This window comes from Drosophila elegans, unplaced genomic scaffold (assembly GCF_018152505.1).
Source record: "Drosophila elegans isolate 14027-0461.03 unplaced genomic scaffold, ASM1815250v1 contig_476, whole genome shotgun sequence".
NCBI lineage: Eukaryota > Metazoa > Arthropoda > Insecta > Diptera > Drosophilidae > Drosophila > Drosophila elegans.
In genome coordinates this window covers 15747146-15869041 of record NW_024545863.1, presented here as the reverse complement: position 1 = coordinate 15869041, position 121896 = coordinate 15747146, and the positions used below count along the sequence as shown (strand labels likewise).

The 121896-nt window shown below is 39.5% G+C and overlaps 7 protein-coding genes across 9 annotated transcripts; 6 read left to right on the top strand and 1 right to left on the bottom strand.

Annotated features, from left to right (window-relative positions):
* The first annotated feature begins 5595 nt into the window (after positions 1 to 5595).
* LOC108150217 lies at positions 5596 to 6254 on the top strand. The gene is made up of 2 exons (XM_017278253.1): positions 5596 to 5690; positions 5754 to 6254. Exons 1-2 carry the CDS (start codon positions 5666 to 5668, stop codon positions 6113 to 6115), a joined length of 387 nt encoding a protein of 128 aa, XP_017133742.1. The 5' UTR covers positions 5596 to 5665; the 3' UTR covers positions 6116 to 6254.
* A 2479-nt stretch (positions 6255 to 8733) lies between these two features.
* On the top strand, positions 8734 to 86876 carry LOC108134607 (protein timeless homolog). Its single transcript, XM_017254979.2, has 18 exons — positions 8734 to 8940; positions 8998 to 9321; positions 13399 to 13656; positions 14436 to 14755; positions 17374 to 17559; positions 21541 to 21664; positions 22395 to 22561; positions 30300 to 30471; positions 35140 to 35273; positions 35409 to 35489; positions 40830 to 40930; positions 79313 to 79396; positions 79508 to 79556; positions 80266 to 80407; positions 83072 to 83277; positions 83564 to 83652; positions 84405 to 84608; positions 85358 to 86876. Exons 1-18 carry the CDS (start codon positions 8839 to 8841, stop codon positions 86800 to 86802), a joined length of 4188 nt encoding a protein of 1395 aa, XP_017110468.1. The 5' UTR covers positions 8734 to 8838; the 3' UTR covers positions 86803 to 86876.
* LOC108134624 lies at positions 9329 to 10068 on the top strand. The gene has a single exon (XM_017255012.2). The coding sequence runs from the start codon at positions 9411 to 9413 to the stop codon at positions 9924 to 9926; it is 516 nt and encodes a 171-aa protein (XP_017110501.1). The 5' UTR covers positions 9329 to 9410; the 3' UTR covers positions 9927 to 10068.
* LOC108134613 lies at positions 49147 to 76642 on the bottom strand. Of its 2 annotated transcripts, XM_017255002.2 has the most exons (4): positions 76467 to 76642; positions 75120 to 75496; positions 59489 to 61126; positions 49147 to 55934 (listed from the first exon to the last, which is right to left on the bottom strand). In XM_017255002.2, the coding sequence occupies exons 3-4, from the start codon at positions 60464 to 60466 to the stop codon at positions 53448 to 53450; spliced, it is 3465 nt and encodes a 1154-aa protein (XP_017110491.1). In that variant the 5' UTR covers positions 60467 to 61126; positions 75120 to 75496; positions 76467 to 76642; the 3' UTR covers positions 49147 to 53447. The 2 variants fall into 2 exon arrangements, with proteins under 2 accessions (XP_017110491.1, XP_017110482.1); XM_017254993.2 differs by lacking the exon at positions 76467 to 76642 and having other exon boundaries at positions 75120 to 76458.
* A 19354-nt stretch (positions 86877 to 106230) lies between the features above and the next one.
* LOC108150167 (cilia- and flagella-associated protein 299) lies at positions 106231 to 107136 on the top strand. Its single transcript, XM_017278140.2, has 2 exons — positions 106231 to 106635; positions 106691 to 107136. Exons 1-2 carry the CDS (start codon positions 106330 to 106332, stop codon positions 107084 to 107086), a joined length of 702 nt encoding a protein of 233 aa, XP_017133629.1. The 5' UTR covers positions 106231 to 106329; the 3' UTR covers positions 107087 to 107136.
* A 6412-nt stretch (positions 107137 to 113548) lies between these two features.
* LOC108150230 lies at positions 113549 to 114591 on the top strand. Its single transcript, XM_017278280.2, has 3 exons — positions 113549 to 113705; positions 113763 to 113942; positions 114005 to 114591. The coding sequence occupies exons 1-3, from the start codon at positions 113655 to 113657 to the stop codon at positions 114281 to 114283; spliced, it is 510 nt and encodes a 169-aa protein (XP_017133769.1). The 5' UTR covers positions 113549 to 113654; the 3' UTR covers positions 114284 to 114591.
* Positions 114592 to 116831: 2240 nt separating this feature from the next.
* On the top strand, positions 116832 to 117704 carry LOC108150188. 2 transcript variants are annotated; one of them, XM_017278194.2, is made up of 2 exons: positions 116832 to 116954; positions 117022 to 117704. In XM_017278194.2, exon 2 carries the CDS (start codon positions 117068 to 117070, stop codon positions 117578 to 117580), a length of 513 nt encoding a protein of 170 aa, XP_017133683.1. In that variant the 5' UTR covers positions 116832 to 116954; positions 117022 to 117067; the 3' UTR covers positions 117581 to 117704. The 2 variants fall into 2 exon arrangements, with proteins under 2 accessions (XP_017133683.1, XP_017133692.1); XM_017278203.2 differs by having other exon boundaries at positions 117019 to 117704.
* The last annotated feature ends 4192 nt before the right edge of the window (positions 117705 to 121896 follow it).

The window sequence follows — 121896 nt, the reverse complement described above, 5'->3', positions numbered from 1 at the left end:
GAAGTCAATCTCCTTGCTGGCTGGCAAATCCTTTCGTGCAGACATAAACGTTTCGGGGGCGAAATTTATGTAAAAGACTTATGCATAAAATTGCGCATCATTGAAGTTGAAATGCTCGAGTTTTTGCGAGATTTGCGAGGCGGCAGCGACTTCATCAATACACTTCAGCGGCCATTAAGTGCGGCCAAATCTTCTTTTTTTTCCGGAGCTCCTGCCGCTAAACGTTGCGCATACGCCATGTGTGACGGCGGGTAAGCTAAGCGCGGCTATTAGAACAAATTGAATAATATCGAGCTGGTGGCGGAAACAGCCGCCATCCGATATTTTATGCATTTGTTTGTGACTTTGAAGTGCTCACCACGCGCACTCAACACTTTTCCCATTTCGTTATTTTATTTTTGCCATATCGCCTTATTTTTTTAAACACCCCCTCTTTGCAGAGCTCTGGCTTTTATCAGCACACGCACAGACCTTGCTTGACTCAAGTCGCCTAAATCTCGGCGATATATTTTACATCATTATAGCTGCTCCCTCTGCTTGTTTATGTTTTGTAGCTCCTCTCGCGATTTTATGACTTTGGCAGGCATCTCTACCCATTCCAGAGCCCCAAAACCCCCGACAAAAGCTATTGAAACAGATTTCGCTGACTCTCACTTTCCCCAGCCCTCAGCTTTTTCCATCATCCACCTTCCCACCCAATGAAATTCATTTTTCGATATGTTATTCCTGCCCGCTGCTTCACGTGTGAGGCATTGGTTTACCTGAATCGGAGATGGCCCCGCACCGCCTCTTTTCTCCCACCACCGTCGACTGCGACACTTTTAGCATCATTATCTGCACGGCATCGAGGGCTCAAGCCCAAGCACTTTGAGTTATGCGCCTGGCAGACGCTCAAAAAACATAAAAAACAAATAAATGGCAGGGAAAAACGAAATGTACACAAAGATACACAGGCGTGGGCCTCGAAGGGGGGAGAAAGTGGTGGGGGCAGGGACAGGATACGATTAAAATCCGCACATATACGAATACATTTCCACGCGAACACGGCCAAATAAGGTATTTTATTGCCCAAATTCGGAGTCGAAAGATTTAGAAACTTCCAGATCTAAGGAGATGACGCATTTTTTTTTTGCATTCAGACTGAACAACTTTAATATGATTCTTAACAAAATCTTCTGTAAAACTTAAAAGTTTTTAAAAGCTCCCAGCCTTTTAACTTAAATGTTAAGCACTAATACTTAAACTTTCCTCTTAAACATATTATATTGTTATTTATTGATATGTGGTTTTTAACTAATGATACAGTACTTTTTTTATTTTATAAAAAGAAAACACCTTTTGTCATAGTAACTGAGTTCTTGTTACATGAATTTTAAATTTGTTCATACTTCTTAACAATGTGTTTAATAAACATAATATTGTGTAATGTTTTCATACCCAATAGCTTAAAATTCATGTAATAATAGTTTATTTTCTATGACAATTTTATGTGACTAGAATAGAAATACAAAAAAAAACATATAAGGGTTATATTTTTTTAGTATTGAATTAATACTTATACCTTAATCATTTTTCCTTTATTTTGTGCAGCTATAAAAATATATTATTAAATTAAGGTATAAGCTATTGGCATATGCAACATTTTTTATAAAAGGAACAATCGTGTGTACTAGGAGTGTGTCTAACATATATAAGAAGGACTCGTGTTTTAAAACAAATTTTATTTCAAGGGAATATTTCAATTTTATATCTCCTTTTTCAAGTTTCTTGTTAGTGTAGTGGCGGATCTCGACCCAATTTATGACTGTTTACACCTGTGGGAGGTCTTCGGCATCGCATGTCATGTGAGTCGGGCTCAAAGGATTGTTTGTCGGGGACACAAGTCAAATGGCCGCCGTTTGAGTTGGGTTTACGGTTGCGGTTAACAATCATCTCGTTGATGGGATTAATTTGCCTAAGTGCAATCCAGAGTCCGCAAACTGCAGTGCCACATTTGCACCCCATGTCGTATCGATGTACAGTCGAAACCTTGGCCTTTTTTTATGGGCCATGTTAGGGAATGAGAACGACGATGCCTGTTGGCACATAAACAGCCATCTATCAATTGGGTTTCGTGGGTGTGCGCTTAACACACCATTGATTTGTTACGCAACAGGAAGCCGCACACAGATACAGACACAGACATAGATACAGATACAAATACATATGTCCGGCGGTTGGAGGCCAGCAGACAAATCCCATTTGATGTTCACTCAGCAGAAAGGCAACGCCAATGAAGCATGCAAAAGGTATTTCAGCTTTTTCGTTGCCAGCCCCAGATTGCTGAGATTTTGGCTTTGTAACTCAAAATCGGGCGGTACAAGGAGCGAATGTGCAAACATCATGAAAAACGCTGCCACAACAACGGGGGCACACAGAAGGGGAAAAAAAATGCCCAAGAAACAAAGGCCAAGCGAAGATAAAGACGCTTACAAGCCGCAGTCAAGGCAGAAGGAAAACTTTTCCTTTTGCTTTCCTTTCCTTTTTCCGCATTTTATTGAACTTTAATTCATTTTGCAGCAAATCCAGCAAAATGTGCAGAATAAATTGTTTTATTTAAGTGGGACTCGGTGCAAATGTGCTCAGGATGCAGCTACATATATTCCTGTTGTGCGAGAGGATCTCCATCCACATCTCCATCTCCCCTCATTGTCCATTGGGTCATAAAATGGCTTCCGGTTATACTTCAAGCAAGATTAACTTGTCGTTTACAATTTCCCTTTGATTTGTTTCCAGCGGTTATGGGGCGATAGCCAGCGCCAGACCAGGGGTGAAAAGTGAGGCTCTAACTGGTGTACTATATATATATAGACTAGGGTTGCCTTTGCAGCACTTTCGCTTTCATCTTGTGACACTTCTGTGGTGGATATGCACTACGTCTAAATACCCTGAAATTGTAAGGCATGGTATATGGGCTATAACATGTTTTGGACTAATATATTTTAAGACAAATCAATAGGTTTTTTTAGTATGGATGGTCATCAAGTTTAAAATTAGACAAATCGGTATAGGTAAATTATTTTCATTCCAAAAATTAAAAATTTAATAAAACAAAAAATAAAATTTTCTATTTAGTTAAAAATCTATATGTTTTTTTTTAATTAGGTATATTTACCCCTTTATTTAAAACCTTAATTCAAGATCTGTACTATTTTGCTTAATTTAAACAACTTTATATTGCACAACTTTTGTTCAAAGCAATAACAATCAACAAAAAAAGTTTCCCTTCTGACTTGATTTAAAATTAAAATGAACGATCTTCATGTGAAAATTTTCAAAACATAAACAAAAGCCATTATTGGCAATAGTTACATTTTTTTTCGACCGCCCCGAAAAGTATGCTTGTCAATTGTTACACAACTTTTTATTTTTGGGAAAATTACTTTAAAAACAAATCGTAGGCCATCAAGGCAAATGGTTAGGGAACTCTCATTTTTCCGTCATTCAGATTGAAAAATGCCCATGTAATTGCGCAATGTTGTTGCTGTCCTGGTCTGGTACAAATTGATTTACAACAATTCATTTTCGCCCGGGGCAACCGCTGTGAGACCGAAACCGTCTGACCAGAACACTTGTGGGGGCCAACCCGTAGTCTCAGGTGTGAGTTTTATTTGTTTGGAAATTGTTTTCTACGCTTTGTTCCGAGTCCTTTTTTTCTAGATGCCCCGTTTGCTTTGTTTCGAGAGGATGAAAAGGAAGCCAGCCACACGCAGCTCGGGTAGTCTGTTTTCCTTGTGGCCTGGCGGTAATTTCATTTCGTCCTGGCCGGGGTTCCATAGAAGTGCACTCAGCTTTCGCTTTCACCTTTCGGCCAAACACAAAACCAAAACCAAATCTGGCCCAGTTCGCGGCTGCTATGCAATTAAGCCACGCAATCAGAATGCAAGATGAAGGCTCTGCAAACAATTGAATTCGGCCAGCAAAAAGGGACAGTCAGTGATGGGAAAGATTCCTATAAGGGAGGTACTATATGTAATTTGAAAAATATATTACCATGCCTTACAAACCTCTCCAACCTTTGAGTTTAAAAAGAATAAACTTTTAAATTGTGGTGATAGATAATATTCCAAAAGATTTTCATAAAGGTTTAAAAAAAATCGTTTAATAATACTATATTTAAAGAAACATTGTTCTACTTTTAGTATTTAATATAAGATATAGACCCATTATATATAATGTATATATAACATTAAAATATTTGAAAGCAACATTATTTTTCAAAATATAAACTTACTTAAAATAAACTAAATACATGATAATGTATTTAACGTATTTAATTGGTTTCTCCAGTTGAAAAAATGTTGATTTCAATTTTATTTTATTTAAAACTTAATTTTTTAATGCTTAAAGAACATAAGGAAAGTGTATTACATTTTGATTTAAGCACAACGACTCTCGGGACCAATTCAGTACTGAAAATATTTAGTTCAAAGTGCATATATTTGAATTTACCATAATTTTTTTCTAGCATGTAGGCAGAAACATTATAATATAATAAATTATTTGTAGTTTATTTTAAAACATTGTTTAGAAGTAGTATTATTAACTTTTAACAAAGCTGTAATTCATAGAAAAACAATAAAGAATAGATGCAAATGTAGCGGATAAGCCGAATTGTATTTTTTTTAAATATTGTAATCCTCAAAAAACATTTTTTCTCAACGTTTAGTTTTTGTTGCTTGGTTGACTTTTTCGTGTAATTGTCCATATGTATTAAACAATCACAAATTTGTTATGAAATTTATTTAAAAATGAACCCATAACCAAACGCAGTAAAGGAAATTCTAAATGGGAATTTGTTGTACCTCGAAAAGGTGAAGAGTGGCAGGATGTACCAGGAAGCATCATCACTGGGCACAGGATGTGGGACCCAGCAGAAGCGTCGAGTTGCGAGGTGGCCCAAATGCTGGCAAAATGGCGGCCACAAGCTGCAAAGCCAACATGGCAGCTGACATCTGTCAGCTGCTATTATTCCGCTGCACTTTTAGTTGCCTTTGGGCTGCAGTCGGGCATCTGGGCCTTCCATTCCGGCCGGATTTTGTTTGCCGAGCCCGGCTGAGCACTCACAATGATTCACCCGGAGCAAACTGGGAGCCACTAACGAGCAGCTCCATGTGGCGACGTCGATCGCGGGAATTAAGGCTCGTAGTGGACCTTTTTTTTGGCGACAAATTGGGCCATGTGGTTTTTCTGCACTTTTACTTTTTCCCCGCTTCGTTAGCATTTTACCAATTCGCCAGGAGTAATCTACAAATAGTTTAAAACAAATTTGTTTATGAAAATTTAATTTTTTTCACTGGGTAATAAATAGATTGATTTTACAGATGGTATATGCAGCTTTTAAATTTTTATTTAGGTTTTCTTTTTTTTTAAAACTCCATATTTAATGCATAGAATTTTAAAAGCTTAAATAAATTAAAAAACAAACTAATTCTTAAAAGCTTTCAATATCTTAACTTTTAAATAAATACCGAACATTTTAGTTTAATCAGTTGCATTGTAACATTAAGTGTGTCAAATAATATAATTGTATTTTCACGCCAATATTATCATATTGTAAAAGCGTTTTCCCATTCACTGACTTATTTATTACCAGTAAACATTTCACAATAAAAATTCAGTCGATATGAAGAGATATATTTTGGTATTTAGTAAGCAGAAGGAATATACATATATCGCTTCTCTTAAGCACCAGTAAAAATATTTTAATTCAGTTTTAGTGGCATTTCTGATTCTGCCGGACATCACACATCCGTTGGAGGCTTTGGATGATTTTGAAGTTCCTGTGGAATTAACCACACTGCGTGAATACAAAGATGTTTTGGGTCCTGTTCAACTGAAGGGCATTGAAGGAAGGACTCGTCAAGTCCGAAAATTGGCTACCCACGAAAAAAACCTTACGGGAAAAATGATTGAAAACTATTGCTGTTTCTGGATATACCAAGCCCATCCACCTGTTCCCTACACCTGGAAACATATGGCCTATTATCCCTTTGATTTCCAATTTAATGGCGAGTTCATAAAGAATCAACGCAACAATGGGTCCGATGTATATTCACGATATAAGCAGTACTAACGTATAACAAAATCAAACAATTATACCGAAAAAATCTCTTTTAAGACAAATTAATCTAAAAAACCACTTAAATATAAGAAAACCTATGCATATTTACATAGGTATCACAGAAATAAATGAACTTTGTATTTGTCCCTAATTTTTGGTAATTTAAGAACTTCTTTAAGCTTTAAACGGCCTTGGCACAGTTTGTGAATCGTCATTAGGATTGTCAAAGTTATTTAAAACAGCTTAGAAAAACAAGAAATGGACAAGAATCCTAAAGTATTAAAGTATTAACAAAACAAATTTTTCTTCTGTCCAAAAAAATTTATTTAAGAAAAGAGTTTTGTATTTTTTATTCTACTTTGCAAATATCATTCTTAAAGAAATTATCAAACAATTGTATAAAAAACGCGACTAGTGTAATTCTTCGACAATTGATTTGAATTTTGTAACCATTCTTAAAAAAATAGTACAGTTTATTCGGTTTATAATTAAATCACTTAGTAAGTCTGACAGTGCCGACAGTCGATTGTGTGCACTGTGGCGATGCATTTAATTGGGCCTACGGCACTCGACAGCTTAGCTGAGGCCCAGAATTATAATTAACTTTGTCTGGCCAGCAAAACCTGACGGGGCCAAAGTTGCCTCAAAAGTTGAGACATTCGTTCGCAGACCCCAAAAATACATGGCAAGGGCAGCGCTTTTTGTGCCTAAAAGCCTGACAGCACATAATGGATTTGACACATTATAATCAGGTTTGCATAGTGTCCTTCGCCCAGTCTGTCACTCAGTCATTCAGTCATCCAGTCAGTGAGTCGAGCGATCCCTCGAGTACTCCTGGCAACTTGGGCGCTTTGACGTGTTCTGCTTATTTGGTCAGCAAGTTGTCGTACTTGGCTCAAGTCCTACACAGAGGAATATAATTACGAAAATTGGAAGGAAATATAAAAAAATGATATAGGAAAATATCTTATCAAATGTCTGTATTCAGCTAAATTTATTATATTAATAAAGAAAACATTTTTTTATAGAAAGTTTAATTATTCAAATCATATCATGTTTTCAAATTTTATTAATTTTAAAATAATTATAATAATATTAACTTGATTTTAGTTTAAAATTCCGAAATTGTTAGTCAACTTAAAAAACTCTTTAAACACAAATAAAATAAAAACAGTAAATTCGGAACATCGTTTTTAAAAATGCCAAAAGAAACCATACTGCTTTTTAAATTGAGCAGTATTGGAGCCTCAATTACTTGTGATAAAAATATATATATTTTTTAAAGAGCCCAACAAAATATAGTTTTTATAAACTTTTTTATTTATGGCTTTTATCCCGTTGTAGTGGAATTATAATCACAAAAATGCTTCGAAACTAATCAACATTTAATATGTAACTATTCTACCAAATAGTGCACTCCTTTCTCTCCGTGCAGTAGTTGCCCATCATCGTCGTCCGGAGAAGTTTGATAAATAAGCAAAGCGAGCCCATGTCTGGGCATTTACTTAGTTAATTAAATTCAACTTCTTCGGCCGAGGGAAATGACAGCGGAGGCAAGAGAGCAAGTGAAGCGCCGCAGGGCGAGCAGGTACTGCCCCCCCAAGTTTTCCATCCTTCCTGGGAAAAGTTTACCGGTCGTATTTGTTCATATCATAGGTAAATATATCCCGGACGGTAGCCTCGATGTTTGCTTTTAATTTCGTCTTTTCTTTTGCCTTTGGTTTTTAATGTGTCCGGGTGATTAGAGGCTGCTGCATCCCGACCAGTCTTGACCAAGGCTATTTGCCTGACTCACATGCTCTGGCCCGGCAATTTCCTGCTACAATGACTAATGAAAATGGTGAAAATATTTAAATTTACCGCACTGGGAGACAAGCACACACCAAAGGCGCTTTTCTCCTGCTTTCTTGAAGGATCTTATCACCCGCTCTCCAAATAAATTGCTCTGCATCTTATGCAAGCAAATAATTTCGATTTCAATCGATTTAAAATGGAAACGAATGAGTGTACGCATGGGGAAATGGTTTTATGCAAATGCACATGTGGATTATTTGCGCAAAAAAAAAAATACGTTTAAGACGAAATGCATGCATATACTTTGTGTTACTAAATTTTGCTGAAAATGTAACATAAATGTGGGATTCAATTAAAATTGATTTTCTTTTTTAATATTTGTGACAAAGTAACGGTTTGAAATGGCTGTAATTTGTTCAATCTTTTTATAATTCTACATTTAACAAAGTTGGAATAAAAGACTTTTGTTTTAATATCGTTTCTATTTCATTTTCTATTCATTTTCTATTGAATCATCTTTAAACCCTCATTATTACTTACACACTTACTTGTTATGCATACATTATTATTACTTAAATATTTTCTAATAAATGTATTTGCCAAAACGTTGTTCTTATTAATTCATAATTGATTTAGTTGTCTTCAAATGGTTTAAGAACGTTACCTTGTAAAATTTAAATTTGAATTTGAAAATGTACTATATTAAGCGATCTTATCGATAATTTCCAATAGGATAGGTGTTGATCTAAGTTATCGACCTGTATTTTTACTGAAAAGGTTTGAGTCAATGCTAAATTGTAGTGGGGTGCCAAACCAATAATCGATCAATGCAAACAGCTGATTTTATTTCGCGCGTATTTTCATGCAGAATCATTGTGAAATTTAGTTTTGTTTATTTCCGTAAATTAATTGTTTTTAAATAGTGATAAGTGCGTTTCGAGATGTCGGTTCTGCTGGCGGACTTAGATGCCACATGTGCGGCCCTGGGCTACAGTGATGGCCAGAAATATCAGGCCGAACCCGATGCCGCCGAAAGTCTCAAGGTATTTCGTATAATTATTCTTTGTATTCCTAAATACAACAATTTACTGGATTTTCAGCACTTGATTTGGATACTGCGTCGGGATCTGGACAACCACGAGTATCGCCGCCATTTGGGCCGGGCCAAGGTGCTGCAAACGGACTTGGTCTACATGCTGCCGGATTATGTGCACCACGAGGAGCTGTCCGACTTGCTCATCCGCCTGCTGGTCATCCTGACCAATCCCACCCTGCTGCTCTACAGGGATGGTGCGCCCAAGGACAACCACGGCCGCAAGGTGTTCATGGAACTCATCGACATCCTGCAGGGCTACAAGGCAGCATTTGCCCGGGACAAAATCTGGAGCTCCCTCTTCGAGAAGCTCAAGCAGGCTTTGGAAATAGTGAGTGCTAGCAAATAGAGTATATATTCCACTTCAATTTGTGACTAGAGACGTGCCCAGTCATCGCACAAGTTCGTCAAGTGGCAGACATGTTCAATCAAAAGGAGGAGTTCCCGGAGGATCAGCACAACTACTACTCGTGCCTGGTGTGCATGCGCACTGCCCGTTCGCCAAGAGTGGGCTTCTGTGGCCACCACTTCTGCGGCATGTGCATCCGCAATTGGATGCTCACCCAGGGGTCGCGGGCCAAGTGCCCGTACTGCCAGGCGAGGATCGGGGAGAACACGCTCATCACCATCCGCAGGTCGATCAGCCCGGGCGGCAAGACGTGCATGTCCATCGACGACCATCGCCGCCGGCAGCACACAAGCAAGGAGTATGTTCGGGAGCTGGCCATCCTGCCCGCGGCGGCCATGTTCCTGCGCGGCTACGTCGAGTATCCAACGGAGCAATTGCCGCGCGTCAAGCCGCTGCCACCGCAGATGCTCCGCCAGTTGTCCCGTCGCCCCTTCCGGCGCACCTTCATGGACCACATGCTCTACCAGCGCGCCATGACCTTGCTCATCATGTTCATCCTATTCACCATGTACAAAAATGTCGTTTAGCCGGCCGATGAGCTCATCGTATGTCTGTGTTTATTTCCCGCTGCGGCGGTCCTCCAAATTCCATGTTCGTTGATTCTGATTTCGTGTTTGCTGTTCCCTTAAATGTTTGTGAATAGAAACTTTTGAAATGCCGCCGTCTCGAGATTAGTGGTTAATTAGGTTTTACTAGGGTGGGTCAATGTGATATCAATGAAGATTTTAAGATGTGCTCTGCACTCTAAAAATTAGCCATGTGCGGAAAGTCGGTTTCAAGCCTAGTTCGCTTTTTAAAATTTATTTAGAATCAAATCAAACCAAATTGGCAAACCATCCTTCCTCGTACTGTTCTTTTTCCTTAATTTTTTAGTAACAGGATTAAATAATTTGAATTTCATCCCTAACCATTTATTGTTGAATTTAATCCGCATAAATTGACCAACCTAGTGGATTGGGTTCGTGCTCTAAAGCCCAGGCAATTATCGTTTGGGCATTTGCGCAACTATTCCTGTAATCGTATAATCTATGTATTAATGGGCAAGCGGGTACGTAAAAGTTTTAATGGCCCTTGCAGCTGCCAGAAGTCAAGTTTTTGTGGGGAGAGAAAATGCTTTTCACATTGCTCATCCCCGCTTCAAGTTTGTTTTGGCCAGTTCTGGCTTTATGACTGAGCTCGTCTCCTTTGTGGGTTCATAACTAATTTGAACTTCATATCTACTCGCTTTTATCTTCTTTATTTGTTCCCTGCACCCTTTTTCTTTTATTCACTCAAGCTGAGCTGCTAAAGGGTAGTTCCCTTTCTTTTTGTCCTCCAAAACCCGAGAATGAAATTAAATTTGAAATATCTCACAAAACGAAATCAAATCTCTCTCAACTTTCTCGACATTCAGCGCAAGAAAAGCCGCAACAAGTCGATTAAATAAACACCCACGAACCGTTGGAGGTTTCACTTTGGTGCCAATGACTACAAGGCACCTTTAAATCAAACGCGACACACTTGGACACAGGAATTTCATTGCGGCCTAGACGAATCCACAGAGCCGTGTCAGCACCATGTTTGCAAAACAACTATGAAGAAAAAAAGCGATCAGAATTGAACCAACATCGGTGGGTCGAGACATTGTCGAAACCACAAAGGCAAAAACTCAGTAACAATGATTGCCAATCCATGTGAGTGTGTGCAGGTTGGTTGGTGTAGGCGAAAGTCTGTCTATTTCAATTGGTTGCTGGAATAAAACAGAGTTCTGCTGACAAAACAGAGATGCAAAATTTGAATGCTCTTAAAAGAAATCTAACAATAGTTCCTTAGGCTTAAAAGCAACCATATAAGTCTACATTGATAAATTAGTTGTTTCTGAAATGATCAAACTTATTTATTAGGCGGTTTCCTTTTTTCATGTTAGAAACATTGTTAGAAACAAGTTATTTTATCATAATTATAATCACAATTAAACTATTGAATGTGTCAGTTAGAGTTTTGATTTTTTTAATTTACTATTTAATTAGGATTCAAAATTGAATCAAAAACAAAGATGTAGTTAGTTTCAGCCAAACTTAAATCTGTAATCATTGCTACTTAAGATTTATATATTTTCTTACTAAAATTGACTCACTTTTTTCCTACAAATATTTATTAACTTTTGCTAACTGAAAAATGTTTACCTAAATTGATGAAACCCTCTGAAAGAGTATGAAAGCACATATTTGTCCCAGAGGCATTGAATTTGAAACGGATGGTTAGAAAAGCTCAAAATAAGCTGCGGCTACCCAAATAATTCCAAATAAAAAAGAATCTCTGGATTTTGTGCTCAATTTATGGATGAGCTCTGTGTATATGGCCCTAAATTTATAATTGAAAATATGTAGGTCCAACTATTTTGGCTAGGACCAATTCAAAGCAAGCACAGGGTAGATGTTCCCAACAATTATCATAAGTTAAGTCCTAGTTACCGGAAAGTAAAAACGTAAATCTCAAAGATGAGAGAGCGAGCTCAGCCACCAAAGTTCCTAGTCCCCGCCACCCATCGCCTAACACAACGAAATAAATTCATTTAAAGCCGATTGAATCGACATTCATAACACTCCGGGGAGCAATTCCAAAGGATTTTCATGGCGCTGCGTTGCCAGCGTTGCCAAAGAGTCGCCCGAGGATTTCTTTACATTTCCATTTTTAGGGAGCGCTTTTCCTTCTATTTGTGCCGTTTTCCTCGGTTTACATTTTTTTGTTTTGTTAGGTTAAATGCACGCGAATTTCTATATGGTCGCTGTCTGTTTGTTCTTGTTGCTGTGTGGCTGTTGTCGTTGATAATGAATGTGTACGAGGATTTTTCCGCCTTTGCCTCTGGCGTAACCACACCTCCTCCTAGAAAGTGCACTGGAAAAATAACTGTTTGATTTGGTAATATTTAAAACAAAGCATAAGCATAAGATTACCCTTCTTTCAATACACAACATTTACTTTAAAACCTATTCAAATTTGTAGGTTTTCAAGGTTATAGATTTTTAAATTACTATACTTATTGTCAACGTGAATTTTCATATTTGCCCAATTCAGTATATTGTATTGAACTTTTTTTTTTTAATTCTTCAAGTTACTTAAAGACTATTTTTGGAAGCTATTTCCATAATCTGAAATCTACTTACTTTTAAAGTATACTTTATTTTTCTTTAACCACTTTGTAAGATAAATTGACAATTCGATTTTTTTGTATTATTTTTTATTTAAATTTCAATTACAAAAATTTGTAATCTAAATTTTCCCGAGTGTATTGTTGATGCTGACTTTTTATGCTTTACTTCTTTATTTGCGTCGCGCCGACTTACACGCTTTGATGTATGCGCGGCGAGCAGCCAAGTGGACAGGCTGGAGGAGGAGGAGAAGGAGTCCCTGCCCCTGTCCCTGTCCCTTTCTCTACTTTCTCGGATCCGAAGGAAAGCTTTCAGTTTTGAATGAGCCACCTCCCCGGTCTCTTGGTGTTGCTGTTGTTCTTCTTGTTGTTGTTGCGTAGGGAAACCAAAAACGGAAGTCATTATTAACTTTGCCTTTGAGAAGGGCCCTCGGAGTCCTGAGGTCTGGGGCCCCGTTTTCCCGGCACATGGTTCGGTGTCTATGTCCGGACGGAGGAGTCACAGCTGGCTTGTAGGCACAAAAGCCGCATTAGTTGTATTTATTTTTAAGCTCACAGCAGCAACTGTAATGTCCTGCTGCGCCCATGGAACCCCAACCGCCCACCCACTTTTTTTTGCCCCCCTCCCCCCAAAAGGCCACCCACACCCTGCTCGAAATTGATTTCAACTTGACTTTGTTGTGGTGCCTTGAGTCGGGGCTTCCGTTTTACAGTCGAGCTACATAAATTTGCAATTTAATTTAATTTAATTTCATTTGATTATTTTAACTTGACTCGCGGGATTTGGTGCTTAGATTTTTACTCAGGGATTTGCAGCAACATTTTATTACACTGACTCCTGATGGCATATTTGCCATTTCTGTTCTCAGGACTTTGCGATTCGCAGCGAGGAGCAGAATCTTCTGATTGAGCGCATCCTGGTCCTAGTGCGGAATGTCCTGCAGGTGCCAGCAAACCCCGAGGCTGAGTGCCGGGCGGACAACGATGCCAGTCTCCATGATCAGGTCATTTGGGCTCTACACCAAACTGGAATGCTGGACCTGGTGCTATTTGTGATCTCCTCGCCGGATGAGGAGCAGTTCCATCTGCACGGACTGGAGATCGTGTGCCTGCTGTACAGGGAACAGGTTGGTTATATACACTGGATATTTAATAATAATCTTGCCAAATCGGTTATTTAAAACTATCTTCTTGTTAATACATATGTTTCATAACACCAATATTCAATGGTAAAAATGAAAACTATTTGCTAGCATGTGAATATCAAATTAATACTGGCACTTTGTGTTGTGTAATTAAATTTAATTTCTTTCCGAAAGAGTAATATTATTACCTCAAATTGACAATGTTGTAAAAATTAAATGCAAATAATATATAGACATAGTTTATATACTTCTTAATAATCATCGTATTAAATCTCAAAACATCCGAAATATACAATAATTGACTTTTGTCAAAAGGCTTTAAAAGTTAATATTTTTACCCATAGAAATATAAATAGTAATGTTATAATTATTAATGTTCTTTCAATGCTAAACCATTCAACCATTCACCAAGCATAAGACAACTGTATAACTGCAGGGTGTTAACATCGGTGATCGCAAATATCCTATTAAAGCAATTTCAAGTATTTGTGATTTAATATTCAAATGTAAAATGCTTATTTAAAATATATATTCCAACAAATTAAAGTGATAAGCCAAGTTTGGAGTCACAGTTCCCTTTGTTTTCATGAGCCCTTCGATCTATCCAAGTTTTTCAAGTCATAGTTCATGGGGCTAATGATTCCTATGAATCATAGCTCATAACATGATCTATGATCTACTTTATTCATTATAAATCAGTACAGCTCATGATACGGAGCTTAATCATTTCATATTTATTTAATGTATTGTTGCAATTCCAGAGTGCCGAATCCCTGGCAGATGCCTCACTGCAGCGCAGTCTCAGCGAGAAGCAGCGGGATCAGCAGGAGCTCCTGGCCGCTCGTCGCCGGGAGCGAGCTCGCCGTCAGGCTCGGCCGCCGACCGGACGACATTCCCGGTTCGGCGGCACCTACGTCATCCGGAACATGAAATCCGTCTCCGATCGGGACGTGATCTGCCACCAGGCGCTGGAGCGGGTCTCCGCGATCGACTTCGACCGGGAGAAGGAGCAGCAGAAGCGCTCGCATCGTCACATCAAGGAGGAGGCGCAGGTGACCCGCCGCAGTGCGTTCACGGTGAGGTGAGTCACGGGGTCGTGGGTCGCATCCTCCAGTGCCACTGCCACTGCCATATCCATTTGTCTGTGGCCACTTCCTGCACTCTGTCTCCGGCCCGTGCCTATTGTGTGGCTGCTGGTGTGTGGCCATTAGCATCGGAATTGTTATGGCCACCAACCACCGACTGGGGGCCGCATTCCGGCCATTGATTTTCGATTTTACGCTGCCAGGATAGCCGTATCCGAGGGATTCCAGCGGAGCGAGTGAGCGTATAAAATAATATTCAATAATAAATGAAGCCATTTCCTTTTGGCCTTTCGGTTTCACCCTTTCCCCGTTTCCCCGTTTCTCCGTTCGCCCAGCCAACTGCCTGTAATTCCTGCTGTTTTATAGAATCGCACAAACGATATTGGCTGCTAGGGGGCGTCCGGGATGGGCTCTCAGGCTCTTAGGTTCTCAGGTTCTCAGGTTCCGCCTGACTTGGCCGGGCTAAACAATATCTTGGCGCCGAACGCCGAGCGCCTCTGTCGCCGCTCCCCCTAATGGCCACCAGGTGCAGCTATTTTATGCTGCTCTGCCAACCAACAAACTACTTAAAGGCTCTGCCTCCGCGCCCGCAGGCCGAGCTGCCCGGGATGCTGCTATCGGGGCCTTCTCGAGCAGTTACAGTAAATGCATTCGCCGCGGTCGCTGCTTTTTCCTTTTGGTAACACAAAAATATACCCTACTTGACAGAGAATGCCCACAAATAGTCCATAAATGTAAATTAAATCAATTTTTTTGGGAGCGCATAGAGTTATACCATTTTATTTGATTATGTAAACTATATTGAAATTATTTTTGAAAGTGCACCAAGCTCAATCTACTTAAAAGTTTAAATGTTTACAAAACAATACAATAGCCGCTTTTGTGGTAACTAATATATGAGAGCTGTAACTGAATACCATTTAATGTGATTATCTATGTAAATTATGTCAAAACTTATTTTAAAAGTATGACAAGCTCTAGTTATTACGGGAGAAATATGTTTATTCGGTTGTCCTTATAAAATTATAATAAATAAAAACTATTTAGTTAGATAATCGCTTTGCCTTAGGTTTATCGAACTATTTATTTTTAATTGTTTCCGATAAAAATCAGATAAGTTTGTTATCGTAAAGTCAAAAGTATAAGCAAATAAAAAAAAAAAACTAAGACAAAGCCAAAATCGTAGCTTATGTACAGAAATAGTAATGAAATTTCAAAGAATATGCAGTAGTTTTGAAGTTATGGGGGGCACCGACTCTGAAACGTTGATAGCGAGTATTTAAACAGGTTTAAATTAGGCAAAGATATTTTATAAATATTTATTCGGATGTTAATCAAATGTATTTTAAATTTTGCTCTTGTTTTGATAATTCTTATACGTTTTAAAATTTACTTGTTAGAATGTGTTTTGGTAATTATGTGTTTTTTTGAAAAATGTTGATCCCTATCAATAGTAGTTTATTGATTTCTAGAAAACTACACTTTGTTTTTGGGCCAACTATTAAAGTTTCATCTGAGTTATATATTAAAATACAGCTTTTCTTAATAATTAAGTAGCCAATGAACTAATTGAAGACTGTTAAATGTTTAATATATTTGCCAGCCCTCAGAGCATTTGCAGTTCGTCTGGGAAAAGCTGGAGTTTTTCTCAATTTGTGGCGGGGAGCATAAAAACCCGTGCAGAGATAAAACTGCAGAAGCAACTTGGCGGCGCCATCGGCATCGGCATTTGCAGCATTTCAGCATCGCCATTGCCATCGGCATCGGCATCGACTTTGGGATCTCTGGCCGGCGAGGCATGCAATTTTCAAGTAAAATCCTCAAAAGGTTTTTCCTTTTCCCATTTGGCCGCTGCGATTTCGCACAGGCTGGCAACATTTTTGCTTGTTAGTCGGCCAGTGTTTGGCCTGGTTTATGGGGCAAGATGCTTAGCCCCTGGCTCGGTTGGCCAAATCTTTGGGCGCCCATAAATTGATGCCGCAGAACAAATGTGACCGAAGCGACCCCGCTGGCTGTGATTAGACAACTCCAAGCTCCGAATGTCCCATCAGACCGCAAACGAATGGCCAAGTCAGAGGGCTCAAGCACGTAGGCGTACGAAAAGGCGAAAGTTCATCAATGTCACGTGTTGGAGCATGGAGCACCGTGCTCCCAACAATTTGTTGGCCAACCACAAGTGCATGTTGCAATAAGCCGACAAGGGGGATGGCAATTTTTTTCTGTTTCGCCGCCTCCTTTTTGGCATAAATTAATCCGCGTCGGCATCGATGCGTTGGATTTGTGTTTCGCCTGCTGGCAGAGATTGCTCTCCGCTCGAAAGGATTGCTGATGGGTGGCTGGTTGGTTGGTTGGTAGGGTGGATGCTTGGATGTTTGGATGGTTGGCTGCATCTTTTAGCCAGCTTTGCACAAATAAATTGGCCAGGCCAAAATTTATTGCATCAGCGCTGCCAAATGCCGTTGCAGCGTCCGCATTTGTTATATAAACTGATAGAGGGCGTTCGCTTTCAATCAATATTATTGTGGTATAACCATTTTTCATGTCTAACCCCCTCCCCTCCATTTGGCTTTTAGATTTCTCTCACACATCTCCCTGCTTTTGCTGGCTTTTTCAGATTGTGCCTGCGCGAGTACTGCATCGAGGTGCTGCGCTCCGCTTACAACACGCTGGTGCGGCAGGTGCGTCGCGTCCTGGAACGCAACGCCGGCTCGTCGAGTCACGATGACTCCTATCTATTGTGGGCCATACGATTTTTCATGGAGTTCAATCGTTTGAGTGGTCTACAATTGCAGCTAGTCAGGTGAGTGCCATTCAAGTGGGATTCCAACAGGGCTGATTATTTCTCCGGACGGATATAAAGCCGGAAAAAAAAATTTGTCTCCAAATAACCTCACAAACGGGTTTAGTTTTTAATTTATTAATAAGTACTTTATTAAAAATTTTAATATAAAATAAAAAAATACAAGTAACATTTAAACAGTTCCTGAAATAAATAGTGATAAAGAACTTGTATATATATAATATAGAATATATACTCAAAGTCCCACTATTAGTGGGTTAGTTTGCCATCACTGACGCATTTTGTTCATGTGGAAAAAATTTGCCCCAGATTTTGTATGCGATGCTTTTGCTTATAGTGTTCAGATGAATTTTCTATGAGTTTCAATGGAGATCAAGCCAAGTTTTCACAAGTGATATGATGATGCTGCTGATGAACGAGCACCACTTTTAGTGTCTAATGAAACGCCCGACCTCGTCCTCTGGCCAAGTCAGCAGATATGCAAATCCTCGGCACTCAAACCATTCTCCCGAAGCGACTCCATCAAGGCTTTTAATCAAATTACTTTGCAACACTCTTCAAATGAACAGAATTCAACCAAACTTTTATTTTGGTGGCCACTCTCGCTTTGAACATTTTGGCTTAAAGAAGCCAAATCATACTGATTTAAAAATGTGGAACACCTTAATACCTTAAACGTACCGAAAAAACAGCTTCAAAAATTGCATTGGTATAAGTTATATACATCTGTAAATTTGTATAAATTCCAAATTAAATATAAAAAAGATATATATTTAGAGTCTTTGAAAACTATTAATCTATATTATGCTAGTTTATAAATTTTAATTTAAGTGTTTGCTTCTTTTTGCAATCGCTTTTTGAAAATTGATTGACTTTAAATGCTTTGGCCACCAAATAAGCAACGAGTACTTATTTGAATCTTTCCAAAGGCAATGCATCATCTGAGTTGCTCAGGCTAAAATAGAGACATGACATATGAGGAGTTCCACTGGTTTCCATTTTCTGTCCCCTATTTTTTTTTTTTTAGCAGAGAGCAAAGTGCGAAGCAAATAAACTTTAGTATTATGACAATTTCCATTGACAGTCACTCTTGCCCCAAAAATGGTCGAGCAGAGTGTCAGTGCGAAATGTGAAGCGTTTTCAAAGCTCTTTGCCCTTAGAATTTCTCCAGGTCCTGCTTCAATGCGGTCACAACACAATTTGTATGTCATTGTTCGGTTGTTCGACATCAGCGCTTCGTCACTAGAGTTTTATTGCATTACTTTTTGGCAGGGCACAACGAACACATGCACAAATCAAAGTCATGACGCCAATTGTTGACCCATGACACTTGGCCACTTTACAGCCACTGCAAGTCTGCCCTGTGCCATTTTGGAGTGCAAAACATGACCCATAATATCTTGGCCAAGTTGTCAAAGAAACCGTACTGCAACCGTGATTTTGTGACACCGGAAAAAGTACCTACTCAATGTTAGAAATTTGTAGAGGATACAAAATTTATATATTTACTTTTAAAATTATTAAATATAAAATTAATTCAATGTCTCCAATACATAGTTTTTTGAACTATTTAAGATATTACAAAGATCAATAATTTAGGTAATTGCAAGCTAATGTTATTTATATAGAAAGAGCTTTTTAATCAGGCTTCCATTAAAATATATTTCGCTTTGATTTGCATCCGTCTCGGTTTTTACTTCCTTGAATGCAGAAATATTATATTTTTTTATTTAATTTCATTTGACTATTTTCGAATTTAGTTTTTTTTTTCTGAAAATGTAAATTGAATCATAACCATATTAAACCTGAATATAATGCATTTAATATGTAATAGAGCCATTTTATATCTAAAATGTTCCTCATTAATTTAAAAACTTTAATAATAAATCATATATAATATGCTAAAATATGTATTTAATATAAAATATTTTTAATATAAAATGAACCCCAAAATTTTAAGTTCAATTATTTTTTTTTTTACATTTGTTAAAGCTAATTGTAATATTTGGAAAATTATTTTGTCCAGTGTATATATGGTCCCTAGCTGTTCTGTTGTTGTTCTCATTCTTGTCCAGCATGCTGTTAATAAAATTTTGCGTTCTTTCTGCTGTCGTCCGGTTGACGTTGCTCCTCCTGCGAATCCGACTCCCTTTTGGTCTCTTTCGCTGGCTGTGTGGTGGGAAATTTCTTTAAAATTGTTTTGGTTACTTTCAAATTAGTTTCTGAATGACAACAATGAAGCTTTGCAAAAATGTTGTCATTCCGTTGGCGCAAAGTTATCCCAGACCCAGTTTTTCCCCCATTCCCGCTTGTTGGCCACGCCCTCGCACTATTCTAAGTTGGTTGCTTCTGCTGCTTGCTGCTTTAGCTTCTGCTGCTCCTGCTCCTGCTCCTGTTTTTCATTTTCAGCAATGTCCCTTTGCCTTTTATCAGACTTTTTAGTCTCATTTTCCACTTCGCATCTATGTATATATATATATATATATTGTACCCATCTATGTATATACTCGCCAACCATAAAACTTTCTGTTTATTTCCTCAAATGCAATTTGACGGTGGCCCCGCGCCGCCCTGAACTTTCTTTATCGTCTGCCATTTTCTACTGATTTTGCACTATATAAAGCATGGCATTGCTGTAATGTATGGGCTTTCGGATGGGCAAACTTTTCCAACCAGCAACCCGAAAAAAAAGTGAAATTGAGTTTGTCATTTTGTTTATGCGAGTACACGTTCATACTATTGATACAGAAATCAATTCCTAAAGTATGAGAATGATCAGATTTTTACAAAAAAGCGAGATTTATTTATCTGACATATACTCATTTGATAAAATCAAAACAAAATTAAAACAATCAGATTTTGTGGCTCTAAAAATACTTTTTAAACTTTGTCAAAAGATTTGAAAAAGGCTCTTATGACCGAAAATGAGAACAATAACGAAATAAATCAAAATGTTATTTTACCAACCATTAAGTTTGTTTTGAATTTTATTTGTTAAACCTTAGTTCATTGTAACATTCTTTTGTTTTGTAAAAATGCAAGTCTTTCGCCCACTTTATGTTTGTATATATGTACATTATATTTTTACCTTATTTCGCGTAAATGAACCCAGTTAAAATCTCAATTAGTTCTTTGCTTTTTACCATTTTCCAATAAAAGTTTCAACATCAATCAAAGCCATTTACGATAGTTTCCTTTCCCACATTATCGTGCTGGTGCTCATTGCTCGTTGCACTTTTATTGATTTTATAATTTATTTATTTAGGTTCTTATTGCTGCTACTGCTGCTGCCGCACATCTGTAATTAATTTGTTTTTAATGCCTCTTCAAATGCCCTCGACGTTGTCGCAAAACTTTAATGGTGGTCGTTGCAGACGCTGTGCTGCTAATTTAGCCAAGTTGCAGGCAAATGCTGCAGCCACCGGAAGTGGATGGGGCTGGAGGGGAAGTGGGTGGCCTTTTGGGTGGTTTGGTGGCAACCGGAAAACGTGCGGCATGTCAACGCCCACTGGGTTCCCGCGATCTTGAAGGCGAAGGGGATACTGAAACTTAGGCTGGCTGGCGCTCAATTCTACATTACTTAAAAATTAATTTTGTTAATGAGTTTTTCGCTGTGCGAGTTGCAAGTGGCAGGCGGCAAGCTGCTTACCTGTTTGCCTGCTCCTTGTTGCCAACTTTTGCCAACTTTAATGCAGAAATCTTCTACTTAAATATGCACTCAAACACATTCAGTCTCGCCATATATGAAGCTGCGTACACTCATAATAAAATATGTAATCTAATATATATATTTAATTAATAACTTAAAAAAAGGATGATTGTACATGATTTGAGTATTTAATAATACGCTATTTTTTTTATTGTTTCTATAATAGAATTTGTCTTAAATGTTTGTTATTTCTGTACCTTGGTATTTTTATTTTTCTTGCTGTGCTCCCGAATGTTACGTAACCCTGTTGACTTTTTCCATTTCATTCGCAGCGAATCGTTGAGCGTGCAATGCTTCCACTGGGTCCTGACGCGCATGCAACATGACATGGACATGATTGTGAGCGACAAGAAACAGGCGCGTCTCTGGGCCAAGCGACTGCATGTAGCTTTGTTGGTAAGTCACTCCAGTCCCAGATCCAGCTCTAGCTCCAGCTGCAGGCCCTTTCCCCCTCCCCGCTCCCCCCTCCCCCCATCCCGATCCTTGCTCCGCTGGCGGCCAGCTAAGCCGAGTGCAAAGCGTGTGTGCGGGTCTGTTGTTGTTTGCTCTGGCCCAGTAAGTGCACTTTTGGGGGCACTCTGCTGCCGCTCGACGTTTGCCTTGGATTAAGCTTGCCGCCTGCTACTCGGCACGGCACTCGGTGCTCGGCTCTCAGTACTCAGTACTCAAGCAAAGCTCCACGCAGCCTTTGAGCCCACTGGAATGATGGGGGAACCTTCAAATGAACAGCGGGCTTTGCCAAGGATTAGTTAAAAATGCCTGGCACCAAAAGGTTGCTTTGATCACCCAGCTTAAGATGTGAGATATGATATATGTATATGTCCCACACCAATTAAATGGATTACAATTGGCATATCAAATGACTAGAAATCAAGTAGTGTTGTACTAAAATTAAAATATTTATTAAATGTTACCCTGACCAACTTCATTAACATTTCCCAATCAATTCTGACCCAAAGGAAACGAGAACGTTTATAATTACTCACATGTGTGTAGTTCCCTTCCAATGGCCACATCCAAGACTCATTAGAATGCATCGCACATCATGCCCCATCCCACCTAACCGCGTTCCAATCAAATGCTCGGGCGTCTGCCAAGTTAATGCTTACCAATTTTTTAATTAAAGACATTCCGGGAATTGCTGCAAAGCCTGCTGGCACTGCAAAAGCTGAAGGATGACAACAACGCGCAGGCCCTTTTCGATATGTTATTGAACAACGTGTGCTACGTACTGGAGTATCGGGAGACAGTGCTGCATTTGTTAATGAACTACAATGAGGCGCACAGCACAAAGTGAGTACCCGAGCGTATAACCATTCCAACTATGCACATACATTCCGATTGGAAATAACTTGCCCTTCCGGCCATGCCAAAACCGAAACCCCCAGCCTAAAACTGAATTTAGGAAACCATCCCGGCCTGGCTGCATTTCTGATAGATAACGGCCACGACCCCGTGGCACCCGCAAATAAGCAAGCCAAACACACATCCTCTAATGGGATTACTACGAGCACTCCAACCGGTGTAGCTGTTGCTGTTGCTGTAGCGGTAGCTGCTCCCCACCGAAATATGCAGTGCAGCCTGTCAGGATATCGCCCTTTCTGCCAGGATCTCGCCCCGACAATCAGGCATTGTTTGTCTTGGCGGCATGCCTTTGTCTTGAGTCCTTCTCTGTTTGTTCGGCTATTTGCACAGATGTCTGCTGGGTCGCCAACACTTCCTGATAGTGCTGCCAAACTAGTGGTTTCTAAATTCCATTCCCGAAGAAGGACTTCATAACCAACAAACTAAACATGCTAATTAAATTGGTTAAAAGTAACTGCAGGTTTTTTTTACCAATGTTCCTGGGCTTAAAGTATACCATTTTATTTTTAACTAAAGATTTATATTTGGCGCTACTTTTATATATTTTTTTTTTTCAATGCCACACTTATTTTACCAACATTTTTTGATACATTTAATTTTATAATAAATTTCTGACGCTGGAAAAATGTACCGTTTGCACATTTTATATTTTGTTGCATAAAAAATTATTCAACTCAGTTCTCAGACTTTTTTGGCTAATATACAGTCGGCAACACTGTCCCTAAATAGAGTTAAGTGAATGTGGTATGGTTATATATGCGTGTGTTTCTCCAAAAGCAGGAGTAGCTAAATGAACTAGTTGCACATTCCTCGTGAGTCCAGGCCAAAAGTTTAATTGATTTTACAAGCATGTGCTGCATGCGTGTTCTAGCATAAAAATTATGCTATTTTCGAGAAGCCAACCCTTGTAGCTTAGTGTATTTTTTTTAGGGCAAATCGTGCACCTTGGCTGCATCCTAATTGGCGAGTTAACATCGCGTTCTCTGCACGATAGTTGAATCGAGATTATTTCAATCGAAGCGTGTGCCACACTGCGGGTACTTGATAAATTGCTGCAGAGCATTGAATATAGTGCCGCTTCAACAGATTTCGTTTTGATTTTCATGATTTACCCTCAGGTCTAGAGCATTTTTTGAAATCATTACCTACATCTAATCGAGTTCATCTGAAAGATTGGGTTCATTGACACAGCAATCACTTCATAAAAACCCACTTATTTCCAACGATTGGATCGACATCAAAGAATATTATCGTACTTTTCCATGCGTGCATGCTTTTTAAAAAGCTACTGAAGATACAACAAACATACATGAGTGAGGGCAAACCCTTTTTAGCTGCATTCCACTGCGCAATCCATTTAGATAATTGCAATTTTTTAGTGCCGAACATGAAGAGTTAGACTCACTCGAATATTTCTAAATGGCTGCACAAATTCGTCTGTCAAACAGCCTCAACTCCGAGTGCTGTGTGTAGAGTGATACCTGCAATAAATGTCTGAAAATTTATTTCTGTGTCACAGACTCGAATGACAGTGGCAAAGATAAGCCGTGGGTCGTCAAAGTTTTTAAGTTTGCCGCTCTTCGTTTAATTAAGTTCCTAGCTTGTGTACGCAAAAATCATCTATGAAAAATTTTTTACGCTGAAAAATAAAGGAAATCAAAAGCATTTTTAAAGCAAAATTGGATAGAGTATTATAAAACGTGTTGATAGCTAGGATTTGCTTATTTTATAGAATAATTGCCAAACAATATTGTATAAAACGAAAAGCTAGCCTGTTCGAGCGCCTTTTAAAAATTTTAATTAATTGTTTTTGTTTTTATTTATTTATGGTGTTTTTTCTTAGAAAAGTTATATTTATTGGTAATGTTTTTCCTGTGTAACCTATTAAAACACCATCGGTGACCGCAAACATAATCTTTTAAGCAGAACATCTGTTTTAAGAACTATTAAATTAAATGAAAAAAACTATTAATTGGATTCTGTCGTTTGAAATTACATATATTTATAAGTGTGTTCTATTCTTTTCTTTTTCGCCTGAATTTTTAAAATTTTGACAAAAGTGAAACACATAATTAGTTTTCTTTCGTTCTTTGCTGTCTTTAGCTTTTATAAATAATTCTGATGTAGATTCTGCATTGTTGATAAAATTTCTTGAACGTTCCACTGTATCCGACGACACATAAACAGCTAAACAAATTATTGTGTGCCTGCTGGGTTTTACTGTCGACTATCAACGCTTCACATCAGCCATTTGGACGGGCTCTAGTTAGTTGGTCTGAGGGTCTGTTAGTTGGGGCTCTGTCAATTTCAAAGCTTTGACTAAATTAATTTAGCGCGCAAACATGGAATTGACATAGGTTCGCAGGATGAGGATGGTTGGGTTCAGGAAACTAGTTGCGATGCCAGATACAAAACGCAGATACAAATACTCGCATGTAACTGCAGCTGTGGGCTGTCGCTGGGGCAGCAACTGTGGCTTAATTGGAGCATGATTAATGCGGTGCGAGCTGAAAATAGTTGGTTTATGGAATTAAATCGATTAAACTTTAAGTTGCGTCATCAGCGAGTTGAACAGCTTTTAATTAAGCAGGCCAATTGGCAATCATGTAAATGCTACTGCTTTTTGAACTGCAATCAGTGATTTGAGTATCTGACAGATTCAAGATTTTTCGGTGTCAAAATGAATAATTTATGACCTCGCCCTGCGGTCCGTGCCACCTATCTGCCCTCTCCCAGATTAATGCCACCCATTTGGTCGCCGTTTTGAATTTGAAGGCATCAGTGATGTCACAACTTAAGGGATAAAGGCCTAAATTCAGTACTGTTTTATGGAAGTTCATAAAAAGAAACTTTTGCCAAAAAATCAGAATTCTAGAATGTTGTTAAATAAATAAATGTAACTTCTTAATTTCGAAAACACTTTATTAGTTCATCAAAATATTTAATTGATTTTTGGTTAGGAAATCTAGTTGATTAAAATTTAAATATCGTCACAACGAGACTTAAAATTATTACAAATTAATCGAAAATACATTTTTTAAATAACTGGATGCATATAACTTGTCTGCTTTACGTAATTCATTTATTTAAAGAACTCATTTAATGGCTAGAGCGACAGCACTGACAATCGACGCCCATCAGTCATTGTTGTTGTGGCTGTCATAATTAATAATATTTTCATTATAAACGTCTTATGCCAGCAACAACCCAAGAAACTGCCCACAAACAGTCGTTCTGCCGGTCGGTGTCTGAGCGCAATTACATTTTATCATTTATTCAACATGCGGCGTTCGAGCCCGAAGCGAAGACAATCCCCAGCTCCGTATTCCATATTCCCGATTCCAGTTCCCCGACCCTTGGACTTTGCTGACCATCCCCAAAAACACCCAAGTGTTCTAATTAATTCTGTTTGCTCAACCTGCTGCTACTTGAACTGCTTCTTCTCATTTTCCCTGCCATTGTGGCTGTCGACGTCCATTTAATCAGCGTAAACGCGAATATCAAATCAGGCGCAGCAACAACAGCAAAGGCAGCCAGAAGTTACAAAACCGCGTGCATACAAATTAATTATAAATAATTTATTAACGATTTATCTTTGTCTTGCTGCCAGGCTTCGTTGGACACATGTGCTTGAGATTGAGTATGTGTGCATAGAGAAGAAAGAGGTCTTTAATCCAAGATATTGCAATTGTGTGTTTAACATTTATTAGAACAAAATTTATTAGCTTGAACATTTTCGAAAAACAATGAACAAACAGCAATTATTAAAAGTTTAAACTGTTTTGTTTTTCTTTAAAAAAAATTGATAAAGGTTTTTATAGTTGCAGCAGCAGTTTTTGTGAATCTGCAACTTATTTTCGCCATGTAATTGTTAAAGTAAACTAATGTTAGATTTTAGGCAAATTTTATTGCTGTGTAGAAGTGGAAGTGGGAGTTTGAGAAATGGTAGGGTGACTCGATTTGCACCTGCGCATCATTAGGGCGGTGAGGGTGTGCAATCGATTTGGATCCGCTTGTAAAATGGTTTGTGGCATGCAATATGTTGTGCAACTATCAAAACCGTCCACCCCCGTATCCGCTGCGGTTACTTGGCGTTGTGGTCAGGTGCCACCAGCATCCGTATCTGCAGTGCCACCTCCACCACCATCATCTACTAACAGCAGTGTTGGCTTTTACTCTGACTGAAGAGTAGGCAAAATATGAATTTTCAAATGCCATAAAATGGCTTTTAAATTTTGAATTTATAACAAATAATTTTAAAAATCCAATGTGACCTAAAGCGACTGAGACTAAAAATAAATGTCATTTTAAGTTGACAAAAAGATATATTTTCTATAGCTCGATAATAAATAGTTTTTGGTGACATGGCAAAAAGGAGTTGATATTGCAGAAAAAGTAATATTGTAAAAAGAAGGCCCTTACAATAGATACCCTTTTACCAGAGTAAATTAACCAATCTAAAAATAAATAAAACCGAAACCGACATCTGTTGTGAAAAACATTACCTGACGTCTTATAAATACATTTTTTTATATTTTAAGATATGTTATGTAAAAGTATGCTAACAATTATATAAAAATATTTTTGTTTCTTTATTTACCAATATTTGTGACTTTTAAACCATTAAAATGTGGCGAAATAGCTGGCCTTACAGCACTAGATGGTATAAGGTGCATCCAAAGTCCACAGCTACCAGCAGTTTTTGCACTAGGCCTGCTGGTAATGCTGCCACCACAGACATCTTTGCGGTGACATGGCCGCTGACGTGGCTGCGCTTGATTCATTTCACATTTCAGTTATCATCAAATGTGCACCACACAGCACCCGCAAGCAGGACAGCAACTGATATGGAAACGGAGACAGGGATGCCCACACATGGCACTACTCAAATTTCAAATCCACGTGCACCACAATCCATTCACCGCCTGTCGGTTGCGCCTTGCAGTCAACTGAGCCCTTTTATCATCAATTGCGACTCCGGCCACACCCGGACTCAAACTCACGTCAGTTGTGGTCATTGCTGACAGTGGTTGATCAATACAAATGGCCAAATATCTTGCAATTGGCTGGTAAATGCTAACTGGGTTCTATTCAACTACTGCTCTACTGCGGCTCTTTAACCTTCGGCTTGTTTAGCTCTATTATCGGCGTGTAATTTGTTGAAGTTTATAATTGCTCAAGATAATTCAGTTGGCTTAACTAGGTTAAACTTAACCACTGGGCAAGTTACATAGCCAAGTATTAAGGCTAGGCATTTTGAATATTGATAGTTCTGATATGCAATATATTTAATTTTAGTTACCTATTGAGCGCCTCAAGGTATTAATTCCTTTAAAGTTTCTTAAGGTATCTATTGGGAATTTTGTTTAAAAAGACTTTTAAGTCTTACTAAACTAAATATAAGAAACTCTTATCTAAGAATACAAAAATCGAACTGTCTGTTACTCAAAAAGTTGATGGCTTCATTTTAAGAACATAGTGTAGCTATTAAGGAAAATATTGTCTAGTTAAGTCCTCATATTGTTGGAAAAATTATGGATTTGAGAATATCAGATATCACCTAAATATTGATATGTTAAACACAGTTTTTTCAAAGACTTTTAAAGAAATATACAAATTGCAACCTCCTTAGGAACATAATCTATAACTTTGTACATCGACAAAACATCACAGCCTTAAATTTCATGTGCGTACTCTAAGAGCATGCGTTTGATTTTTATTTGATGTCGCAGTTCCCACGCTTTTGAATTATTTGAGTGTTTAATTTGGCTAAATGTCTATGCATCTATGCCATCGATTCCTGTTGGCCGGGGCACCGAATGTCGGATAACCACTTTCATTACAAATTCATTTCCCCGGTCGCCGGTTCCCTTGTTCACCTCGCCAGCTGCATTGTGGCCCATTGACCGCATTCAGAAATGCCAATGCTGAAAACTCCTACAGCGAAGCTCACGCGGGGCATTAAAATTCGAAATGAGTTTGCATAAATTTCAGTGGCATCGCCGAGTGACAGCGCGCCATGACCTTTTTTGGCCATTTCCCATTTTCACCGCCAACGCAATGTTGCCACTTTTATGGACCTGGGACACAGCAATTAGAGTGGTGAACGCTGAACGGCTTGAATATGGATTATTTCCGCGTATGCTGGTGAAAATATTGTCAAATCATGTTTAAATCGGAGCAGAGATTCGACAGCTTTAACAGTATAATTCCTGCAGTGGCAAATAAGTAACAAATCTTAATTTAATTTATGGAATATTTGCTACTCTCGAAAAAATAAACAATTTTTTAATCTATTTTAGATTTATATTAATTACTAATAAATACGTTTATTTAAGAGGCCATGCTCTGTTTTATAATGTCCGTAATATTTACGGACTCATTTAATCATTACCCAGCAATTTAAAAGAATTCTTAAAATATATATTAACCAATCTGAGCTTCCTATGTTTGACCGAAATGTTTTTTGCCAAAGCTTTTTATCGTCTCTATTTATTTGTTACTATTTTTGGGACCCATTAAGGGCCGTCTACTTTGCATACTCGGCCTTTTTGGAATTGTCCTCTTCGGTGACTCGCGCGATTTTCATTATTCAAACGACAATCAATCATTTTAACAAATTGACGTGCACAATGACGTTGGCTTTTGTGTTTCGGGTTCGGGCTGGCTAAAACAAAGCGGAAGTTAGGTCTGCATAGCGGCAGCTGATTTTGGCAGTTTGGCGGCTGTCTTCTGCCTCTTTTTTGTTTTTTTTTTTCTTTTTTGTCGGTTGCCTTTTCACATTTTGAGGGTAATTTGCTAATTGGAGGCGTCATCGGCTTCGACAGCAAAGGCAACGCCAAAATGAGAGGCCACATCATCACTCAGCCCGAATCGGGTTGGGTTGGTTAGTCCGTCATGGCGGGGAACTTTTTCTCGAGGCCAGTGAGTGGGCGGGAAGTCTGTGGGCGGGGCAGCTTTTTGCCATTTTAATGTACTCGATGATATTCAATAAATACCAAAAGGTTATTGATGGCCGACTTTGATTTATAAGTATCAAGTTCTTCATGAATTTAAAACATTTATTGAACTTTATTAAGAGAATTTATGTTATTTAAACACGTGTAGTAACAAACCAAATATACATGTTTCAGTAACTACCATACATAAAACTATTTCGACGAAAAAAGACTTTTATTTGAAAAGTTGTTTTCAGACAACAGAAACATTTTTTATTAAATCAATTCCAATAACCGATAGTGGCCCTGTTTAACTTTTCTGAAAGCTAAACGTTTATTTATGTTTTTCATTAAAAAAAATAATTCTTTTCTGAGCCTTTTAGAGGCAAAAAAACAATGGAACAAATTTCAATTAATTTATGTTTTTTGTTATCCGAACGAATTTTAAATATATATGTGTTAATCTATTAAAATTAAAAAGAATGTGTGCCAAACCATTTAAATGTTTAGTCGATCACGATATTGAAATTGAGTTGAAAAGAGTTAAGCATTTGCACAAATTTAATTGAATTTTGTGCAACGTGGCATGCATTTTTAATACAGATGCGGGACCAACATGCGACAAATTCAATTTTGATTCGTGTGCAGTGCACACATATGTATAATAAAGAATTTAATTACAATATATTTTCATTTTGTTAACTAACCTCTATACTCCATCTCCACAGGGTCTTCCTTCGTGATGTAGTGGAAACGGCCAACGTTTTCATTAAAATGATGGAGCGCTTCTGCCAGGACTCTGTGGTGGTGCAGGACAAGCGGCGCGGTGGTGGCGGTGGTCGGAAAAAGAAGCAGCCGGCGGCCAAGTCCAAACCGTCAACTGCACCACAACCCACCGAGGTAAGAGAAGACACATTCAAAATAAAAAAGTCAGTTTAAATCTGTTGATTATGAGTTTTGAAATTTATGCCAATAACAAAAATAAGATACATAACATATCAAAAATACTTGGATCAATTTAAAATAAAAACTGGATTGATATACTATACACTCTGTTAAATGTTTTCAGAATAAATGGCCGCATTAAATAACTTTATTTAAGCCTGCTGGTCAGCACCCGCTGTGCAAGTCATAAAATACGCCCTAAATTGCCAATAAAATTTAAAACGAATTGCAAGCAAAAGCAAATAAAAGCAATACAGAAAAAACAATTGTCGTCTATGCTATGACCGTTAAAGATTTATGTGTTTGATCGTGAAATTTAATTGACTGAAAATATGGAAGAAAAAAAAAAACAAAAAAAATGAGGCTACTACCCCAGCTACGTTTCTATATTATTCAATTTTAACGACTGGGGCTTTTGTGTACTTTCTTCTGCGTGTGCGTATTATTTTCATGGTGCACAATTGCAAGTGACCTTCGTTAACGCACCCGCGAACTAACACACTCTCACACACGCGGAAAATGTCAAAAACTTTCGGCAGTGGGTCTACCAGGCTTCCGTTGTTTTTCCGCCGCTTTGACCCTTTTCAAAAAGCTTGGTTTTGGGTTTTTTTTTTTTTTTTCCGTCAAACGCTCAGATGGTGATAGTATATGTATTACTTGATATTTTACAATATTACAACTAATATTTACATCTTAATTGCTTAAAAACTAATCTTGATTTATTTTAACCCTATTATAATGAGATTAATGCTTAAGTGTAAATAAAATAATAGTATTCCTAAATCAATAGTTTCGGTTTTTTTTTTTAAATTTCAAATCTATTTTTTTGTATCTAATTTATATTACATTAAGGAAAAACCTTCCTCTTATGAGACTTAAAAAATGATAAAACATCTCATTAGAGTATTTTGAGTTCGTGTTTTATCTGGCTGGCCAGATCATTTTGTATACCTAACCATCTTTTGTTTTCGCACACTTTGTCGCATTGGGACAGGACGCACCGCTGAGCGTGATTTCCGGGCAGTGCCCACTGGCCTTTCGAGTTTCCACAACTGTTGGCGACTGCAACCTGCAAAGGCTTGGCATTTTCTGCGCATTTTTGTGGCTCTCGATTTGGTCCTTTTTAGCCAGCGGGAGGTCGTCGGGATGCGGAAGCTGACGCGAACACGATTAATTTTATTTTTTTGCAACCTTCAACCTTCAATTGTGTTAATTTTTGACATATTTATTTGTATAGTTGCGGTCGTGGAGCCGTGCCATTGTTATTGGCACACGCACACGCGTTCAGCACATCAATTTTTCAACAATTAATTTATAAATATTTGTCCTTGCTGCCGAGCGAAAAACATGACAAACGCCCATACGACACAAACATTTGCATGTTCCTCCTCTTTTAACATGCCAAAAATTAAACGAGCGATAAACAAAAAGTGTGGAATTGTGTTACGTGTAAAATAAGCAAACATTAAGTAAAACAAATAAAAAACAAGAAAGAAAGCAAACTTCGGCAAGCTGAAGTTCATATACCCTTGCAGCTATTGCAAGAATTAAACATTTTTGAAAACATTAAAATTATAATTTACTTGCGTATAAGTTTAAAAACATTGAAGCTATGATGATTTGCAGCTCAATTATTTGATAGTAATTTCATATATTTTCATTGTTCCTATGGGAGCTATATGATATAGTCGTCCGACTTTGATGAAACTTAAACCGTAAATTGGAAATATTTAACCATTACTAAATGTCGAAGAACTAAACAAAAAATTAAAAAACAGAAAAGTTATAATTTTTTTTCATTTATTTCTCCGATTGTTCCTATGGGAGCTATATGATATAGTCGTCCGACTTTGATGAAATTTAAACCGTAAATCGAAAATATTTAACCATTACTAAATGTCGAAGAACTAAACAAAAAATTAAAAAACAGAAAAGTTATAATTTTTTTTCATTTATTTTTTCGATTGTTCCTATGGGAGCTATATGCTATAGTTGTCCGATTTTGATGAAATTTTTACCATAATTCTGAAATATTTAACCATTGCTTTATGTCGAAGAACAAAACAAAAAATTAAAAAACAGCAAAGTTATAATTTTTTTTCAATTATTTTTCCGATTGTTCCTATGGGAGCTATATGCTATAGTCGTCCGATTTTGATGAAATTTAAACCATAATTCTGAAATATTTAACCATTGCTATATGTCGAAGAACTAAACAAAAAATTAAAAAACAGCAAAGTTATAATTTTTTTCATTTATTTTTCCGATTGTTCCTATGGGAGCTATATGCTATAGTCGTCCGATCCGGCTCGTTCCGACTTATATACTACCTGCAATAGAAAGACAACTTTTGGGAAAGTTTCATGCAGATAGCTTTAAAACTGAGAGACTAGTTTGCATATAAACGGACGGACAGACGGACAGACGGACAGACGGACGGACAGACGGACAGACGGACGGACAGACGGACATGGCTAGATCGACTCGCCTAGTGATGCTGATCAAGAATATATATACTTTATAGGGTCGGAGATGTCTCCTTCACTGCGTTGCAAACTTCTGACTGAAATTATAATACCCTCTGCAAGGGTATAACAACAATAAAGAGAAGCGAATTTAAGATACTTTTCATTCAGATGGCTTTCATTAACAATTTAATTGTAGAAAACAACCTTTAATATTAAATTTATACAAAATTCGTTTTTTTTTTAGAAATTTTAGTTTTTTTTTACAGATTTCAATTTGCAATCAATACTAATTGATTTTTATACCCTTGCAGAGGGTATTATAATTTCAGTCAGAAGTTTGCAACGCAGTGAAGGAGACATCTCCGACCCTATAAAGTATATATATTCTTGATCAGCATCACTAGGCGAGTCGATCTAGCCATGTCCGTCTGTCCGTCCGTCTGTCCGTCTGTCCGTCTGTCCGTCTGTCCGTCTGTCCGTCTGTCCGTCCGTTTATATGCAAACTAGTCTCTCAGTTTTAAAGCTATCTGCATGAAACTTTCCCAAAAGTTGTCTTTCTGTTGCAGGTAGTATATAAGTCGGAACGAGCCGGATCGGACGACTAGAGCATATAGCTCCCATAGGAACAATCGGAAAAATAAATTAAAAAAAATTATAACTTTGCTGTTTTTTAATTTTTTGTTTAGTTCTTCGACATATAATAATGGTTAAATATTTCCGATTTACGGTTTAAATTTCATTAAAATAGGTCGACTATAGCATATAGCTCCCATAGGAACAATCGGAAAAATAATTGAAAAAAATTATAACTTTGCTGTTTTTTAATTTTTTGTTTTGTTCTTCGACATAAAGCAATGGTTAAATATTTCAGAGTTATGGTTAAAATTTCATCAAAATCGGACGACTATAGCATATAGCTCCCATAGGAACAATCGGAAAAATAATTGAAAAAAATTATAACTTTGCTGCTTTTTAATTTTTTGTTTAGTTCTTCGACATATAGCAATGGTTAAATATTTCAGAATTATGATTAAAATTTCATCAAAATCGGACGACTATAGCATATAGCTCCCATAGGAACAATCGGAAAAATAATTGAAAAAATTATAACTTTGCTGTTTTTTAATTTGTTTTTTAGTTCTTCGACATATAGCAATGGTTAAATATTTCAGAATTATGGTTTAAATTTCATCAAAATCGGACGACTATATCATATAGCTCCTATACAAATAATGAAAATATATAAAAGAACAATCAAATAATTAAGCTGCAAATCTTCATAGCTTCAATGTTTTTAAACATATACGCAAGTAAATCATAATTTTAATGTTTTCAAAAATATTTAATTCTTGCGATAGCTGCAAGGGTATATGAACTTCGGCTTGCCGAAGTTTGCTTTCTTTCTTGTTTTTTTTAATGTAGTTTGACATGCATCTCGTTTTCATACCGTGTACAAATAGTTATTTCCCCTTGCCATTGAATCGGAAATTAATGAAATAAAAATACTTTACTATTTGCCATGCCCTTGTATTTAGAAGGACGTCGGCCGTTGATGTTCAATTAATATGCATTGTTAACAGGTCAAATAAGGCAAAAAATGCGAAAACAATGGTTTAAATTTGTAGCACTTTTTTGAAATACCAGCATAATTAGTAAATTTAAAACATTGGTATAGGAATACCCTTTAGACAGATGAAATTTTAATATATATATACAATACAATACAGCTGTTGAACTTAAAAGACTTTAAAAACATAAATGAAAACTCATAGATTTTTGTCTACTAGCAATATACAGTAAGATATTATTTTTGATGTACAAAGGCACATGTTACCGCACAAAAGGTGTTCTTTATCTAAATGATAAAGTAATGATACAATTTTAGAGTGCCTCTAGGCTTGCAATTTAACATTTAATTAGTATTTTATATTAAACAGAATATTTTTATTTCATTTGGACGTTTAGTTTTTAATCGATTTTGCATTGTCACTTGCAAAGTGCTGGTATTATTAGATATTTGGTTATTATAATTGCATATATGTATGGTGTAATTAATTTACCGCTTTCATATTTATGTAAAGACTAATTTCCCTCTGTGATTATCTATTTGCAAACAATGGCGAATCGTAAATAACTTATTAATACATAATTGCAGGAAGAATTGTCGAGCAAATGGGCTGAATTGGCAACGGAAGTGTGCAGCCTACTGTCCGCAGAATTGGAAATACCGGAGGACGAGCAGCCGATGCCCTTCGATGCTGCATCCGAGAAATCCATCGATGATCAGCGGTGAGTCAGTTGCAACTATTCCTATTTATATCCATCCTTGCTGCCCTGAAGAACCCATTATTACGCGGCATCCAGTTCGATTTCCAATTGTACAACGTGTTCCTATTATGTTTCTTGGTCCTCTTCTACTTTCAGCGAGGATTGCATGATTCGCATAAACAAACTGCTGCGTTCCGAGAAACTGGACCAGGCCGTCGCCCTTCTGCGGGCTGCCAGGTGAGTCGGGATGGTGGACATTAAAAATGCCATTGGCTGGTCTCTGAACTCTGTTGTTGGGGTCCGGCTCCAGATGTAATCCCTTTGAAAATCTCCCTTTAATAACTTGACATTGACTGCGTCGCGGCAAAGGTACGAAAGCAATTCGCATAATAAATGAACTCTATTCAAAATGGGAAAAAAATCCGCTTGGCCCTGTGTGTCCTTTTCTGTGCGCGACTTCGCTGGCTTTTATCGAATTTTATTTTCTTCCTGTTTATTTTTCATATTTTTTGCTCCCAAGCACGAAGCACCTTTGCTGTTCTCTGCTGCCCTCAAATTAAATAGTTTTTATTTATTGTTAAGGCAGAGCACGCCGGCACCCCGGTAACTACAGATAATGGCTGCGCCCGGAATTCCCTGTCCTTGCTCTCCTTTTGGCCAGATAATAAGAGTCGAGTCGGTGGAGCCCTGCATTTCAGGCAATTTCTCGGTGCCCGGTTTTTGTCCCTGTCGCCTGCAATTTTTCAGTCAACAAACCGCAAGGAAGGTGAGGTGGGCTGTGGATGTGGATGGAACCAGGTCAGAGGAGCTCCTCCTCTCTGCTTGCCTTTCAATTTAATTGCCAGCTCAATTATGTAAAGCCCATTGAAGACGCGCTCAAGAAATGTTTATTGTTTGCTCGGGAAAATTGCGTGAAAATAATTTATCTTTTGCGCGTCAACATTTAAGTAAGACCAACACCACCCGCACAGAAGTATCGGCAGATGTCGCAGTGTCAAAGGCTGGTGCCGGAGCAATCGAAAACGTGGCTTAAATATTTCCAAGTCATTTAATTACAACCTCATTAAAATTTTCCACCTGCTGCCTGTTGGCTCTGGTCGGAAAGAGCTCTCTCAAAGGAATCCAATTGATGGCATCTGCAAATAGGAGTCTGCGATGCTGGAAGCACCAGCTCTGTGCAAATTGATGGATTTTATTCGAGGGAAGCGTTGCCAGTGAGTAAGAAGGCTTCATAACATGCTTCCTCGAAATTTATGTAGATTTTAATTGTTGCCAACGAAAATTGCTGCATTAAAATGAATACAATTTTTGCTTGCCAACTCGGCTGCTGCTGCTGCTGCTGCTGCTGCAGTGGCAGCTTAAAAAGGTCTAGACGCTTTTTGTGCTAATAAATTAAAATGCGATATGCATATAGAGCAGTCCCCAAGGTTGCACCCACTGCCCACGACCACGCCCCCGGCTCCCGCCCCTTTGTCTAGCTATTGTCTGGAACTTTTTTGTGCCCTGTTGCCTAGCAGTTTTTGTTTTCGGGGGTAACACTCACTTTATTTTGCATTCCCTAGAACAGAGTCGCCTTAATTGGCCTTTTGGTTCAATTTTATATTTAGCTCAGCGAGATAATAAAGACTAACTACTATTTAAAAAATGTCTCAGTGCTTTTAAAAACATCTTATGCCTAATACTAAATATTTTTCAAGATCTTGTACATGTTATATATTTTTTTCACGTTTAAACATTTTTTAATTGAGTTTATATTGAAATTGATTAAGTAAATCTGTTAAACCATTCTGTTTTTAAGAGTACGGTGAACTATTTTTGTTAAGAACAACAATTTTTATCTGTATATCATGGGTAAAATATATACGATATTAAAAACTGTTAAACCATATAGTATACTACAAGAATACTGTTTCCAATGAACAATTCAATTTATATTCATAAACATACATATAATATGTATAATATTGATGAAATTATTTTTTAACCACAATTGAAAGCAGGAATAAAAAATGTGCTTTTACCGAACATCTTTGAAACCTCTTTCAGATTTAATATATATTTTTTTAACAAGGTACTTGATTAAACTTAATTTTTCCATCTTGTAATGACTTTTAAAATTTAATTTCTTAAATGTTTGTAAGGTGTCAAAAAAAAACATGCTTTATTTTTGTAAAAATGACACATAAAACGCAATCCAAAGCTTCAGGGTATATTTTTCACTTTATATTGCTCTGCTTTATTTTCTCTCTAGCTGGCAATGAGAAATTTTTTGGGTAAGCAAAACATTGAAAATAAACTGGAGTTTGTGAGCACAACTCGCATTCGCACATATGTGCCTGACCTGGCATGTAAGTGCATTGAGGATGATGTGCACGGGTGTGTGTGTCTGCCCAGAATTTTTAAATACTTGCCAAGTCACACTATTAGGGGTTTTTCATTTAAGTTGGGCGAAAGGGAAAAAACGAAATTGGTAGCGTTTCTGGATTTTCGTGCTAGTGCTTTTGCTTTCTCCAACGATGGCTTAATGGGTGCCCAGAAATATGTGCTTGGAAAAAACAAACTTTTAAGTGAAGTAAATGCGCAAAATGTTTATTCAAACTTCACTTTGGCTCCCACTTTCAGTTCCGCACCCACCGCTGCCCCGCCCACTTTGCCCGCCTTTTAACTAAGCTTATTTAAGCGTCTGCTGATGCGCTTATTTAGCATAGCAACGGCAAGCTTCGCTTTCGTCTTTTATTTTGCCTTTGCACATCTCTTGCTGATTTTGTTGACTGGAAATATTTGTCATTTCAGCTTTTAAGCCAGCATTCGGCTCACGCTTGCTCAATTCAAAACACGTTCATTAGCGCTGCAAATAAACCAGAAAATCTAAAACCAATGTGCAGCATTATATTCTTAGAAAATTTCGTCATTTGCCTAATTAAAACGAATTTTAAGAAATTTGTAGTCCATGAAATATGTTGATGCAACCAATCATTTTAATGTAAATGGTTTCATATAATTTTTTCGCTGTAAATGTTTTTAGATAAATCAATGTTTTTATAGCAGTATTATATATGCACATATATACATATTTCATTTTATGACAACCTTTAAATCCTCACTTTTGGTTATTTAATTGAAAAATGTAAATTAAAATGATCAAACGTATATGGTGGTTGTGTTAAATATACCTTTTTAATGCAATTGCCATGCTCTCTATTCGTAATGGTCAATCAGAGTACAATTCTCTCTAATAAATTATTAAAATTATATTTTTTCCATGCGAAAAACTATGGAAATGTTTAAACACATTGCTTATTATAAATTTAATCACTGAATTTCTGGCCAATCCCCTGGCATTCCGGCTAACATAATCCTGCATTGGCCAACATATCGTTTCATTATTAATCCAGTTTCATTCAATGAGATTTAAAATGTTTAGCCTAGCTGCCAGTGTTTTTCCACTGAAATAAATTGTTTATCCGCTGGCCGCACAGCACAACAATATTGAATTTAATCGAACTTAAAAGCCAAAAGCCCCAACCGCCAGGCCGATGGATTTTATAGATTTCTCATGGTCCATAATTAACCAATATTCGTCCCTGACCAATATACTGCCTTGCTAAAAACCGCTAATTATCGCCAGGCCGCATGACTGTAAAAGTTGTACGAAAATATGTCGCATAACTTTTAAATGAGCACACGCAAATGTTGACGCAAACCGAAAAATTCTGGCCACCCCATGGATGCTGTTTTGGCCATTGTTGTAACTAGCTGGTGCTGGTTACTAACGAGCTCCGAAAATGAGACCCGCAAGATTACAAAACGAACACATGCATGGCATCCACAGCATAGAGTAGAGGACAAAGTGCATGAGGCGTAGCCATGGCCATGTCAGTCAATTTATTGGCTGGGCGACAGCGGGAAACATAAGTTGCACTATCGCCTACAAGCACGGCCACAAATAAGCATAAATATGTCGCTTAGAGGGACTTACTCTCCCCATTCATTCCTGCCTGCTTGCCACTGATATGGCCAAGAACAGCGCGCTTTGTACTGGCACAGCGGGCAAGGCCGTTCGATGACACTGCCACACAAATTTTGGACCCTTTTGGGTGTATTTTACTTAAAAGAGTAAAATATACCCATTTGTTTTAAATTTCGTATTAACGTATGGTATACGTATTTATTACAAAAATTTGTTTAAAGATTATGGGCTTATTTTATTGTGCGAGTTTTTAAATACAGTATTTTACATTCTATAAGTATCAAAAATTATAAGGGTAATATTGTGTATAGGGATAACATTGATGTTTTAAGTGTGGCATAAATTTTATAAAGGTAATATTTGTATAAATCAAATATTTTGTCGTATTTTAAAAACATATCAATACAATAGTTAAAAACAGTTAATTTTGATTGTATTTTACATTCTATTTGTTACTAATTTGATACGAGGAAAATCATAACGATTAAATTTGTATATAATTGAAATAAAATATTAAAAGTTGTGTTTTGTCATTTAGGATTTAAGTATAAAACATTTTTTTTGGTTGCCAGAGTAATTTCAGTGTCAAATCCACCCATACTACCTCTTACTCTCTCTTCTGGTAGCTTCATTTCTATCTCGTTATGTTTTTGCTGTGCGTTGCATATTAAGCTGCTTTCAAATATTAAATTAACAGTGGCATCGTTGCGAAAAGCCTGCAACGCTGCATCGCCAGAGCGGTGGGGATTATATTGTGTTTGGCTCTGAAAATAAAGGGAAAGAAAGGCAGCAGGACACACACAACATGTGAAATGCTGGCCAAGAAGAACGGGCGTTGTATCCTGACGCAATTTAAAACGCATCAATTTCAGTTTGCCCACACTAAAAGCGCTCCGATTTTTGCTTCATGACGTGGGTGCCCGCTTGCTTTTTCTGCAGTTTTTTAAAGCTGGGGATGGGGGATAATAGTAACGATTTCTATGGGCCTATTGGAAGAGTTATGTTTGTGTTGAATTTGAAGGGAATATTCGACTAAATCGAACGATTTCATTAAGCCAGCAGCTCTGAAAGTATTAGCTTTTAACTGACAATTGGCTAGTTTGAAATGCAGAATAAAATGGAAATTTAGCATTTACATAAAGTTTTCTGTGTCTGGATATTGTTCGGCTCAATAAATCAAACTGAACAATTGGTAATCAAAGCCTAAACAAAGCGAATGAACTGCAATCAACTTCTACTTGCCTTTGTTGTTCATTAAAACGGGGATTACCATTACTGCAATCATTTGACCAAAATGAAAGCCGAAAAATCGATATCAAATACACAAACACTTTTTCGAACTAAACACTAAAATTTAAAAAAAACTGATAAATTGTGTTACGTAACGTAGTAGGACATGCTAATAAAAAAATATAATGAAATGATAAACTATGCACCATGCTAAATGATGATTTAGCCAACTTTCCCAGATACCTGTTAGTGTATTTGTAGTTTCAAAGGTTGTGCGGAGATCATTTTATTTCCCCTACTATTTCCAGGTTTTAACTTTATTTCAACGCATTTTTCTGGTTTCGTTCTAACGGATGCCTTTATTTTATATTCCGCAGGGAAGTTTGGCCGGAGAACGAAGTGTTTGGTGCAATTTCCGCTGCACCGGAAGACGAGCTGCTGCTGCTGCGTGAGATTTTCATGTACAACATTACAACAGGTGAGTGGTGGAAAAGCGGGAGTGGCTGAAAAAACAGAAGCGGATGTGCGGACGGAGAAAAAAAAGGACCAGTATTTTAATTATTGTTTATTACTATGCATTATGGTAGAGCGTGCCCGTCCAAGCTTTGCCTGACCGTTGTTTTAATTAAAAATGAAAATCTGCCACTTGGCTTTTGCGTGTCATTTATCTTGCGCTGTCTGTGGCCTCGTACTGCGTCCTGCGCCCTTTGTCCTACGTCCTGCGTCTTACGTCCCTCGTCCTTACTCCTGCAACTCGCAGTTCTGGGCAGTTGGGGTCACTTCCGGTGCAGCATTTTGCATCTCTACTCTATAAATTTGCTGGCTGAAATAAGCCAAATTATAGCGCAACTTTCAGCTCTGTCTGTCGCTGTGTGTGTGTGTGTGTGTGTGTATGTCCTTGTTGCATTGTCTAAGTTTTCGCAGGCCCCGTTTGGCTTTTTGCCTTCTGGCCAAGATGCCTCGTCCTCCGGGCCGCCAAAGTTCGCTTAACAAATTATCCAACAGAAATTCTTGCGCTTCATTAAAAGTAAAAAATGAGGCAGCAAAGGACGAGCACTCCCATTCCCATTCCCATTCCTATCTTCTATCCCTTATCCCTTATCCGTATATTTCCTACGTTGTTTTCTGGCAGCTCTTCGCTTTGCCGGACTAAATGAAAATATATTAAACGCGTAATTGTTTTATTTCATTTTTTTGTTTTCCCGTTCCTGCCAAATGCATTGGTTTGTGAAATTCCTGTTGTTTGGACTCGTTCAATTTGAAAGCCAGCGAAGCGTTGACAATTCGCTGCCCATATTTTCTTCCCTGCCATCTAGCAGAGTATTTTGTTTATTTTTGACATGACTTTTCAATTTGCCCTCAGTGCACCTGAAATGTGCAAAAGCCGCGCGACTTTGTTTAGACATGTCTAATGGCTTTTGCGTTTTGACAAGCCCCGCATATATCCATATGTTGCATCCTTGGCCCTTTACCTTCGATAGTTGTATATATCTTATCGCCGCAGTGCAGTTCCCCTTTTGCCTCGCAGAATTTGAAAGCCGCAGTGACAGGGAAAAGTTTTTGACAAGCGCTTTAAAGCGCATCCATGGCTGACACTTTTTTTTGTCTTTTAATGAAATATGTACAATACAGGAACGCCAAAGATGCCACTGCCAACGGAAAAGTTTTCAACTTTTGCTGCGCCGTGCAGTTAATCGAGATTTTTGTGTGCGAAAATTTATGATTTCCGTTGTGAAAGCCAACTTATATCAAGAGTTTTTGTGTTCAGTATAAAAATATCAGGTTTGTTCTTTAAATAAAGAGCTACGTGAAAATTGAACTTCTTGTTTGTGTGAAACTTTTCAAATATTGAAGTGCATAAAGGTTCTATAGCATTTCACAATTGTTTTATGAAGATTAATAATTGATTTATTTAAATGCTTTTGTGCAAAGCTTGAAGAGAGTTTTATATATACCTTTTCAAAGTTTTTAGTTGTTTCTTTTCCATGAAATTTAGATGATGATGTTTTTCATTTTTCCCAATATAAATCCCACATAGTTTTAATGCTCAGGGAATCTCTTTGTAGGGTAAATTTAATTAAATTTCAATTTAAAGTAGCATACCCATGTTCCTTTACAAATGGATTGAACAATGGCCGGACAATGGCCTGGGTGGGCGTTTAAGTGGGCGTGGCTGGGCGTGTGGGTGTTGGTGTGCGTGGGTGAGGTGCGCATCCTTTTACTGTTTCGACCGTGTCTGTGCCTTGGAGCGCCTGTCCGTCCGTCCTTGCAGTCCACATGAAAGAGTCTCCGTTGGCGTTCAAACGCAGCGCTTTAAGCATTCGAAACCCTCTTTTATGTCTGCGTCATCGTTTTTTATTTTTTACCCCAACGATGGGGTTGAGCTCGTTAAGCTTCCGAACAAAAGCGTGACCCGTTCTAATAGCGACCAGGGGATTTGATGGGCAGCTTATCGCCCGCCGGCCGTCAATAGATTGATGTTCAGTTGACAGTTTGCCGGCTGCAACAATATGCAATTTACCAAAGGCAGTGGCCAACGAAAAAATGCTGTCCCCCCGCCCGCAGATTTATTTAAAATGCTCATGCTAATGCCGAAACATAAAAACCGATTCAGTCCCCAAAGTGGCCATTGAATAGGACTGTGTGTGGCCCACCCGCTTTTTGTCCATCGAACGTTTTATTAATTACAGGCAACCGCAAACTTCATGTAGTATGCTCCCTTTCTGTGGTTTGGCTTTAATTAATATTTTTTTACGTGACATACCCATTGAAATGGCGTGTATGTGGGTTTTATGAAAACAATAAATAAAGTTATGCAGGCGATAAAATTATAAAAGGGTATTAATATTATAAAGTATAAATCTGAATAAAAATTAAAAATAATCAAGCAATACAATAATAAATTATATTAAATTATAAAAACTAATCTAACACTGAACAATTTTCTGTAACTTTCACCTAAAGTTGAATTTCATTAATTGTGCACAAAAGAACTCAATTAGCTTGCAAAAAAATTTCGCTAAATAAATAACGAGATGTCAATTTAAATTATATTGGCTTTAAAAAAGGTAAATAAATTGAATAAATTTGTTGACAAATAAAAGGGGCTGTTAGTGAGAAAAGGTATCTATTTGCGACCACGATTTTATGTTTTTTGTATTCTTTCTGCCTGTTAATTAAATTATGACAGGAAAAATCTTCGTTTTTATAAAGTTTTTATAGTTCAATAAAAAACATCCATCGTACTGGATAAAATGTAGTCTACTCGAAGTTTATGATTTACATTTAATTATTACACTTTATATTAAATTGGCTTTGTAAGCCCCTGCCAGCGGGCAAGATAAACAGCAAGTGCATTGACACTTTGCATAATTTACAATACTTGTTGTCTGTGCTCGTACCACTGCATACATATGCAATCCTTGTTTCAATTTCAAATTGAAATGCAAACCTAATTCCGGAGGAAAAGCGGAAAATGCAGGAGGTGTGAGACTCCTGCATGCGAGTCTGTTTGCTTAGTTAAATCTTAATCAAGTTGCTTCGTTGATTTCGATTTGTGGCGCGCATAATAAATGAGGTGTCCTTTGTCCCGCCGCTTCCGGCTCCCCCCGGCGAGCCAAATCAACGCCCAGGACTCGTGCAAAAATAACACAAAAATCCACTCAAGTGTTAAAGCAGGAACAACAAAAAAGTGCCAAGCGCTAACGGGGACAGTGAATATATTTGTGTATATGTGTATTATTTCAAGTCCTGCCAAGTCTGTGCGCCAAGTCCTTAACTGATTTCCCAGCGCAAACAAGTTGGTCTCTCCAGTTGTCGTTGTTTTGGTCCTCAGTTCTCAGTTCTCAGTCCTCTGCACTGTATCCCCTGTCTCCTGTCCCCACTCTTTGTCTCGCATAAAAATACAAAGTTTATGTTATGAACACAAATAAAAACAAAAGCACACAACAAAGCTCGTCCAAGAACAACAGAAAGTGGGCAAAAAAATACAAGCCAGGAAAGGAATAAAATACAATAAAATAAAATGAAATAAAATATCCACAACAGCACACACCAAGAACAGAGTCATTTGAACAAAACTGAACTGCACCCAGAGAATAAAGTCGCAACCTCAAAGCAAAACCAAAGCATGTTAAATCTTGTAGCTTCCTTTTTCAAATCCAAACAACAATATAACAATTGTAAGAGATCAAGATGTTATACCAAATACTTTTGATTTGAGAAGAATGAATCTATCTAAACTGAGTATTTTGAGGTCACTCGGAATTTGAACTGAATATTTACTTAGTATTGAGATTTAAATTAAGTACCCTATTTTCTCTAGGTGTAAGAATCCTATCCCCTTTCAGCAGTATATTTGCAAGTTGACGTGTCGTGTCTGCTGTCCCCGATTTCCAAATCCACTGCCACAAAGAGTGCGAAACCAGACGTCGACCACAACACCCATCAGCACACTCTAGCACACATATATGTGCTATATAAAGTGAACTCAGAGTTCGGGATCTGGATGCGAATGGTCCGGTGATGACACTTACTCAATTAGGTGACTTTTCTCGACACTGATTTGCCTTTCTGCTGGCCATTTGTATTCGGGCGTAACTTTCTGCTTAATAGCTCTTCTATTCGTTTACCTTGATTAGTTTAGCCATCTCTTGTGATGGCTTTTCATACTTCGCAGTGTATTTTCAGTTTTGCAAATAACTCAATAATGCCAAAACAAAGCATGTTAGAAATATTTTATGTTTTTCATTCGGTTAGTGCACTAACAAGTTTAATCGAGTGATCGATTTTAGTTTTGCTATTGGCATATTTGAAAATATTTACCTTTATACACACACAGATCTATCAAATCCGTTTGCATTTAAGCAATTAATATAAAATGACTTCAAACTTTTATATAAGGGCAAAACACCTCTCTGTCGATAACTCCCTGGCTTTACAACGTGTAAATATCAGCAGGCTTTAAGCAACATCAGACAACTTTTTTGTGGGTTTCTTGTTGCAATTGGCTCTGGATAGAAGGTGATTAAATTTACCTGTTTTTGAATTCACATCGCCGATGTCCGTTTGGCCTCTGTTTTTTTATCTGACCATTTGTCTCCCTGTTTTTTCTACTATTCATAAATAAATCCACACAAACCACACCTGCGCTCTCACTTTTCTCCTGGGATTTTCGGGTCTCGCACAGTTGGCGGCAATGACATTCAAAATATGTAATGTGAAAAAGTAACCAAAAAAAATTTAACTTTAAATTGAAAAACAAAAAAATTTATCGGCGGGCGCAGAGACTTTAGAATGCTGCCAAAAAATAAGGAAAAACTTGTGTGCGGAATTTTACCTTCAGCAAACATAAAACGTTGCATACTTTGGGGACACTAGCTCGCAACTGGGCGACAATAAAAACCAGGCAACGAGGAGAAACCCGGTAGGGGAATAGAAAGAGGTAAAGCGTGAGGCAAAAGTCATAACGAGTGCAAAACCATGAAATGAAATCGTTACCTCCACATCCCCTAGGTTGGATTTTTCGGGAACATGTGGCTATATTGGGATACCCTTATCAAACTTTGTTGATTTAATTTTCTCAAATCTTATGACCTTACCTTATTTCATACATTAAAAGCGATATAAATTGACTTGCTAAAATAGAAATCTTTAAAATGTAAGAACTGAAGAGATACAAACTATTAAATGAAATCATTTAATATTTCTTTATTAAATTTTAATCTTTTGTTATCTGAAACTTAATGGTTTTTGAGTTCCATTATTGATACTTTTTACAATTACATTTTAAAAAGCTTAGCAAAAATAGCGTGTTTTGTTAAAAATAAAGCTATTTTTAATCATTTTTGTAAACGAGGTTGTACTTCACTTAAAGGTAAAGTACAGGAATCTATAAAGGTTTTGTATAAGGATCTCCATTTTTGTACAATTAAAATAACAGGATTTAAAATTTTAAAAAAAGCTGAAAATACCCGCTGCAAGCGTATAAAAACTCTGGGTTTATTTTATAATGCGGGCTCACATTTTTTTAACAATCGACACTCGTGAGTGCGACAGGGTGTAGCGGTGTCCTGGATGTCCTGAGAGGGTCACACATGGCTGCGACGCCCCAGGGTCGCTGCTCCCTGCTCCCTGCACGCATTTGGCCGGATGATGGTTGGGGCGGGGGCTGAAATTAAGCAATGTGTCCCTAGAGTACACTACGTTGCGTATACGTAATGTGGTCGTGCTTTTTGGCGTCGCTGCATTAAAAATGAATGCAATTTAAAGTTGCCAGTACCACCCCCTCGGTGTATGGCTATCTGGGTATGTGTGTGTGTTTAAGTCCCAAGCACATCAAGAACCCGCAGAATTTTTTGCATATTTATGTGTGAAAAGCGAAAGGAAAAAACACGTTAGTTTGGCTTCCGTTGCTTTTTTTCGGCATGAGTGACGCTAATGGAGCAGCATTTTGGCTGCAATGCTCCGAAATCAATTAGATAAAGTTTTCCCTCAGCTGTGCTCCCACGTACATATACAAAAAACGCTCGCACAGTCGCATAACAAAGTTAAACATTTTTCAATTCGGCTTGGCCAGCCGCTGCAGTAAATTGAATAAAAATTAACAGTTCAATGGCTGCCCAGGAAATTATTTCATTCCCTGCACTTCACTTCTCCCATTCATCCTCTTTCTCTTCATTTTTTCTACTCATTAGGGAAAAATGTTGACCATTGCAATGTGGTTCTGCACAGGAAACAAGATTTTAACGCAAACAATATAAACAAATTATGGAATTAAGGAACATTTTCTTTTAATTCATGTGCAAAAAGAAAATTGCTCTTTTTAGTTGTGAAAGAAAGCAGAACATTATTCAGTCTATAATTTTACTTACTTTTTTTAGTTTTATCGTAATCAAAACATGTTTATTTTACCTAAAAACAAAAATGCCATAGAAACTAAACTATTGTTACATGAATTCGAAAAAATTGGGTATTAAAAAATTTCTCAATAAGGTTAGTATTAAATTAATACCACTAAAGTAACAATATAAAACTCATTTGGCTTAAAAACAAGGCCTCAGATTACAGTTGTAAAAAGTATAGGGGTTATATTGTTAAGTATTGAATTAACAAGTGTACCTAAATACTGTCTCTGTAGTTTATTTTAAAGACACACTTTTTAAAACTAAACATTTGGTTTCTTTTGGGTGTGTATATACATACATACTTACTTATATTAGCTATTATTATACAAAACAAATTGTAGGTAAAACGAAATGAAGCTGATATCAAACGAGAAATCCTATTTCTTCTGTGTAGTTGGAGTACTTTTAGAGTTTTTCTTTTCACCGCTTTTCCCTCAGTCTGCTAAGTCTTTATTTGGGTTAATCAGAGATAATTTCCATCTGGCCTAGACTTTGTGAATGGCTTTGGCATAAGTCAAATGCCAACTGCATTAGCCGCTAACAGGGCACTTATGAACCAGTGAGGAAAATGGCAAAAAGCTAAGTGCTAACCAATTGGGGCCAATTTCTCGCTGCCTCTCACCTTTGAACCCATCAAAATGTGGAGCAAAAAATATGATGCGAAATGACATTTCCTCATCAAACTGTCGGCGCATGTCACAAAATTTCGTTATATTTTTATTATTTCACCATTAACCTTTTTATTGCGCACGCATTTCGTACCGACCGCATGAAGGAATTTTGACGTTATTGAATGTCGAGCGTTTGTGCAGATGCAATATTGAATATTTAATTCCCGCCCATACGAATGAATGTCCAAGGGCGCATAACAATTTCTTGACATGTGCGCCGAGTTCCCCAATGTGGCGACAGTTTTCCCTTTTTTCTCCCTTTTCATTTTCCTCGCCCCGATACTAACGACATGTATATCGAAAGAAACAAAAACGCCACCAAAGGGCAAGGGAACAAAAAGATGAAAACAGAAAAGGAATAAGAGAAAACCAATTGACTTTCATTTTGTCGGCCATTTTCACAGCGCGTTTGTCGACCAATACCCACACTTGTCCACATTCGCCACGTATTTACGTACATGTGAACGCTTCCTGTTGCTGAACGCAATCATCTGATTGCAGTTTGGATGTGAAATAATTGGATTTGAAATAAAAATGTTCCCCGTTTTGTTCGGTCCTGACCATTTGACCTCCTTCCGGGAACTTTGCTGGTGTTCTGGGATGTGTATTGGCATAATTTAGCCGTGACTTCATTCACATTTACGTCGAGCTTAACTGGCGCATGTCTCACTAATTTAACGTTTATTTTTATTGCCTTGTTCGCCTGGTTTAATCTTCATTTTCAATATGGGCTGACATCCGTAATCCTTAAGACATACGTTTTGTGTCTTCGCATTGAGATAGCCTTGTGTGTTTTATTATGTTATGTAAATATTGTAGAATGAAACAAATAATTATTAATTGGTCTCAAATTTCGCTCACAATTTGCAGCCAATTGTAATCCATCCATATGCAGTCGTTTAAAGCCCCTGAAATCAATACAATGCTATTGATTCGGCATTTTCCTTTCTCCATTTCTCTGGATTGTCGTTGTCTTTCCTTTCGCTTAATTGATATTCTCTTTCGTTGCACAATGAATGGAATGGGTTATTTTCCATGCTGCCGTTATACAAAAAATATCGTATGTTAACTTAATCCCCCAACCAAAGGAAAATGCCAGTAATGCCATGGGGATTTTACTCTTCAAATTAAATTTTCTCAATTTTATTATTTTCACATTTTTTCGGGTTTTTGCTTGCATTAAAATTGTGTGGGTTTTCAAGAAGATTTCATAAAAGTTTTGCCATGTTATTTTACACTTTAAATTGCTATTAATATTTACTATATCAATAATACATTTCACTTAAAACTAGTGTTATTTTTAATATTCATACATATATACTTTATTTTGCTTTATCAACCCTTTACGCTACGATTTTGGCAGCACTAAATCTAACATTATATATATGTTTATATATGGAACTTCTCCATCGGATGTTTCACTTCGAATACTTTTTGTTTGCTCGCTGGTCGCCCCAGCTTTTTTCTATATTTTCACAATCGGTTTTAGTTGTCTATTTACAAATACACATTGGAAAATTATGCTGCAACTATTGTTTACCTTTACTTATTGCAATTTTAGCAATTCGCTTCTATTTTTGAGAGCTCTCGATTTTCCGTTGTTTAATTAAAATGCTGCGCGTCATTTTGGCTTAACTAAATATTTGTTGTGTTTTTGTAAATAGAAGTATTTGTTTAATAATTATTTGCTCGGCTTTACGCTAGAATGTGTATCTCTTTTTTTGTAATTTCTTTGTTTCTGTTTGTATATATGTATCCGTATCCGTACACATAAAGGTTTTAATGGCTAACGCTACAAACTGTACGTCAAATATTTGGCAATTAGTTGTTGTTGGTATTGTGGGTTTTTATCGCATTTTACTTTGATTCTCGACAAATTAAATGCAAATATTAACGTTACTCGAATTTGTTCTATTTTACTCACATTCTTTTTGTTTTGGTAAACTTTAAATACCATACATATTCTATTGAAATTGTACATGCAATATTCTGAATTAAAATGTTAGTTCAAGTAAACTTCGCTACAAGTAAATGTTAATAACTATAATTTACAGTTTGACGTTTCAATGTACAGCGCAATTAAGTTTAATTATTGTTTGCTATCCATACGGCCGAGATGTTTATTTCGAGTTCTGTTTGCCTTTTCCCTTTACCCTTCTGCCGACAACTTTTCGAGGCTGCCCAATTATGAACGTTATTTACGATCCCAACAACCGCCAACTGCCAACGGGCAACGGCCAATGGCCAATGGCCAAACAAAAGGCAACTTATTTTCACATAATTTTCTAAATCGCCCCCATTTAGGGCCCCGAAATGTCGTCCAAAAGCCATTTAGCAGGCAAATAATTACGTTCTGCTCCGGACCAACTTTATTAACTGCGCAGGGAGACAAAGCGCCGAGCCCTGAGCTCCGAGCCCTGGGTCTGGATCCCATCACACACCGAGATTGTGTGGAATGCGAGCTCCGAAAGTGTCAAATATCGAATTAACTCATTTCAGTTTCAGTGCTGTGCCTCAAATGCGCCGCGTCGGGCTGGAAAACTCCCTAAATCTTGGCCAGCTGGCCAGTGTCATAAGCAAAAAGTCCGAAAAGGAAACCTTCATTAGATTTGACAATGCTCCAGCACCAAGTCCGACCGAACTCTGGGTCACTCAAGCCGCGCACACCCACTGTGCCGTAGGGTTTCCTTTGTAGGCGAATTTTGTGCTGTGCTGGCAGGCCAGAAATAAAAAGGTTGCCCTGCGAAGCTCTCAAAAAATGCCCCCCACTGCCGTTCGACACTTGCCACTTGCCCACTTGGAAGTTCCTTAATTAAGATTTTGTGCGTCCTGGCATCGGACGCCACTCGACTGGACATAAGAAGAAGGACCTCCCGCCTCGCCTGCCCTCTAATCCCACCCAATCGGGTGTGGGTTGTTGGTCAGCATTACTTTAATTGTTGTTCGGAGCGCTTTGTCGGGCATTTCGCTTTTGTGGCCGAAAATAAATCCTTCTGAATTGCTTAAGCGGACTCTGCTTGAACGCCTCCCAAATCCCTGCCCCGCAAACTTTTATCTATCTGCACTTGCACAAAATTGGTTAAAGAAATGTATACTTCAAGTAAATCGTTCAGTTTCTCTATGTTCTCTCACTAAACAGACATCATATAGTTAATTGAATATTGTTGATTATATGAAATAGTAGCATAAACTTAAATCTTTATTTTTCAAGCAAATACAAGTTAATGAAAATGTGAAAAAGAGTACCCTCTTGAAACTACATTTTTGGTTAGAAAAAATAGTTTAAATGTAAAGTCCCAAAAACTTTAAGTTTGATTTTACATTATAGTAGTATTCATTTAAAACTTTACATTTTAAACCAACACAAATTAAATATGTGGGAAAGTGGTAAAGAATTTCTTGAAACTACATTTTATTTTAGAAAATGTGTAGTCCCAAAGACTTTAAGTTAAAAGGTGTTTTTAAATGCACCTTTTTCAAGTCCATAAGACCTAATTATTTCTCTGAGTGCTTTCTAGCCCGAATCTAGCTCTCTGTTTCACTTTCTCCGACTGTTTCCTGTTGCTGTCGCCGCTCGAGAGCACGCGCCTTCTTCTTGTATTCGAATTACAAAGCCACAAAAAGTTGAAAAAGCTGTGCAATGACTGTGGTTCGTCCTTCAGAGGAGGCATCTTGAGCTCGGCGTAGTTGGGTTTAGTTCAGTGGTTGGGGTCGCAAGATTGTTGCACAACTTTTTATCGTGTCTTAATGTAATTGTTGTGTTCTATGTGCGAACGCCGTTGCTTTGGCCATTCCCTTAACCATTATCAACCCTCGAAGAGCCAGCCGCGTGTCTTGTAATTTGATTTGCTGCCACATTATTTTGATGTCCGTTAGATACATGTACATGTATAGCCCCCAAATAGTTTTACAACATTTCACTTTTGGCGTGGCGGATTAGATGTCTGGCCATTTGGCTGGATTTACACCATATGTTGTGTTGGTCAATTTGTAAAATGAGGTTAAGTGCGGGCTGATTCTGAAGGAGGGTGTTTTGGTCCTGACGCCCCAGCATCTTCCAATGGGGTGAAGAATGCTAGATGCCATCGCAGATAGCAAACACTTCTAACATTCAGAGGGTGGGTGGACAGAGGCGAAAGTTTAATTAGATTGCAATTTAAACTCTGGAATCTGAAGCAGCTGGCAATGTAGGTTAAGATCTAGTCAAGCATCAAACATGGGGGAACAGAAAGGCTTAAAGGATAATAAAGGCAAACCAGAGAAGGCTTCAAAGTTGGGCTTTTGAATGTGACTCACACAGAGAACCTTATAAAAAAGTTGATCTTCTGTAAACATTCAATAATTAAATCCCTCTCGTTAGTTGCAAAAGTGATTTCTTCTTTTCTGTGAAAATATATTAAAGACGTTGATTATTTTCGTATCAAGATTTCTTTGCAATAATGTATACGATACTAAAAAGTCTAAATTACTTCCCTGTTCAGAATGAACTCCTATATTGAATTAGCTATCAACCAATTTCCTTCGATTTATCCGCCTGGCTCAGCATCTGCGGCCACAAATTCTGATTACTGAATTGGGGCTGTCATAAACTAAATTGTTATTTAATACTTGATCGATATTTCATTTTTATATGCATGACTATCAAAACACTTAATCTTGGCAAACGGACAGGCACTTATATAAAGTTAACTGGCCCGCACACGGTGCTCTTGGCCAGTAAACTGACCCAAATACGACCACAAGATGGACATCGACTTCGGATGGCTCGTAAAACTTTGCTGGCGTTGGCTATTTGGCTTGGCCGCTTGTCTACGCTCGTCGCCTTGCCGCCGTTGCCCGGTTACATGCGGCGTATACGTAACAGGAATTTATGACAAATTGTTGCTGCTAACCGAATCGCTAAGAGGCTTGCAACGTGTGGGCACTGAGGCATCATAAATCAAGCCAGAAGCCAAGTCAAAATAATATATTTTATACTGGGGCTGGCATTTATATTTCCTTTTTGCAATTGTGTAACCAGTTTTATTCTCTTGCGCGTTTTATTTTAAATCTATTGCAATTTTGATTGGTGTTCTACCTATATATAGCTTGGAATCTGATAACATCTCTGTTATCAATTAAAAGAAGTGATTATTGTTTATACAATCAATAAAATATTAGTAATCCACATGTATATTTTCAAAAGAACTTAATATTTTTGATAGTTTCAGCCAGTAAAATCATTAAATTGTAAAACTTTTTGGCAAGTAAAATTAAAACTAGTCAATGTGATGATATTTTCAATACTTTGTCTTTAGTCTGATCTCTTTGACTCATTTGATTTGGTTGGCAGCTGAACGATTGTCGGCAGGGACCCCCTCGCACTTACTTTATTACTCTACTGAAAGGGCGCATATTGTCGCTGGCCAAAGACGGTTTGTCACCAGATGCCCAATCTGCGCGAACTGGGGGCCATCAGTCTGCTGCTCACAGACCTAATGGATGCCGCCGGAGAGGGAACTGCTGCCGTCGTGCCGCCCAGATCGGTGGCAGCCACTCGATCCGCCCGACAACCGATTCCTCCCTTGCTCCGACTGCCCAGCAGTTCCATGGGCAAACTGGGCAGGGTGGCAGGCGGACTACTGGGCGCCATCTCTATGTAGTAGCTGTCATCTCTGCTGGGCGAGTGCAGGCTGCTACGACTGCTGCCCGATGAGGATGAGGTGGAGGCGGTGGTGGAACTCCTGTCCGCCAGCGAGGAGCTGTAGAATTGCTGGCAGCGTTGCTGTTGCAGCTCGCGAGCCTGCAAATTGTGCAGCGGGGAGCTGTAGGGAGCTTCTCTCCGGGTGCTGTGGTGCCACTTTTGCAGGCGGGCAGGATCTCCGCTGGAATTCACGGATCCCTGATAGTGCAGAAAGCTATGCGCATCGTCCGTTTCGTTTAAATGCCGCTGATGATGCGGTCGCAATTGTCCGGAGCGATTGCTCCTCTGCCAGGGCAATTCACAGCGATAGACATGGGCCAATCCGGCCAGCAGCACGATAAACAACACGCAGGCCACCAGCAACATAACGCCCGGATGATTTCCTGTCAGATTGTGCAGGTTTTCCTCTCGCTGGTCCATCAGATGTTCCGGTTTCGATTCGCTTTTCAGTTCCACGTAGGCTTTCAGCTGGGCAAAGGTGCTCAGTTCCTCGGGCGTGGCCTCTTTCGGTGTGTTGACACTGCTGTGCTGGTGCTGCGTCGTCTTCGCTGTGACTGATACTTCGGCCACTGGAGTTTTTACCGCATGTTTGGTACTGTAGGTCATCTTCTTGATGCTCAGCGATGGCTTCTTCTTGTGGCTTTTCGGCGGCGACTTTGTGTCGCCGTTTATAGCTTCCGCTTGTCGCTTATCAGCCGCTGACTGGTGTCTTTCCTGCTCCGCCAGTTGATGTTGGCCCGCGTCCAAGACTTCCGCTTCCGCATCCGCATTCGCATCCGCCACGGTGGCCGTGCCCGGCAGCAACAACTGCTCGGCATCCACCAACAGGACATCGCCCTTGTGCATTAGCAGCGGTGTGCCAATTAGATGGCGATCCTTAACATGCAGCTGCAATGTTGCATGTTTATGCTGCGGTGTTGCTACTTGACCGGATGTGTCGCTGGTTGGGTATTTTAATAGAGTCTCCTGGGTTTTATCCTCTGGCATTTTGACAGATTTTTTGCCAGCCAAAATTGTTTGTGGCACTTCAATTGCTGCTGTTGCTGCTGCTTCGGCAATTTCTGTAGCTGATGTTGCTGCCGTTGCTGCTGTTGCTGCTGTTGCTGCTGTTTTTGTGGCACCGCTAATGTTCGCTGGCCCGGTTGTTGGCTTGTTGGAATTTATTGGTGTTGTTGCTGTTGCCGCTGTTGGCGTTGCCAAAATGTGAACCGCTGTTGTTGCCTTTGTCTGGGCCAAACTTGGCAGGTTCTTTGCCGGCATTGCTGTTGTTTTGGCCGGCATGCCAGGCATTTGTTGCCGCTGCTGCTGCACTGGCTCTAACGAAGTTGTTTCTGTTGGCCGCAAAGTTTTTGTGGTTAACTGGGCAACGTTGTTGCCGGCTGATTGCATGCCTGCTTTTGGGTATGTTGGTGTTGCTGGTGTGTCGGCTGGTGTTGCTGTTGTGCTCGCTGATTTTTCTGCTGATGTTGCTGCCGTAGTTGTCCCTGCTGTTGCTGCTGCCTGTGTTTCTGCTGCTGCTATTTTTGCTGATGTTGCTGCCGAGTCTGCTCCCTTTGACTTTTTAACTTTTGACATAGTTTTCGGGGTTGTTGCCATTGCACTTGCAATGCTGCAAGAGGGCGGCATTGTGTCGTTTTCCGGTTTCATTGCGCCGCACTCACGGCTGCTGAAGTTCTCGTAAAAGTCGTGGAACTGCAGATACTCCGCCTTCAGGTCCACCTGCCCACTGGCACTCCTTCCAATCGACTGACCCACATCCACTGACCTGCAAGGACTGGCCCACTCGGCGATGCCCAGCAAATCGCTGCACTTGATGGGATTGTCCTCCAGCAGAAGATCCCTCAACTGCGGCAGTGTGTGCACTATCGACTGACTAACACTCTCCACGCCGGACGATTGCAGATTCAGGGTGAGCAGCTTGGGCAGCGACAGGGCCGGCAGAAAGATCAAACGATTGCCGGATAAGTCCAGGGTCTGCAGATTGACCAGGCCCACAAAAGCCTGCGGCGGAAGCTCCATTATCTGGTTGTGCTGCAGGAACAGGTGTTCCAGCGACGGTGGCAGGCTGCTTGGGACTCGCATAAGCAGATTGTGATCCAGGAAAAGGGATTCGAGGAGCTCCAATCGCCCCAGGGCATCGTCCTCCACTTGGGCGATGCGCGAGTGCGAGAGGTCCAGGTACTGCAGCAGCGGATAGCTGTCCATGTCGCCGCAGTTGATGGCCTGCAAAGTAGTACTCAATTAGGTTAAAGTATTCCATGAAATTAAACTAAATAATTATATTCAAATTTTTGCAATTTTACACATCGATTTCTGAATAAAATTAGTTGTTATATTCTTGCGAAAGTTCTTATAATTTCATTCAAAATTTTAATTTCACTGAAGAAGCCATTTTCGGTCGATCTAGATTTAGTACAGGCCTATTATTTCCTTGCTTCCCTTCTTGTTTATTCGTAAATTAAATATTCTAAAGTTGAGTCTAGTTTTGTTTAAATCCAACATGTGCATTTACATTCCATAGAGGCAATGAATTTTGACTAGAAAGAGCTACGACAACTTTTATGATTTAATCCTCGTCTAGCCACTGACTTTGTGAGCACTCAGGAAGTTGTTGCTCTGAATGAAAGTCTGCGGAAATTTGATTAGTGGCTGACAAAGAGGGAAAGTGCGAGATGCATGTCCCGGCGACATTGTTTAAAAATTAACTTAAATCTGCCATTATAATTACTTCAAAGGACTCGTAGCGAACTTGCCCCTTTTTTGCAATCCCTGCGATGCCTGCGATGCCCGGAGCAATGCTCGTCTGGCACCAAAGTAAACATAGACGCGACTCGTTAAATGAAACGAGTGCCTGGCAACCAGGAAGCCAGACCGCCAGACAGCCTGCCGTCGTCTCTGTCCTGGGGCCCTGAAGAAATGAAAGTATGATACTACCATACAGCTGGGGGCGGAGGAGGGAGGACTGGGGCTCAGGATGGGCGGCCAGCGGCCCCTAAACGCCATAATTTGCCATGAAAAGGCTGCGTGTTGACTGCCGATAAAGGCAGTGGCAAAAGGCAGTCGGCCTGGGCCGGCGAACAAATTAAAATGGCTTGGCAACAAAGGCGCCCGGGAGCAGTGACGAGCCACTCCAGGAAAGCGGGCGAAGCAGAAGCGACTGCACAGATAGTTGGCTATTACACTTGGAAAAAATGACAATTCAAATCAAAAACAAAAAGCTTTAAACAAATAAACATGATGCGAATAAAAATCTTACAATATATCAGGAAAAAAATGTATTTATTTATTAAATCAAAATTAAATAAATTTATATTCAACCATTTCTAGAAAATATTATATTAATTAACGAAAATAGTCATGACTCATGTTATATCAAAAAATGCTTATGTTTTTCTAAAAATTACTTAAATTATTTAATTAAATAAGAAACCAATTGTTTTTAAAATAAATTGCAGAAAATTAAAAAAAAGGGCATGTCAGACAACTTTAATTCAAGTTTTTATGGAGAATATTGAATTAATTTTTAAATAAAAGGAACCAGTGCTGAGCCTGAATTTAAGGAAACTCTATAAATCAAAGAAAAACCCTTAAAAAATTGACGCACTTACAATAGGTTCTTTCAAGTGTACTTCTAATTCCAGCGCCTGTCTCAGCCGTCTCAGCTGCAGGTTGGCTGTTGGCTTAAACGTGATTATGCTTATGCCAATTATCCTTATTTTATTAATGCCCAGAACAGGGCTAAGGCTCCTGCTCCGGCTGCTGCTGCTGCTCCTGGTTGTGGAGCCTTTGTCTCTGGCCCTAAACAGCTTACGAAGCGGTATTTTTGCACCTTTTATGGCTTCCGCCATAATCGACATAGCGACAAAGGCGGCAGCCTCAATTTATGCGCCGCATTTGTTTGTCTACTCTTGAAGCCGTTTAAGGATAATACCTGAGCGAAACGAAGCCTGCGGACCTGCGGCGCTTTATGCCCATAATGCAGCCGGGATTGCCTATTTCTGTGCCCTTATAAATCTGTTTGCTGCTGCTGCTTCTTTTTGTGTGTACTATAAGTGTTGGCAATTTGAGGAGGAGCGCTAATCTGCAGCTCGTGTTGCTGCTTATGTCAATCAAGCTCACAGGCCTTGTGGATCCCCTGTTCTCTACAATATTTCTGCTGTCCGGTTGCCCTCCTTCCCTTTCCTATTGCCTTTCCTTCCCTATTAAGACTTGAGCGCCCATCCTATTATTTTCCTTTGTTTTCCACTCGCATTTGTTGAAAAGTGAGAAGTGCACTTTGCTTATCCATTGTGTGGCCACATTGTGTCTTAATTACGTTCTTAACTGGACTTGAGTGGCGTGTCCTCTTAGCCGGACTAACAGCTTAACAATGCCTGCAACTGCCACTCAAGGAAAATACTTTTCTATCCTTGTTCTTATTCTAAATTGGATTATTCGTTGGAGATTATTAGCTATAATATTCTATTTTATTTATATTACTTTGCAACGGGGGAATTCTTTGAACTTTTGTTACTTTTTATCTTTTCTAATAAAATTAAAAAAAACGACAAAGTCAATCACAAATTAAATACTTTTATAGTTATTCAATTTTGTATCCAAAATAGTTAAACAATTCAATTTTCTACATTTGCTTTCAGCATAAACAAATAATTTGCATAAACCTAATCAATTATAAAAATACAATTCTATGCATAACTTATTAAAGCTGTGAATATTTAAAATAAACCATTTTATATCTGTAGCAAATGTTGTGCCTTTAAATATAAGCTTCTGTCAATATAAGTAAATCAATAATATAAATTTCCTGATTTTATGTAATAGCTCCCAATGCTAAAATTAACACCATATAACATTTTTCAGCTCCCCATTTTGGCTCTTCTTCTTCTTCCTCTTTTCGCACCGAAGGCGGAAGTAAAAGAGAGAGCCGCACAAAATGGCGGGGGTGAAATTTAAAAATAACAAAGTGTAAATCATACGCATGGTGAGATGGCCCTGTGGTTGCTCGGTTGCTCCGTTGGTGGGTGAACGGTTGGTTGGAAAATTGCGGGCGGGGGAAATTCAGGGGGGCACGGAAAACGCACTCAAGCACGCAGCGGAGCACAGGCCACATAACAGATGCTAATTAATGGCGGCTGTGGCAAAGGGAGCTTCCATAATGGAGCGGCTGCAGGATGCACGGAAACGGAATGGAGGCTGCCTCGCAATCTGAATCTGTATCTGAATCCGAAGCCAAGGACAAAGATGGCAAGTGTCTGTCGGGAATGTGCCGTTAATTGACGGCAAATGCGTCGAATTGCGGTTCATTGGCTTGCACGGCTCGGGGAGTCAAGTCGACTGAGTAATTTATCGATCAAAACCAGGAATTACCCTTCACAGTTATTCCACCTTTCAAGCGTCATTTTGTGGGGACTAGTACAGTTACTGCAAGCTCACTGTAGCGCAAAATAAATAAAAAAAAAAAATCAATGACATTTAGACATTTAAAAAATGTGTCTAAAGTAATTGGATTAAAATAGCATAATTTTATTTAATATTCTTTGCAGTTTATTACTTTAAAAGAGTAAAATCTTATCAATCAATTTAAATCTAAAAAGTTTTTTTTAACATTAAATTAATTAAGTAGCAAAACATATATTAAATTGATCCAACCAATAGATTAAATATGAGTTCAAACTTAAATATTATCTTTTCTAATAGTGATTTTACGATGAAAAACAACAATTTTCAAAGTATTAATTACAAAACTTAATATTCTTTGCATATCTTTTGAGACATACCTTGAGCCAGTTGTCGGACAACTTGAGGGTCCTGACCGATTGCGCCAGAGCCGCTGGTACTTGGCACAGCCCAGTGCCGCTGGCATCCAACTCCTTGAGACTCCAGGAAGCGACGAACTCCTGCATCGCCACACCCACTTCCGGATTGTATGCGATGGAAAGGCTGACTAGGTCTGGTATTCCCTGCAGAGCTCGAATGGCAGAACCACTCAAGCGGTTGTGGGATAAATCCAGGTGCTGCAGATTCGGAAGAGCCAAAAAGGTCTCGTAGTCGATATCCGAGATGTGATTGTGACTGAGAATCAAGGTTTGCAGCTCAAGTAGATTGTAGAAGGATTCCCGGGAAATATTAAGCAGTTGATTGTGAGCCAAGTTGAGATTTTTCAGTTGAGGCAGGTGCTGGACAAAGAAGTTTGTGGAAATGTGTCTGAATCGATTGCAGGAAAGATCGAGTGTTACGAGTGGAAGTGAGCTATTGTTATCGGTCAAACTCAGCGGTATAAGTTCCAAGGAATTATTGCTCACATCCAGCTGCCTCAGCTGGCTGAAGTTGTCCAAACTAAGTGTGCTCAGTTGATTGCTGCTCAGATCCATGGCGGTGATCACCTGGAAGTCGCCCCTCCACTGACCACCACTGCCGTTGAATGATCTCAAGTCGCGGTGGGTGAGGTTGAGCTTGTTGGCCGGAGCATTTAGCTCCAGCTCCCTTTTGTGACGCTTCTGCTGGTAACGCAGCTCCCCGCGAAAGCTGGCCGGTTCGTTCTCGTCCCTCAGCATTCGGTGGATGCTCTGGTAGCTAAGACCCCCCACATCCTGCAGGGACAACTGCTGCTCCTCCCGCTCGGCAGCCTGGCGGGATGAGGAGGGTAACTCCGACTCGATTGCGAGCTGGCCGGCCACCACCAGCCTGGTTAGCCATGTCCAGGTCAGGAGCAGGGCCAGGCCTTGATTACAGTGTCGGTTCACGATTTTCACCATTTTGCGCCTCGTTTTCCTGTTCCTGGTTTAAATTGTAAGGTCTACGGGGTGAGTGTGCTTTTTTTTCTGCCTATTATTTCACTTGGAATTTATGCTCGGTACGTGCGAACGTTTAACGTTCAATTTTGAATATGGCTGCTGGCGCTGGCGCTGGTTCGTTCATTTCCTCCAGGTTCAGCCGTTCGCTCACCGGGTTCGTTGGGGCGTCACGTGCGCGCCTTTTTGGCCAAACATGTGACAAGTGTCGGCGGCAGTCAGAGGCGGATGCTGCCCGAGGGCAATGGCTGCGTTTCCGGTACGGCGGCCATTGCTCAAGCTGCCTGCTCGAATTCCATTGCACACTGATGCTGAATTTTTAATTAAATCAACTTGATCATTCTATTCCGGGTCCCCTTTTTCAGTTCAACGTTCTGTTCTGCAATTGTTTTACAATTTTAATTGCGCTCCTTTGTGTTTTGTTTTGTGCTTTTTTGCTGCTATTTTCGTGATGCTAATTGCTGTTGAACAAAACGCAACTCAACTCGAGCAAATGTCAATTAAAAAGCGAGCATTCCTGCTACTCCTGATGCCGATGTTTTGGTCCTGTTGTTTTTAGCCAACTGTTGTCACATTACATTGCCAAGTGCTCCCCTGGCGTCGTTGTCGTCGCGTGCTTAAAATCTGTAATAAAACGGAAAAAAATTGCTTGTAATTACGCTGTTGTTGGGTGAATGTGAATGCAAAAGGTGGCAAAGGTAAAACTTGCTTTTAAATATCTCACACCCTGATTTCCCTTCATCGCATTTTAATTTCTACTTTGGCTTTACGACTTCAGAGCGCTTTGGCAGTTGCCTTTAGTGTTATTTTTATGTTGATTGCAGCTAATGAAATTATAATTTCAACACGCCACGGTTTTCAGGATACAAGCTGTATGGGATGTGGCTTCAATCCTGTCAGCCGTTTGCCACTAAGCCCTGGTAATAAACCCCAGAAAACAGAACAGTCGTATGTGTTTGTGTGTGTGTTTGCCATAAATCATTTAACTGGGTCATTTCATTTCCGCCGTAGACAAGAGACAGGAAGGCCACTGAGCAACCGAACTGTCAACCGACAACCCACAGCAGCTGGCCCCAAAACGACGCAAATTTGATTTACTCATTGCCGGCCTAATGACGCTCGAATGTATGCTTTCTTGCCGTCCACTTCCATCCCTCCCAAGTGTATTTCGAGTTCCTTTTTTTCGTCCTCGGACAACCCAATTCTGGCAAATTAATTTGTCAATGTCTACTTAAAGTCGAGCATGGCATTTTGATAACCCAACAGCGAGGTATAACAACTTGTTTCGGAAGATTGCAGTGCATTGATGGATGGCTTCGATGGGCGATTGGAAAATTACCAATGGAAAGTTTTCAAGCGTTTATGATTTCATATTATGCTTGAAAATAAGATCAACTTATCAAGCTCATGCAAATCAAATCGTAATAAAAAAACAAATATAAAATAAATTAGTTTATTTAAGGTTCCATTGATCATCATTTAATTTCATATTTAAGTATTTTAAACTTTGAAGTAGCTTACAAAACGATTTCTAACCTTTTTAAGAAAATGAAAATTTTTTTCTCTTTAATTTCTTATATATAATATATATATATATATATAATTTTCTGCTGTCTAAAGCGTACCATTGTAACAAATATGTTAGAATTTAGATGTTTTATTTGTTGATGGTTTCCTTGCCATTACACACAAAAATGTTGAACCACCTACAACGACTTGCACATACATAAGGGAAGGGCTCTGGCTGGTTTACGTTAAATTTATTGACAAATATCATCAGGGAGAAGGCGTTTCATTTCATCTGCCGCCGTTTGCTTACATAACAGTAAAATTTGGGCCATAAGTTTGGCGACATTCAGCCACCCACTCCACCCCCGTCCAATTCCACCACCAGACTTTCAATTCCGTCAGCTATTCAGACAGGCAGATGTACGCAAGTCAATTGACATGAAAGTCGATTTCAAAAACCAACAATAAATAGGGGAAACATCAACAGCAGCAACAACGTGAGCTGTCTGTTTGCAGGAAGAAGATTGAAGCGTACCACAGTTTTCCGGGGGGTGGTGGTGGTGTCCTTTATTCGGGGGAAGGGGTTCCAAGGATGCCTGTCAGTTTATTTTATGCCAGCTTGAAAATAATTTGCAAATTGCTGTGCCATATTTTTCTCGTACTTCTGGTCTGTATTTTATCATCAGACATTAGCTAGGGTTGTTTGTAAAAATTTGTCGTCAACTTTATTGCATATTTATATGTCAGACTTCATCCCCTTTATCTTCTTTATGTTTGTGCAAATTTTTGTTAGTTAATCAAATGTTCTGCACAAAGCAAATAACTTGCAGTGCTGCATTGCTCAAGTACATTATTCGAGAATGTAAGCGCCAGGGAAGCACAAAGCACAAGACAAACTTTGGCAAAGGAAAAGAAAAAATGAAGCATATCCACTAGAAAGTAGGCGAACTTTCAAGAGTCGAGTCCTCTATTCTCTTTCAGTTAATATTCTGATTTTAAACCATTCCAAACAATAGCTTTGACAATTTATTTAAATATGTTGAAATTTATTGAATTAGAAACACTGGAGTAAGTTGTTGACATTTAAGAAACTCAATTTAAGTATTTACAGGATTGCAATAAGGACAATTTTTTGTTAATGTTTAGTGCTTCTTCGCTATTAAATAGTTTTTAAAGTAAGTCATGAACTATTCAGTACCTTCCCTGACAGCCTTTTTGCTATACAAGGATATAAAAAGCGAGCTGCTTAAATAAAATCGCAGGCGCACTCTCTGCATGTGCTGAAATTGGATTTCGCATCCCCTTTTTCCCTTAGCTGTGCAGCATACGGCTGTGATTTATTTTAAACGTATTTAGATGCCACGAACCCGAATCCGAAACCGGATCCCCGAACCCAACATGGCTTTATCAACGGATGCAAATGCAGTTGATGGGGCAAGGACAGCAAGGGCATGGGCATGAGTATGGGCACTCCTGCCATTCCACTGCTCCATTGCATTTCATTGAGTGCTTGAGTCGGTGTTTTTTTTTTTTTGGTATTGCAGTTGCTTTTTGCTTCAGTAGTGCGCCCAATGGTGCAACAAAACACACACAGAAAATTGTATCTATGCCCGTCGCGGCTGGTTGCACTTTTCCAGACACGCTGGCGTATACGTAATGCGCTGCATTTACTCCACTATCGCGCTCAGTGCTTTATTTGTATGGAAATGTTACTGCTGGCCGGAGCGGTGTCTTTTGTGCCCGGATCTTCTCTACTCAGCACGAACGGCATGTTTATTGTTTAAGAGCACTTCCTGCGCTTTTTTCAATACATTTACCCTCTATTTTTTCTCATCCCATCCCTTTGCGCCCTTTGTTTGCTGTAGTTTTAATAAACTTCCGCTCTACCCTTGGCTTCATAGAGTTCGCCTTGTGCGAGCGACATGCTTTCGATGCTGGTGCGGTAGTACACTAAAAAATGTAGTCTTAGTTACCAGGAACTATATAACAAAAAAGTGTTTAAGAGTTGATTACAACTACCCCCAATTAAGATTTAAGTTTGGGTCATTTTTTATTGCCTTTTATTCTACATTATTTTGTGCTTGGACTTCGAGTAATGTTAAAGGTTTAAAGATTAAATGCTCGGTAAATATTTGTAGTATTTTTGAAGGACACTTTTGTATTTTCTATTCACCAGTTTTCATTAAAAAAAATGTGCAAAATCCACTCAACATTTTAAGGCATACACTTATGTTAATTTTGTTTCAAGTGTACAAACGGGCATTTCTGCGAGTCAGTTATTCTGCGGAAACCCTGCAACCCAGCATCTGTGTCAATGTCAGACACGTGCGGCACGTGGATATGCATGTGGGACTTAAACTGCTTTCGGTCTGGCATCTTTAAGCAAAATGTCCAACACTTGGCGAACAATTTGCCACGACACTTGGTCGATTTTCAGCCATCGATTTGCTTTCTCTTGCTGCGCATAAAAGTTTTCAAATTAAAGTTTATTTCTGGCTTTCGACTGTCAGGTTGGACGAACTGGCAATTTGGCAGAAGCATCTGAAATACTGGCAGTCAAAATGGGAGGAAGCAAAACCATATCGATAACGAAAAACAGAGCACATTGTTGTTGAGGTGCACAGGGCATAGATGAAGTGTAGGCCCACTCGGAGGTGCTTAGATTCAGCTCCGAAATGAGTTCCTTTTCATGTTTCGCAGAAAAGTTGAAGAGTCTTAGTGGATATTTATCGAGTACTGGGAAGGACTTAAGATATTTATTTCTAGTCGAAGAGACCACGTAATAAGTGAAGCAAGTAAATAATTTGCAATTACAAGCATTAATAAATTACATTACATTGATAAATTCGTATTATTTTATATCAAGAACATAAAGAAGTGAGTCCTTGTACTATTAAAGTTTCGTGGTGGCTCGAAAATATTTGAGGCCTACAATATCTACCAGATTTGTCATTTCCATCAGCGGGAGATTTCTTGGGAGCACATGTCATTGACTTCCACTCGCATTTTGCCGCCATGTTGTGCTCCTTATTAATGCCCTGCGGTAAAATGGGTCTACCCACTCCGGGAATACCCCAGAAATCCCACCCACTGCCCGCCCACTAGCCACCCACCCACTGCCCAGCCAAGCAACCAAAAACACATAAGTAAAATCTGTAATAAACTTGTTGTTGTGCTCCTTGTCAGTGGGTGAGTGTGTGCGGCTTTTATTGTTTTATTTGTGTGCGCCTTTTCAGGCAAGTTTTTGTTTTTGTTTTCCTTTTTATTTATTCCTTTTTGTAGTTTTCGTTTTCGTTTTCCTTCTGCTTTTATTTGTTAAATTGTGTTGTGAAAAATCGCTGAAGCCTCAGGGCCGCCGCCTCCGAGCTGGGCCTCTTATGTATGTTTATTTGGTCGCTTTTTGTTCCGTTTCATTCTATATTTTGTGTATATTTTTTTTAGGGTTTTTTGGTGTTTGTGGGCTTGACTTCGTCTTGGGCTTTATTTTGGTTGCCCAATTTCGGTTTTGCTCGCAGCAGCTTATCTTTCCTGGGACCTTGAATGCGGCCAAACAATTCTCTGATAAATAAAAGGGAACGCTGATGCTTAGAATCTCGTATTGGACTGGAGTGGCAGGGGTGCACTCATTTTTATTATCTTTCTCATATTTTTAACCCCTTTGTCGTGGCTTAGTTTTGTTCTGGCAAAGCTTTTTACGAAATTGAAAAACTTTTTCAATAACTGCGCATAAATTGTTGACCCGCACTCCGCAATCCCATTCTCCACTGTTCGATTGCTTGAAGTATTCGCATCGCCTGGCTCATTTTGTCTAGCTCTTGAGCTAAAATATTACTCGTGGTTAATATAGTAATATGGGCTGGGCCCTCGAAGTAATACGAAAAGCAATTCCATTTTGGGTCAACAGCCCCAGCAAATTGTGTGGCTGACAGACACTTGAAGTGGACCTGCTTCGGAGCCACTAGCAGCACTCATATTTCGGTGTCCGGCACATAAAGTGACACAATGATTTTCTAATAATTTGCCAAATTGCCTTTGGTTGACCATTAAATCTGAGATACGTGTCTGTGTGATGGCCAGATTATGTTCACACAGAAACTCGTACACACGCCCCCACACATCTGAGCCTGAGCCTGAGCCAGCTAGACGAAATTCCTCTGGCCTGGACACAACTCGAGACCTTTGGCCATCACCATCATCCTTCCGCCTCGAGTGTGGTGTCATCGGGCTGCTCCATCGCAATTTCTGGGCCCTTAAAGCCGGTGCCCTTTAAGTTCTTTGCTCAGCGGGTCATAGAGAATCGTGAAAATAAATCTCTGGCTAGTGCAAAATCAATATCTTGGCTTGGTTGCCACTGGGTATGCGTTTTTCCTTCCACTCTTTCAAGTGGTTTCGTATTGCAAAGGCAGAGCCAAAAATAAAACTAAAAACGAAAAATGCACCAAAATTGTACTCGGATTGGGTGTCGCTGTCGCTGTCGACTTGGCCCAGAGCCATTGTTCTGTATTATGGTGGAGATTTCTAGAAGCGAAGCGTATGATACTCTTGAAATTGTGATTTATATATATTGGATGCGGCTTATGAAAGAAATCGAGAGGCAGTTCTAGCAGCTTACTTTGGGCTAAAAAAGATTTTTGGAGTTTAAAAGAAACATGTTTAATTCAAATTTCACCTATAAAGATAAGCTTTATAATGAATAAAGTTTGTAAAAAGAAATAGGTATATCCTGCTTAATGTTCTTTAAAATAATCCCCAGAGCAAGTAAAATAATAAAAGAGTGTCTCTAGTCATTTCCCCAAAGTTATTTATATCCCGTTTCCGTTTGTGTTGAAACTAGAGAGACAATTGTGTGTATAATTTTTGCGACTGCGAGTGCCAAAAATAGAGCAAAATCCGGGCTTCCAAAAGAAGATTTGTATTTGTGTATGTCCTCGTCTCTCGACATAACTGAATCCCCATCTGCAAATTTCGTCTGTTATTTTGATTGTGGTTGTCAACGGCGCTTGTTTGCCCATCCTCCTGCCGGCTGTGTCGTCAACTTTTGGCATTTTGTGTCTTTTAATTTTCATGGCTGGCGGGCGCTGGTTTGATCCCATGACAGATTGGCTCTGTGCTCCTTATTTGCCCTGACTAACAAGTTCTGCCATTGATATAGGTTTTTGAGAAGGGAAAGTAGAGGTGGAAATGGAACTTAACCGGAAACTGCTTTGACAATTAGCGCATGTGTCTGCGCATAAATCTGCGGGACGGGCAATTTATCAGACCAGGCACTTGTCAGTAATACGCGCCATTTACATTAACGCACATTACGCTCAATTTTTCGAGTATCAAATTATGGCAAAGCTCTGGGGCTACTTGCTCCGAGGTTTCGACAACAAAAGGCAGACGGCTGACGGCAAACTTTAAATTTTTACGACATCATTTCATGGGCCACAAGGCAGAACGAACCCCGGCACGAACCCTTAACGATTGTTGTTCTCTCTGCTCAACTTCAATGATAATTTGCCATCTCCACCCTCCGCCGCCTTTTTTGGGGTCCTGGCAAAAGGAAAAATATTACACGCATAACTGTCGTATATATATATTTTTTTTTTTTTTGTATTTTGCGAGTGGCGTTGGGCTCTTCGCCCGTTTTGTCTTTGCGCTGGAAAACAAAAATTAGGCCATTAAGGCATTTACCAAATGCTCCGTGTCCCCGACTGGCCCCGCTTTGGAATTTCCTCTAAACAGGGCTCGGTCTTCCGGGGGGCGTCTTTTTGTGAAATTGAAATTAATGTGGCGGAAATCACAAGTTCAGCACGCAACGCGACCTGCAAGGGTTCACCAGTCCCATTTCGAAGCACTTGAGCCGCTTGATATATGCTGGTAATTGCCGTTGTGCGCCGATGATTAGACTGGCAATTAGTGAATTAGCATACGAAATATGTCTAATGTGTTTCAAACGAGACCCATTCAGTCACCACCAAAATCTTTAAATGGGTTTGCTGGGAAATTACAAAGTAATTATAAACAGGGGAAGCTTTCGAAAGCTGTCCTATAAATCCTTTGCTTTTTAAAACAATATGTCATGTTTTTTATTGCATGTTTTTAATGCCTATTATTATCCTACGTAAAATCCCTTTTCGGAGTAACCTCATCAATTTAATTAAAATTAAACGGAGCTTCTTACAGTATATATAGTGGAGTATATAGAAAAACGGATTATTCTAAAAGTATTTTAAAAATTAAAATTTTTAAACGCGTCTTTTGTCTAACAAATTATAAACAATTTTTATTATTTTGTCCTTCTATTTTTAACGTTTCCCACTCAAGTATTTCTGTTATTTTGAGAGGACCAAATCGAATTCAGAACCATCAGCATCCGAAGCATCTGAATTGTTTTGTTGCCGTTTTAACATGCCCCCGGCCAGCCTGAATTATTAAGCCATTTTTCATATTTTAATGGCAAAACATTTTGCTGGCAGTCGAGAAAAGGAAAGATGGAAAAAAAAACAGCACGGGAAAAAGTTTTTAATTTGTTATGCTGCCTGCGTTTCCCAACGCCCACTTGCTGTACTGCAGTTCGCATATTTTATTTTCAACATTTATTGTTCGCCTTTCTCGGGCTCGGCATTCATTATAAGCCATAACAATTTGACCGTGAGGCATAAAAGTGTCGAAAGTGCAGGCGATTGAGGGGCAGCCAAGTGGGCGTGCCACGAAACTTTTGTTGTCCAACAATGGCAAAGGAAACAGTTTAAAGAAAAGGCGCACACAAATGTGAAAGAAATAACGCAGAGTGCGTCGAAAGTTGCCAGCATGCCTCAACTTTATTTGATATCCAGGCGTTTAATTTGATTTAAGTTATGAGTTTGAATTAAAGGAGATGCCACTTACTATACGATGTGGCAAAGTGCAATCCCCGGTCATATATATGCCTCTTGGAATTTCCTTTGACCTGCATAAATAAGCGCGTGACGGCGGCCTTCTAGGAGCTGCTAACAAAACTTATAAATCCCAGATATCCTGACCTTAATGCCACGTTGAATACGAAATGATGATGCCGGGTCCGGGTCCGATGTTCGTCGTTGTGAGTTCGTTCATGAGCAACTGTGGGAAGCACTATGAGCCAAAGCCAGAGTGTGAAAATAAAAACAAACAGCACTGAGGCAGCTGGCAGATAGCAGCCACCGCAAACGCAACTCAAAAAGGGAAAAAAGGCCAGGAAAATCGATGCGAAAGTGTTTGTGCTGTCTAAAAAAGTTTCCTACACTTACACAAACAGCAGGAATAGGTGCCTGGTGACTTGTAGGTGGCGCCCCCGGGTGTCCTGAGCTGCGATGATGCCAGGTTAACTGTGCGTATACGTAACGCAGCTGAGGGGCTGCTAAATATTTTCAAGGATAACTTTACTCGACCCACTCATTCATGTGCATACGCAAACACGATATGTTTGCGACCCAAAACTTTGTCGCCCAAGTGCTTATTGTTTTTGTTTGCCGCTTCCTCCGAAGGATTTACATTCGTTAGAATTGCTCTCGGCAAAAAGGTACCAAAACATAGATGCATACAACATAGATTTTTGAGCAAAATTTCGGTCTTAAATTGCTCATAAAAAAATAACATATCGGAAACAAATTACTATCGTTGAGTAATTATTACAAAATATAGTTAAGAAACTCGCGTAAAGATATGAGACTATTCGGTTAGCCGTTTTCTGGTAATGTTGGTCACCTACTTTGAAAGCACCATCTTAAATATATGAACACTAAGGAAATAAAATTAAAATAAAATAAATATTTTTAAAATTCTAACTGTGTAAAAAAAAACAAAACAAACAAAATTAATATTTTAGAGTAATTTTTATTGTTGATAGAATCAAAAAGTTATAAGCACCTGTTTAAAGGAATACTTTTGACATTTACGTATTTTTTATAACTAAATATATATAAATTAAAATTCAGACTGAAAATTTAGTTTATTAATATTTGCTATTTAAATATTTAAGTCGTTTTAGAAAATATTTTTTTTTTTCATATTGATCAAGCCGAACTACTTCTTAACTTTTATTGTTTGTTTTATTTTTTCGAATAAAATATATCTAAAAGCAAAGTTTCGCAACGCAGAACGAGCTTCAAATCCAGAGCCAAAGCTCGATTTCCATACATTTTTTAGGGATAGCTGAGACCTTGAAACCCGATACGCTCGAAGCGCTCAACTACTTTGCATATTTTCACTATTTCTCTTTCCGGTTTGTCGCTCAGAGATACGTGACTTTGCGTTTAAGGGATGCCCCCTGACGCAGAAGATAAGTTGCCAGCGAACAAATATATAAGGCTGAAATATACGGATACTCGGTAATTATTCTCTGGCAAATCCCAACCGCATTGCAGCCACCGATGCAACATACTACTTTTGCAGCCCCTCGTTGAGATCCAAACCTGTGAGCCATCGGCTTGTCGTCATTTTTATGACATTTCCGATGAATACAAAATGCTTAATTAAATGCCATCGCCGCACACAAATTGCGATTTTCCTAGTGAAGTCCTGACATCCCTCCTCACTTTTCTTTTTCCATTTTCCGCCTGTTCTCGGCATGTGATGACACGCATAATTTATTCAATTTCCATGTCTCTGTGTATGCGTGCGTGTGCGTGTTCGCCGAGCTAAGGTTTTACGCGTCTCTAATGCTTAAATTACACATTCAAACACACACACACACTCGCACACTCACACACTCACACACTTCCAGTTGCCGCAGTCATGTGCGACATTTGGTTTGCCGTACTTTTTGCCAACGTTTTGTTTCCCACTTGGGCAAATAATGATCCCCAGTCGGGGGTTTTTTCGTCTCCATTCTTGTTGCGTATTTACTGCAAAGATTATTTGCAATGCCGTCGTTGTCGCTCCCCATTCCTCATTCCATTGCCATTGTGCTCGGCTGATGAAGGGGAATAATGGTGATCCAGAGGGGTCTTAAGGGGGTTTTCTGGGTGCCCCAGCATGCGGCCGCTTTGTATACAACAAATCACTTTGCCGACGCAACACTTTAATGTCGGGATTAGGCATTAAGGTGAGACTTCCAAGTGTTTCGCACACAGGAGCGTCGGCAATGGTACCCCATTTTCAAAGCAAATGTTTGTCAAATGCAAGCATATAGATCGGAACGTTGTAACCTCTCTACCTTGAATCATAAATCATAATTGCATCAAATTTGAAAACCCCATTAGACTTCAATCTACACACCCGACTTAAGTCAGCAGATCTCTGCTAAATACATATACATATACATTTGAGAACTCCATTTGCATTGTTAAGACCACTCTGCTTAGTGCAAATTTCTATATGTGAGCTCTAAGTGCAGGAAAATGGGTGGAGAGCGGTTGGCTGAGTTGGTTTTTGGTAATATCAACCTCATATGCCAACGCTTACCCACATTTGCACTAAATACGTATACGTATATCGGAGCACACATGTCGCAGCATTATTGAAAAACTATGTTGACACAGTTCTAGGAACATGTCAAGTGGGAAAGCTGAAAGCTTTTACTGCAAAACTTGAACAAAAACCAAAATTTGCTCCATATCAAGAGAGATTGCGAAATGAGTTCTTCACACAGACAATTTGAGGTGAAATGGTTGGGGATTTGGAGATATGTACGCACTTGACTAATTATAAATATTTGCAAATGCAGACAAGTTTTCGCATAGCAATCAGTGGAGTGCTAATGTGGCTGACTTTTCAATTGGAAATTATGCAAGTTTGTGGTAATTATTTGATGAGCCTTTAGGACTATTTTTGAGTTTAATCATGAACCGTAATCTGTATTATAAATGTACTACTTAACTAGCATTTCAATTACATTTTTAAAATATTTAGTTTTAAACATGTTGATAAAGATACATTTTTAAAAAGGAGTTTAATATTTAAACTTTCAGCTGCTTAATGGATACAAAACGGGAATAGAAAATTCCCTGATGCTTCATTTGCTTTCGATTGCTTTAAACAGCGTTATATTCGTGCAAACTCAGCGTGAAATATTTGCGATGGCCAGAAAGCCATTTCCAGCAGCCGTTTATTTTAAGAAAAAAGCGAAACGATCAAAATCAGTGTGTAATATTTTTCACTTTTTCGCATTCGCAAAAATGTTAAACAATTTAGCCCATTGGGGGGTTGCTTTCCGGCTCTTTTCTGTGGGGCGGGAGTGAGGCGTGTGTCGCCCATCAACTGCAAATTGCGCACGCAAATTGTCTGTCGGCTACCCATGCCAGAATTTCGTTGTCTATTTCGCGCCTGTAAATCGTAAATCAGCGCAGATTATTGTTGCTAACCCCAAACCGCCCAACCCGCCCAACTCACAACCATTTACATTTGTATCTCTTGCCTTTGCTGTCTGCGTTTTTCAATTTGAATCAGCTTAAAGCGACCGCCAGCGCCAGTGCCAGTTCCGTCTTGCAGCTTTATCAAAGGCCGTTCTTCTTCATAAATATGCAAATTGTCTGGAGCCTTCTTCCTCGGCATTTCCCTTCCGCTGCGGCTGCTGCCGTTTTCCAGTTCTAAATCGGATTTACTTTCACTGGCTTTAAGTTTCAGCCTTGTCTGTCTTGCCATCCTGCCGTTGGGGTCCTTTGTACTTGGCAAAATATTTGATTATTCGCTGCCGTTGCCGCACGTGGATTGGTGTATGGATGGGTAGGTGTACGGATCCACTTCCATTGGGCTTCCCCTGGGTTGCAGCTAACGACTCTGATTGCCACGAGACGGGGCACGTGATTGCAAGTGCCCGAGTTGGCCGCCAACAATGCCGCCACTCGGTCTGTGTACTGCCAAACCTGGTCCATCTGGAATGGCTTGTGGTTGCCACCCGCATCACTCATACGCACTGTGGTTGCGACTGACATTTGGTTGTGGGATCTAATTATTTCGCTGGGCTCTAACTTGTTGTAAGAATTGAAGGTTTCTGTTTAAGGAATATGATAAATTATTTAACAGGCTTTTTATAGGTTGATTTTATTAAATCCCATTTTTATTCATGTATTAAATACATAAAATTCATTCATTTGTTATGTTTTTAGTAAATAAAGTTTTTTAGTTTGACCATTTGTTGACTTGAATTGTGTTAATGTTAATTTTGAGACTTAAATTGTCCCTAAATATTTTATGCATTTGTCATTTTACAAAGTGCAATAACAATTTGCTTAAAGAATTGTTAAGCCCCACAGCCATCTATGATTAAGTGGTTTTTGTTTTAATTTGAATGCCTGAAAGGATTTACCATAATTATATAGCAAAATGACTCGTTAAAGCGTGCCAGGAAAAATATTAAATTAAAACTTTATGAACTCACTTATTTCCTTAGGCAAAATGTCAAGCAATTTCATCAACTAATTAAATAAATAATAATTGTGCTGTCAATGCAAAGAAATGGCATAATTTTGCTGAGCCCTGACTTGACTGAAAGTCAAAATAAATTGAGTTGTGCGCGTTTTGATGTGATATCAGGTTACGAAGCCATGGTGCTACCATCTCAACCGCACTAGAGGCACTTGCGCCACACCCTGGCGCAGATAATTGGGGCGACCTCCTCCTATTATCATCCCTTGTACCGAGGGCTACCTGTACCGACCCCGGGGGCTGGGATGCGTGTGTTATCGGGGTTGAACTGGCGGCACTTTTGCTGCCATCTAATTAGACGTTGTGGCTGCATTAATTGCCAGGAACTTGGACTTTATGGCTTTTCGAGATACAGGTGGAGATTCTTCGGTGCGGATACCCAAAGTTTTATTGCCGTGGCAGATAAAAGTCAAATTAGAGTTGGCTTAATTTGCGCTTGACGTTTTACCAGAACATAAACAGACTCTCTTTGTCGGCTATATCAAATATATGTGTATTGTATTTAGACTTATTTATTTGTACATAATATGGCCGCTTGTGCGCAATATACTCGTAAATAAATAAATTGCCCACAGGAATTTCATAATACTTTTGCGAGCAGCTATGCATGCATAATTCAGGGCGTATGAATTTCATGTGCCGTCGCCCAAACAAGCCAAAAATCAATCAAATTAAATTGAAAATTAAAATCATAAAGCTGTGAGTGTAAGCCCCCAACTGAATTGCAGGCAGGGATGTTGTGGCACAAACTTGAGCAAGGTTTCTGGCCACATTTTCACAGTTTCCATAGTCGATTCAAAGCTCACAATTTCACAATTTAATTATCGATGGGAAACGGTAAAGTTTTGAATGCCTGCCAGCAACTGGGCGTTTCTGTTTTTGTTTCCATTACCATTGCCCAGTTTACCCAGCATTGTGCTGGCCGAACCCCTGACCTCTGTCCTCCCAGGAGCCTTGGACTTTTTGCCCAGAATTTGCATTCCTTCATAAATTGTTGGCCTCAATTTATCGAATTGTGCAATTGACTCGGCGTACTCTGCAGTTCTAGTTAGTTTTGAGTGATATTTGATAGTGTTGCGGTTGCAAATTGTTTTATTTCCTGAATCAAATTTATACGTGGACAGTCCGTAATCATTTGACCATTAAATGTCAACAGTTAAATAAATTATCGGCCCAGTATTTAATTCCGATTCCATTACCAGCACTCAAAAAGTGTCGAATATTGATAGTTTTAATTTATATATTTTAATTGGTTGGCTATAAATTGATTTGCCAAGTGTTAATTATAACTGTTAACTAAAAGTATTTAATTATAACTTTTTCATTTGCAGTTGATTAACACTTCTAATAAACTCTCTGTGTTGTCGTTAAAATTCCTAAATGTAATTTAAATTTGTGTTTACTTTAGGGGTCTGAGTAGTGGGAAAAGTTTTTCAATTTTTCTCCCCTGCTTTGATAATTATGAGTTTTTAACTACAAATCAGGCTGGGCGAGAAAAAAAAATTGTCTTGCAATTAAGGCAGCGAATTAAAAACTGAGCAGCGGCTGCCAGCTGAGAAATGTGAATGAATAAGCTCGATTTGCATGAAAATTTCATAAATATGTAAGCTGGACAGTGTTGGTTGGTGGTGGATTGGGTTGGGTTGGGTGTCGATTTGAGAACTGTGCACAAAAAGCGGGCGAAGAGCAAACAAAAATGCAGAGCCCCCAAGGTACGAGTAATCAAAGCAAAAATTACCTAATTAACATAATCCGCAGTGGCCAAATGAGGCGGCTCCTGCTCCTGCTCCAGTTCCAGCTCCTGTTTTTTTTTTGTTTTTTTTCGGGGGAGGTGGGCGTGGCCAGTGGGGAAGGATGTCGTCTGCTTTGGCCGTTGATTAGCGACGCCTTTTGCTATACACTCGCTTTCGCATTCGCGTCCTGCGTCTGTCTGCGTAAATCCTCGTTGATAAGTTGTCTAGGACTTGATCCTGTTCACGTTTCACGTTCTGATTAATATGCAGAGACGTTTAAATTGCGCTTTTGCCTTGCTTGGTTTGCTTTTCGGGGGTTTTGTTTATGGTTAATTCACTTCGCCTGCTGTTTGCTTAAAGGTTTTTCCCGGGCACTGATGCACTGCAAATGGATTTTTCACCGTGAGCTTTACGAGCTAGCTTTCACCTGTTTTTGGCAGGCGAGCGGAAATGAGCAGATTCTGGGCACACACACATTATGCACACTCAAACGCACACACACACACACACACACACATACAGCTGGCGGAAATGAGTGGGCTACGAAATACTTAATCCGGGATGCTCGTGAAATCTCTAGAACTTTATCAAAAACAAACAGTTTAGATGCCAAAAACTATTATATTCAAAATTTCATAAATAGTTTATGTATTTAATTGCTTTAAATCTTATAACAGGCGTTTAGAAAGGATGAATAACTCATTTGGAAAATCCTCTATACACTCAGAATTAGTAAATATTCCTAAATGTAAGCAATAACGGATTAAACTTCTTAAAATACATGTATGTGATGCTCATTTATAGGACCTTGCTTAGGTATTTTTCCTAAAATCAAGGTATTTTGTTTTCTGTTTATTGAGTAACTTTTTGTTTGAGTGGCAGATGCTGGTTTTTAATGCCTGGTGCTCTTAAATTGCCAGCTTTAGTGCTCGAATCAACTATTTTATTCGGGCAATCAAAAATATATTTGTTCAGTTTATTTTATAAGCTTATAATCCCTGGCTTAAACTTTTTTGAAGATAATTAAAAAAGAGTGCCGTTCCAATTGAATCCTGGTAAAGTTAAACAACTTTCCACTCCAGTTTTTAGATCTCTTGGTATATAAATATAAAAGGCAGATGAAAGCACCTAAAAAACCTAAAGTCTTAAGTCCTTTTAAGACGACCCAGTGTATTTAAGCCACAAGTAAATATAAGGATGTTCCTATCCTCATCTCCGTTTCGACGCCTTGCTGTCTGCTAGCAAAAAAAAAAAGTTTGACGTTTCGCCTTCTGCCATCGGAAGTTGGCTAACATCACAAATACCAACACAACACACGCACTCTCCAAATACACGCAAGCTCAATCTGCTACCTGGTGATATTTTTTTTCGTTTGTCTTAATTTAAATCGCACAGTTTCTGGAGGCAGATAGTTTGTTAATTAGTTAGTTAGTGGATTATGGCCTCTTCACACGGCACTTGGCACTTGGCACTTTTTGGTTGACTCGACGCTAACACGGGTCGCGTGTCCTGGCCTCGATGTATTCAGCACTAGACTGAGCTGCTCAATCGGCCAGGACATGCTTTTAAGCCAGTCTGTTTAGTTCGAAATTCGAAGTGGTTGCTGGGCGCCTGCGCGGTTTCTCTTTTCTATGCCGACACTCCCGGACTCTTTGGCTCTTCAAGCTGCTGACTGCGTTTTGTTATTATTTTGTTTATGTCCCTGCCAGCAGGCTTCTCTTTGTCAGAGTGTGTGTGCGTGTGTTTGTCATCACCTGTTAGCATTTGCGAGTCCTTGAAATCCGGCTCAGGCTCTTGCACAACCTGAGCCACCAAAATCCCCTTCGGTTTGCTGCGTCTGCTGTTGACATTGTCTTTGCCATTATGTAATAATCACAAAGACACACACACGTGCTAAACTTCAAATTAATTGCTGCCCAAAAGTATAGGGATATATGTAGCTGGGTATGAGTACATGGTCCTTGGATGGACATGACAGGACATTGTCTGCTGTAGACCACAGGCCAAACACCAGGCACGTTCCCGTTTTGCATGCAAGCAGTGAGTGAGTGTGTGCAAAACATAGCATCCAGTGATGAAGGTCAGAAATGGAGGCGGAGTGGGTGGACAAAGCCAAGGGGGCGTGGCAGGTATGCGTTCAGGTGTCGTCCAGGTGCAGGCAACGCGTAAAAGTCATTAAGTGTGGCCTGCAAACTATTAAACCATAAATATCTAGACTTATTGGTACCTGTTACTCACTAAAATCGATGAATATAAGTCCAAAGAGTTTAAGATCTGTGAAAAATGTAAGCTAGCAATGCAGCCTTTTTAATTTTATTTAATTATTTTATGTTTAAAGCCCAAAGCTGCGAGTACAAACTTATTATTATGAAGGAGAATTGGCAATATAGGAAATATTATAATAATTATAAACCGTCTCTATGTTGAATCCTACATATACTTCTTTAGTTCTTATAACAATAACTTTAATTTGGCTATTTTTATATAAATAAGTATTACATGTTAAAACATTGTCAATGTCTTCAGTTTTAAATTGTTATTTGAACTAAATTAACCAAAAAACGTAAATCAGATTTTCTAGTCATCATCTTCAGTTTTGAGTTCTTTATTTTAATACAAATTTACTTTTTTATAAGAATAAATCTTAAAACATTGCCAAGTCTTATAAACTAAAAATGCTTTTCTAAAAGAGCTGCAGAATAAAATTAAAATTTTGGTGGGTTTACAATTTTGGTGAAAATGTCTTGTGAAAGGCAGCTCTGACTTATGGACAAACTCCTGCACATTGTAATGTTTCACTTTTACCTGCACTTTTTAAAGAAACTTTATAACTCAGGTTTAATATTTAGTAACTCTCTCGGTTAACCAACCACATTTCTTACAAAACACTGTGTGAGTGTGAGTTTCGAAGTGCCATCATGACTTCCAGACTTTAGTCCTGTTCCGCACACAGCCTGACTGCCCTTAAGTTACCGCTTACAGCAAGGACATCAACAACGCCGTAACGAGGTTCATGTTTAATGGCCGTGCAGAGCCCTTCGTCCTTCGTCCTTCCCATGGAGTAAGGTGTTGCTGTGCCAGAGCGGATCGGATCGGGTTGGGGGTGCTATATCCATAGTCCTGTCGGGTGTCAGGGCAAACAAATGCAGCTACAAAGGCAGCCCAAAAGACATGCACTAATATCGTGCTGGCCCGGCTGTCCGTGTTGCATTTCCCCACGCTCCTCTGCCTCTGTGTGCCATGTTTTTGGGCTTACAGCTTGAACCTGACACAGAAAATTGTATTTTAATGACGGAGAATAGCGTCGGTGCCAACGACAGGGACACGAATGCCAGTGGAGCCTCCATTCAAGACGTTAATAAAGCGACGCACACGCAGTCCATTGCATGGGTGTAGGGTGTATGGTGTAGGGTGTAGTAGGGTGCAAGGGGATGGCACTTTCAAAATGAAGTTGTTGCTGCCTGAAGTCCGGCTCTCAGGTGGGATGACATTTTTTGGGCGGTCTGTTTGGGCATGGTGCCTGCAGCAGGTGCAACATCAGCAAACCCTGCAGCGAAAGCCCTTTCGTACGTATTCCATTCCAATTGCACCGTTTCGAAGCGATCCTGTGAAGTGTGCTTTCGACTAGCTTTGCATTTTATCAGGACACTCGCCCTCTGTCGTTCTGTTTCTCTGGTCGTTGTAACATAAGTACACTTGTTTATGCATTGCAGCAGTCATAATTATTGTTAATGGCCATTTGCGTGACCCTGCTGCACCCGGAGTGCCCTCATCTATCTCTATTGGCAACTCGTGCATAATTGATTAAATCACTGTGGGTGCACGATTGGTTTAAATTTAAATTGTACGCAGTCAGACCAGCGAGTTTAACTTTGTGTTGGCAAACATAAGGTGACCATTGGAATAGTCATGTTCTGTCATTATAAAGAATGATTTCCACTCCATCATCATTTGCATTAATTGGTTGATGTTTAGGTCTCTCTTTGATTATTTTTCAAACAAATCATTATTTCCATTTAAAAAGGGTTTTCAACTTTCGACTGATTAGTGTGTCAGTTTTACTCTTATGTTTAATATAGTCTCCCCTTTCCTTAAAATATAAAAACTCTGACTAAAATTAAGTATTTCCCGCTTAATTCAATCAGCATTACTGGCATTCTGATTAGACCCGATATTTAATAAATATTTTCAATTTCAGCTGAGCCCGTGGAAAAGGAAAATCGAAGCGGTGACGAGCAGGACGAAGACGATGACTTGGATAACGAGGAATTCGAAGAGCAGGGTAAGACTCAGCAGCACTCAGCGCATAAATCTGTGATAAATATGAAAATAATTTGAGGAAATTTCAACTAATAAATGGCATTTGCCTGTTTTCTTCCCTTCTCCCTTGCAGATAATGGACTCACCGAGAAAACGTTCAAATTTGATGATATCGCTCGCAGGTAAATGGGCCTAGACCAAGGACCCCAAACTCATAAAGTTTTCGAATCAAGGCCAACCGCTTGGACGCTTTACCATTTACGAAATATAATATAGGAACGGGAAGGGAGAGGGTGCTTAAATTTTAACGCTGTTATTTGAAAAGTTATCATGGTCCCTCGCTCGGTTGGACGGCGGTTTTGTGCTGATGGTCGTGTTGAAAATTGTAATTGTGTTTTTAATTGAAAGGCAGACCAGAGTCAGTGCTCGTGGCTACTAATTAAGGATTAGTGTCAGAAATTACTTGTGCCAAAAGTTTTATGGCCGCGAACTCGAACTGGGAACCCGGGCACACAGATGCCGCGGGCAGCTTAGAAAGGCAGCACAGTAAACCCCGACCCAGCAGCAACATCAGCAGCACAGCAGCAGCAACATCAGCAGCAGAGCAGCAGCAACATCAGCTCACTCTGCCACAACAATTATAATAAAATGACGTCAAGTTGGTTCGCCCGTTGTATTTTAATTGCGCTGCCATTGTTACTGCTGTTGTTTCGATTGTTTCTAAAACTTCTGCGCCGAGTGTAGAACATTTGCGGTCCCGGTGGTCGATTCTGTTGCGGGATGGCTGGCTGGATAAACTCTTAAATCATAATTAGTTAAATTTAGCATAATCTAATTGGAGTTTGGTTTATAATGGCCGCGCTCGTCTGTGTTCTTATCCGACCCCTTTAGATTGCTGAATCCGAAAATCGTTCGCGCCTGCACATTAGTGCTATCTGATTGGGCAGATATACCGACCAGATCCTTGAAAGCGGCAGTAACTATTCTACATCGCATCGCCTACGGCTGCAAGTGTGCGGGTATGCTTTTCCAGGTGAGTCAGAAATAATAATTTAAGTTACTTATAAATAAATCTGTTTCAACTAATTTAAAGAAGAGTTAACTATTTAGTTGTCGATTTTTATTAAATTTCAAGGGATGTTTTGCGCTGGTTTAAATTTACTTGATGTCCAACACCAAAATGTAATTGTTGAACTCTCAATGGTTCCCTTTTTAAACCTATTTAAGGGACCTGCACATAAATCAAAGTCAAACGCAAAAAACAAATGCCACAGCTTAGCTGCCGCTCATTTTCTTTTTGCTCTCTTTCTTTTACTGTCGCTGCTTTCATTTCATTTTTATGGTAATTTGTACAAATTAAGCGGACCTTTTTTCTATTTGTCCAAAGCCACAAACGATATTTACTGCTCCTCGCGTACGTATATATATATTTTTTCAAGCGGGTTCGGCGATGGGCTCATTGGGTTTCCCATCGGCCCCTCCGCTGTCAGCTGGAATTTGAACTTTTTAAGCCTTTCACGCGTTGCCTTGGGCCACAGCATCGGTTGGGTTCTATAGCGACTCAAGTATTCAAATGTCTGTGTTTGAGTTTCAGTTGGCACTGTCCCTTGGGAAGAGTCCAACGCGATTGTCCTGAAGTTGGGCATTAAAGATATTGACCGGATTTAGTTGGTGCTTTTACTTTAAATTTCATGTGACCTTGTCGGTTTCCTAGCCCATTTGAGTTTTAATTTGTTGTGACATTCTTATGACCCTAGTTTTTGAAGCGAAATTGATTGGGTTTTTTGTTACAAAAATGCTTTTATTTTAGGTCTTGTTTGGTTATTACTTTTATAACTGCGATTTCAATATTGTAATTTTACCAACAACAAATAAATAAACTAATAATATATTTTCCCGATTATTCGCTTTAAAATACTTTGTAATAGAGCATTTAATTTTGTACCTGGCACAAAGTGCTTTCACTTCTTTCCGGATTTCTTTTCAACTGCTTATGCTGCTTTTCACGGCTGGCAATTAAACTTTTCTGTTGGGGCAGAGTTCATAAATCACATTCAGCAGCAGGCTGCGCGGCCTTCGCTTTCCCACCCACCGGGCTTTTCCCGTTTCCATCGGCTTAAAGCGATGGTTAAAGCCTTGGGTTTTGGGGCCATCGAGATCGCATGCAACCACTGCAGAGTCGGTGGAGAATGGCTAATCACTGAAGCGGCCAAAAACGGCATCGCTTTCGGGGGACAAAGCCGATGTCGAGTGTCTCTGCATAAGTCTCCGCAGTCCATCTCGCGTCCCTCTGCTCAGACGACCGGGTTCCCTATCAGCGTCATCTAAGCCGGCTCAATGTCTGCTGTGCACAAGCTACGATTAAAAGGACGACACTGACGATGGCGATGACGATGACGAGAATGAGGAACTGAGCACTGCGATAAAATGTCCTTCCAAATTTTAATAAATTATAAATTATAATATTATATTATATAAATTTTAATAAATTTTACTGCTTTTTAGAAGCAAAACTTTTGCCTAATTGAAAGGACAGCGAAGTTTAAACTTAGCTATTGCATAAATTGTCACATTTATTCAGACACAAAAAATTGTTTAAACATGATTTTTTATTAACCGAAGCTTAAAAAAATGTGACTATATGCTAAGTTGGCATATTTAATGTTTGATTCCAAATTAAATATTCAAAGCGGAGCAAAACTTTTGAGTGTTAAAAAAATGTATGTTCTACACAACTAAAAAATCGTTAAAAATTTTGCGGCAAACGTAAAACTGATTTCTATGTTATTCACAAAGTGAGTTTCAAATTTCTTCCGAAGTTACAGTATTCCAATAGTGAGACAATATTGGATTTATTAAAATTGAAAAAAAAAGTGTTCTGAAATTTATTTAAAATATTGGACTTTTTAACAACATTTCTAGATTATACACGAAGCTAATATTTATGATCTTTCCGTAGTTACAGTATTCCAATTAAGACAATATTGAATTTACTAATTTTAATTTTTTTTTAATATTTAACACCTTTGGATTTGTTAAAATTAAAAAATAATGTTTTAAAATAAGAAACTGTACAGAACGTTTATTAGATTTATTAAAATTTAACGGAAATGTTCTTAAGTTAAAAACTCTTCAACTCTTTTTTATATGTAGGCCCTAATTAATACGGTTGCAAAACTTTTGTGTGTTCTTTTTGCTAATATGGGATAGGTTTTTTGCCCAGTGAACTGCTGCAGCCATCCGTGTTCATGAGGCCATCAAAAGGAGCAGACTGCTGCTTGGCAGCCTGGCCACAAGCAAAACAAAAGTAGCATCATATGCAAAGTCAAAACCACTAATGGGTCTGCGCAATCATAGGATAAATTAAATTCCAAATACGGACGACGACAGTCGACAACGATACAGGGGCTTTCGGTTGGCTGGCTGAATGGTTGGATGGCTCAACGGTTGGATGGCAGGGGGTTTTAAGGGTTAGTTGTCGGGGGCTTGGGTGGCGTTTATAAAGTTTTTGCCAACTGCAAATGATATCTTGCTCAGCTCGGCAGAGAGACAACCGCAGGCGGCAACCGCAGAGGAGCAAAGTGATAGAGGACAAGGCGGCGGCTGTTGTGGCTGTCTTGCCAGAAACTTTTCATTTGAATTTCAAGCACAACCCGACCAATGCTTTTCCGCTTTTCTCCCCTACCCCGTTCCACAGGCCAAGCTGTTTCGCATCTTTCAACAAGTCTTCAGCGTGGAACGTGACGTCCATCAGGAGGAGCTGCGTCGCCTGGCCATCTTCGTAGTGCGCAAATTTGTCGAGGTGGCCCCGACTAATCCCAAAATCTATGCAGAGTTATTATTTTACAAGGGCATCAGGGAGGCAAATGAGCTGGAGTCGGGCTATTGTGACGCCTACGAAGCGTGAGTATGGGTTACTTTGGCATTGTCTCCTCATCTGGGGGTTAAAAGGACTGGGCCATCACAATGGCCGCATGATTGACTGAGCCGGGACTTCATCGTCTGTCGTTTAGTTGGCACATGATAAATGATGGCCAGCGGCCAGAGTCAAGTCTCTTCATTGTATTTGCGCACCCCCTGGCGAGAAGTCAAAGGGTCAGATCCTCTGCTTGGCAAGTCAAAATGATGGGGAGACACAAAGTCCTGAAGAGTCCTGCCCACATATTCATGGTATTAACTCTCACTGCAGCGGCACCAAAGGAGCCTGGAGCGAGGAGCAGGAGTCGGAGCTGCGCTTCCTTTTCGAGGAGAACCAGCGCAATCCTGAAACCGATAAGGGTAACTATTGCAAGCTTAGGAATTTACTCCTAACGAGTTCTTACGCCTATTCAATTCGAATTCTATAACCTTAAACTATAATCTTGCAAGACAGAACTTTGATTTTGAGAAATATTTAATTCATTTTGTAAATTTCCCTAATGTCTACATATTGCCACTCTAAAGCTTTGCAATCTTGCTCTGTTAAGTAATTTACCGAGTCATTAGGGTGGTCCAAATTTGATTGCAAATTTTAAGGCTTTCCTAGAACCCACTTATGGTATGCGTTTTGTTGCTTTTATTGCATACCAGAAGAAATTTGTTGAAAAAAATGCTTTAAATGGCTTCAAAGATTATCACTCATACGCACTGTTGTTTTAATTCAAAAATTTTATCCAGTTCGTATTTTTGTTGTTAAACTTTAAATTCAGCTATTCAACCGAAAACATTGTAGTGTAGTTTTCCATATGTGAATCCTATTAAATCAATAAGTTGATGAGGTTTTTTTTTAATTTTAAAAATTTTGAGATGGCTTACATATTCTATGGATTTTTGGACCACCCTAAGGCTTCGGTTTTGATCGGCTTTGCGTTCCTGTGCGCATTGCAGCTGCAAATTGGGAAACTCCTCCAGAGACCGATTTAAAACTCGTTTCGCCGTAAATGAATAGAAGCAATCAAAGCTCCGGCACTCGAGCCACTCCAAAAAGTAGCTGGCAGAGAATGGCCAAAAACTGACGGAAAACAACTACTCAATTGTGTGTGCTTTTTCAGATGTGATTGATTGGATTCTGGACAATTTGGCCGACAAGACGCGCAATCGTAGGACTGTCCTGAAGAAGCTGAAGGAATTAGGCCTGCTGTTCAAGGCGCCCACCAAACGTTCGACCAAGTCGGCCCAGGGCGGCAAAAACCTCTGGCAGCCGGAAGAGGATGAGGAGCTAAGGAGCTTATACGATCAGCATCGCATTGAGCCGGGTAAGTGGACAGTCAGTTTGAGTACACACTGCAGTGGGAAAGACAGGAAGCAAGGCCAAATCAAGGGCCTAAGCCTAAGTAAATCCAAATCGATTTGATGTTGGGAAAATAATTAGCTAGGCCAGTTTTGTTTTATATCAGTGTCTTACTGCCATCACAAAAATGTACATAGTCAAAATTAGCTTATGATAAGTCACTAGCCATTAAGACTTCAAAAAATTAAATAAGAAACTTATTTCTCAAACACATCATTAGGGGAATCTTATTTTTTATTTATGCGCAACTGCTTAAAATCACGGAAGGCAATGACAAATTAAAATTATCAAATATCAGTCAGTTCCTAGCTATACATTTTTTAAAATTGAAAATATAGTTGAATAATATGTAGTTGAAATCGATTAGATGTTGGAGAAATCATTAGGCAGGCTAGTTTGGTTTAAGATAACTGTTTTTGTCTTATCCAAACATTAATAAATACATGATAAATTAGCCTAAGATAAAACACTAACACTTAATAAATTTAAATGAAAAATCAATTGATTAAATATATCAATAAGGGGATCTGGTGTTTTAATTAAATTCAAGTATTTACAGTCACAAAAAATGATACAACAATTATAATTAAACCCTTGTTTGACATTTTTTAAAATTGAATTAAATATGTTTAGCCTTAACTTTCAATTACAAAATGACAGTTAAAAAACTAAAGTATTTTCGTATTTATCGTTTATTGTGCTAATTTTTTTCAGACTGCCTGCAGCGTATTGTCCAAGAGTTTGCGGATCGGCGCTCCAAGCAGCAGATCATCAAGCGGATGCTGCAGATTCACCTGATTGCAGACAAGTCGGAGATTCTGCCCGCCAAAACCGGAAAGGGGCGTGGCAAGGCTAAGGGTAAGCAGGCAGAGATTGGTGGCGATGGCGATGGCGATGAGTACGACTTCGCGGAGGAACCCATGATCGAGGATGACGGATATAGGAAGCCCAACACCAAGTCCAAGCCCAAAAAAGCCAAGAAGCGTCAGGTGGTGCGCACACCCTTGGATGTCGGCACTGTAAGGGCCCTTATTGGCCAGGTAAATGCCGGAAAGTACCAATCCGCCATCGAGTGGCTGCAGGAATGTATCCAAGATGCCAGCGAGGAAACAGAAGAACCAGCCGAGGATGACGACGGTGTCCCTCTGTTGCCTCTAATGCAAGACCAAAAGGATGCCATGGAGGATGGTGATTTCCAGAAGGTTCTGGTTGCCCTGGGAATGCAGCCGCCCATTGCCCAAATGGAAACCTACTGGCGCATTCCCACCTATCTGAATGCAGCCGACCTACAAGTGCGATCTAAAATTTTGTCAGGCGAAGAGGTCGACATGGAACCTGAAGACCAGGCTGCAGAAGATGCTGAAGATGACGAGGAGCAGGACGAAGAAAGTGAGGAGGAGGAGGAGGAGGACTTCCTAGAGAAGCACAGCAGGCAGCGGCAGGAGAACATATTGGCCCAGCAGCAACAGAAACTAGACAGTCTGATGTTCAATCAAAGCGATGACGAAGCCGAGCAGCGTGCGCCCCCCAAAAGCAAGGCCAAACCCAAGGCCGGCGAAAAGAAGGCCAAGCGAAAGGTCAAAGACAAAGCCAAGGAGTCAAAGGACTCCGGCGAAGAGGGGAGAAATACAACGGAGCGACAGAAACCCAACACGGATGATTTATTTGACCATTTGAGAGCCAAGCGAGCCACTAAAATCAAGCTGAACGATATGGTTCTAAATGAGTCAACAAAGGCCGCTCAAGAGGCGGACGATGATGCATTTAACTTCAACTCGGAGGACTATCGTGCCCGTCTGCTCGAGCTGGAGGACGAGGATAAGGATGTGGAAAAGCAGGACGAGGATGGCGCTGCCAATGAGGATAAGGAGAACAATACCAATAAGTCCGTGCAGCGTGCACGTCGCGTTAATGTAATTGACTCGGATAGCGACAACGATGATGATGGCGCCTTGCCGGCCGCCAACAAGACAAACAAACGCCCACGCAGCAACGACGATCGGGAGAATGAGGATGATGATGTGGAGGATGAGGACAAGGACAGCGACGAGGAGGCCAACTTTCTGGCTCGCAAAAAACCAGCAAAATCAGTCGATGGGGAGCCGGCCAAGCGGCGACGGTTGGCCATCATCGATGACGATGATGAGGATGATTTTTAATGCATTCCCGTTCCGCTTTTGATTTTATAGCTCACCGGAATGGAAGCTCGAATAAATGTAACTTTTAATTTGCATATCAGCTTTTGTTTGTTCACTTGTCATGTTCGTCAAGAGTGACTACTGTTTTTATGGGTATTGTGCTTCATGCAGGGAAAAGTATAAATTAAAGTATGGATTTCATTTAGCTTTTATATCTATAAAGTTAAACAGGTACTAAATGGTGGATATATGAAGGGTATAAAATTGGCAGGTATTTTTATGTAAGTAGCATTAGAAAATGTATCACATTTATGGCAATATATATTGCAATTAATAAATCAGGCAAAAATGGATTCCATTTAAATGCCCAAAACATATTCCATTTATTTACATACACCGTATACTGCCTACTGCGGTAGCCTAAGGGCATCACATGGGTAACAAAAGTCAACCAACTCCATTGTAACTGTCTGGCAGTAAACATGGCCTAGACCCCCACAGCCACGCCCCTCCTTGGTACTGCCGCCCCTTCCGGGCAGTTCTATTACCTCTGCCATTCCCCCAGTTGATTCGATGGCATTTCGTAGTGGTCCATTGTGAGCAGCACTCACTGCTCCACCTCCAGAGCCTTTTGTGTGCTTCTGCTAATTTGGTGGCTTTTGTTGGTCCGATGCTCCAACTGGGTTGGGCATTCGCCTCGCCACGCCTCGCCTCCCTTCGTACAATGCATTTTGTTAATTTCTGGCCAGGGTGAGCCAGTTGAAGACCCAGGTTCAGTTCGAGTTCGAGGGACAAAATGGATACACTTGAGAAAATCCTTTTAATAATCTAGGGCACATCTTTGGACTAAGCCTAAAAGCTTAACTATTTTCATTTTTAAAGATGGCAAGTTTTTTAAATGAACAGTAATGAATAAAATGTCTTTCAAATGATATTCACATACTTGCAACTTAAGCTTATACTTTCCAAAAATATTATATTAAATTCTATCGGGATTACATTTATATGACTTCCTGTTTCCAAACCTTTATGGTACTTTGTAGGACTTAGAGGCATTGTTTTTCAAGTGTAGAAGCGTCGCTTCACTGTATGCAAATGCTCCGCATGAGCATTGTGCAACGCCAGTTGCATTTCACATACAATCCACATTGTCGGAAGAAATAATCGCACTTAAATGCATTGCATTGTAGCAGCTTGTGAGGGCGAGCAGAGAGCAAAATACAAGTCACTGGCCTGTGGCCTCGTCTTATTGTGTTTTTATTGGATTTTTGGGGCTGCACGTCTAACGAATTTGTGGTGCGTTTTGCAGTCGGAGGAGTACTTTTATTTTGTGACACTTTTATTGGAAATTACTCGGCCACAGATGCGAATGCGGTTTGATTGGTAAGCCACTTTAGAAAGAAAATTGAATCCAATAATCAGAGCCAATTGTCTGTGCAGCTTCCGCATCTGGCTGCAACGGGGCGTATGCGTGATGCCGCACCTAAATCATTAATGAAATTAAGTGCATAAATTTAAGCGGACTGCGAAAAATCCAAGGAGCGAGACACCCGACATACGTCTGCGCTGGCTTAGGCACATCATTTATTTTGCAACAGAATTAAAAGAACTCGACACACGTGTGTGGCACCTGCCAAGCAAAAGCACCACCCTCACCCACATCCTCCATCCAGCCCTGTGACATGTCACATTATTAATTTCAAGATGGCGCGCACTCAATTTAAAAGGCAGCAGCGAGCGAACCGGTGATGAGCAGCTCATAATTTATTTCATTAATTTAATCAACCTCCTTGGCACATGTCAACTGCATGAGCCCTCAAAAGAATGCCACACCTTTTTATGGAGTCCGCGTCCGGGTGCTTACAGCTACGGAACAAATAATAGTAGCTCGATGTGTTTTTAATGTTTTTTTAACTTTGCCTTTAAGTGAAAATGGACTTTTCACTACTAAAAACAGTTTTAACCAGAAAGGATTTAAAATAAATAAATGAAAAAATGGAATTAAATATAAAATCATATTATTAAATACAATGCGTATTAAATTGTATGATGTATTATTAAAACAATATAAATAAATTGCGTAAATAGTCAAATGATAAGTTTAAAAAGTTTAAATATTTATTTAATTGTTTATTTTACAGTACATTTTCTTTGACCATTGACAAGTAGATAACACTATTTTGTATATGTTAATTTAAGTTTAATTAGTTTTTCGTCTTATTTTTGGAGTTCAAGTTCACTAGTTGAATGTTATATAAGCTAATTGCGTATTAAACATAAAACACTTTTTAGATTTTTAATTTTACTATTATGTTGCCGGCAATTGTGGGTGTAAGTGTGTCAAAGAGGTTGCCAGAGACAGCAGTTATGGCAAAAACAGCAGCGAGCATCATCTTTAAAATCACTTAATACATCGTAAATTATGATAAGGCAAGTCCGGGGACTTAAATTTCCTTTTTTCGCTGCGAGCAGGAGCGGTTCATTAAGCCGCGTTTGCCGTGGAATGTGTGTGCGTGAGCACAATAAACTGTAACTGCTTTCATTAGGGCAACACAACAGAAAGAGTTATTGCCCGGGCTTTTCACACGCTCATTTCCATCATTAGAACAAAGGCCATGCAGATAGCGATGCCAACAGCCAACATCCAACAGCTAACAGCCAGCGGATTAACCTAATCTGGGGACTATAACGGCGGCTTTATTGTGACGCAGACACACACCCACACACACGCACGGAAAACTTGCGACTTTTCATCATAACGGAAATAAGGATGTCGCTGACAAGAACGTGGCATATGCAGATGATGGTGTTGTTTGATGAGTTCGCTTTGCTTTTCTCCGCTTTTCTTTTATTCTTGTCTCTTATAATGCGCTTGCAAAGTTATAACTACTTCCACAGATCAGTAATGAAATCAGGTTGCTGTGCTCAAATAAACTATTCATTTTTTTTATATATATTGTAGGTATACAATATTTGATATTTTTAGTGCTTTGGTCGAAATTATTACGTACGATGAAACATGAAATACATAAAAACTATACTATTTTTAAAGCTATTACTTGGATTGGATATTTTAAATCCTGGATTGACCACTCTTCTTTATTTACTTTGCTTTTGATATTAACAATAAAGCTATCGTTTAAATTTCCTAGTTTATGAAAAAGCGTAGAGTATTAAGAATACTTAATAGATTAAATATTAATGAGTGAATAGAATTGGCAGGGTGTTCTAAGATTCGACCTCCAAGGCAAGGCTTCCGTTTTCGTTTTTTTTTGTTTCGTGTGGGCGTTTCTCATTGAGAGCGTGTGTTTGTGCCCCTGGCACATGTTTTTCTAACAATCACACAATGTTTATACAACAGAAACTTTTTATATGCCGCTCATCTCGGCTCAAATTGAAGCAGATTTGGGCAAAGACAAAAAGCGCCTTTGACGTGTGATAAACACACTGCCAGATTTGCAGGACTCGCAGGAGGAGAGCTGCGCGCAAAGAAAGCACTTTGGCAAAAACTTCATCGACTGCTGTGGAGAGGTCTTCCTTTTCGCAGTCTTTGTTGTCAGCCCGATGACAAACACAGTTCAGAGTCCCGTCTCTTGGCTTTTGGGAAATCATAACAAAAGGCGGGCGGGCAAAGTTTGTTTTCAAAACGCTGAAGCTGAGATACACTTGCCGGCGTACTTAGTCGAGTGTTTGCGCTGCGGATAAAGTGGCTTTGATTAGCGGCTCTCTGCTGAAGGACCTTTCTGGAAACATTGAATCCGAGTTGAGAAATTAAATAAATTCCCATACAATTACATTTATAAACGGAAAGGTTTCAGTCGACTGAGTGTTCCAGCTTTAAGAACTAATGAAATAGTATAGGGTATTGATTGAGTTTTTATTTAAATACAGTTTTTGTTTAAAGAAAATCAAATCAATTTGTAATAAACTTGGATAGCTTTCAAATTAAAGACATTTTGTTTAATTACAAAATTTCTAAGTCTGAAACCTAATTAAATATAGTTGTTATTTGCATTTACAATTTATATATTATTTTCGATATATCCATGTATTAAGAGTGCATTAGGAAATTTTTGAAAAGTTTAAAAATCATTTATTTTTGTCTGTGTGCGTCTCACAATTTCGATTTGTAGATGCTTTGTTTTAGGGCAGCAAAAAAGCAGGCCTTAATCTACACATGTGTACCAGCAAAACGACTCTCTTTTTTGGTCCTGTCTCAGGACACCTAAGGGCGTGACTCGAAAGTGTCAGCAAATAATTGTAAAAAGCGTATGTCATGCACTCTTTAGCCCGACCCACTTTTGGCACAATGACAGTCTCGAACGGCCTTTGTTAACCCCAGTGGATCGAACTAGCCGACCCGAAACCCCCCAGAAAGTTCACCCTGTTTGCAACGGCTTACGCACAAACTTTGTGGGCACTTTTCTTTAACGCCTGACGAGGGTTTTGGTTTTGGGCTTGGGCTTGGGCTCGAAGTTCTGACTTCGTAAGCCGACTAATTGTTATTGTAGTTTATGTTGCGACCGGTACAAGGGCTTTTAGTGACCCTCGTGATCCCTTATACGGGACTTATCGTTTCAAATGCTCGTAGGGGGCTTTGCATCGCTGTAGAACGTTTATAATTAGCCTAATGGCTGCCAACTTGGTTGCTGATTTTGGGCACATTTTGGGCGGAGACCGCATAAACAGACATATGATTTAGATTGGACTTTGGTAAAGTGGAAGGGGGCTTTCTGCATCTTTTGATTTCGCGCCAGATATTTTACACTTAACGAGTCATAAATAAATGCGCCTCTTCGACGTCTGCGTTTCAGACCTCGGCTTTTGCCAATTAAAACATGAATTATAAGCCTGAACAAATCGCTAAGAAGTCGGCCGGCAGTCCGGGCATAAATTCTCGCTTGCCAAAAAGTTTCCTTTGTCTGAATTTATGGTAGCCGAAATGCGGTTGGATGGCGAATGTGCCAATTTCTTTTATGGGCTGTGTGGTGGGAAGTCGGGGAGACGTTTTCGTGATCTGGAGAGCCGGGAAACTTTTGTCCTCTTTCGGCATCTGAGGACGAGAAATTAGGGAACGAATGGGAAAGTTTTGCTCTTCAGATAAATCTAATTGCTGTGGTCAAAGAATATTCCCAGACTTTGGCAGGACTTATGCAAAAAGTCGGTACCCCAGTTAAAAATCGTAGAATTATGTAACCGCAAGAAATAAGTTTCTCAGGGAATTTCAAAATGGCCCACTTTAAAACGGATAACTTATCGCATGTTCAAAATGTTGACTATTGTCTATATCCATTTTCATAATAAATGGAAGAATAATTGGTACATATTATACCGTAGGAAACCTTTCCATTGACTTATGGCTTTCATTGTAAAAGTATGTTTTAATAATGCGCCAATTTGGTTCTGAAACATGGCTTCATAGAAACACATTGGTACGCACAGATCATGTAGCCGGCTTTTACTGTTCCATGAAGCCCTAACTGCAAATAAGAGGTATTTGCACATTGCAGTTGCATTCAAAGTGGTTTCGCTGGCATAAAGAGGAGTTTGTGGAGGTGGCAACGCATTCGTAGTTGGTAAATTACCGGCGCATTGTGGAATGCATTTCATGTGCAATAAATACATACAAGCTGAAAATTGCCACACCATGATGCATGGACCGCAGAGGGTGAGTGGCAGAGGCCGTTGACACGCCCCTTCTCCTGGGTCCTGGGTACAAAAACAGACGCCCAGATTTTCCCACTCCTTTTGCTATATGTACACGGGCAATTTCCCCAACCTCCTTTTTTTCATAGCAATGCTACGCGTGCAACCAAATCGAGAAAAAAGGATATTATGCAAAATTCAAGCCTCAGTGATTTTTATTTATGAGCGCCATTGGACAGAGTCTGAAAATGGATGAGGTACATGGGAAAGAAGGGGTGTAAAGCGCCGACTGAGAGTCATCGCATTAACAGATTCCCGGCTATAAACCAAAATTATGGCGGCGGCTCTTGGTTTTTATTTGCACTGGCGTTGCAACCTTGTTGATTAAATTGATGGCGATTGCAATTGGCAATCGAAATCACTGCTCTTTTGTTCAGTCTCCTGGGATGTTCCAAAAATCTTAACGAGTTCTATGAATATGTGCAAGATATGGGAAAATCTATTTGGAATAATTGTGAATTATTTAGGAGCACGAACAAAAATAAATACGAATTGTAGCTTACTAACGCTATTTGAATTTCACAACTTCTTAAATTGATTAAAAATATATTCAAATTTCTTCCATATGTTTTACTGAAAAATATTTTAAGTAGTGTTTACACTTGTTTTAAAAACTATTAAGCTTCTGGGAACGCTGTGATACTTATCCGTTTTTCACCGAAATTTAAATGTATTTGCCCAGACAAATTGGCGACGCAGGTGTCGGCCTGCCGATTGTCAGTTGGCATTTAAATGTCGAAAACAATTTCGGCCGGAGCGTTTTACAGCCCAGGCCGGGACCTAGTATATAAATCAGATCCCTGGCTTCTCGACGGCCACTCGCTGATAAATTATGTAGCACCTGCTTGGCATGCAAATCGGCGGTGGCTAAACATTAAGCACTAAACAAATGTGGAATTTGGCAACGCCGCTTACTTTTATTCACCTCTGTGGCGACGCGTCGCAAAGAAATATGTTTGCCATTTTGTTTGCCATTTTTAATGTGTTGTTTGCATCGCTTCTTTTATGTTTTCCTGCTGCTGGCTGCTGGCTGCCGGCACTCCGTTTTTCAGCTTTTTTCGTTTTCCAGAGCTACGTGGCATTTCCCAACGCTGCGGGCGAGTGCGTGAGTTTACGGTTTATAGGACTGCGAATACGTGGCCCGCGCCCGGGATTACGTTTATAATCTGCCGCAACTTCGGTGTTGGCCCGCTGTGCTGTGGTAAATTTGCAAAATGCGTGAGCTGACTATACGGATGCGATTTGGGATAGGATAGGATAGGCCGGTGCAACATATAATGGCCGCAAATAAATCCAGGTGACTGGCAATATACAACTGCAGGTGATTTTAATGAACTCCTGGCGTGGGATCGATGGCCTGGCATACCATTCGTTTTCGAATTTGAAATTCGCTTTCTGCGTTCGAAGGGAAAATTCGAGTGTGCAGTTCCCTGGGAAATTGTCATGCCTCAGACAGACAAATGTCACTCCATACAACACACTATCAAGAAATTAATTAAGCCTCACAAAAGGACACCTAAAAAGTGTCCAATTGTCTGACAACCATTGACCATTGGACATTGGAATCCTTTTACCCATCTCTTCCAAATTGTGGCAAGTGATATTTTTAATGGGGGTGTGATATATGTGAGGGGTCACATGGCTGCCATTTTTATCTTTTTTTAGACACAATTGTTTTTTTTTTTTGGCGGAAAAAATATTTGCAATACTCTGTACGGAAATTTTGATTTTTGCAACAAGTTAATTTTTTTAAATTAACATTGAAATGTATCCTTTAAAAGTTAGGTTCGTAAACTATGTTATAAAATAAATAATCTACTTTATTTTGTATTTAAACCTTTAACAGGTACACACCTACGTGTTTTGAAAATGAAATTGTTCAAACACCCAGAGGGGTGTGAAATCTCCATCCAATCAATAACCAAATTAAATGTGTATTCCCTGCCAAGACAAAAAAAGGAATTCCTCCGCTTCACCGCTCAAAACCTAACTGAGTATGTGAAATTATTAATATATGTGAATAACAATCGGCTGCCACAGGGCATTGCATAACAGCAAAAAGGTTAAGCTAATCAACTGCTCAACGTTTAACAAGGGTTGCTGGCCAGAAAATCCCAAAGTTTTGCATGCGGGGCGCCTGAGCAGCTGCCTGATAACAAGATTAAAAACCTTTCAGCGTCGGAAATTGAATTCAAATTCGACACACAAAAGTATGCACAGAATTGAGGGCTTTTTCATTTTTTTTTTTTTCCAGCAGCCCAGCCTCTGTCTCGTCTTGGCAGCAAAATGACAAATCGAGGCAGGCAGACTGCAGCGGCATCGGCAATGGAGGCAGGGCAAACATGTGAAGAAAAGAATGAGTAAATGCCACTTGGAAGTCAAGCAGGCAGCTCTAACAGTCAGCCGAAGATACGGACGTGCCCACCAGTCAGTCCTTCCCCTTAGCTGGCTCGAATCCTGCTAGGCAGCCAGGCAGCCAGCTAGTCAGACAGTTGGCCAGAGCTCACTGAAAGGCTTACAGCAACTTCGCTTATAACTCATACGCCTAGTGGGCCGGGAATGGGACCCACATGGAGCGACTCAGTGATGACAGTTGCCAACCTTTTCCAAAAACAATAAAATACTTTTAATTTATTGCATTAATTTGTATTTAAGAATTCTTAAACAAAAAAATAGGAATAAGGGTGCCAAATAGCACCCAAATATAATATATAAAATTAACCTGGAAATAATAGTGCATTTAATACAATTACAAGCTAATACAATTTACAAAACTATGACATAAATTTACATTTAAAAGCTTTTAAAACTTTTCTTTATTTATTTTAAGGCTTTCAACTTTTACCTTACCTTTAAACGATTTTAAAACGTATTTAATAATTTGGTTAAAAAATATAATATCTATTTTCTTTTTTATTTAAAGGCTTTCTTTTTTTACCTTAACTTTTAACGATTTTAAAACGTATTTAAACTTTAAGTAAATAAAAACCTATTTTTTGTATTTATCTTAAGACTTTCTAAAACTAAGTTTTACATACAAATATCATGGACTTTCTCTCCAAATTGGCATTCCTGCTCTTGTTGCCGGCTCAACATAGTCGAATTTCAACTTTTAAGTATTATTACATTCCTTTACCCTTTTCAAGCGAATTTGTCTGAGTATTTTTTACGTCTCCGCCCCACTCTGCACCATCGGCTGGCTGGACTTTTTTTGTATTTCGAATCCCCGACTTATTATTATTGACTTTTGGGCCGGGCGTTGGCGTCGATGCTGGGCTTGACTTTGGCGTTTTCAAGTGCACGTGTCTGGCGGTCTGCGGCGGAGTCTCTGCCAACAGGCCGAGGGCAAAGTTTCCTTATATATGGCATATGGATACGTATGCGATGAAGCTATTGAACCAACATCTTTCACTGCATTGCGCCTTATGAAAGAAGTCCCTTTCTCCACCGCCTTTCTGCCACTTTATTTAGATTTTTAGTGGCATGTAACATGTTGTGCCCGCCCGCCCCGTACATTTACTATTCATATTTGCACATTAGATTATTGCATGCCTAAGCACATCCTTGCGATGGAATCGGGACGATGGATTGTGTGCACTTTGGCTTAAGTTTCCTGCTTGAAACTTGCACAAATGTTTGCCGTCTGTTGTTGCCCTCGATGGCAACGGGAAATATCAAATAAATATTATTTCCAATCTTGGCTGCATATCGTCCTTGTCCTGCTTTTCATATTTGAGTACATTCTTTGTCAGCTTAGTCTTTGGCGCGTCTTTCAAGTGTTTGCTTAACCTCCTGGCTGCCGGAATATTTCTGACAACCAGGTGTCTGTGGATCGTCCAATTGAGAGTCAAGTGTTTGTCACTTCCGAACTATGTTTGTGTTTCCGAATACCACTTCTAATCCATCCACAAGACCGGAAACAGCGGGCATTTGTCCCCATGGGAGTCTGCTGTTTTGGGCTGATAGGCCAATAAAGCACAGCTGCTCTGTGAAACACTTTGGGCTTATGCCGGGATTAGTGCCTTTTGTTGCATATGCTGCAGGATAAATTTTCGAAATAGCTAAATTATTTACTCTGTTTAAATAACTATATAAATTGCAACATACTCTGAGCAAAAATACGAAAAAAACAGTCATTTGAAATTACAATTTAACTTTTTGTAATTTGTAAGTAACCCGAATACTTAATTGTGTATATGTACAATAGTTTGCTGAACTTTTCTTAACAAGTATGTAGAAGATAGCACAAACAAGCCAATCTTGTTTAAAATTATAAATTATTTGTTTTGTAAATTTAACAATGAAGAAGAAAATATATAAATGTTGTAAAGCTTGTTTAGACTTATTTAAAGCTTTGTCAAAAACATTATTTCTGGCACAGAAAATAGAGTTGATAAAAGGACAAATATTTTACGTTACAAAAATATAATATGGTTGTAGTGTAAGCTTAACAAATACCTTAAATAAATACCACAGAAAATAATGGTCGGACACATAAAATCGAGAACTAATTAGAACTGCCAATTTTTTTTTTGCGAAAGTAAACTCAGCACGTGAGGCATAACAAATTTTACAACACCATTATTTTGTTATGTTTTCTTTTAAGCAAATTGCAATTTGGCAAAAGTTTGTGATAATCCTGGAGAGAAAAGATAATTTTTGTTGCAAAATTGCCGCATCAAGAATTCACAAGCCCAAGAAGTTGGATGAGTAGCATGCAAAAAGGGCAAATATACAAACAACTGTTGTAAAAATTTTGTCATACGAATGCATAAATATTTCAGTCGAACAAAGGACTATAGAATACCGAGAGGCAGGCAAGGTTTTATGGGTGGTAACCACCGACAGGACATTCTAAATTTTCAACAGCTCCTGCGCGTGTGTGTGTGTCAGTGTATGTGTAAGTTTATGAAAAAACATTTTGTGGCCACACAGATATAATGGCTTACTGTGTGAGTGCCATATAATAATTCAAGTACAAGTGTGCGGGTCTGCTTGTATTGTTGTTGATGTGATAAACGCGTCTGGAATTATAATTAAAGCAAATCTATGAGAGGCCGTCCGTGTACAATATACATCCATACACACATGTGTGTGCCAGTGTGGGTGGGACTTTTTCGCATTTTACGTGCCTTCATTAAAAATGAAAACATTCCGTCGTCGGCTCTGTTGCCTCTGCTTCTTGGCTTTCTTTGATACTTGTTCTTCACGGCAAATGTCGCTAAATTCTAAATAGACTATAAATGTTCTTACATGTGTAGGTGCGACAGCACGTGTGTGAGTTTGACTTCCTCGTGGGCGACATGTTTTTCGTTTCTTTCTTGGCGGTTTCTATGTGTGCACTGTAGAAAAAAGATAGGCTCTTTACCAAAACCATTACTTATAAAATAAAAAAAAATTTTATAAATAAATTTAAATATAATTGCTGTGCCCCTTAGGACAAAAAGAACTTAAACTTCTAAGTCCATTTTTAATGAACCCAAAAATCGATATATAAAATAAGTTGCTAAATATTTTTTTTAATTACAGATTTTGTGCTTCTTTGTGGGATTTAAAAGTTGTATGCAGAAGGTTTTTATTCATTGGAAATTATAGTAACACTGTTAATTCAATAATTTAAAAAAATCACTTGTAAAAACGCAAAAATTCTTGTAGATATTATTATCAACAAGCCTGTTCTTTTAAATAGAAGGTGTTATGTTTGCGAAGTAAGGTAACATTTTGAATTCTATGTATCCCACAATTCCGAAAGCTTACCATTTACTTTGGCACGATAAATTAAATAAATAAATTAAATAATAACAAATAAATTAATTAAATTAGCAAATTTTGGTTCACTTTCATCTCTGTGTGTAAGAAGTCATGGTGTGAGGCACAAAAAGTTGCCATTGCCGCTGTCGTTGTAATCTTGGTAATAACCACAAAAATTATTATTGTTGTTGCGGCTGCTTTTGTTGTTGTTGCTGTTGTTGCTGTTGGTGCTGTGGGTGTTGTTATTGTTGTTGTAAGTGCCAATATTGTCATTAGAGTGGCTTGTTACGCAAAAAGCAGCCACAACAGCAGCAACATCAGCACCAACGGCAACATCTTGCGGCATTTTTCGCATTTGCGTCTTTTATTTTTGTTTTTCGGAGAGTATGCGACACGTTTACTTTCCCCACCCCCACTTTCACCACCCTTCGTGTGGACCACGCCTCCTTGGGAGCATCATTATTTTCGTCTTTCCTTTGTTCATTAAACGAACATGAAACGTTAATTTAATAAAGTCGAGCCGGGAAGCGGGAAGCCCGTTCGACTAGAGGGTTGCGGTATTTCTAATTGAGCAACAGTCCCGATTCCTTTGGCAGCGGCAAATGAAAAGCAAAGTACGTAAAAGAGGCATTAAATTGTGTATATTATGTGGTGGACAATCATGGACTTTCCAAGACATTGAAATTATGTATTGCAAGAAAGGTTGTGTTAGGTCCACAAATTTATTTAAAAATGTGAACTACTTTTAGTTTTTGTATAACTGCGGGAAATTACAAAACCCAAACATTATTAATATGCATTGAGTTTAATTTTATAATGGAACTAAACAACACAACCGTTTTAAATTGCTTTTATTAAACATTACATTTTAATTTGGAAGGCGCTTTAAGTTACCAACAAAGATTCCAAAGAAGTTAATTATTATTTTGTTATCATAAAATAAAGGTTACCTTAACCAACACAAGCATTTATAATATGCTTTTAAAATTTACATATATTGATAAAGAACAAATATCTTTGTTTGATAGTGACTGTAATTTAAATCTTTCTTTCATTTGGTTGGGAGTCTGAAATTTATATCATATTTCCAATTAAATAAATAAATAGAATGCAAAAAACAAAGGCTTAAAACTAAAGCACAGAGCACACTTCACAGGTTGCTCGCTGGTGTGGCTAAGTTAGCTTCATCGACCGCAGCAGTGGGTTTTCCCTCAGTGGTTGTTCGGTTATTCGGTTGTTTGGCCCACAACTGGAGTTTGAACTCCCGTGGAAAGTTTTTGGTCGCAAAGAGCAGCAACAATGTTTCAGGGGATGACGCTTTATTAGCATAAATATTTGTCAAATACAAGAACGCGGTCCGCGCAGCCAACAACAATAACATTCATGCGAAAAGTTTCAAGCGTTTTCATTAGAAACGACTTAACAAAGGTATGACAGTGTTATACCTTGAGGTATAATTGCGCGTATATTCATCATGAGTGTGGATTCAACCCCCGTTTTGTTTCATTACAGCGACCTTTTAGCAGGCTTCCAGCTTACCTTCGAACTTGCTCGTGTTTTCCTTGACTTTTGTTGGGGTTAAATTGAAGAAATGTGTTCTAATTAGCCACACACGCGCCTCAGTTCCTCATCCCCGGTTTTTCAGCCTGATTTTGCAGGCGAAACTTCAGCGCTGATGGAAACTGTTGGGAAACTCGCATTAGCCCGTTAAAGGAGAGCAAGGGGCTGGCGCAACTTATTGTTTTCGTTACAAAGATGCAGGGCAAAAGGCTTCCCTTTCAAAATCCCCACCCTTTCAGTGGGGTTATTTTCAAAAAAAAGATTCCAATTATGAGGGGCGAGTTTGTAAGCTAATGCTTGTGCTAGGGATGGAAGCTTTATAGACTTTTAAAATGAATGGAAATATTGCTTAAAATATCACTGCACGCATTCAAAACATAGAGATTCTGAAAGTCAAGAGTTAATTTATAAAAATATAATTCGCTATGTGACATGTTTAGAATTATCTATAAATTTAAAACGCAACTTAAACTTATAAACTGAAAAAAGGGTTTTGCTGGGGTGAGTTTATAATCTTCTCTTTCCTGGTTTTGGTTTAATGCCACTTGTTGGGCATCGCTGACATGAATCTTTGGCCTCACAGGTAAAAGGCGCTGAAGTTGAAGTTAAAAGTGGAAGCATCATCCCCCAAGTGAGCCAAACCCCTGGAAAACCAGCTACATTCATGCTGTCGTTTAATATCTGATGCCGCACGCTGGAGAAGCTACAAAATTGAGCATGAAAATGGCAGTAGTTAAATTTGCGATGGACTATTTGGCTTGTCTATTGATGTGCGCGCATTAAAAAACAATTTTTGTGAACGGCTGAGCAGCAGCAGCAGGATGACCCTACCTCCATCCACAAGCGGGCAACAATGAAGCCTTAAGTGGACTTTTATTGACTTTAAGTCAGAACGAATTTCGAGAATTTATCGAACACAGTCCGCCGGACCTTCATTATGAGCAGGGGTATTGGCATTGGAACTGAGAGCGGGAGTGGGACTGGGCTGGACTGCTGATGAGGACGAGGGACGTGAGCGATCCCAACCGGACTGTCATTTGCCTAGCTCATCAATTTCGCATTCGATAAGTGTCGTTGTCGCCGCTGTCAGCTCTTGTTGATATCCACCATTTCATTTCGTCCATTACTGCTCGATTTTTATACACTTCGTGGCACGAGCAAGTACTTTGCCATTTTGCTGTTCTGTTTATCTATTAATATATTGTGTTTTCCAGCAAATGCTTAAAATATTTTGGGAATCATTTTTCACATACCAAAATAGCATCTACTTTTTTGTTTGTGTTTATTTAAATTGTTATTAGTTCACAGTAACATTCAGTCTAAAGTCATTTAAAATTTAAGTTATTACCGAATTTATGTTATCTATAAAGTCTTAAGGCTTACCTTTATATTATTTAGAATTTATTTAAATTTCTTAAATATCAGAGTAAAAAGCGAGCAAGGTCGAGAGTTCCTAAAGCAGTATTGTAGCTTGTTTGCCTCTTATTGCTCATAGTGTTGCCGTCGTAACATGCAGCATACAAGTCTGGCTTGTGTGGCTGCAAATATGAAATATACTGCACTGCAAACTGACTTGTTCGGAATGCCTGACAACATTTTAATAATGTTGCGAAGACAACATTTGCCGTCGGCAAAAGGCGACAGCAGAATGCCATCTTATGTGTTGGCTTTTTGCTGCCTCACGACGTCTATTCGGTGCATGCTCTCTGCCAAGTAAAATGCCTTCTGTGAAATTGGAAAATGTATGAATACAAATGTTAAAGCATGATATTAAACATCGCAAAAGGAAACAGATTTCCACGTACCCAAAATAGTTAAAAAGCAGCTGGGATTAATGCAAGATTTTGTGCGATTCTGTGAAAAGTATTTTTTATATTCATTGGCGGTTAAGAGCTATGATGTTTGCTTTTACTTTTGAGCTTTCCATTTCAAACGAACCATATGCAAGGCTTTCTTTTGAAAAGAGGTTTTCCAAACAAGCCAACAAAAGTGCCCCATTGACTATCTTTTTTCGCTTTCCTGGCAAAAGTTCAAGGTAAACCAAAGCTGCGTAAAATGCCAAGGTTGAAGGTGAAAGGCTTTCAGTGCAGGCAGATTAAAGGCCCGAGGCTGCACTAAAAGCGGGTCGCTTGATGTTAATTTAAATATAATAGTATTTTGAAAAGACTTTGGTATCTACCTTTTATTCTCCCACACATTTAGCAATTAGTTTTTAATTTTTGATTGACATTTGATCCCGCCATTGGCTTATTAATGTTGGTCTGGCTGGCGCCGCCAGTAAATTGAATGTGCTGCGCTGGAGACCAAAATAATTGGACATAAAATCCCACGCATTGTGTTTGTGTCGCTGGCTAATAATCAAAATGGACGCTGAAGCGGTTATAAATGCTGGCGTCACAAAACTTTGCCAATGGACATAATGCGCCCGAGCCTTCCAACTTGCGATGCAGACGCTCTGGCCATTGCCAAAAAGAAAGGGTCGAACAAAAAGCAAAAGAAAGTTGTGCAAAGTCCATTAAATACATAAACCTGCCACGAAATGTTCATGGAAAGCGCATAAAGAAAGTTTGTAGCCAGTCAGCCAGTGAGCCAGTCAGCGAGTGAGCGAGTCAGCCGGCCAACAGGGCGGATGGGTGCAAAGTGCTGGGCTATTTATGCTCGCCATATGTGACTCAGTCGCAAAGTCCAGCCATGGGCCGTAATAACTTGATTTGCGCCCATTGTGGCGACGCAGATGCAGCAGAAAAATGGGCGGGAACACGCCCCTTTCCGGAGAAAGCCGGACAACGAAGATGCCGGGTCTCCGGGTTCGACTGCCCCGTCAGCGTTTGGCTTATTTATGACTTCCTTTGCAGCGGAAATGTAAAAAGCATTTCGGTTATTATGCGCATTTATGTCAATGTGGCAGAAATTGATGCTCGTAAAAAGTAACAACTGCAGGGAAACGCCCCCAAGGCCCAGACTTAGGATCCCAGCCCAATACAATATGTTTGTTTAATATTTGGGGTCGTAACAGATTAAAATGATATTAAATTGAATAACAAAATGTGTAATATGCTGACATTGAGTACAATCCGTACTTGTGTTGTGTTGTACACTAAAAAAAATACAAAAAAAATATATTATAAAATAAATAACCACTAGTTATTATAATTTGTAATATTTTCATTTTGTTTTATATGTATGTATAAGAATTATTAGAATCTTTATCTTTTAACTTTAAGATATATTTAAATAAGACATTATACATTACTTTATTGATTACGGTTTCGTAAATAAATCTTAAATTATGATTAATCAAAACACCTTTGGTTAAATTCAACATAATATTTCCAATCAAATGGCATTTACACCTAAAATGTTAAAGTATTTCAAAAAGCTTACTTACAACTTAAAACTCCATTTTAAAAAATGTTTAGTGTGCCTCATCGCTCTTTCTCCTAAATCAAATCATTTTCATTAAGTCTGGATATGTTTGGTTTTAAAATAATTCAAAACATAGCAAGTAAAAGCTTTTTTGATGGCGAGCATATGTTAATACTACATAAAACATAAATGAAGAACCAAATGTCTGGGCCCGAGTAAAGGGCAGAAATAAATGAACAAACTGTTTGAACAGTTAAGAACGATAAAAATGTCATGGTCTGCCATTAGAAGGCCATTAAAAGAGCGTTCAAGTCGGTCGGAGCAAATCAAATAAAAAACTCAGCTGGGTCAATTGTCTAGCAAGTCAACTGTCCAAAAATCGTGGAAGGACAGAAAAAGCCGGAAATTCTGCGGAGAGACAGCCAAAAGGACACATGTGTTGCTGCGATGCTGGCAATCCTTTTGAGTGATTTCTGCGAATTAATTTCAAACTTTCCGCATGTCCTTGGGGTCTGTTGGCGAGCTTGTGCGTCCAAAGCTTTTTATCTGGCCAAGGAAAATCCGAGCTGGGCAATAAAATCGCCTTGATTTGCTGCTGGTATTTTTTTCCGGGGCAAATTGTGTCCTTGGCTAATTGCCGACAACGTCGAGAATTAACCACCGAGAATGGCTATTATTTATTTTAGCACCACTAAAATATTTATGCAGATGATTCCTCTTTTCCTCACCGAGGTCCTATTTTTTTTCTGCCACGGCTGCGGTCGTAAATTTTCATCGCAAAGTAAAGCAATTAAAATTTGCATAAAATTCGAATATATTTGCCGGCTTGTCTAAAAACTAAACATCAACAGGGCACGGAAAACGAGCACTCGAAACTACACGCACACACAGGGGCATGTAAAACATGACAGTCGAAGGGAGGTGCTAGATACAGACATACTGCGGAGTGCCTTGAATCTGGGTACGAAATGAAAAATTACGTATACGCCATGTAGCACTTGGCGCATAAACTTTGAAGTGCACTCGCTCACAAAAATGGCAAAGTTTTCTGACGCACATGGCAAATAATTACAGAAAATACAGCCAGCCCAGTGATGCAAGTACGAAAATAAAATTCAATAGACCCATAAACCAAATTCCATAAAATACTACTTCGTCTGGATGTCCTTCGTTTATGGTCTTATATTGAGTAGCTAAAATAGCCTGTTATAAAATGCTTTATGCAATAATTTCGTTATGAAAAAGGCTCAAGTTGTGTACAAGAAATTTTAATTGGACTGCCGATTGTCATCCATCATTTGAAATCTTCTAAGCTCTGCAGACACTCGCATATATTGTTGAGATACTCTGCGGGAGACCCAAAATATCGACATATGCAAATTTAATGAAGACTTGCATTTTAGGCAGATATGAACTGTGTGTTTCCTCTGGTCGTATCTTTTTCTATGCCAATACTTTTTGGTCCTATTTGTTTAGGCTCTCTCGGGTTTTGTGCGTGTTTGTGTGCTTTTGGGGCGATGGACACTTTTGCGTTCTTATCCCTTTTCACATGATTTGGGACCTAATCTGCTGTGATTTATTCATAGACTCAGTTTTTGTGCCATTAGTTTTGCGTATATTTGCATAGCTGCACAGGATCACGCCCCCATTCTGCTCTTGGCACTTTGGTCGGTTAGCATGCAATTAATATTCATAATTACGAGCTGCGACTGGTGACGCAATGTGTCCTTAAACGCCGCCATCTTTCACACTCTCGCACACGCTTATGAGCAGTCATCTTGCAGGAGTGACTGCGCTCCTTAAACGCAATGCACTTCATATTCATAATGGCAATTTTTTACGCTTGCCATCTCGGGCAGCATTATGCACAACAATAAATTTATTCAACACATGCCAAGTCTGCCTAGCAAAAGAAAAAAGGGGCCTGGGCACTCGGAGTGTTTTACAAAATTGTCTGAGCGGGTGTCCTGATGATTTATGTCATGGCCTTAAATTACACACGCCGAGAACTTGCTGATATTGCAGTTGTTGATGGGGGCCCATGTAAATAATAGTGGGTATCTGGGATGCCACTTGATATATATTTAAATGCCCGGCAAAGCCCATCGCCTGAATGGGGATTTATGCGGTTAAAGCACATTCTAGATATCACCGGCTAGGCCCATGGGCCATAAACATCGAATGCCACGCCCCCTGGACGTTCATGCCCCTGTGTGCTCGTGTCGATTTAATGTCAATAAATACTCGTGGCGGGCTTACAGTGCCGCCCATTGATAATTCAACTAATTAGTATTCAAGTTAATTATTTGGGTTTCAAACGCTGAGCACGCGTCGGCCATTTTGTTATTGTTGTGTCAGCTGCACGATTGTTTATGTGTGCGTGCCGAAGCGGAAATTACGTCATTGGCGAAAGTGTTGATAAATTTGAATGGCTGCCTCGCAGGTTGGTGAACCCCGAAATTCCGCCCTTACAATCCGCTTTTCCATCTCCATATCAGAAATGTGGAATGCCGGGCATGGTTTTAATACAACCAGCTTTCATGACTTTTCGGTGAATGGCATGGGCATTTTAAGAAGTGAACATGTTTTCTGTGCTGAGTGGAATTTTTCGGACATCAAACCCTCATTTAAACACGCTCGACTGCAAAGACAAATAAAATAAATGAACGTATGCATATTTTTGCCCATTGTGGTATTTGGATAATGCGCCAAATGAAAAGTCGCCACAGCGAGACATATTCAACCGAAATTTATTAAAAAATTCCACAAAATCGACATTTTCATGATCCGGATTATTTAAACTATTTCAATATTTGCGGATTTGGCCAGAACGTGCTGTAGCCACCATTGGTAAATGGAACTACAACTCGCCCTTTATACAAAATGTAAACGGCTTTTACTCCCTGAAGAAAATTAAAATCTATAAATGAATTTAAAAGCAATTTAGTTTTAAAATTAATTTTAAAAATTTTATTGCAGAGCATATATGAAGTTCTTGTAATTTGTGGTTAGCCTCAGAACAAAATAATTATTCAAAATGTCTGCCAACTGAAACCTAGCAGTCTTGAGCCTTTAAATCACACAGAATTCTACTTCAAACAGGTTTCACAGAGAAACACCCTTTGTACTCACACTGCATAATAACTGGGAATATATTGTCCCATAATGACGGACTTTAGCATTGCCAAGTTTGACAACTACCAGGAGTATCTGCACTCCTTCACCACCGTCGAGGACTTCCGGTACTTGCCCTCCTACAAGACGGTCACAACCCTCACGAAGCTCGGCTATCGGGAGCACCGCAGTTTCTACAAGGAGGACGAGTTCCAGAATGTGAAGAAACAGGTGGAGCAGCTGCTGAATCCAACGGTCTCTGCCCAGATATACTATAGTCAGTATTTCACAGGAGCGGATCCAGCTCTTTGGGCTCTGGCCGAACGGGAACATCTCAATGTGCAACAGGAGATATCAGTAAGCGGTTTTTAAGCGATCAATCAAAACAATTGCAAACAATCTCACTTTGCAGACCATTATCTTTCTGGAAATAAGTGGCAGAAGCGGTTTCTCCAAGTCCGGCTACATTGACTTCGAGGCCAGTCTGCGCAACTGCAGGTTCAAAGGACCCAATGCAGTCGATTGGCGGGCCGTTTTCGAGGTGCGAAAGATGCTGCAGCCTCAGCCGAGCGATATTGTCTTCTACGATTGGAGAACCAGGAAAATCTTTGCCAATGACAACGACAACTACACAGTTGTGGCCCATCCAGAACATGGCCTGATGTTTATTCACAAGGGCGATCACAAGAACGTCACGGTCACCACGAAAAAGAATCCATTTAGCAGCAACGTAAGGCGTTCTATGATCAAGTCCGATCTCTACGGTTTTATGATATTATATGACCACCATGTCCGCAAGAAGACCTAACTGAGTTGCGACTCGTGTTGATGTTTTAAATATAATTGTACATTCCGTTATCCATTGAATTTTACTTGATTTAAAATTGCTACCCTTTATGTAAAGTATATTTTTAGCCCGACTAATAACTGGCCTTCATTCAATATTAATGTCATCTGATAAAAGCTAATGCCTGCAACGCTTGAGCAAGCAAAATTCCACTTAAGTTGTCAACACTCTGCTGCCTTAGCAACCACACTCACACACACACACACCACGGTCACCCCTCCACACACTCACACCCAAACACACACACACTGACACTCTTTGGGACACGCACGCCCGCCTTCGCCCATCCATCCACACCTAAAATACCCAAATCAAAAAATAAATGGTAAACACTGGACGATCCCAGCCCCCGAAACCACATGGCCCCATGTCCATGGGCGACTCTATCGAAAAATGCTGATGATATGATATTTGGAATTTTTTTTTTCTCAGCCAAGCAGGCTTGTCGTCTCAAAATTCCTGCAGAGCATGGCAAATATTTATTTAATGCTCCGGAGTGGACAGCAGATAGCCAGACATGCAAACCTGGGGGTTGGAAATACTACTTGTTTGCTTTTGGGGGCTGGGGCTGGTCTTTGAGTCTGGCCCATTGTTTCATGCTTGCCAACTTAGTAGCTGCTGCTGCTGCTGCTTAGTTAATTTCTGGTCATCAACTGCAGAGCGGCTTTTGTTTGGCACCCAGACAATGGCGCAGCACAGAGGAAAATATGTAATAAATGCAGTGATTTTTATCTTAAAAAGAAGAGGCATGAAATCTTTGTGAAAATCATGAAAAAAATTCATTTTTTTAAGATTTTAAACATTAAATTAGTTAATTTATCCGGCCGAACTTACATTTTTCTAAAGATCTCAAGAAAAATCCTAATATACCTATTGTTTTCTTTTTCACCAATCCAATCCGAATAAAATCATTTGGCTTCCGAATTAAAAATATGTTGTACAAACTTTTAAACACCTATATAAATGATTTCAAAACTCTAGTTCTTCGTATGGCACTCCCCAATATTTGGACTTAAAAAGTTAAAATTCAAGTGACATATTGTTTTTCTTTGTGTGCTGACTAAGCTTGGCGACTTGGAAAAGCTCCAAAAGTGCCAGCAAACAACAAAAGGGGCGTTTCGGAGGCGTGGACAGTCTATTGTGAAAGTGTGTGTCTAGTTTTAAGTGCTTCCAGCGTGTATAAATCACATTGTTGAGCATTTTTAGCGATTGGTATCGGTGAGGTGCGAGGAGCAGTGCAGGTAATGTCTGCGCATAAAAGTATGCAATAAAATATTTTGTTGCCGCCAGACGTTTTAAGTGGATTTTGTAGACCACAAAATGGCTTAATAGGCGTGGAGAGGGGCCCAAAAACTTTGGGTTTCATTAGCATTAACGGGCGGTTGCCTGGTTTCCTGGTTGCCCGGTCGACTGGGCCGGCTTGTCAACACGCCCACATCTGAGAGGCCACGACCAGAAACAATATTTATGTGCAGGTTAACACGTGAGTGCGAGGGTGCGTGTGTGTTTGGGTCTGTTTGCTCACAAACCTGATTACAAAACTCATAAAGTCGCCATGAAATTCAAACAATGCGTTACGTGCATCGAATGCTGAGAGCCACACAAAGGACAAGATGAGGAGCCGCCACACTCACACAATCACGTACAAAGGAGCCCAAACACACACCCAAACCCACACCCAAACCCAAACCCATGCATAAACAACATTTTTGTTTGACCCAAGGAGTTGAAAGCGGATGTGAGAGGGCCTGTTTATTACATTTTGATTATTGCAATCTCGTTTCTCAGGATCCGAGAGCACATCAAAGGATCTCAAACTGATTTACAGTTGCCGAAACTCGGCGAAAAACAAACGGGAGCGGCGGTGAAAAAAATCAAATCAACCGCCGGCACCCAAACTTTCGGCAACTTTAAAAGCGTTTTAACTGCCGCCCAACTTTGAATATAAATATAAATATATATGCGAGTGGCCCGCCAAGCGATTTGTCAAAAGCGGCTCTTACTTGTGGATTATGAATACTTTGCTTGAATTTAGCTGACAGCAGAAAATTATTACACAATGATTAATATTTATTTGCCCGGGCCACTGAGCAGCGGTTCCCGGCGGAATTTCATGACCGGAGTTGGAGTTGGAGTCGGCGATGGAGTAGGAGTCCGAGAAAGTGGCCACAACAAGTGACAATGTGCTGAATATAAACATTTTGCCGTTGAGCCCTGCTCCTTCTCCTTGGGAGCCGCTCAAAAGGGCATTTAATTCAGATTTATGCCCTGCACGGCATTGTGACAGGACGAAAGCAAACACAAGCCAGCGTGTCCTGCGAAAATTATGATATTTGCCACCCTTCGAGGCGCTCTGCCTGTTTGCTTGGCCCGATAAGCTATCGCATCGAACAATAAAATAGCCTCGCCCGAAATTTGGGTTCGAAGTTTGCGGCCAAGGCAAATAGGGATATGCGCAAATAAAATGGCAATAAATCAAAACGATTGACGATCTCATGATGCGGCTGGCCTCAGCGATTAAGGCCTCAGAGTCGAGATTTTGCCATATAAATCGACTTGGGGTCGAAAAGTGATTTTGATTGTTATTTGTTTTGCCGGCATCTTAGTTAGCCAGCGTGTCTGCCTGTCGACTCACGACTCGCAGTCTTGACAAGCAATTTATGGCGATATATCAGAGCGGAATCCATAATTTATGCCATGCTGCAGGAGAATCACTGCATCGGAAGTGCGAATTGGAGGCCAGGAATTCGCAGGAGCTGCCGCGGCAGCAACTGTCAATAGGGAAACTTCATTATAAATTACCCAACTGACAGTTGCTGGCAGACGGCGGAGAATAATAATAATGGCAGCCGGGGCGAAAGTCGAAAGCCAAAGAAAACCCCCAGTCAGCTGGAAGCTTTTACCCACCCCGCAGATTGTTTCAATCTGCTTAAGCGACCAAGTCGATGTCGGAATCGAAGGAACCTGCCTCTTGGCCCGAAGGCAATCAGCCATGCAACCAGATCTGCACAGTTTCCCTTTCTGCCGACGGTCATCGAAGGCGATTGTTGTGTTTAAAACTGCTGAATAATTGTGCGGAAGTTGCTTCGCAGGAGGACTATGTTGTTGCATTCTGGGCTAAAAAAAAAAAAGAAAATGAGCTGGAAGGTCCATGAATCACATAAAAAGCAAATGTCGCGTCGTTAGGTTAAAAGCTTTATGCAAATTTTCCTTTGCTTTTTATCATATTCTCTTTGCTGCGCTGCCAGCGGAATGGAAACTGTATTGAACAGGGTACGAGATTGCATTGCGGGGTGGTTATATATATATATATATATATATATATATATATGTATATATATGTTTAATCCCTATATCGGGGTGGGATGGCCATGGATGTGCAACTAAGTTGAAGTGTCTGCAATTAGGTGCAATTGTTCGAGAGGAAGTGCCATTCAGCTAAGCATTTGAACACGCAGGGCACTTATTAACCCCTCTTAAGTGAATTATTATTGCAGCAATAACAGCCATTGGAAAGCATCTTATTGGATCGGCCAGGTAAGTGTAGCGAATTAATTAATTTCACTCGGGCTTCTGCATATGCTCTTGCATGATAAGAGTAGATGAGCACTGTAAAAAAATATGAAGAATTAGACCAAATTAAGTGAAATTAAACTTACAAAATGCATATTTCTATACAAAGTGTGGTATAGCTAGTGCCTAACACAATGTTATTATGATTAAGCTAAAAAGTAAAATAATATTCAATTTATTTCTAATCAATACATAAGCCAAAATATGCCTAAAAGAATATGTTGTTAAAAAGATTTAGTTATTTTGCAATTATTTTAAATTCGAAATAAATAAAAAGTAAATGTGTAACTACTGGTTTCGAAGCTCTTATAAGCGAAGCTCCTATACAACCTATTCGTTTTTATAGCAATAGTTTTCTAGTGTATTTTAAGGCTTAGCTGGCAATTGTTTGGCAAACGGACATAAATTCAATTATTGTCTAAACACACCGACGGCTATCCCATCATAATCTGAGACAAGCAGGAGCTGATTGTCCTGGGGGCAGGGGTACAATTAAACTGCCTTGTCCGCACATTACCGCTCACGTTTTATGGCTGCCGTTTTAAAAATATTGAAAAAAGGCAGGGCTGGCGCGAAATTGAAATGCCCGCCAACAGGCGCAGCTTTATTGGCACCCGTCGCCCAGAGGTCGGGGCATTATCCTGCAGATGGCTGCGGTCGCTGGACATTAGGCGCTGGAGGACATGCCCGTGGACAAGGCCGGGATCACGGGCGCACGGATACGGGCATTGTACATGAGAGGGCGTCATTAAATACACATTACCCAGCCGGCGGAGGAGGAAGGCCGGGGCGGTCCGGCGATAAAGGCACAACAACACCGCCGAGCAACAGTCGGCCAGCGGGAGAATGGCTATTAAAAAGCAGCCCGGCCCGAAGATAGACATGCTTGGCTACAGTGGCAGACGTAACAAATTACGCCATTTCGACAGGCGGTTCTGGGCAGGAACACAGTGCTGCCAGCTGCGCTTTTTTCTAGCAAGAAGTCCTTGAAATTTTACAGCAATCATAGCTAATTTACATATAAATTTAAGTGAAGTTATTACCACCATTTTAGCTCCTGATAAAATGATAAATGATAAATGATAAAAATTTTAAAAGCCATCGTTGCACAGATTCTGAAACTAGCCAGAAAATCACCCAAACGTTTTCAGAAAATGGAGACAAATATATTAATCAAACTTCGAAAACCTGAATTTCTGTAATTATTGATTAAAATTTATTAAAATCTATAGGAAAAGTATACCTTAATCATTGAACATTTTTGATCTTACCCTTTATATTTGCTGCATTAATAGCTTGTTTTTTAAATTTTTTAAATAACTTAAAATATGTTAAATAAAATAATTAAAAAGTAGATAAAAATCAAACGAAAAGAAAATACTTTAAAAGGTTATGTAAGTATTCAATATAACTAATAATTATGAATGAAATACCATAAGTGTATGTTATTCTGCTAAGTATTGAAGTTTTAGAAAAACAATTATTTTTACTAGACAAAGCTCATTATTTAGCTCTTTATATAGCTTAGGTTATCTGCAATCGCCAACACTGAATGAGCATTATGGACGGTGGTTCGATGGTCGGTGTTCAGTTTCAATTGTGCCGGCAAACGTGACTCCAAATTGGCTGCCGGCGAATAATTCATACGAAACACTTTCGCACCGGGCGCCTTGCCATTAGCATCGTACTGCCCCGCCCACCGGACGACCTCCAGCCCCCCGTCGTGAACCACGGACGGATCTCCGAGCCCCATGTAACCCCTCGATTGCATTTACAGCAAATTATTTATGGCTGCGACAGACACGGAACAGGACGCGTGTATGCGAGTATGGGCTGCCAACTTCACGTCCATCAATATTTTATGAAACCCTGTCTGCAGGACGCTCCGCGCTGCTCGCAGCCGCAGAAACGGATGGGTTGAGTCCTTGGAACAGGACGAGGGTATCTGCTAACATGGCTGCCTCTGCCACGCTGCCTGGCTGCCTTGATGCCTTGCTGCCTGGCTGTCGATATCCGGTTAGATGAGTATCTAAATTGCCTTTACTTTTGATGAATTAGCGCCGGCTGCCTGTCGTTCCTTTCAGGATGGAACGGAATGGGCGGCAGTGCAAGTGCCTGTGCTGCGCAGATAAGCTTCCTCCGACGGGTGCAAATTTCAATTTGTTCTGAATGATTTTGCGCTCATCAAATAGGCCGGCAATCTAGGAAGACACCATCACGACCTTGCTTCAAAAAGCTCCCTTGGAGCAAAAGCAACAAGGTGTGGCAATCGGTTAGAAAGGAATTGGCCTGCAGTATATATTTCTTCTATAATTACCCCATTATTAAATAGGAAAATGCGAAGCAACATATTACTTGGGGAAATATAGCAAGTAAATTTATGCACAGAAAAAAAAAGTTTAAGGTGCAAAACAGGGTTGAAACATTTTAAATAGTTAAACGCTTGTTGCCTTTTTTTGTGTTACTAATTGTATCTGAAATGTTTGGCTTAACTTATCAAAATGTTGTTACCCTCTTTTTGCAATTAATTTTGTAGCTCTGTATTCTCTGTGTGTATTAAAATCAAAAATATTTAACAGTGATAACATTTTTTTTATTGTTATAACACTAATACATTTCTGAATTTACACTACACTACACTACACTACATCAGAAACATTTTTAACATTATTGCATGTAATATAAATTACCGACTTCAGTTTAAAATATGATTGCTTTAATGTCAATACGTTTTTGTATTTACAGACTAAAGAAATAAATAAAATCTAACAGAGTAACTTTGGTTTGAATGGGAAATTTTAGAAACAAAAATATGTGTTTTCTATTGTTGTATATACTCACTCAAAAAAGCGGACCCACATTAAATTTAAAATCCAGAAAAAAACCCTTTAAATTCCTTGAGTTAAACATCAGTTAAACGCTGCTGTGTTTTTAAATTACCAGTTTAAGGTCCATTATGATTCTCTCCCGAAAGGAAATCGTATCGTTATTGCTGCTCATCACGGCGGTTAGTTGCACCTGAGTACGAGCATATGACCTTGTGACCCCCCCCCTGAGCCCGCAGATCCTCTGTCTGCTGAACGCGGCGCTCTTCGCCAATATCCTGCCCCTCCACGTCAGTTATGAGCAGGTGGCCCACCAAGTGGTCTGCGTAGGAACCTCCTACATTTGCGTGATTTACGCCCTGAGCACCTGGATGTACCACTCGAATTATTCCAGGACCCGTCAGCACATGCGAATGGTGGTGGGTGGTCTTCTCTCCAAAAGGGCTTTCTAAGTATTTAAATATCCTATCGCCTTCCGCAGCTGGTGACCACGCTCCTGGGAATGATGGTCTGCAACATCGTCGCAACCTATTATTTCTTTGTAGGCTTGGCCTTCACCAAACTGGAGGAAGCCATGGATCTATACTTACTCTTAAACAGCTTTGCGGTGGCCTCAAAGACCGTCAGCTTGGGCCTGTCGGTCACCTCCATTCTTCTGCTCTTCTTGACCTTGGTGCTGATCGTTATTAAGATCATGCAGAAACGCCCCAAGCACAGTCTCGAGGAGAAGCTGGAGGATGTGGAGTCGCAGAAGCAATGAGTCCCACTCCCCTGGGAGTGCACATTAGGTTTGGTTTTCATGCAACGCCAAACATTTCATGTCGCTGCAATGTGGCGCCGCAGTTGCAATAATATAAATATTACACTCGTACGACGTCTGGTCCAGACAGACACGAGCTGCTCACCTCCTTTATATTTTCACCCATGACACACAGATTTCGCCTGTGTGCTTTCTTCGCAGGTGATATAAAAAATATATAAAAGGACCTCTCTGCCATTGCTTTTCTTAGTCGCACTGTGCATGCGCTTGTTACTTATATACTTAATAGTTTTAAATTTTGAATACTAAATAAAATATATTTATATTTTGAACGGACAAACAAGCTGATTTAACCTTCAAGCTTAGATATTAAATATTATTATCTGAAGAGTGGAAAAATGCGAATACTTTTCCTTATAGAGTATGGAAAATGCCATCAGACGGATGCAGTTGATGTGTGAGTGCTTGGGCACCTTCGGAGACCAAAAAAAGGCAATCCGCACAGGATAAGTCTGAGCAGTGAAACTCATAAGGAAGACAAGCAGCCTCTTCACATCGGCTTGTGTACTATTGCATTTTGCATAATGAAACAGGCAGACAGTGCAATTTTCAGCTACAGACAAACGAAGTTAAGCAACAACTTAAAGGCTTGGCGGCAGCGACTTGCCAGGCGTAAAAGTTAAAGTTTGCCTTTCAAGGTGGTCTTTTGGGGAATGGAATTTGGATATGGTTTCTAAGGGGTGGCTTAGTAGTCTAATTACGCTCCAATGGCTGCCCATCAAAAGTGACAGTTGGCAAGGCAGGGGCTTACAATAAAATTTCCAGTTAAGTTATTGCCGCACAAGCTACCCAGAATACTCAGTTAAAAGTAATTCCAAATTTAATTGCGCACAATTTAGAATGGCGAAATGTTTGGCGTGCGTTTAATTAACTGAAAAATAACATAAAAAGCAAAACGAAAACAAGGCAGAATGACAGTCGCGGCGCCAGTGGAAATGCTAAATATTAAATGCCAACTAATTAAATTTCGGGCATGCCAACGGAGTCAACGGAGACGGAACTGCCGAATTTATTGTTGCATTTAATGGCCAGCGCAGGCGGTTGTCCCATTCGCTTTGGCCGTCGCTTGACTTTACCACTTTTTATTGCGTATACGCAACGAGTCGCCACCGCGTATACGAAGTGTATTACGCCCCCAATGCAAATGGCAAGAGCAAAAGCAAAAGCAAAGGCAAGGCCTCGCTTTGTGGACGGGGATATAGGATGCCAAATGGCGCAGAACCACAGGCATTGCGATTGTAATTCCGATTGGGCAAACGTCAGTTTCGCTGCGGTCCGTCGCCAAATGAAGCCAATAAAACGGCCTTGTTCGCATGCAAACGTGCGAAAGTGATTCATGTAAACTGATAAAAACTTAATCATATTTCACGTATTAACACGTAATTATTAATGCCTGATAAATGTCGGCAGTTGGTAAAACGTGAAAAAGTCGCAATTAATATGCATTATTTTTCCCCTAGTTGTCAATTCACTGGCCAAATTAATTGTGGCAGGGTGAGTCTACCGGTTTTGCAGGCATTTTAGTGTCTCAATATGTATTTAAAAATTATTTATTAAATTATCTTAAAGTATTTTAAAAAGGTTTTTGTAAACAAGTTTATCCCATAAGCTAGAACACACTTGGAGAACCCATACAGGGTATTTTTCATCTCCATCACCATCATAATCATTATTTACTTAATTCCGAACAAGCATGTAATTCCGCTGTGCAGGTTCACTTTTATTATTATTATCATTGTCAAGTGTGCGAAGTGTGTTGTCTGTGGGTTTATTTGGTTCGAGCCGCGCTTTATTTTCTTTTAATTATGTACTCCGATCACAAATGTGGGTCAATTAACAAGCAGCCATCGGCCCCCATTGATGTCGCGAAAAATCGGGATTAAACAATGCCGCTGACGTGCTGCCAGGACAATGCAAACAATTGTCAGAATTTAAATGCAGCAGCAGCGGACCGCAAAGTTTCCACTCGCTATCCGGTTCAATGTTCGCATAAATTATGCCGACATATGTCGGACATCTGGCGACTGAACGCGCTTGCTCCGTATTTCGAATTTTCCTCATTTTTTTCGGGGCATTGTCGTTTTACAGTGCGTAGGTTGTTGTTTTACCATTCTGAGAGGGCGGCAACAGCTTTCGTCTAATTGCCATTGGCATTAAGCCAAGTGCAGGGCTTCGTTTAATACAGAATGAATCAGGCATAAACTACGATGGTACAGTCTCATCAATCATTTTACCAGCAAGTTTCAATCCCTGAAACTGTCTTGTCAAATGCCTTTGGCTGAGAAAAATAATCGATGAGCAGGCTCAAGTTTTTAGACAACAAATATTATTTATTTAAACAAAAATTAGTACAATACCTAACAGTATTGTATTTTATTAACCAATGATTAAAATAATTGGATTTTTGCTGAAAAATTAAAATTATATGTTTTAGCTGGAAAATGGGTTTGCAAAGAATTGTTTGTCAAAATTAATTAGGTTTGTAGAACATTGCTTTTGAAAGTCATTGTGGGTTATGCTCGATAAATTCAAAGCGAACTGGATAATCTTTTTCCTGACCAACACAAATCAGATCTAGAGGATCCAGGAGCGGAATTTCAACCTGAACACGGTATTCATGGTGAAGAGATCGGGAAGTAATTTGTATTGTAATGTCTTCTGTACACATTTTCTAGCAGAGCAGAGGCTTCGAAGGACTGGCAGGTGAATGTTTCCAATTTAACCATGTGCAGTGTGTTCTGGCATAGATTCCTGGTGCCCTATAAATGCAATGTGTGCCAAAACCTTGTGCGTGGAGGTGTGATCACCATCTGTGGCCATTTATTTTGCTGGACCTGCCTGTGGCCCCGCCTGAGTGGAAAAGCCACTCCGCAGTGCCCTCATTGTCGGCACTGCTTGATCCTGCACGAGGACATCGTGCCCTTCCACGGCGAAGGACCCAATGCCGACTCCAATGACAGTCTCTTCCTGGCCCAGCCGGGTTCAGTGCCCCGTCCCACGGGTATGTACCTCAGCGACCCTTTCCCTGACTGGTTCAGGATCAACGATCCCATCGATACGCGACCTGGCCGACTGGCCCGGCACGAAGTCACCTGGGGGCTGGACCTCTTCACCGTGCTGTCGCGTCTGTCCGCCCAGCATCCTTGGGTGGGGCATCAGCTGCGATTCCTCAGGTGCTTCCAGCTGGTCTACGCCATCCTGTTGTGCCTGCTGTGGTGCTTGGTCTCACCGACCTAAGACATACTTGTATTCCACTATTTTTAATTTGTTCTGATTTAGTTCATTGTTGACGTGTGGCCAAGGGGAAAAGCATATAAGCTCGACCAGGCCGCAATAAATTTCTGTAATTACTTGCCATTAATTTCGTGTTTTAGTTTTTATTGTAACCATAGCTTAATTAATACAATTTAAACATTTTGGTTTGGTTTTAGTGTCTTGGAAATGTATGCATGAGACAAACAAGCCAGATATGCACCCAGAGAAGTATCATGGAAAATCCAAATATATTCACTTTGAACTACATATTTTCGGTACTGAGAGGTGTTGTGTTTAAATCAAAGTGTTTTTCAGTTTCATTTTTATTTTTAGGTGTTGTAAAATTTATTTTTAAATTAAACAAAAATTATAATCTAAAATTTTTCTACTGGATAAACCAATTAAATTTATAAATAATTATATTATGTTTTTAGTGTATTAAAAGTAAGTTTTTATTGTGAAAAACAATGTTACATTCAAAATTTTTTAATGTTTAATTTTAAACTTGCCTTGCATTTTTTATACAGCCAAATATGGGCTTGTCTTATGAAAGTTAGTCCATAATTATTCCTATTATTCGACGGAAATAACTTTTAAGATAGTTTGCTGCTAAGCCATTTTTCTCAGACCCGGCATGCAACTTGGGAAAAACAAGGAAATATTTTATAAACTCTTCGGCCAAGTCAAAGTTGTTGCATGCAACATAGCAGCAAATTCCCGGACCGTGCTGGCCAGCTGAAGCAAAACATTCCAGGGGCAGACAAACTCTGGCTGAAAACAAGCAGCCTTAAAGTCGGCAGATCAAAGCCTTTACCTGAGGAGATTTCGAGGAACCGCACCGAACACTCTGGCTAATGAACCACGGTCAACCGAATATGCCGGTGATTGGGTTAGCAGCCAATTGAGTTGTTATCCGGCTTTTGTCGGGCCGAACACTCGATGACAGCGCCGTGGGGGAATTGCGTGCCGGCTCTGGGCAATATTTATCATTAATTAAGCGAGTGCCGAGAAGTCCGTAAGGATGTATGCGAATATCCGAAAGCAGGGCGTCAGAAGTTTGGCCACGGCCACGTGGAGAAGGCGACACGGACATCGAAAGGTAGCGGATGCAGGCGCAGATGCATCCTGTGATTCGACTTTATTGTTGCAGCTTAAACAGCATTTGCCGGCGTCGTGTGTGCGTGCGGGGATATTTCCATGGTCCGCCTTTGCCAGGACATGACAATGTCCGCTGCAGCGCATCACGGAAATTGATGCGTTTTAAATTGCATTAAATTCCATACAACGTAATCCCAGCCACTCGCACGCAGACACGCTCACGAAAGCCAGCACTGTGTGCAAATTAAATTAATTTTGTTTGCCTTGTTCTCGCCGCTTCGACGTCTGGCGTTATGACGCTAGCTCGCTGTCACGCGTATCGATTTCCATCCAACTTTCAGCTTTCGCCTGTCCCGTTCTGGCCAACTCCAGCTCCAGCTCCAGCAGCGTCTGCGATCGCCGTCTGCAGCCAGAGTAAATATTTAGCAGTAATTAATTTAAATCAGCATTGGCTGCAGGAAATGCCAAATGCCAGCGGCTCCGGCCTCTGGTGGCATCATTAAAATCTTCCGCCTGCTGAACAACAAAGCGCTAGTAAATTGCTCGTCACGAGTGCTACTTTGTTCCCTTTCGCCTTTTGCCATTCACCGAAATCGTTCCGAGCTTTGGCAGACATTTCAACTTAAATTGTGCCGCCATGTAACACATGACGTATACATAATTACGAAAGCCAACGGACTAGCCAGTGCAAGCCACCTGGCTATTTACTTTAAAAATCTAGCTATTCCTTAATTTTCAACAACTTTATTTTAAGGGGCTATATAAATTTATTTATATAAAATTTGTTCCCATACCGTTTAGTATTTTAAGAGTAAGTATTAGTAAAAGAATTTATTTGGAAAGGAGCTTCAGCTAATCTCCGAGATCTCCTCTTAAAAATCACGCTAGCTCTGAACTGGATCCTCAGAAACTAAAAAACCAAAAAGATTTCATGAAAGTAATGTTAAATCAACTTGCACATAGTTAAAAAATTATGCATTTCAGAAGTATATTGAATATTTTTTGATAGCTTTTAACTTGTAATTTCTATTTAATGATTTTTATTTTAAAAAAGATTTAAGCACTTTGTTACCAAGAAACTATATTTCATATTGGATATTAACAAGTTTTAAATAAAATTCTTGCATTGGCAGCACGAGTGGGTGGTGAGAGCATGGTCGTGCATGTGGGTGGTGCAGTAATTTCCATTTCAATTATAGTATCTGCCACCTAGGCATTTGAAAAGAGCGGCACACACGACAAGCGCCATTTAGGGACCTCGCCACATCCCACTGCCAGGATGCACCGGTGAATGTGGCCTTTATTCATTACATAATTACTGTTGTGTTTGCACTGTGGCAAGCAGCAGTCGTCCCGGAGGCAAAGGTTAGTGCATAACCAGCAGTGATTATGAGTAATTGTCAAGGTTAGTTTGGAATCTCGTTAGCCGGGGGGACTGCCATTGCGTGTAGATGGTGTTTATTATGGGGCAAACAAAGTGGAAAGTTTACTTATTTCATAATAAAGATAAATGTTTGCTTAGAATTTTAAATAATACTCGTTCTCATATTTTTAAAACTCTGGAATAAATATGTTTCAAGAAAATCACAATCAAACTGAGACCGATTAAGTATTTAATTCTTTTAGTTAAATGTTTTATTATTATATGTTGTATTTTAAAAATGAATTTGCATTAATTCATGAAGTCAGCTATTTTATAATATTTTTTCTGTTCCCTAGGCTAACTACCTGGTCCGCTGGGCAAATATACAACCTGAAGGAGACCTGAACCTCGAGGGCGCAACTACTTCCAAGTGGCCATAAACAAATGCTCTTCACAATAACAACTACCTCGCAGACACAATGCATAATGGTGGTAGTGGTGGTGCCGGCCAGACAATTTCCCCGCTCCTGCACACATTTGTGCAAATAGCATGCACTATGCACGTTTCCGTTTCCGCTCTTTGGGGCTTTACAGGCGTTGCAATTGTCGCTTGTTGCAACGACAGCCTCCGCCATTTTGTCTCCGTGTGGGTGTGTTGGTGTGTGGGTGTGCCACAGTCTGGCGCACATGGCGCATACTTTATGCATAACAAATGGCTGCTTAGTATATTGTTTAATTTATCAAGCATGAATTATTTATGTCGATCTGCGTGTCGTCCCATGATATAAAGTGCAATGCAAAACTTGAACTTTACTGCAGAGTTTGCCAACAGTAGCTTTTATCGTGCACAGTAAAATATTGAGGAAAGTAATTTGCAAATGTAATTAAAGTTGTCTTTTTAGTTGAAAATTGTAACCTTTAAATGCATTTCAGAAACATTAATTAGGGACTACTGCACGTTTTATAATTTAAATTTGAATGCATTTCAGAAACATTAAATAGGGATTACTGCACGTTTTATAATTGAAATTTGAAAAAGATAAGTTAGCTTATAATTATTTCAGAATTTTAACAATATTTTTCAACGTGTAACCATTTACTCCTTTCGTTGTAGGCTTGTCGAACAAATCAAATTTATGTGTTACGAAATACCGAGGCATGCATTCCCAGTTGTATTTTCTGTTCAGGTAAACTTCACTTGGGCAATAAAATATTGCATTGTTGTGGCCACCCAGGACCAACTTATTTCAACTTGTTGAAATGAAAATTGAATTCGGTGCGTTGTGCTGGTGTCAAGATCTCTAATTTAGATTTATTTCGGTTGATTAATTTGCATTCGAGTATGTGAGTGTGCGAATTTGGCAGTTGATAATTGCCGGCAAAGCTCAAGCGGCCGAAACTTTCAGGCACTTCACAATGAATGCGAAATGGCTTTCCCAGATATTGTGTGAACACAATGGCACGTCTTCGCCAGAGCCACAAAATGGGTACTGAAAAACACAAAAGAAGTGCACAACATTGTGTTAAGTTCCATGGGGCTGGGGTTCAGTCAACGGGGAGTATCATTCAAACGTGCCTTCGTCGAGCTCACTTTAAACCGTATTGTGTATAGATAACGTGTCTATTCAGTCGAGAACTGATACGGAGCCAAAACACCGAATGTGGCAGCCAGGAGCAGCAAGCTTGACTTCCTTGTGGCTTGAGTAACAAGTTGGGCATAATGCGGAAGCTAAAAACTGTTGCATACTTTTATGCGCTGCCACAAGGCATCGGCATCAGGACCCCAGAAATGCCACTACCACCCCCCTTGCAGCCCAAAAGGACGACGCTTATCACC

What these genes read in the sequence shown, in the direction of transcription:
- LOC108150217 (XM_017278253.1), top strand. Translation starts at nt 5,666, where the DNA reads ATGAAGAGATATATTTTGGTATTTA. An exon ending in GAGATATATTTTGGTATTTA is followed by an intron (nt 5,691 to 5,753) that starts GTAAGCAGAAGG and finishes ATTTTAATTCAG; the next exon opens with TTTTAGTGGCATTTCTGATT.
- LOC108134607 (XM_017254979.2), top strand. Translation starts at nt 8,839, where the DNA reads ATGTCGGTTCTGCTGGCGGACTTAGATGCCACATGTGCGGCCCTGGGC. An exon ending in AATGAGGCGCACAGCACAAA is followed by an intron (nt 22,562 to 30,299) that starts GTGAGTACCCGA and finishes CCATCTCCACAG; the next exon opens with GGTCTTCCTTCGTGATGTAG. An exon ending in CATGTACAACATTACAACAG is followed by an intron (nt 40,931 to 79,312) that starts GTGAGTGGTGGA and finishes TTTCAATTTCAG; the next exon opens with CTGAGCCCGTGGAAAAGGAA.
- LOC108134624 (XM_017255012.2), top strand. Translation starts at nt 9,411, where the DNA reads ATGTTCAATCAAAAGGAGGAGTTCCCGGAGGATCAGCACAACTACTAC.
- LOC108134613 (XM_017255002.2), bottom strand. Translation starts at nt 60,466, where the DNA reads ATGGTGAAAATCGTGAACCGACACTGTAATCAAGGCCTGGCCCTGCTC. An exon ending in TGTCCGACAACTGGCTCAAG is followed by an intron (nt 55,935 to 59,488) that starts GTATGTCTCAAA and finishes ACTACTTTGCAG; the next exon opens with GCCATCAACTGCGGCGACAT.
- LOC108150167 (XM_017278140.2), top strand. Translation starts at nt 106,330, where the DNA reads ATGACGGACTTTAGCATTGCCAAGTTTGACAACTACCAGGAGTATCTG. An exon ending in ATGTGCAACAGGAGATATCA is followed by an intron (nt 106,636 to 106,690) that starts GTAAGCGGTTTT and finishes CTCACTTTGCAG; the next exon opens with ACCATTATCTTTCTGGAAAT.
- LOC108150230 (XM_017278280.2), top strand. Translation starts at nt 113,655, where the DNA reads ATGATTCTCTCCCGAAAGGAAATCGTATCGTTATTGCTGCTCATCACG. An exon ending in TATTGCTGCTCATCACGGCG is followed by an intron (nt 113,706 to 113,762) that starts GTTAGTTGCACC and finishes CTGAGCCCGCAG; the next exon opens with ATCCTCTGTCTGCTGAACGC. An exon ending in GTCAGCACATGCGAATGGTG is followed by an intron (nt 113,943 to 114,004) that starts GTGGGTGGTCTT and finishes CGCCTTCCGCAG; the next exon opens with CTGGTGACCACGCTCCTGGG.
- LOC108150188 (XM_017278194.2), top strand. Translation starts at nt 117,068, where the DNA reads ATGTGCAGTGTGTTCTGGCATAGATTCCTGGTGCCCTATAAATGCAAT.